The following is a 144,179-nucleotide window of genomic DNA, read 5'->3' on the forward strand; positions in this document are numbered from 1 at the left end:
ATAGATTATATAAAGTTATATAAAGCCAGGATTGTATGATAAAGAAGATATTCCACATCACAGAATCCTGATTTTACATAACTTCTCTCTTTCCTTTTCAGAAATGTAGAAATGCTATACAGTAGAAGTTTAATACCCTTGATATCATGCACAGAGGAATCCCTCCACTCCCTTTGTAGAAACTCTCCTACTCACAGGCTCGTCCCTGGATAAAGATGGATGTATTGCAGTGTTTTAAGTGCAGCGTTCAGCAAATCACATTTTTCCCTTTCATGGCTGCTATGGTCTTATCCATCATGTTGCATTCTGCTGTATTAAAGCAAAGATCTCCGGTTGCCAAACTAAGCCTTTCTAAGGCTTTCAGGGAAAGCTCTGTGCTCAGCTTGGTTTTTACAGTTCACGGCTTCTCAGTTCGAATAAATGCATCTTTTGACTCAGCAGTAGTTTTGTTTCTTTTAGTTAACTTTTCAACATAAAAGGGCTGAACCGCTCCCTTCCCTGAGTCTGTGAAGAAGCTTGGTACTGCTCGTTGGCTCCCAACAACTGAGTGGAGTTTCATCTGAGAGGCGCTGCAAACTCCCTTTGAGGGCCCTTGCTCAGCTCTTTCCCCACCTGCGTCAAGGCTGATAGCATTTTGCTCGCTGATACCACCCGCTTCACACCTACGCACCCCCCTTTCCTACATGCCAGACACAACTAGTTAAGATTTCTTGCCGTTATATCCGTTAATTACTGGTTTGTTAACCATCTGACACCATGCCAACTTCACTCCTCTGTTATGTTAGTATCAATATTTGAATACAATGGCAAAAAGAAAGGCATATAAGAAAGTACAAGTGTAAGAAAGCATTTTATTGAACTGCCTTCCCCTGGAAGATCCATGGAAATCCTCTAGCCCAGGTACCATTGAGAGCTCATCCTGTGGCCCTGTAAAGCTATCACTAACAGCAGATCTAACACTCTGGGAAAGATTCGGTCCTTAAAACAGGAATCTCACAAGAAAATGTGCAGCAAGCTCGCCAACGGCCAGAACTTTCTTCACTGCTTGGAGCCTTCTGGCTCAATTTGCTTCCTTTTTTACTGAATGCATTTAATATAGCTTCTGCTCAGTCAGAAGCAGAGAGTTCATTAATACTTTTGCCCTTTGTGTCCCCATGGAGAATATCAATAAAGACATCAGGGAAAGCTCAGTCAAATATGCTGCAACATAAATGTGCAGTTGCAATGCATACATTATGTGAGGTTTCGCATCTCTTTGTTAAGTAGAGTTGAAAATAAAACTACAGAGCACGCTTTACATATATAACGTACCCACACATACATATATATATGTTTATATATAAAAGTGACATTGCATGTCTGTGCCTATGGACCCCTGCATGTACTATGCAAAATTAAATATCACATTAAGTCTGCACGAGACTTACAAAAGTTCAAAACACTGACAGAAAATAGGAAGTAGCATAGCCAATTTTGATGGCTTCTAACATGAAATGGTAACCTTTGTTTTTCCGTTATGTCAGCACAGGTGTATGGGCAAACCCTGCTATAGCTAATGGAAATATATCCATTAGCAGCACCAATTTATTCTCTTTTCATTTTTTGGTTCTATAAAGCAAAATAAAATAAGAAGCAAAGCAGGCTTTATGCTAAAGGGAAATGCAATTTTGAATTTGAATGCACAGAGTCAGTTTTGGGCACTGATCAGGAAAGAATCATTTGCTCAGTGTTTTGGGGGTCATTAGTCTGTAAGATAGCGCAGTGCAATCCAGCACAGCCTAAGTTTGCCAGAGATGGTTCTCTTAGAGCATGGAGCTAATTAGCCTCTCTGAAACTCCTGCTCGATCCCCTGTGGATTTCTTTCTAAAAAACCTCAAAAAGCCAATATAAAAGTTTCTGTTAATGCTTGACATCTCCATTCCCTCTTTATTTTTCAGAGTAGGACCAGGAAGAGTATCACAGTCTTGAAGATTATTCACAGCTTGTTACACTTTTAAACACATACGTTATTCTGACCTTTACTATTGCTGCCATTAATAAGAAAAAAAAGCAAAGGGTTTCTCCTGCTTAGATTTTCTGTTGCTAACGTCAGCACTGAAGGAAAGAGGATGTGTGAGAACCCCAACATTTGTGCCTTCAGGTCCAGGCTGTAAGCACCACCAAGCACGTGAGCACTAGTGATGAAAACACCGTGGATTTCAGTGGATCTTCGGGGAACTCAACAGCTCCACTTACAAAAGAGCTAATAGATGTACACCAGAGTCCTATTTTCTGCTGTTTCCTTCACTTATCGCTTCTTCCTTTCCCCCGTTCGCCTCCCATCCTGCCCTGCTTGCACCGTCCATCGGTTACTCCTGCTACCTCCAAGGCTTCCTGTGAACAACCATTACGAAGACGCCCTCTGCCAACTGCAGCCCAGACGCGCTGTCTCAGGATGAAGTCCTGTACCCATGCTATAAACTCAGACTCTCGCAATGATTTTCTTAGCAGACTGGCAGCATGTTTTCTCTTCGGCTGAGCAGTGCCACAGGCTGTGAAATCTCTCTGTATTGTCCCCTCTGCTAGTGGTAAGGAGCTGTTGGAGCTGAGTTCCCTTCCACATGTGTAAACTGTGCTCCCCAGGAATACGCTAGCTAACGCCGCTCTGACCAGCCACTGTTGGATTATTTCTAGGCATTAAAAAGATTTTTTTTCAAACAAACACATTTAGGATTTTCTAATAGCAATTTAAACCTAATCTGAGAATGTCTGGAAGTGGAAAATGACTTCTACATGCTGAGGATAGTGTTCCATTACCAGTAATTTATTGTCTTTAAGAGCATCACTGGAACATTTATTGACACAACAAAACACAGACATTTCTGGTTTATTGTAAAATCTCATTGCACTCAGCCATTTGTGACTAAGCACAGCAGTGCAATTTATATTCCCAGGCAGGGCTTCCTATTTTTCCAAGTGTGTTTAGACTTATATGAAGATTGTATAATCCAAGGGACAAAAAAAATGTCCTGTTGAAAACAGATGCAAAAACACAAGCACTCTTGGTGGAAGAAAATGGAAGAAGATTTTTAAAAAGGAATTTAGCTGAAGAAATTTACTTCAGCATTTCCAGTAGTGTATGCAGGTATGTAAGAGATTATGACAGATTTGATGAAGCAACGGATTTTGGTCATTCTAGATCATAAATCATGTTTCGCTGTGTTAAGAATTATAATTCAACAAGCTCATGTAAGATATAAACTTGACTCTCGAACAGATATTCCAGAGAAATATAATTTCTATTAAAAGGCTACACAATAGAGCACTGTTTAGAGAGCAATTATTTTTTTGTAAATACTTATTATTACTGTTAGCATGTTTTAATATCCAGTCCTGAAAAGTCACGTCTTGAAGTCAGGGATTATACGTGTGAGTAACTGTTAGCGCTGTCAAAGCATTAGAGTAGAAATCTTCCTTGAATTTCATCCATTAGCAATGGGTGAGGGAATAAGTCCATGGATGGTTTTTCACTACTTTTGATGCCCTACAACAGCCAAGTTTTTGTTCCAGGTGTCTAAGGAGATCCTGAGTGAGTCACACGTGTAGCTGAGAGGTAGAGCTCATGCACCCCACATCTCACTGGCATTTTACTGCAATATTCAGATCAAACTCAGAACGAAATTTTGCAAGAATTCAGAGCTGTCCAATGTCAATTTTTAAACTTCAGATCTTTCAGAGACAGTTGTGTGTATTTTTTTTGAATGTATTTATTTCTCGGTACCTTTGACCAATCTAACCTTCAACCTGACCTCTATCACCTTGCAGAAGGGAAACCCACTGACCTCGTAGGTTTGTCTGGGAGAGCCACATTGCTCCTACTCACAGAGTTGCACCTCCCTTGTTTTTTCTGATGTTCCTTAGGAATCTTCTGTTGTGTTTGTGGCCAGACAGTTCTAAATAAAAGAAAACAAGCTGGTTATTTGATGACATCCTTCATGGAAGACTTTCAAATATAACACGCATTAACTAAAAAGGCTGTGTGAGGCTACCGGAGGTTAAGTAAAGAGCGTTACACACATTATACTGAGGCAGCAAATTATTCAGTCATGGTTTTGTGACTTGTCCCAAGTTATATGGGTTAGCATAGAGAGAGGCAGCCCCAGAGGGCTGTTCAGACTGCAGCAAGGGCAGCCGCCCTCTGAAAGTGCCCGTCGCCCTTCCCTGAGCTCTCAGGGAGCCCAGAAGGGAAAGAGTTAGGTGGCACAAACCTCTTCTCTTCTTCCGCCGTCTCACCTTTCCCATATGACCAGGATATTTTATTTAAGGCCTTATCCTTCTGCAAAACTATAGCGATTCCCTCCAGACCAGGCAGTTAACATTTCTCATTGACTGCATTTATATGTTACATATTACATACAGGTCTGAAGAGATTTTATTTATGTCAGCAATATAAATAATGCCACACAAAAGCTTTTCATCTTCCAGCTAATCTAGTATCTTTGTTCCTGCATTACAGTTGTTTGTTTTCTTGCAAGCTCTGAATGATTCTTTGTGCTCTTATCCCGTAATTATTTCATTAGGATCCATAAGGCTGTTCCATCAGCACAGCACATTCAGCCCAGGTGTTGCTAAAATTATAATCTATGGGAAGCAATCACAGTATCCAGCAGCCTGCAGGTCACACCTGCTCTGTGCGATCGGCTTGGTTTTCATTATGAATTTTCCACAGGGTTTAATCGAGGATAATATATTTAGATGTAGGTCTGGCAGGCAATTCAAGGATTTTAGAATGGGTTCACTTTCCACAGTGGATAGGATTTGCTGTTAAATGTTAATGAAGTAGGCCAACTTTTTGGAACCATTTCCACTAATGATGGTTGTGTATTTGGGGCATTCTACTATAATATCATAATTCTTAAACACGGCAAACAAAACCTTGTTTTATTTTATTGACACTCAACTCATCCTTTAGAAAGACAAAGTTACAGCTTGGTTTAACCTTTTTACACAAGCAGAAGCCAGTTGCCCTAAAACTGTGTTAAAGAACAAGGAATGACTCCACAAGAAGTCCCAGGCATCCCACCGCTCGGTGTGGCAGCCCTGACGTGGCTGCTGTGCCCTTGTGATGTGGTGTGCCATCAGGTGCCAACAACACCCACCCACGACATGGCAACTGGAGGACCCTTTACAAAGGTGCACGGGTACGGCTGAGCCAGCCAGCAGGTCCTGAAACAGTTCATCTTGGTCACGCTGGAGGATTTTGCAGTGAACAGTCTGTCAGGGAAAAAGCAAGCGTGAAAATCCCGAACAGGAGAACCCCAACAACCACCTGGCCAAGAGTTTTATTAGGCCAGGACCGCTGGTATGGCTTTCAGGGTCTCGCAACACACTGTGCTTTATCATGACGGCCCAGCAGCTGAACGGAAATGCAACCAAAAGGTAGAAGTGCTTTTCCACATGTTTTAACCGTCTTTCTCTCTTTGTTTGCACATCTTTCTTCGTGCTAAATGAAGGTTTACAGATCTAGGGGAGGTATGGAGCCATCTCTTCGCTGCTGGCAGTTTCAAAGGCATGCAGAGAGAGGAGAGCCTGCCCTGGCCGTCAGCTCTTTCCTCCTGTTGGAGGCAAACATTTCACATAACCCCCTTCACTAACTCTTGAGTTATGTCTTGAATGTACATAGATACTTGGGCTGAATTCAAGCAGGCTATTCCCTATAACTGATTCAAGACCTGGCAAAGGTATTTCCCTGCCCAGCAGTCCTGCTTTACACGTTTCCACCTCTGCAGTTCTGCTTCATGAACTTCTTTGGCTTCGTGACTGTCGCTGTCTCTGAGCATTTCCTTTCTTCTACCAACGCCACAGCTGATGGTGAATGCATGTCATACTTCAAACTTGCCTTACCTCACTTTTGGGATCTCTTTTGCTCTGGAGACCTCTGCATTCACGCACTCAGCCTTGGCCAGTTCTGCAAAACTAATCGGTGCTAATGCAGGCAATGTGTTATATGCCAGGAGGAAGAAGAGGTTGAATCCACTTTCTGATGTAGAGCTATGTTGTGGCAAAGGGCTTACAATGTGTGTGAAAGCTGGCTGATCTTTTAACCAGTTGACAAATGTTAAAGGTGAACAACTGCTTAAACCAAATTGACCTTAAAGCTTCCTGTACATGCCAAGTTACTGCACAGGCTGGTGCCTGGGCTAAAAAAGCAGGAAGGTATTTGCCTCTGAAGCCCAGCCACTGAAGCAAAAGCTATTGCTTCCTTTCCCCACAACCTGCTCACCCTCTGCTTTGCCTTCAGACTTCCCAGGGTGCGTGGCTTGTGCACCATTACCTGAGTGAGCGATGCACAGTGGCATCTTACACGCACACACATTTATAAGCAGGCATACACACACCCCCACACCCATTTATGTGCATATGTCTGTGTGTGTATAAATACAAGCACATACCACGTTCTTATTACTAACCATATTTCTTATATGGAGTTCACAGTTTGCGCCTGGAGGGGACTGTGTTTTCTTGCAAAGCCATCTAAAAGGCACCAGTTTCGAAAGACATGTAAGCGGTCAATATAAACACAATTTACATGCAATGACTGAATTCCTCTAAGCTCCAGGGATAGGAAAGATTTTTTTGTCAGATGCCTTTTAGTTTCAGACAGACTTCTGAAGAAAATAATTAGGTTTGTAAAACTGAGGCCAGCATGTCTTCCCATTGATCATGGAGCTAACAGTGGGTTGCCCTCAGGGTTGTGTTCACTGCAAACAGAATACCAGCTTGGAAAGAACAGATAAAACAAGGTGTTATTTAGCCTAGTTATTTTCCAGCTTTTAATGTGCTTGGCTGAGCCTTTTTTCCTGTCAGAGCAATGAAACGTGTCAGAGCTAGACCTCACCATCACTAACCTGTGGTCAGTAATACCAGAGTGGTTAGACAAAGCCTGCCACAGAAAACACTAAAAATAGCTTCCCTGGACGTCTTGCAGCGTGATGGCTCTCCGGACAGATCCTGAGGAGAGTCACGTTAAATCCTCAGCATCAGGCAGCTCTTGCTAGCATTTGCTCTCAGGAAGGAAAAATACTCTGGGTGCAAAAAGCCAGCAGAGAAACAATGATGCTCTGGGGTGTGGGACCAAAGGCGACCGCCCTTCCCTCCTCTCATGTCACAGACAGGCAATAGTAACGTAGCACTGGAAGACAGGAGGAGAAATCAGGGCCAGTGCTGATATCTGACCCCTCCTGCATCAGTTTTGGGGTTTTTTGGGTTACATTTTCAAGCAAGTCTAAAAGGTGAGGATATACATCTGAGCCGTACCAGGAAACCACTGCACTGATCAAGCATTACTGGCGTTTATTCTGCCATTACTTTACCTACTGTACCCATATGTAGCTAAAGATTTTCCTATATATAGCTAAATACTGTTCTCATGCTATAACATCCTAGCTTAAGTAGTACAGGCTATGGGTTTTCTTCAGGGGTTTAGATAGGGAGCAGGGTAAGTGGTGATTTTCTACTCAGCCACTTCTCCAACTCCAGAATAGCCAAATGTTTTTTTCTAATACGAATAGGAAAATAATTTAAAAAGTGAATTTTAGAGGAGGGATTCTGTGCTGCAGAATAAAACGTCCTAGTTCGGAAACACTCTGAAAATTTCAAACCCTCATTGAAAGTCTTGCAATACTCTGTTCCCAACAAAATCAGCTTTTTGGGTTTTTTCAGTGTGAACAGAACGGAGGGGACTGCACCTGACTGCTGCTGCTACTTTGGGTCAAGACTATGTGCGAACAATATTTCAGAATAAGTACCCTAACTTGAAGAACTTTACTTTTTAACAGGTTAAATTATTTACTGAGTAGAGATAGCCTATGCCATTATGTATTGTGGTCCAGGATTTTCTCCATGACACATCTATATGTCTCCTGACATCTATCACTTCCCATAAGCATCACAACAAAGCATCACCTATTTATCTTCATCTCTCCTTCTACTCCTCTTCCACTGCAGCCTTCCTACGTCTCCAAAAAACACCTGCACCTCCTGCCACAGTTTCTTGGTGCATGGGAAATGGCTGCCCTATGTTCCTACATTAAAATTGACGTCGTCGTTTCTGTGCAAAGGGGAGCAAGTGATGTTTTACTTCTTTTTAGCAGAGGTACATGAGCTGTGTAATATCTCTTCTTCCCTCGAACACCCTCTCTCCACCCTGAGTCTTTCTAGCTTTAAAGATGAACCCCTCATAGTCTCAAACCCACTTATCACACACACAGTTGTTCAACTAAAGAAATGTTTATAAAGAAGCATTATAGATTAATTGATAAGTGACGCTCTTAAAAGCAAAATCTCTACTTTTTTCCTCTCTCCTCTGAATATTACCTGCCACAGTGAACAATCATGTATATAAATATACACATTCACACATACACTCACTCTAGGCTATATGGCAGAAGATTAAAATACAATGCGTATCGTCAATGCCTGGAGAAGAGGAGGTGCATTATTCAGTGGAACTAGCTACCACACAGTCTTGCTACAGAGTAATTAGTAGCATGACTGTCGGGCGCAAAGAAAAAAAAGTTTTGAAAGAGCTATAAATGTTGAAAAAGCTGACTAAGTATATTACTTGTTATTAGTAAAACATAAGCTGCCGGGTATGTCTTCCAACTTAAATTGTAAGAATTATTTATAGCAGGAATTTTCCCCAATAGCAATAACTGCAAATTATTAATTCATACAGAAGGCTAAGATAATTATGAATTATTGCAAATTCAACTCCAAGCACTAAAAATAAACGTAAATCTTAAAAAGAGACAGCTTTAAAAGGGATTACTTTTCCCACAAAAGCCAGCAAGGTAGTGCATTTCTCAGCTGCGGTGGTGAGAACCAGAAGTATTTTTTTCCAAACGTCAGCCTTTAAGGAAGCTGTAGGCAAACCAGCAAAATGTCACTTCTCCCCAGCGCTCGTAACGACATTGTGCCACTTCCCACGGCAGCATCCAGGACATCTTGCCACAGAAGAACTTTCAGCTGAGGTCAGAATTTTGACTGCTAAGCAGTAGTATTCTCCAACATCATTTCCAGGCTGTTGATCATTTACAGTATCATTGCATGTGTGTTTATGTCTATTTTATTTGTCTGCCACACAGGATCTATGGCACCACAGAGGTGATTCAGGAGAGTCTACCATTCAGTCTGCCAAAGCCAAAGAGTCAGATGCCACGTTAAAACATTCAGATGCCACGTTAAAACATGTTTTTCATCACCATCTTTATGATGCTCCGTGCCTTTAAGCCTGGGCCCCAATGGCTTAGGGGTGTTTCACTCAGAGGGGAGTATTTATAAGTCCTCCAAATTTTGATTCCTAAATAAATATATGCTTTTGGAACTTATTTCAGGGTTTATAAATATTTCTTATTAAAAATTAATAAAGCGATAATATTATTAAATCTGTGTATAATAAGCACGTGTATACTTCAAAGGATAGTTAAAGCAAATAAAAGGTAGAGCCTTAACAAAAGAGCTGGAGCTGACTAGCATTTTTCAAAGCATGAAATTTTGCTCAGCTGTTCTGTTGAAAGCTCAAATAACAACTGGAAAAAATCCCACGGCTTTTCTTCCCTCCCTTTTGACCAATCTTAACCAAAAATTATATAATAGTAAAAAGTTCAATAGGAAAACAAGATCATCAAGAGCTTCCCAAAAGGAATTGCTGATTTGGCTGTGGTCCTATTCCTTTTCTGCTTGTTCTTTGGTAGACACACAATCATCAATTAAAGATAAATAAATATTAGTGAAGGAACCGTTACTTGCCTGAATACAGTTTACACCTGCAGAGCAGCAAACCCAGCAGGTTCCTGACCAGCTCACCTCCTAGAGGTAACCGCAATTTAATCGGCTAGATTAGTAGAGCAATAGTATCTGTGCACAAGTAGGCATCTTTACATCCCAATAAATTTATTCCAATGCTCTCATGCTTATCCATGCTAATAGTGCAGGTGTGATTTTGCATATATATATTTTAGCATTATTTGTCAAACAACTGGATGAAGGCAAGAGGAACTAGGACAGCAGAAAAGAGGAGTGATGTGAAGTCCAGCAAAGCGAAGTGGCCGGATGCTGTCAGTGTGAGTATCAGCATCGCAGCGATGGACGGATGAAGAGGAGAAATATTCTAGAAAAAAGAACTGGGAGGGGAGGCAGTGGGAATGGGAGGCTCACCTTGTCACCTAGATGATACAGAGAGAGAAGCAAGTTGCTCCTACAACCATGTCCCTCATCAGAAATGGCTGGAAAAGCATCTTGTTTCTCTCCACATCTGCTTTCTGGCAGGTGACAGAAACAGCAGCACCGCTGTCGGTTAACTCTCCTGTGAACTGCTGGGAACACAAAATGCCCAAACCCATGTTTTCCTGGTAGAATATTGCTATTGGCATTTGGCTGACATGCACCCCATATGAATGCTGTTTCTGCTGCTAACCAGAGCCGGTGCTCCCCTTCTCCTGCAGCACTCCACACAAGTTCTCAACTCAACGATGTAATTTGCTGTCTAAGTGCCTTCAGGATCTGATACTTGGAAGATGAAACATTTCTTCTAGTCCAGTCCAGTACTTTACTTTTCTATTATTTCCTCTGAGTACAGAAGCAGAAGCTCTGTTTCGGAAATTCAGCTTCAAACATGAATGTGCCCAACTCCTGAAGTTGTTGGTTAAAAAAGATTGGAAAAGACAAAGCATTTATAAGCCATCATTCAAGAGTCAATAGCTTATTAATAGCCTTGGGTGATATTTGTCATGTAGCAGCATAATAGGTCCCATATAAAAATAATACATGGTGGACATATCAAATAAAATCAAAGCTACCAGCATGCAAACAAAAGAGGGATGTGCTATCAGCATATCGTCTCCCACTTTTCATTATTTTTAGAAAAATCTGTGTATAGCCAATAACACACTGTACTGAAAATTTACTCCCGTTCCCAAGGCCTGTTAAACTTCATCCAGAGATGGATTAGGACGTAAGAGAGCAATTTAGACCATAAACACTTATCTTCTACTGTTACTCACATTGGCAAAATTCCACAGTGTAGATGTCTTTTGTTATTCCTGAAACTGGCTGTTTACAGCATGAAACGAGTGCTGCCACAGAAGCACCAGCACAAGTTTGAGCATTGCTTCCTAAGAAACCTGCCTTAGCAATGAAATCGCATCGCGTTGAAAACGGACCCCACTGAACTGGTTAACATCCCCAGCAGGCCGGGTAGTTAGAGAGAGAAACGATTCGCGTAGTGCTGATGTCATCAGCTTCAGTCTGAAGTTTGGTTCTGGGGCCATTAAACTCGTTAAGGGACTTCCCTCACATCCAGTGGGCTTTGCCAAAAGGGGAGCTCAGCGAAGGCCGTGAAGCAAAGAACAGTTGACAAAGTTCAGAGTTGGGTAACTAAGAGAAAGCGGTGTATCATGTGGTACGAAAGACGCTGTTTTAAGAAAATGCAAATCTTTGTTAAACGTCTTTCTTGGTCAGTTCAATGAAGCTAATCCCTAATAGCTTGAGAAGAAAAGAAATTGATAGCGGTGACGAGCGAATGCCGCAGGCGGGGTACAGTGCTTGGAATTCTGAGCAGAGAAGAAAACCGAGCGGTTTAAAGGCCGGATGGTGCCAATCCCTCGGTTTAGGAGCGGAGCCCGGCAGTGGCCCTGGCTCGCTTCGGCTGGCCCGGGGGGCACCCTGCTCGCGGGTGTAAGCGTAGGAGCGGTGGCTTTCTCCCCCGGTAGCTGCCCGGGCACACCCGGCCGGGCTCGCGGCGGGTCCGGCGCGGCCCAGCGCTGCAGCCCGGCTGCCCTGCCCGCGCCCGCCGGCCTGCCCCGGAGCATCGCTGCGCGGGGAGCGGAGAGGCGGGGAGCCCCCCCTGCGCCGCTTCCAGCTCCTGGGCTCGCGCGGGGACCAGAGGTGCCGCCTCCTCCTCCCCCTCCTCCTCCTCCTCCTCCTCCTCCTCCTCCTCCTCCTCCTCCTCTGTCCTCCCCGCTCCTGCCCTGCCGGCTCGCAGCGGGCGGCTGGCCGGGGACCTGCGCCGGGAGCCGGGCTGTCGGAGGGCGGGTGCGGCGCGGCGGGGAGCGCGGCGCGGGGAGGCGGCGGGGGGGGCGCGGAGCGGGGCGCGGGGCTGCGGGGCTCCGGCGCCCACCGAGCCGGCGGCACGCCGCCGAGCTGCCGCCCGGGCTCCCCGCCCGGTCCCGGCGGCCCCTCATGGCCTTTGTCTCTCCGCAGCGAGAGCCGGCGGCGCGGGGACGGGGAGCATGGCTTGGGGCGAGCTCAGCCTCCTGCGCTGGCTCCGGGAGAGCCGGCAGTCCAGGAAACTGATCCTGCTGATCGTCTTCATCGCCTTGCTGCTGGACAACATGCTGCTGACGGTGGTCGGTAGGTAGAACGGGTTTTGGTCTTGTCTTCCCCCTCCCGATTTATGCCAGAAGTCATCTCCAGTGACAGATGCGCTCCCTGAATGCGTGATTAATGCTCTCAAACCAAACATTTGCAAGCACTGATTTTCTTTTTTTGAACACGAACGATATTCCAGGTATTGCAAGCACACTGCCAGGCACAACAAGGTCTCGCTGTATTTCTGTGTTAGTTGCAGGATAAGGAATGGTACATAAAGGTCGATATAATTTACTTTTTACTGCTGAACGCCACTAGCACTTCACAGAATGACAGATAACAGTATTTTTAGCTCATCAGCGTTTCTTCTCCTGTGGTCATGCAACTGAAACAACAGGCTAGATAACATTGGAGATGCCTGTTTCCTTGCGATAGTTCCTCTTTCCCCCACATTGGTCTTAAAATGGTAGGTTAATAAGAAACCTATCTAACTGGGCTTTAAGAAAAGCACTTCTACGAGTTGCTTTAATAAAATAATGCAAGTTCTCATCAAAGTCAAAGATGCAACTTTTACTGGCTTCGGTGGCGTAGTATCAAGATTTAGGAATCTACTCAAATAAAACGCTTGAACATTTTTCACTGGTGGTTTTGGAAGTCCTCATATTCAAATGTTTATAGGAATTTAAAGAAAAAAGTTCAGAGAAACTAGCGGTTCGTGGATGCGCACCCACACACGGAAGCACACGCCTCTCTCGTAAGCGCATCGGGCTGTGCAGAGCCGGCTCTCTGAGGACGCGGCAGTGTCAGCTTCTGATCAGACTCCTGAGTTTCTTAGGGGACTTCAACCTAAAAACCAATGCCACAACGTAGACCTTACCTAAAAACATATATCTTTTTAGCAAGTCGATTTTGGATTTTTCTTGCGTGAATATACTTTCTTATAAAGTTATTAAGATTTAATTACTTATTCAGTAATGCGTATGCTAGAAGCCCTAGAAATTATTGTAGTTTTGAGACTTACTGAAAGAGTGGGCTTTTTCAGGAGGAGGTGCAAGACGAGGAGGGGTGATTCTGTCGCTACTGTTAAACTGAATGAACCTGACAGCTGTTTTTACAAATTCTGAAAAGCTAGTTTCTGAGATACATATTAATGCAATTACATTGCAGCTAAGATCCTGAAGCATATAAAGAAGGTCCCTTCTGGATGATCTTTTCAATGTAAATTTTTAAAAAATAATGAGATATGCAAACATCAACACATTAGTTCTGATTACTTAATATAGCAGTGTTATGGTTTTTTCCTTCCTATGGCTGTTACTTACCAATATTTTTGTGGTTTATTTTAGAAATGTGTTTTATTACATTTTTTTATATTTTGGTTTAATAATAGTTTCAATGCTTTTCTCATCTTTCATGTTTTCACAATCTGATAAATGGATTTGTGCTATCATGTGCAACAGACTCTTCAGACATGGGTTTCAATGCGTCTTATATTTTGCTTTCTGGATGATGTCTGCATAGAAAATCTTACATTTATGACAACTGGCAAAAAATAAAGACTAATGTAAAAGAACTTTGTGTTTTAAACTGCACCTCTGAGTTACGGGTGTGTTTTTTTCCCATGAGCAAACTTCTGTTTCAGTTCTGTGTTTCCACCATTCAAAATCCTTATTAATGTGCTTTGTAGGAAAGTCTTGTATTTCCTAATCAATGGCAAAGCAAACAAGAAAATGTGGTGATTCCATTTACAAATAACCTGATAGTAAGATGCCAATATATTCTATTTGTTTTTCCAGTGCCAATAATTCCCAGTTACCTTTACAGCATCAAACATGAGAAAAATGCCACAGAAATCCAGACTACTAAGCCTAACGTAGTCTCAACAACGATGGACAATTTTCAGAGCATCTTCTCCTACTACGACAACTCAACGATGGTTACTGGAAACGAATCTGATAAGACACGACCCAGAGAGTTGCATCATACTCAGACGGAACAAATGATAGTGAACGTGACTCCTGCCCCATCCGACTGCCCTAAGGAAGATAAGGACCTGCTGAATGAAAATGTTCAAGTCGGTCTCTTGTTTGCTTCAAAAGCAACAGTGCAGCTAATCACTAACCCCTTCATAGGGCCGCTGACAAACAGGTATGTTATTTCTGCTACGTTACTCAGTTAGGATTTTATATTGAAGTTTTAGTCCGGACTAGTATTTCAAACAAATATTTTTAGTTCTATTGTGGCCCTGGCTTACTGGCCTTCTCACTTTTTCTGGAGGAATATTTTAGTGAAACACGTTTGGTGAACACTTCTAAACACCTACATTCTTTCCAAAATAAGTTGGTAAGCTGCACATGAGCCATCTGATACGTTCAGCATCGTACATCTGAATGAACATTCCTCCAGCTCCTGAGACTTCAGGTTTTAATAGGAACTGTTGCTGAAATGGTGTTGAAATGTCTTCAATACGGTTATGGGGGGCCAAAAGTCACTACAACGTAGTATTTACGAAGCACTGTGAATTGATGATGCATCTGTTACACCTACATTAGGCAAACATGATACTGAGACTGTAGGCAGGGTTCAGATCCCTCCTTTGCACTCATAGAGACTCGCAGCTCTGGGTGCCATTTGGTATTCAACGACTTGGAGCCACTTGAGGTAAGAATAGGTGCGAAATTAGTGTGGACTTCAGTGAAAAACGAACAAGTGTCAAAGTTTGCTGGTGCCATGTTCATCACCAAGTTCAGTGGATCACAGATTTCCATCAGTATATGATCTATCCCAGCCTTCAAATTGTTCTCTCTAAATTCTTGCATATATATCATGTCTTGAATGAAATATGTTTAAATGGTACTTTATAGAAAACCTATTTGAGCCAGGATCAAGGGTATAAGCACTGATATCAATGACTTACAACCCCCCCTCCACAGTCCCAGCACTGATGATATTTACATGCAGATTAAAAAGTATTTCTAACATAATTTAAATTTTTTATGTTAATAATTAATCTGATTTTATTGTTAGCATTTTGCGTAACTGCTCCCCACAGGAGCAGCTGCAGTCCTCCTAAACAGAATATGAGATCAATCTCTGCAGGAAATAAACTCCAAATTGTATTTAGTTGGGTCACTAATTGTCATATTTCTTATTTAAGCTGTTTTTACAAAGAATACTTTTTCCTTTCAGAAAATAATATGCAGCAGAAATTTGTCCTTGTAGAACACTTTTGTTTAAGCAGCCTGCCTATCATATGTGACAATACCCAAAACAAGCAACACACTTTAATGCTAGATATTTCAAGTTTTGAGGCCAAAACTACCTTTCTTAGGGTTTACAGCTTATACATATATATTGTCTGAGTGTTTAACTTCAATCTGATAGCAGGGTATCCAACCGAGGACTAAGCGGTGATTTGACTCACAGTGTTATGAATTCAAAACCTGTGTTGACTCTGTGGAACTGATCTAAACACAAAAGCTTTAAATGAGATAGACAGTTTCATTTCTCTCTCATTTCACCTTATCTCCTACTGCATACCATCTACACAGATATAAGTACGCCATTGCAAAATTACTTTTCCACAAATATTGCTGCAAGTTGAGGAGGAAGACAGATTTTTGTTGCCTGGATTTTCTGTATTGTTTTCTGAAGATATGATAGCTCATCTACAGGCAAAGTAATATAACATCAAACAATATTTTCGTAATAGTTCGTTGGGTATTCTTCTAGATTTTCCTAAATGTCTAAATTATTGCCCTATTGATATTTACTTTTCTCTGTTAGTACCATCATTTCCACAACCTGGCAAACCAGGAGAAAGGCAATAATACGCTCCACGTTGTCGATGGCTTTTTCAACAGTGTGGCTATGTCATACTGTAGATGCAATCTCCGCTCTTTCTTTGGTAGACATCTGCCTAAGTAAGAGGGTGCCTGTCCCTGCCGTCGCCTCTCCGTGTGCCTGCGTGTCTCAGGACGGGAGCCTGGTGCTGCCTGTGCGGAGGCACGGGGTAACACCTCTCCCCTGGAGCCGGCTGCCGGGACATGCGTGATACATCCTTAGGTTTGTTGACGGGGCAGATGTTCTTGCAGCACCTCCCTTTGCTGCTGTTAGGAGCAGGGTTGGCAACACACCAGCGTGCACATTAGTGCTGGGAGCTGAGATTTCCTCCTGGCATCATCCTGCAGGTTTTTTGTAGGGGGCTGAGTGTGTGATTGCAATCACAGGGGCAGGTTTGCAAGCTCAGATGCCCAACAAGTGCTAAAAGAAAAATCAAGGAGCACGTCACCCCAGTGTCCTGTGCGACAGACTCTTCTCTCATACAGCAGAAATGAGTGCCTTAGTGGCAAAGTGGCCCGAAATTAGATTTAAAGATTACTGGTTTTCTTTCATGCATTATTTGTATCTTGGTATCAGGATCTGCCTTTCTTCTGAGAAATGTTTAGTAGGAACTATCAGTTGATGCATTTATCAATTAACTGTAGGGGTCATTGGCAAAAACCGCCCCTAAAGTTGACAGTTCCTAATAACAATGTATATGATCAGTTAAAAAGCAGTGTGAAAATTGTGATTATTATAAATGAAACAGAAAATATCTCAGTTATCATTATAAAGACTCTTTCTTACCACTGATAAGCTGTTTAGTGGTAATTCTTATTGCTGTTATTACTTTTGCAAAATTTCAGCAAAATATCACAGCTTAAGGAGAATTGGATGCTTAGCTGAAGATCAGTGTGCATAGTTTGTTAAGACACCCAGTACATTTCTTTTTCAATTAAGCAGCACACCGTGTTAATGGTTTTTATTTTTCAATCAAATATAGTTGTTCAGGAGTGGTTTAGATTTTTAATCGAGTATGGAGTTACTGGCTTTCAGTAGGCACTGGCTTTGAGTGCTTGAGTTTGTACAGGATGCAACAGGATGTTCTATTCATATGAGTCTGTGCCACTAATTATTTTAGGTTTTCTGGAAGTTTTGTAGGCTGTTTTCCCCTTTTTCTGTAACTACTGGAGGTGTAGATTTTTTAAAATAAATTTCAAAATTGGTTTCATTCAAGAAATAATAAGTTCTGCTAAAAGTATTTCTTACTTAAAGCCCAGCTCTTTCCGTGGAGTACCAGACAAAACACACACCTGGCTTAGTGAACTGGTTTGCAATTCGTGAAGCAACACAATTTATCTTTGGTGTAACAAAGTGCTAGCAAAGGAAACACTAGGTGATGGCTTTGCCGTAGGATGTCAACACCACTCTTGCCACCATGGCACAGTTTCAGGGCAGAGCTGGTAAGATTTTGTGGCTCAGATGCATATTATGTTTTTGCTTGTAGTGAAATTGGTAAGAAACTGTAGCAATAGCATAGCACTTGATACTGGGCACTTTGTGAGGAGGATGCATTGGCAAGGGGAGATTGAAGGCACTGCCTAATCCTTCCCAGTGAAGAAAGTGGGCAAAAGACTGCTGTGCGCTCTGTAACTGATTTGCTCCGTTATTTTTTCAAGCTCTTACTGATAATGAATGTCTCACCTGCCATGTCTCTCTCTCCCTTTATTTATCAGTCTGAAAAAACATGTAGTTCTAACCTTGCACTTATCCATATTGGCCTCAAAAATCATTAAAAAATGAACATATATTTTCATCATCATTTTTACACCAGCCTGGCTACAGCTTTGAACTTCTTTGCATCAGAGCGAGCATGTCTAGGACCGTGATACGTTCCTGACCAAGATACATGCAAAGAATGAGGCAGAGAAATAAATAGCCTTTGTAACTCCTTAGTTTCAGGTCAGTTCTTGTGTAAGCTTTCCTTTCAGTTTTTGGCAGGTGATTGAAATGACCAGTTACGCAGGTTGGACAAAGCCCCTCTGCCCACCCTGTGCTGCGGCATGGAGCACGGAGGTGGAGAGTGCATGGACCACACTCCCTGTCCCTGCTGACCCTGCACGTTCTTCCTTACCTTCATGCACGTTCAGCAGTTCATTGGTTCATACCCTTGAGGGAAATATTCTTTTTGCCGTACGTCCTCCCCAGTCTTCAGTGGAGGTGAAGAAGATAGACAGAATGCCAACCAGGACAGACTTAACACAGGGTGCTCACGGTGGTACTGGTGTAGCTGTATAGTGACAGGGTTGAAATCAGTGGATTTGCAGCACGGTAATGAATGGATAATTAGGCTCTAATCATCTACAGCTGCTAACCTGGTCAGTGTAACCTTTCTTTTACTGCTGCACAGGACCCATCAATTGGTTGTCTTATTGTAGGGTAACCTTATTAATGGGTATAATCCACTTCCAAACAGTCCTGCAATCTGGGGCCAACGTGGGACTGAAACAGAGTAATTTAGGCATTCTCCATCAGCGGAAGCCTTTCCTCTCCCTCCTTCAACCAATCACTCTGGCTTTTTCAGAGGTCAGAAACACTTGTAGGAAGCACTTTTAGCTGCAGGTAGCCTTGGTGAAACACACTGGACTCTGCTTCAGATTCTCTTGGAGCATTTTGAAGGGAGTGCCCAAGAAAATGACACGCTCGAGCGTGGTAACGAGAAAAAAGGAGATGAGACAGGCTGTAATATCCTTTTGTGTTGCACGCATGCAGAGGAACAAAATGTAGAGATAACTGTGACGGAGCATGTCATGTCACGGCCAAGAAGTAGAAACTGCATATTCACAGGTTTCACATGTCAAGAACATGAATGGCCCGGGACCAAGGGACAGAATCACTGAAATGTTGGCTGTTACAGGTAGTGCCTCTCCTTTTTGCAATTATTTATGTTATATAGTGTAATTGTTCAGCAAAAACTCCCAGCCTGTGCTCTCGAATATCTGTTGGACAGATCAGGCAACGCAGCTGCAGATTAGGCATTTCTGGTAGCACGACTGCCGACTAATTACTGCTGCTATTTCAGGAGGAGGCAGGGTTTGCTAAGAGGCAGGTTTTGCTAAGATTATGCAGGAACGGACAATCTGCATATCTAACTAGATGTCAGTTGGATGTTGGTAAGATTGTCCCCTGAGGAAGAGCAACCACGACTTCTAGATGTTCAGCACTCTCACGCAATGCCAGTACACCAGAATCGTGCATCTCCAAATTGTGTGAAGGTCCAGGCAATTTCTAGCTTTTCAGAGGACTACAATGACTTGTTTAATTCAGCACAGATGCATGTCCTGTGCTGACCTGTATACCCTTGCATCACCTTGTATGATGGATCGCTGGCAATGCAGATGTTGGCTGAAATGACTAGCTGTGCCCACATAGAGTCTAGTTCTGAAATGATTAATTTCTCTTTGGAGGAAAAGGTATGTGTTAGACCTCGGTATGTGTGATAAGGCACCGTGGTGTGCTGGGTAGCAAGAGTAGGACTGAGTTCTGCTCCAGTTCTGCCCTCATCACCCTCTGCTACGTATCGCTTCACACCTTGCTGTGACCCTGTTTGTCCAAGATAAAGGAAGAACAGTATCTGTGACTGCAAAAATTAAGAACAATGCTTGAACAGTATTTCATTGAGCATTAAAAGTGACTTCTAAAATACTTGTTTTCTTACAGCCTTCAACCACCAGAAACTTTCCAAGTGTAGGAAGCCTATTGGAAGAATTAAAATCTGCTTTAGCTTGATAGAGTATCATTTAGAACTAGTATGAGAGCCCTTCTCTTTGTTTAGTTCATTAACGTTTATGGAAGATCTCATAGCTCATGTCTCTGATCTAGTGATGGAAACGTGAATGTGGGAGCCAATCTGGATGGCATTTGCCTTCATGCAAATAACTGAATTTTAATTCAGTGTACTTGTAGCAGAAGCAAATTGCTGTCTCATGGCCCCTGTCTCAAGTCTAAGAATTGCTTGATTTCTATACTGAAATTAGACTTCTTCCCCACAGTGTCCATCCTAGATATCCCTGGGATGGCCGTGACAGATACAACCCTACTTTACTTTGCAATGGAAGAAGGCATAAGGACATTCAGCTTTTTCTTACATACCACAGAGAAGGATGATATTGCTCACCAACAGCAGTAGCCATACCTGCAGGGTTTTTTTTTTAGCTTTACTTCTATCAGTGCTTTCTTTGATTGAAAAATTCGAAATCAAAGCAGTTATGGTCAAACTCTCTGTGGCCTGTTCTACCTGAGACCACTGGGAAGGGAAGTGTCCACTGAGGCAGGCAAGAAGTTGGTAACAGGTAATTTTTTATTTCCTCGTACATAGAAACATCAATGGAGATTAGCATCCCATTGTATAATACCTACTGTACACACAGCAAGAGAAGAGACAGGCTTAGAAAAATCATCCACTTTAAATAAAGCAGACAAAAAAAGGTAGTATTATTCTCTTACAGGCCAGGTATCAAGGTGCTGAGAGATTAAAATGATTATCATAAGGCCACAGAGGAAGTCTATGATAGTGCCAGGGATTTAATTTGCTTTGGAGATACCAGTCCAGTTAAGTACCACATGAGTAACTAGTCTCTACTGCATATTTGTAACACCCACTTACAAATTTCAACTAGAATAATCTGCGCATTAAATCTTTGTCATATTTTAATGTAGTGATGATATTTAAGGCAAAATTGTTCTTCATTAGAGATTTCTGTGGCATGTATAAATGTGCATTCTAGATTTCTTTCATTCAAACAAATGTTACAATGAGACATATAATGAACATCCAGCCCTGCACTTCAGAAAGTTTTCCATTATCCAAGGTCCTCAATTGTATAAAAATTAGATCAACAAAAAACCAAAGCTCAGAATAATTATTTTGGTTCACCTATGTTGTGACTGCTATTATTTAAAAATTAAAAGGGCCATTATAGACTCTTCCGTTATTTAATTGACCTATTTCAGCCAATACTGTCAATACAAATGCCCAATACTGTCAAATCATTGGAAGCTGAAGTCAATCAGTACTCCTTTGAGAAGCATCAGCCATTGTTGAAGAATTTGGCCATTAAATAATGACTTTGCAAATACATTTGAGATGCACAATCCTACAAAAAAAGAAGCCGTGAAAAAAGTGTGCTGAATAGAATATACAGACTGTCTTCAGAGCTACCTGGGTAGCGTTTTTGATTCTGGGGTAGATTTTTAATGGCATGAAAAATAGTATATTGTGAATTTTTTGTTGAAATTTCTCTTTTAGCTGCTCAAAAGATGTATTTGCTTTCCAGACAGAAAATTCTTTATTTCCTGGAAACTTGAAACTACTTGTAGCAACGAGGCATTTCTACGGGCTGTTTAGAGTCCTAATGAAGAAGCGGGCTGATGAAGAAAGCTTTGATCAGCTCTGTTTTTACTCCTAAACCCATGGAAAGCAAAAATGTTGTTCTCAGGCTCTTTGGGAATCTTCCAGTGCTCCTGGCTGAGGCAGAACTCCCAACAAAGCTGATGATAAATTTTTCCAGTAAAAAAGCCATTGGTTTGACTGTGTCTCATTATAGTCATTGTCTCATGAGGATGGAAACAGATGAGCATTGAAACACTACTGGGATATTTCAAAGTTCAGCATGCTCAGACAAATCTTCCCTTCTCATATCCTTGGCAACCCAATGGAGGCCCAGAGGGGCTTTATTGGGAACAGTTACGGTGGAACGAGAACGGGGCAATCAGATTCTAATGAGAGAAGGATTTCTTCCAGGGATCTCGGATACAAATTCTGCTGTGCCAGATGAAAAGGCATTTGTAACATGGACAAATTTGATCATGTGGTCCATAATAAATAGTTCAAAGCCTACCAAGGAACTACCGGTTGGGTTTTTATGGTGTGTGCACTCATGTGAGTAAGTCTAACTCAAAATGTCAGTGAAACAATCCCAGAAATGTGCATGTTCATTTTGTTTTCCAGAATAGGCTACCAGATTCCACTGTTTGCTGGCTTCTGCATCATGTTTGTGTCTACAATCAGTAAGTGTCCACATCTTATTTGGTCTGGCTGAAATGCAACTTTTAAATAAATGATCTATAATAATTATCACTAGGAATTCTTCTTGCTGGTGCAGAGGGACTCATTTCCAAGGAAAATTTAAGGGTGGCTGCTCCATGTGGATGGTGGTGCTGATGAGATTTGACAAGTACACTCTTATGAATGTGCTCTAAGGAATTCACCACCTTCCATCCCACCTTGCCTGGTCTCTTCCTTAGCTGAATCTTTCAGGTTCTTCTAATCGAAGCGGTGCTCAGACAGTTTTAAACTGATAGCCATGGGAGGGCTATCAGCCATGAGAGGGCTGTTTTGCAGGGACCTTAACAACTAGCTATCGTAGGGGCTCATCAGAAAAATCGTGAGGCTGCAATGGCTCACGAGTACAATATGAGTCAACAGTGTCATAGCGTCGCTAAATATCGCTGTGGAATGTGCAAACAGGAGCATAGTCTGCAAGTCAGCTGAGATCATTTGTCTGCCCTAAATGACACTGGTAAGGCCTCAGCTGGTGTTTTATGTTCAGTTTTGCCATGGCACTTAAAGTAGTGGCCCAGATGAAAAGAGTACAGAGGAGAACATCAAGGACCATTAGAAACTTGTGAAGAACAATGAAAGAACCAGGTTTGCTTCAGAAGGCAAATGTAAGATGTATCAGAGTCTATGATAAAAAGGAAGGGAACAAACAGTTTTCCATGTCCACTGTACATAAGGTAAGGAATAACAAGCTTAAAACTGTGTCAAAGAAAATTTACGTTAAATATTAGGAAAATATTTCTAACAGCAAGGGCACTGAAGTGCCAGAGAAGACTATCTGGTCTTAGAGTTTCTGACAACTCTGGATTTTAGGAACACGTTAGACAAATTTTGGTTGGGATTGAGATAAGAGTAGTAAGCCTAATTCATGGCAGAGGGGAGTACTGTTGATTTGCTGGCATACTTTCTTCCTTTATTTTTCTTGATTTTTCTCTGTCTGCACGGGTAGGGATTTTTGTAAGACTGGTGAAAAGCCCGAGAGGCACAATGCCACAGGGCAGGTGGGAGAAGTGCGTGTGGATGTTGTGTTTAGTTGGTGTGTAACAGCTTCCCCCAGCTATAACCTGTCTGGCAAAATTCCTTAGGTGGCCAACAGATAGGAGCTGGAAAAGGTTTTTAAAAACTCACTGTAGATTTAATGGCACTGACCATGACACAGGCTCCACAAGCAGAGATGTGCTTGGGTTTCTGGGACACTCCTACTTCCCAGTGCTGTGGATGGGGAATTGAGCTGGACTGATGAGTGCAGCATCCAGGGGCTCTGTCCCAAAAGGCGGAGTGGAGCCTGGGGTAAAATCTCTTGGGAAGAGATAGAGAGGCACCTCCTCTAGTGCAGTGTCTCTGGTGGTCTGCTGTTGGGAGAATCAGGAACCTGCTACAGCCCTTGAATGGGTAGACCTGGCTTCCCTGCACCTTCGGCCAGCTGTGCTGCACAGCATCTATCGCAGAGCTGGCAACACCAGGGTAGAACCTCGCACCACCCATTTACTTACTGGAGGAAACATCGGTGCGTGCATGTGTGTTAAATCCCGTTTTCCCTGAATGCCCGGACTGGGCAGCCTTAAATCATAGAATCATTTAGGTTGGAAAAGACCTTTAAGATCATCAAGTCCAACTGCAAACCTAACCCTGCCAAGTCCACCACCAAACCATGTCCCTAAGTGCCTCATCCACACATGAAGCAGTGTGGGGAGGCAAGGCTGGAAAGAAAGGTCTTATTACTCCTTCTGTGTGCAGCTGAATCAGAGCAGGATGTAATCAAATCCTAAGTAATTAGTTAAAAGTGCTTGTGCGCTTGCCTTCTGTGTTACCAGGAGGCTTAGACACCTGCGAGCAATTCAACACTGACACATCTAAATGCAATAAGAGAAAATAATGCAGTTAGCATTGAAAGTGGCACAAGTCACTGTAAACACTTGACTAAATTGTGTGAAGTTTTTGTGATAGTTTCAAGAAATCTAACTTTTTAACCTAGTTAGAGTTAACCTAATCTTAAAAATTTACCTCTGTTTTTTCTGTAGTGTTTGCCTTCTCTGGAAGCTACACATTACTGTTTATTGCCAGATCCCTTCAAGGAGTGGGTTCCTCTTGTTCTTCAGTGGCAGGTAAGAGAAGAGATGACAGAGTAAAATGCAGATCACAGATTCTGTCATTTTTAGTAATTTTCTGAATTGTATTTTGTCTATGGTTTCAATAATTAATACAAAAATATTCAATTAAATACATTTCATGTTTTTTCTGTCCCTTTCATATAAAGTAGCTCAAAAGCAAATGTCTTTTCAGACTTCTTTGGTATTTGGGTTGCAGTAAGGTAGAGCACTAAATGAACTGCACTCTCCCTGGGATTTCTGCGGCTTCAATGTTTTAAATTCATTTTTAGCCGTTTTAAAGGTCATCAGGAACTTATGTGAGTACTTATTATAGTAAGGATAGCAGGTCTGTCTGCTCCTGAAATTCCTGTTATAAAATGTTATTTTTAAGGACTTACCATGCTGTCTGCCAATTTGGACTCAGTTTACCTGTACCAGATTTCCAATACAAGGTTCTAATTTTCAAATGAGTAGGTGAAATGGAGTATGGGTTTTCAGCCCAAATTATTCAACCATTTCTGAGACTGAGACCGGAGAAAATATGTTTTTTTCACGTTAGAGCATCTTGCAGTCTTGTCTTGGAAAAATTTCCCGTGATGGCAGCAGAAATATAAATTTGGCTTTGGAAGGGTGGTGAATACAGTGTTTTGTCAAGAGTGTGTCTTTTGGCTGCCTTAGGAAAATTCCCCCTTCCAAGTCGAACTGGCCTATAAGCAGGGTTCACATACACTCCATAGAAACTTAACAAGAATTTGGCAGCTGGATTCCTCCTAGGTTCCTTTTGCAGGGATTTTGCTCCAGCCCACATCTGGGGAGCAGCTGGGGAGATGCAACACCCCATACTGAGCATTAGAACTGGGAGCAAGAAGCACCTTATGCTTAAGATGGGTTTGAAGCTGCGCAACAAGCACTAGTTCAGCAGACAGATTTAAGCCTGGATGAGTAGTGGGAAGAGTGGGGATGTGGCTAAGGGAGCAGGCCGGGGCTGGGATGAGGAGCCAGGGATGGGGAAGGCAAAGACAAGGACAGGTAGAGACAAGAAAATACATCTTTTCTCCTTGTACCAGTTACGGTTACAAATCGAGCTTTCCAAAAGGAAGACATGCCAGAATCAAAATTATTGTTCAGCTTTAACTCAGATCCTATGCACCTCAAGATACGGCTCTTAGACAAGTACATGACTTTGTTTCACAGACAACCTACAAAATAGAGCAGAAAAGGCCAAGTGACCACCTAGTCCACCCCCTTCCTGAAGGCAGGATCAGCTTTGTATCTGTCGTTCCTCATGCATACTTGACAGACATGTTTTCAGAAGCCTCCAGAAATGCCCTCAGCATCTAGCTTTGTGCTTAAGTACCTTTGCTGTCAGGAAGTTTTTTCTGATCTCTCATCTAAAGCCTCCTTACTGTCACGTAAACCCATTTCTGCTTCCCATACCTGAGAGAACATGACGAACAGTTTCTTTTCTTTATCCTTGTGGCTCTTCTTCGTATTGCAAGACTGTTATCACATCTCACGTCGGTTTTCTCCTCTCTGGTTTTAAATTGAAAGTCCTGGAGTTGTCCCTCACAGATCTTTTTCTAAGCCTTTGCGCACCCTGATTGCCCTTCTCTGGATAGTCTCCAGTCACCCCCACCTTTCCTCCTGTGCTGCACCAGCCCCAGCACTCAGAAGCTCTGACTCCTCACGAGGGCCAACGGCAACGAGAGTCACTTCACGTATCTCACAGGCAAAGGAAGTATTGCTGCCAATCAGTCATTTACCCGCCCTGCATTTGTGCATGTAATCATTCCTACTGAAGTTTAATCATTCCTACGTAACTTTGTATTATCTTCTTGGCATTGCCTCCTATTTTTTTCCAGACTGTTTCCCCAAGTCTCGCAAATTCATTGTGATTCTGATATCGTTCTCTAACTTGCTCTTCAGCTGTTCATGCAAACAATTTGATGTCATCCACAATTTTCAATAAGCATGTTAATCCACACAGGACCTCTGCTCTTTTGATGCACATGATGGATGGTATTCACTTAATGATCAATCATGCAGTATTTTGTTTTCTTTTTCTGTGTAGCTGTGGACCTTATTTACTGAGTACTTAAACCTTGATTTGAAAACAGAACTATTAATTTCTGTGAGGACTCTTCTGCAGCATTTATGTCTACAGTGTCCGACTGCTTCACAAAATCACAAATGAATTAGGTTTCATGTTTCCTTTTGTGAAATGAAGCTTCATCATCAAATGCAGAAGTGAGGCATGTGAAGATGAAGGTCAAAAGACTCCTTTAATTTTGGATACTGGACTTGAAATACTCATTTTCAAAGTAATCAGGTCTGCATAATACCTCATGGCCAGAGCACAGCTATCACTGACCACAGTCACAGCTGTGAGTGGTCACCAGACCTTTGTGTCAAGTGCCTGGAGTATAAATAACAGATAGTGAATACTTGTCAAAAGCTTTGTTTCTGCTAGTTGAAAAGCATCATCTAAAAGCTCTGTGACAAAGACAGGGACAAAGAATCTAGCAAATCAGGGCATCATTAAATTACCTGAGTAATACTGTACAATAGAACGTGGTCTTGGAAACCATTTACATTGCCAAACCCCCTTTTGCTTCAAAGTGAATTCTATGGGGAGGGAATATACATATTTTTATATATATATATACACAGATACCTGCCGTCATCACTGTATAATGTTTAGTAGGGCTGGCAAATGATGACCATAAACTGTAGTACACAGCTGCCTAATTTTGTGTTGTGCTTTTTTTTTTTATTTTAGGGATGGGTATGCTCGCCAGTGTATATACAGATGATGAAGAGAGAGGCAACGCAATGGGAATTGCACTTGGAGGCCTTGCTATGGGAGTATTAGGTCAGTGAGATGGAAGCTCTGCCAGCAAGGGAAACCACTCCCCAAAGCATGTGCTTGATCTATGAAAGCAGCGGAAGAGTCTCATCAAGTGCAATGTTATTGTGCCATCCCCAGATTAGATTCATGGTGCATGTTGAGAATAGTTTTTCGCACAGAAGCACACTTCTTATGTGGATACCTATGTCAGGCAATAATCTCTGAGATGTTTGGGGTTTGTTTAGAAGGAAGAGTATTTTGGGGAGTGAAGAATATGGTTATTGTCATGATCAATGAGCTTTGTGTTTAGGTTTTTTTTTTTTTTTAATTGCTCTTTTTGGTCACTGGGTGCCAACAGCAGGGTGGCCAAACGCTTGCAGAGGATATTTGTTCAGTCAGAGATGTGGCTTCACAACTGTGTCCTTTCTTTCTCCCTGGCAGTGGGCCCGCCTTTTGGGAGCATCATGTATGAGTTCGTGGGGAAGAGTTCTCCTTTCCTGGTGCTGGCAGCACTAGCTCTGTTAGATGGAGGTCAGTAAATATGAAGAGTCAATATCGCCATGTAGCACATCCCTTTCATATTACTACCATCTAACCCCGTCTCAAAGAAATGTTACAGTATTGATTTCTTTTCGCAGCTGTTCAATTGTTTGTTCTGCAGCCATCCAGAGCACAAGCAGAAGTAAGTATTAAGGTAAAGCACTCTAGGCAATGGATGGCACTTTGCCTTTCCTAATCCCAAGCTTTTGTTTCATAGAGTCAGAAGGGGACACCGTTACTGACACTTTTGAAGGACCCGTATATCATTATTGCAGCAGGTACCGGATCCTTTTTTTTTTTTTTTCTTTTATTTAAACCAACCACTGGTGTTATACCTGGCATCCTGGAATGCCTCAGGCTGAGTTGGTTTAACAAAGAAAAAAATCATCTGTTAGTAATACAGGATGAATATATCAGTAGAAACATAATAGGCAGAACGTTTGAAATGTAGGTGTCTTTCCAGCTGAGATGACAGTAATTACTTGCAGTTGCTCGCTAAGGCAATGAGATGTGGCCATGAAACCTTCTATGAGGCAAGTGAATAGGGCCAAGGCTTTCGGAGGGAGGGATTGCCAGCACATTGCAGGCTGGCGTAGGAAAAACCACTGATCTTTGTTTCTGTTTGAAGAGGGAGTGAGTTTGGTCTCTAGAGTGTGGATTATGTTTCAGAAAAGGTCTGGGTTGAATGGTGAATGGCGTTTCGCATTACACGTATGGTTTGTCTAATGAATCTTTCTGTCTCGAGGGAAGTTTGCCTTTTTGCATTGCTTTTTCTTGAATGTTTATTCTGAAGTCTGTAATTAAGCCTGGCCCTTTTTTAATGTTCATAAAACATCTAAAAAGAGATTGTAATTTTTACTGTTTCATTGCATAATTCTAACCTGCTTGCCCAAGACAGCAATTCTTCCAGGCATTTTTTGGCTTTGCTGTTTCTTGGTGGTTTTAGGGAATGACCATTACACTAACTCTTTGACTAGACACTTGGTCAAGCTGTGACTAAAGTTATGCAAACACTTTTGCTTGAGAAATTCTTGGAGCATAAAAGACCTTTTCACAGACTAAAAGTATTTGAGGGAAAAGAGTAGCAAAGACAGTACCTGTCATAAGAGATCAGATTTATCATTCATCTCATTCAGTACCTTGTCTCTTACAGTGCTTAAAGTAGGTGCTGCAAGGTGAGGTTCATCTAGCATATAAACTAGATTTCTGGAGAATAATGTAATTCCTGCCAAGGTCTAATCTGTGACAGAACTTGGTTTAAACCACAGAATATGATGAGGGGACTGATTTCAAGGAGTACTTTGCTTGACTAAGACTTAGCTGCTCATGCCAAACTAGTCTTAGCCAAGGAAGAGAAAAGGTACTGAAGACCATGGATCCCACTATTTTGACCATGTCCCATGTCTGCTAAGAGCAGGGATGGACTTTGTTACCATTTTCTAACACATTTGCATGGCATTCAATTTCTGCAACTATTCTCTGAAGCTGTTTCAGCCGATGTTTCGGGGCTCTGTAAAGCAGGGCTGCAGAAACAGTCTCAGGGCAGCGAAGTAGTGAAAAGATTTAGGGCTGGATAGCCTGGAATCAGGACAGTGTGTGTCAGAGAGACCTTAACTTTACTGCCCTGGCTCTTTTTGCCTCTTGCTTCCCTGGACGTGCCTGCAGGTACTGCCAGTGCCTCCTGTCTCCCCTTCCCATCTTTGATCCACAGCGGCCGGGCATGATCAGAGGAAGGGAAAGGAAGGATGTACAGAGGGGTAGAAACATAAAGACCCTCTCTGTTCCGATCCCTCCTGCTCTCGCCAACTGCTCTGGGTGACCTGTCCCCCTCCCACCAGGCATCAGTGCCCAGGATCGGAGAAAGTCCCTGTGGTGGGTTACCAGCGCCGTTAGGTACAGCACCCAGGGTCTCTGCCTCCCAGGACAGAGACTGCCCGGTGTCTTCACAGTACGGACGATGCTGATGTTCTTTGACCTCAGCCTCTTCTCCCCCTGCTTTATGTCCCTTGCAGACCAAATTTGTTTTTTTCAGAGCTGAATGCCAAATACCAACTATAAATTCAGCCTTTTATCTGGCCTACCGGTGCACATCAGCCCAAATGCAGATTTCTTGGTGCACCAGGAATATACTGTTTAAATGTTAATTGCTTCAGTTGTTTTTTACAGTGAAAAGGGTCTGAAAGTTTCATTTGTTCTCCTTTACCCCAAGGAGTTCTGTGTTTTCCTTGCTCTGTTTTCTAAGATGGGAACTTCTGATCCTGATATTAACGGGGAAGGGTGGGTAAGCAGTCGGTTGGGATGGCAGAGTTAGCTCCATGCTCTGACACCTTGAGGCCATCAGTCAAGGCATCATGCCACATTTCTCCATATCTAAGCCAGGATAATATGTCTTCTGCTTCACAAAGATGCTGTGAATCTAAATGTCCCACACTGTGTACGATGTTCAGATGCAATGATTAGAGATGAGAAGGTTAAGAGTTACATTGGGTTTGCACTGCTCAGGGACATTGAAGGTTTTGAATGACTTTTAAGCCGGTTAACGACCTCATTAAAAAGTTGACTGCGTCTCTAGTGGGCTGACTTGTTAACCATAAGTAAAAAACAGGGACATTTTAGGCACACTGCAAATGGACTACGAGTTTAAGTGTTTCTTGCACTCTAGATTTACGTACACTGGTTTCATGGTATAAATTCAGATTCAACCTCCTGAGCATGTGTCATACACTTGAGTCATAATTGTTTGTATTTTCAAAGTACAAGCACTTTCTGAACAATTTGGCTTATCTATAGCACAATATTAGCCTTTAACACACAAGGTGTCTTGAGCTCAAGCATGGTGTTCCTCTCTCTCTGAACGTGTGACTTTTTCCCTTGATAACCCGTGTTGCCAGTGAGTTAATAACGTTGACTGCCAGAACAGACAGGAGGCCAGTGCTCTCATTCCCTCACTCCGTATCGCAGTCCCTATGGCCAGTCCCACTGCCTGGTCACCTTCGGTGCCAGCAATAGCTATTGCAGGATGCGCTGTAGCCATTCCTGTTGAAGACCCACTCAGCAGTCCGGGTGGGGAGGTCACAAAGATGTGGGCATCAGAGGGACAGGACCAGATGATGTGGCAAGCTCACATGAAAACCTCTGCAGAAGAAAGGAAATGTGAGCAAATATGGACACTGCCTCCTGCATGGATTGTGTCAGAGGTGATGCTTCAAAGTCAGTGCCATCAGTGCTTACTGACCCAGGCAAAAGAAATCTTACTGATGCTTTTTGTCACTGCTAGTAGGAGCTCAGTGAATGAAGTCAATGTCGTTCTCACAGCCAGACCTCACTGACAGGGACTAGAGAAACGTTAGGTGCTACTGGCTGACAAAGCTGCATTGACAGACAAGTTAGTTTAAATTATCTGATCCAAAAAACAGAGTTCAGACAGATATCATCATGAACACATGGGTTCTTGAGAAGGTGCGGGACAGCTTTTCACTGGCTACCTGCTTTTTCACAGAAAAATACCAGTGATGTCTACGGCACCTGACAAAACCCGAGTGGGTTCTCAGCTGCAGAGGTGGGATCCAGCTGGAAGGTTGAAATTTCACACCTTCTGGCCAACGCAGGATGTTTAATCTAATTTCAACAAGAAACAATATAGGATTTATGCCCTTGAGACATGGCCCTCTAAAGAGAGGTCAGGTCCATGCAAGGCAGAGGAAGAAAATATTTTATCTTCTTTTGGGGAGGCTTTGCTAAGGTAGCACGGTCTTTATTGGACTTTGCCATGAGTTTGCAGAGTACCAGCTCAGGCTCTCGCTTTTCTTTTGGGGTACATCCTAAAGATCTGAAGTACCTTTGTCACCATGTACCTGAATACTTTGTTATGCTCTGGTGATGCTTCCTGACCTAATGAGAAGCAGATGCCACGCACACGTGCATGCACGCCTGTTTCTCATTTCTTTGTGAAGTTTGTTAAGAGCAGAATAAGACCTTTGCTATATCAGCCATCTCTGTTAGAATGGCCCTGCTTCCTCTGGCTGCACTTTGTGTAGCTTGAAATGCTTTTCCAGCACCAAAGCAGCTGCTCGAGCGTGGCTGGTTTTTGGCTCGGAAGAGGGCAGCCCCGAGGTGTTTAACTGGGGCTCCTCACAGACACTACACTAGTAGGAGCTTGCAGCAGAGTGGAAAGGTTAGCTTTAGATCTAACCTTTCGTCTTTAGGGTACAGCAGTGCTGAGCTATTGCTCCTTGCCCCGGGAAGGGAGTGAGCCAGCTAGCCTGCAAGGTCATTTTAGGAATCGTAGATACACAGTCTAATATATTCTGACAGGTTTGATCAAAGAATGACATCAGTGCTCATTTGGTTTTGAACTGTACGATGCGGAACTTGTTCCAGGAGAAATAATGTTTCTCTGGCCTCAGACAAATTCAGTGTTTTTTAAAAAAAGTTAGTTTACCATTTGGATGAGAGCTAGAATGCTTTCCTAAATTTCAGAGATTGTAAATATTGGGAAGAAAAGTGGGAACGCAAGTTTGAGGTTGTCACTTCTAGCAGTGACTTCCAAATTCCCTTGAAAGTCATTTTGTAAGGGATTAGCAGAGGGGACCTGTCCGTTGCCCGGCATTAGGCTTTGACTGCCTCAGGGTCTTCTGAGTAAGTGGGAGAGGCATCTTGAACCCAGAGAAATACCGTGGGGTTTCATAATCCCTGCACTAAAGCTGAAGTGCACTACTGAGGATAGACGAACTTGACACAAACCCACCGGAGTCTGGATCTGCAGGCAGTGGCGTAGGTCAGAGCTGAGCTGGTGGGCAGGACTGAATCAGCACTTCCACTGCTTGTCATCCTTTGCATCTGGGTGACTGAAGGTCCAGAAATTCCAAAGAGATTTGGAAGCATTTGAAATTCATAGGACTGGGTGCTAGCTATGGGATCTCGATGCAAAATTCCCTTTTGTAGGGGACAGACATCTCTGTGGTTGTCTCTTGGTATTTTTAGGATCAAGACCTCCACATCTCATCACAGTCATTCTCAGATGACGGAGGCATAGGGTCAGAGCCTGTGCCTCTTACACAACAGGGCTCCGGTTTTGCCCCAGGAGACTAGATAAAGACCAAAAGATTGTAGTTTTAGCTAATCATTTGTACAACAGTCAGACCTCATGAACTTTCTAAATGTCATCAAGCTCACTGCAAACTTTCACATTATGAAAATAGCTTAACCTTTATTGTAGAATTTCTAGGAGAATAGAAATATATAGAAAGTTAGTCTTCAGTCATTTTACATTCTGTTCTATTTAACATTAATCAACATCTGATGCATGATATATAAGACTGTAAAAAGCACAATGTTTTATGTAAAAGCATCCATTCTTTGCATGGCTTTTTGTTCATAGTAAAAAGAAATAATTATTACTACTTTTTTTTTTTCCTTCCCTTCTTTCTCTAAGGATCAATCTGCTTTGCAAACATGGCCATTGCTATGCTTGAACCAGCTCTACCCATCTGGATGATGGAGACCATGTGTTCAAAAAAATGGCAGCTTGGTAAAGTACAGTATATTATTTGCATCTCTATATTTTGTCTAATGACTGTCTCAGTTCTGAGCCTGTTAATGATGGTCTCCTTATATGCTTCAGGGTAGTAATATTTTTTTTACTATCTTTAGATTGTCAGTGTTAAACCTGCACAATTGCAAACGTTGGTCTATAAGAAAAATAGGTAGTGGATTGATGTTATTGCAATAGAGGCTGCAGTAAGGGGCAGCACTCACATCGCAAGGAGAAATAGATGCAGGCAGCCACGGCACTGTGCTTGTCCTGGCTCCTTTGGGAGCCGCCGCAGAGCATCTGGCAGTGAGTGTTGGCTGGGGCAGCTGCAAGAGGCACAGAGCCAGCCCAGGGGGGCAAAACAATTTGTGTGGGGTTTTTCCCGGAGGGAATCCTTCCTCAGTTCCCGGTTTGAATTGCCAGGAGCAGGCAGCCACAGAAATCTGCAGCAGGTGCAGTATGTTTGGTGCAGAGCATGCCCATGCCAACACATACTCCTTCCAGGGCTGCTCCTGGCAATGGGTGGGAAGAGGGATGGACTTTACTTAAAATGTAGCCACCAAGGGCATGAGGAGCATTTTCCCTTGGATCTGACAGATTTGACACCCTTTCAGTGGTTACTTAGTCATCCCATTCAACAGAAAGCAATGTGAGAGCCCCAACTTGGACCACCTTATAACCTGTAACACAGTCTCAGGAAAGCAGTGTCCACAGGCAAACCGGGAATTTGTCCCAGGTATCAGGTTAGACTAAGAGTAAAATTGGGGCAGTTACTTTCTCTCTGACATGAACAAGGCGGGGGGGAAGGGAAATAAAGGACTAACTTCCAGTGAGTGTCAAACTGTGTGCAGGAGGTTGATGTGAATCGTCTTGGGTGGGGGATGCCTGGCTGTCACGTACCACAGCGCATAGTGCTGATCCTCTCTATCGATCTGGCTGATGTTTACCATTTTAACAGTTTGTAGGAAAGAGTTACCGTTACAAACACAACATATATTTGGTAATGTTAATGAGTGTTCTGCATTGTGTAATTTCATTAAGGCATTTTTTAGTATCAATATATGGCATTTGAAAGAAAAAGAAAAATTCTTCATTAAAATGACGTTCCGCTAGCATCTGACTAATATCCCTACTCTATCTTAATGTAGGTGTCCCTATACTGTAGAGAAAGCACAAACCTTAGCTCTTATTAATGCAAACCCAGATCTAGGGTGGCCATAGCTAGCAGTCCTTAATGTGCTGCTGTACTGTTGAACGTGGTAATGACTGCTAGCCTGTAATATAGTAAAATTAACGCACAAACTTAGATATTGTAAACCTCACGAAGAAAAAGAAAGATCACTTATCTACCTCCTTCACTAGAGTTCCATATTACTGGTGCAACGGACATGAGATTTACGAATCTCTTAGTTGAATAGAGGTTCCTAGAAGGAAAATATCCATTTTAAATTAAGACTAATTTTACCCCTTAATGATATAAGTAATTGATTCCATTATGCTTTGTCTGATTTGACAGCATTAATTAAAGTTTTTAAGCCTCTTACATTATATCTTGAGCTGCAGGGTTTTAAGCAAATTATTATCTTATGCAATTTGGATATCCAGCCGTTTGAAGCATGATCTGAAGAAGGTATAAAGAACCTTGATTTGATCAATTAATGTTACTGTGCATAGAGCTTATTTAGAATATTATGGTTCTGCTTCAGTATACCACAGCTTACACACCAACCGGCAAGTCTTATTTAACAAGCCTTGGCAGTATTTTTTTCACAGTTGTCAAGGTCTGCTGTATGTGACCACTTGGTATAAACAGCTCCAAGCAGTACCAGAGTAGCTGTGGTTACACAGGTGAAAATGTTTCCCCAGCATCACCATTGTAACCCAAGAGGATTTTAATCACAGGATATTGCTGGGCTAAAAATTACCTCTCTTTTTCTTTTTTTTTCCATATGAATATCAGCGAGATAGGAAGCAAGATAGATAGGCAGGAAATGAGAAAATCTACGTTGCCTTGGTGAAAGATGAGGAGCATATACACTTAAAGGAAATAGTTTGATTGTGTACCATAATGTCACGGCTGCTTTCTAAATCTGAATTACCTGATTTAACAATGACCAAATGGAAGGCTTGCTGTGGCATGCACTACTTTGTCAGATTTTCCCAGTTTTGTCAGGTTTTCCAGTTTGTTTGCTTTTTTTCCTTAAGAAGATGCAAAATACAACAGGAACAACAGAAAAATACTGCGTGTTATTTCTTCCAAGACACATGAACCATTCAACACCATTGCACAAGGATCCAGCATTAGGCATAGCCACCCTGTTCCTCTGCCTCTCAGATATTTTTCATACAACGTCTTCTCAAGGGCTGTCCCTGCTCTCGCACACGCCGGCATCGTCCTCCCTGGTGCTCTCCGGGCAGCCGAGGCAAAGGCACAGCGCGCTCTCCGTTACCATTTCTGCCTTTGACATTTCCCCTCCGGCTGGTCCTGCCCTGCGACTTACGTGTAGGGAGAGGATGAATCCTCAAGTACAGACTGTAACTGGCTTTTAAACCGGAGATGTTTCTGGCCACCGTGCAGCCAGCATCTACTCCAGATACAGCTGCTGCTGTGGAAACCTCAGGACTAGAAAAAATTGCTGGTTCCAACAGTATGTTTTTTCCGAGTGGATGTGAGGGAGATGGGAGGGTCCGGGTACCCTCCCACCAGGGTCAGAAGGGATTTACTAGGGTGCCCTCATCTGCAAGTCATTACAGATAATTAGGTTTTTTTAATTTAAACCAATAACTGACTTTTATTTAAATTTTTACTGTAAGTATATTGGCTAAATAATTTAAAAAACATGGTTTTGAAGGTTTTTTTCACTTTTACATTATTGATATATGCTTGACTTCAGTCGCTGCTTGATCAAGGACCATACTGCGGCATTACAAACTCACCCATAACGCGAGGCCTCACGGCGTTCACAGGCGTATAGGGGGACCGTGACTTGCAAAGCCACAGCAGCAGCCCTGCTGTCCCCTCCTCCAGGGAGGGATTCACCCACCCCTGACCGCTCTGGGCTTGCTGCATGTGCTGAGCACATGCTCCATAAGCCATGCAACCGCAAAAGAGTCGCTTTCCTTGACCTATCCCAAAGCTTATTGTAGTTGGATAGAAACTTTTTGCTCTTTGTTGTTCCGTCTCCTCTCCCATACCAGTTCTTGTAGCTGATGCTGAAAAACTCTTTTCAAAGGCATCGCATCGCTCCTGCATTTCGTAGATGATGTCCTTAGATTTCACGAGAAGGCTGCAACAAGCCGGATATTTGATTCTTTGGGCTATGCACAAAGACTCTATTAGGGGCGTTCAAATCGAAATTGCTGTGTCTGGGATTTATTAGTTTCTACTAACACTTCACTAAAATCCTTGCTGATAAAACATCTCATTCATATTTTGCAGGCGTTGCTTTTCTTCCAGCTAGTATCTCTTATCTGATTGGGACTAATCTTTTTGGGATACTTGCACACAAAATGGGAAGGTATGCTTAATTTAAAAATGCTAATAATTTCCAGTCTGTCCATGTACCCTTTCCAGTGTTGCCCAGAGCAGTTTATTGATAGTAGAAATTATTAAAGTTTGTTCTATTGTAGCAAAATGACTTTTTTGAACATACTGCTACTTCGGTTGTGTAACTTGGCACTTCAAACGTGACTTTGAAACATTCAAGATCAGCTCTAACGTCTCAGTATCACTGACCTCTGAGTGATGTTTCTTCTTTGATAGGTGGCTTTGTGCTTTACTCGGGATGCTCATCGTGGGAATAAGTATTTTATGCGTAAGTAGATGATCATGTATCTTTCAAATCATCTAACTGTTCGTGTGTTCATCTTCAAATAATGTGCTTTCCCCATGAGATTTTGCTCAAGTTTCTCCTTTATGATACGCTATTAAACAATGTATAGTTAATAGATTCCAGATCAGAGTTTTGAGTGCTTTCAAATTTCAGCACTTCAATTATTTTAACAAAGAATGGCTCTGAAAGGAGGAGGATGAGCCTTTTTTTGAGCTGTCACTCACCAGGTTATCCTTGCTCATAATAGTAAGTGTGTCAGTGGTTTAATGGCACAGTTGTCTGAAATGGTAGCCCAGAACAAGGATCAAACTTTTAACTCTCACACCTGTACAAAGTGTGCCATAACCACCTGGAGAATTTATCTTAGAAAAAGAAAACCAACCTCACTGGCATGTGCAGTGTGACATAATTAACTGCCTGAAATTTCCTTTATAGGTACCGTTTGCTAAAAACATTTATGGGCTCATAGCACCAAATTTTGGAGTTGGATTTGCCATTGGTAAGAAACATTACAATGACTTCTTACAGTCTGTTGTTTATTTAAAAATTATTTTGTATGAAGTTACATGGAAAATAATTAGTTTTGTTGCCATTCTGATCTGACAGTAGTGAAGCTTGAGCTGTGGCCCAAACTGGTAGGTAGAGCAAGAAGGATTAAAGGACGGTTCTCAGGCAGTTTGAACCAGGCTGCTATTAGACCAACTGGATTCTAAAGTCTGTCCAGAATTGCTCCATTGACATAAAAACAGATTTTTCAAACTGTCCATGGATGTATACATTGTTTTCAGAAATAAAGCCATGCACTGCCCAAAACCCACAGTCTTCCGTGTTGTGGAAAAGAATTTATAGAGGCAATTTCATAGAAAAAAGAAAAAAACAGGCTTAAATTTTTGTTCATCGTATAGGAATTCCCAAGCCCATGTACTCTTCTTCAAGTACTATGATGTGTGAACTTTGCTTATGCTGGACCACGCAGTCAGGCTGGAGTGGGGACCACGGCTTGGTTTTTAGCACTTGGCTGTTCAGCAAATGTTCTGGGGCATCTTCACGCACGAGGGATGTGTAGTTAGGAAAGAAGTTACAGGCACAACTACAAATCCCCAGTTTCTCAGCAGTTTTGTCAGCTGTCTTGTGCTGTTTCTTGCTAGCAATGAAAGTGTGGCTCAAAAGACATGTTAAAACCACCGTAATAATTTTGATCGACTGGAGGCTAATGCAATCTCTTAGGCCTACAGTAAGTGTAAATTCATACAAAATAACTTTCCTCTAAATGAAAGCTACTTGGCTGGTAGTGTGAGACGGGAGCCTTTGCACGGACAGTTGCTGGGAAGTCGCTGATACGCTCTAAGGTCGCATGTCTCTTGTCCTCTGGCAAGTGTCACATGTACCCATCTATACATGTCCATATATGAGCTCAGACACAGTAAAGACCATAAAAAGCATGGATAATACAGTCTATTTTTACACAAATCTTTTGCTTGTTTAAGAATAAGCATCCTTTTAGTTGCTTTTGCATCCCTTTTTAGCACGTAGTTGGCCAAGACATTAAAAGAAAAAAAGGCAGTATTTTCCTGAAATCCGTTTCCCTCCCTCCCTCCCAGGAATGGTGGACTCCTCCATGATGCCAATTATGGGCTACCTCGTAGATCTGCGTCATGTATCGGTCTATGGCAGCGTGTACGCAATAGCTGATGTTGCATTTTGCATGGGCTTCGCCATAGGTAAGTCCGGCCTTTTCCTGCCTATAATGCACCGGACAGTTAAGAGATATATGCTACGCCATAGGTGGGAATGCCAGGGGCACTTGCAGGCTTTATGAGCTGGGGTGGGTGTTTTCCACAAGCAATCAGAAGCAGAGGGAAAGGACGCAGGGAATGTGTTTGGCATCTGTTCCCATCTCTGCTGCGATGGCGTGCTCAGCTTTGTTAGCTGAAAGAGGCTTTGAAGGCGTCAGGCACTGAACACAAATAGGACAGCCCTAGGAAAGAGGCCTTGGAACATTTAAAACTAACACCACAGCTGTTTTTCTAATATTCTGTGAGGGGAATAACTCCTCACTGACCCCCTGCCTCCCTGCGCGCATGATACAGATGGGCCGGGAGCCCCTAGGAGCATCTCTGCTTTCTTCAGTGAATGTGGACTATGGAGCCAGGAAAGGTTTGTGTTATAATTACAAACATGCCTTTACATTCCTCAAATCAATTTGCAAAGCGGGAGTTTTGTCTATCAAATTACTGTTGTTTAAAGTGACTGCTGCAAATGTTGTGTCTGAGCGATCTTCAGAAAAGGGTTTTTATTTATACAAGGTCCTTCTGCTGGTGGTGCCATTGCAAAGGCCATTGGATTTCCATGGCTCATGACAATTATAGGGATTGTGGATATCCTCTTTGCTCCCCTGTGCTTTTTCCTTCGAAGTCCACCTGCCAAAGAGGAGAAAATGGTAAGCATAACGTGGTTTCTTTCTTTTGGTTTTGGGGCTTTTTTCAGTGAAACAAATGATAACTTATTTCTGCATCTTTGCCTCTAACTTCCTCAGAATGGGACCAGCGCAGTTTATTTCACCCACATGCATCGTCTTTGGAATGAACTCCCCCTTCTTTTTTACGTCCAAGATGTATAAAGGAAAGCTTTTTATTAGTTACATGTTACAAAGTCACAAATTCAATGATCATGAAACAGGGTCCAGCAGACATTCATCTGCAACAGCATGCACTGTGGTGGAGTCACCATAAAAAGCATTTTTGTTTTCCTTGAAGTGCCAGAACTGTATTGACCAATTCTGTTTTATTCCTTTGCGTGCCTCAACCTGGGTTTTTTCCATGGTCCTCTACGGTATATTTTTTCTTCCTCCTTCTTCCTCCATACAGACCACCTACCCTTACAAATTAATAGCTTCTCTTACCCTAGCTGTACCACGGGTCTTATCCTGAGTCTTTTTTTTAATATAACTTTGCCAATGACTTAATTTTCTAGAGCAGTCAGAGCTCCCCAGCCGCTGGATGGTGATAAGAAGAATGATGCTTGGCCGAATCAGCATCTTGCCCAGTCCCCTGCAGCCCGCAGTGGGTATCTAGGGATGAGTCTCAGAGCAGGCGAACGTGTTGTGATACATCCCTAAAATTAGGGGCTATGAGACCTAAATCAAAAGTGACACTGTGATTAACAGCCTTTAACAGACTTTTCCCCTGTTGGTGTTCATGTTTGCTCTCTGAGTAAATGTAGAAGTCTACATTACATTTACTCCTCCTGGAGTGAGGCGTTCCCCTGCTTATTCCATGAGTTCTGCCCCAGGACACCCATGACTGTGCCTGCAGGAACGTTTCACCCCTTCCCTCCTCGTGCTCACTGTTTGCTTAGCCTGTCACTCCCCCCCCGCAAAAAAATGTCCTTTTCCTTCATTTCCGCCCCTACACCGATCTCCTCTTCCCCTTCCTCTCCCATTTCCGTAGCTCAATTTGCCCTTTCATGTAACGTCCTTTATCTGCTCCCCTACTCTGCTGTCGCAGGACTTGCTGCTCCTGTAGATTTAGACTAAATCAGGTTCAAAAGCCCTCTTACTGCAGGGGGGGATCCATGGCTATGCTCACAAGATTTTCTCTGCCAGCAAGAAGATGGGAAGCTCCCAAAGGAATTTCAAGGCAGTGCAGTCAGTAGGCAGAATAAGCCCTGTTGTGATTCCAGGGCTTGGAAAACCCTGGAAAACAAGTACCAATCTTTGCTGCAGCATCTGTCACTGTCTGTAGGTCTAGCCCACCCAGCGCTCCATCCTTGTTCACGCTGAATGAGGTTGACCTGGGCCTAAAATGTAGTTGCTAGTTGTTTATTTGAGTTAAAAGAAAATGTATTTCTGCATGGCTGTGGTCTTACTATGCAGGGCCACATCTCTGCAAGGTAAGGACAGAATCTGCTGCGTCTGCTGCTTACTCTTTGCGCTGGCATGAGCAGAACAGAAGGTGGAAAAATGAATCCTGCTGAAACAGTGGCGTATGTGAGGCCAGAGACCCTTTGTTTTGCACGTATTTGGACTCCAGAATCCCAGAGATTCCAGTTAATCCCTTGTCATGACCTTTGTAGACTGCGCTGGTTTTTGTTTGTTTTTACGTTGACTCAGGCTGAGGAACAGAAAGGAAAAAAAGAAAGGCTGCTGCTGTTTGCTAGAGATATGAAGTTTATTGTGTGCTTCCCTGGTCACTGCCAGGGTTTCCCCTGTAATAGGTAATCACTGAAGGGACAGACTCTCTCTCCACAGCTTAAACACCTTCCAGCGTCTGCCCCCTCAGCATACCTTTAAATGCAAGGGGACTCCTATGCCCGAAGTGGCTTGTGTCAGTGAACTGATGTGCCATTTCTTTCAGGTTTGAAGAGTCAAAAGGAGGGTTCCTACCTCATGACCTTTGCATAATTAATTAAAACCCAAACTTAATCACATTCTGTATGAAAGATGCTACACAACTGCTCTGAGTACAGACTCCAATTGCCCTAGGAAAAACTCATCCCAAAGAATGTAATATTCTAGCTGGCCCCTAACTATAATAATCACTTTTAACTTGCCATGGGTGCCAAATCGCAGTATTTGTGCCACCCCTCTCAGCAGAGCCCAGTTAGGCTGTTCTGGAGCTCCACAGAAAGGGGTGGGAAAAGAAAAGCTGGTAAGAGAGACTCAGCTTGAGGCAGGAGGACTCCTCTTGCTCATTCATCCAGCTTTTAGTAGATGGAGATTAAATATAGGAGAGGTAAATGCCTGTAACTGGAGAGCAGGTAGATGTATGTCAGTTTAATACATGGGCTGAAATACTGGTTCCAGGAAGGCAACAGGAATTTGCTGGTGATGTCTTTAGGGCCAAGAACCCACCTCACACAGACCTAGGGACTTGATTTACCCTAACTGAAATCAGCCTGGGTTCTGCTTTCAGGGAGGAGAGCTGAATCCCTGACTGGTGGCTGCAGCCAGATGGCTGTGTGGTGGCATCAACCACAGACCTCAGCTGGATGCTCAGCAGAAATGCTGATATTCACGCTCTGTTTTCTTTCAGGCAATACTCATGGATCACAACTGTCCTGTGAAAACAAAAATGTATACCCAGAACAACATCCAGTCCTACCCCATAGGTGATGAAGAGGAGTATGAAAGTGATGAGTAACATGAAAAGCCATATAACATGTTTTGGTGTACAAATGCAGTGTTTCATGTGAAACGTCTCATCCAGAAATAGGTTTTAGTTGTACTGTACATTTAATAGTGAAATGGTCAAAAAAACCAAAGGTATATTACTCATCGCCCATGGTTATAAAGCAGACTGCTAACCGCCTTATAAGGAGGGAAGAGCTTTTATAGAGGATTTGTATAGCGTTAATCTTTATTTTGCGTATTTTATTGAATATTACACTATATTTTTTATTAAATGTGTAGTATAAATCTGTATAAACATGTGAATTTTAACTATTTGCGTTTTAAAGTCAACTCATTGGCATACAATATTTCATATTTTGTTTGGAGTCATGAGTTACTCTGAAGAGCTCGGGTCTTTCTTATCTAATTGGAAGGAGGGGAAAAAAAAAAAGCAAAGCTCAAAGAAAACCTTTCCAATTTGCATCCTTTTATATTGCACCCTTGTAAGTACCATGAGAGGAGCTGAAGGCCAGAATTCAGTGTGGACATCACTTTTTTGATCAACTTTAGGTCATACATTAGTGAAATAAGAGGCACAACTACTTTGCCAGTTTAAAAAATGAGCTCTCCCTGAACCACTCATGGAATGTTGGGGAAAACAGTATTTTAAACAGATGAGTGTATTGCTATTAGTCAGGACTACTTAATGAAGTTTTAATTAGTTAACCAGTTGTGCAATATGAAGCCCTCAAAACACACAACACCGGGTAAACAAGTAGGTATGAATGTGCACTGTTCCTTTCCCTTAAAGGGAATAAGAACAGCATGAAGATACTTTTTATATTTCTATCTTTTGAATCTTTTATTTTTAACATATCTCAACTTTATTTTAGATGCATTTTAAGTGACTGGGTAAGAAAAGCTGCAGTATCACAGTATTTAGTCTTAGCATGTACTGAAAGTAAGCTGATAACTTAAGCAGATCAAACAAAACACTATTTTACATGCATCTGCATACACATCTAGAAATTCAATATATATTTATTTTTTAAAAATGAGTTAAAATATCAGCTTTGCTAGAAATAATGAAAAAAATGACCAGTTTGTTGCCACTATCTCTTAACATCTGGGGATGCAGTCTAATACAGGTAAAGCACTGTATTAGGCAGTCCCTATCTGCACTGAGAAAAATCAAACTTTGAAATAAAGCGTTTTAAAACAATCCCAGTGTCCTTATCAACCATGGTGTATCTTTTTAATTTGTAAAATTAAAATCTTTATGTGCCTTCTTTCGTGTAATTGCAGATGTTTTATGTACTACAGCATAGATACTATGTTTACATATAGTTTTGTAAAGTGTATATACTATGGTCAGAAAATATGAAAAATCTAGTGGATCAAACTTCCAAGTATTGCTTTGTCAACAATTATGCATTCAGACTGCATTAAAATGAAGTTATCTGAAAGAAGTTAATGATCTATTGTAATAAAGTAAAAATAATTAAAAAAAGAATCCCCCTCATGATTTGCCTTATGCATTGTGTTTTACTGTATACTGGGAGGGGGGGCGGAGCAGGAAGCCGACAAATATTTCAGGTCATGGGAAAGCACTCCTCAGTTCTAGTCTGTTTGTAACTCAGAACAAATATTTTCACTCCAGGTCATAAATACATGCAACTTAAGTAATCACGATAGCTTCCAAAATGGGTCTGTCATGTGGCTACTGGTCTGAGATTTAACTTTTGGGAAATAGGCAAGGCCAAAACGTGCAGTGCCAGGGGACACCCCTGTATGTTCTTTAAATAAGGGTGAAGATCCTGAGAAAACATGGTAAGAGGCCTAAATGGGTCAAGGCCCAGGACTATGTCCTATGGTTCATTGGAAAAATCCACTAACAGATTTTTGTAGTGGTATATTTTCAATTGCATTCTTTTGAATATGTAACAGATGGCAATCCTTCCTTCAAAGCTGCAACGTGTTTGGAGACAGACATTAATACAGCATAAACCAAGATGCTGTCATATGTTGAGTACTTCACTGCCACTGAATAAGTAACAATTGTGCAGATCAATTATTATTTACATTAGGTTCAGATTTCCATAGTGGAGATTGTTTGGATACTTGAAACTTTGCCCCAAGAGAAGTTATTTTACTTATCTTCACTGAACTCTTTTGGTCAACATCAAATTGTTAATCTAATTAAATCTGAAACTAATTTAGAACTCTAACATCGGTATATTATCATCACAGAACATGTTCACTTATTTGCCAGCCGATAAATAAAATTTATCTTAATTCACAAGTAATGCAAGCATAGGAACTTACATTTAAAAAAGAAAGCATAGAATGGCTTACTTCATGGCTTGGTTTTGTACTTTTGAGCACATCAAAACTGAGTTCACATTAACCTGCAACACAAAACAAGTATGAGAAGGAGGCCCAGGGACAGATTAATTGGTCACATTCCTCTTCTGCAGATGGAGCCAGGTTTCTACTGGGGCCTTACGGACCAACTTCTTACCATGGTTTGCTGAGTAGACCCACAGTAGACCCACACAGCCCAGTCTGGCTCCCCCCTGCTCTTGCTCTGCTCCTGGGCCACCAGAAGTTAGAGGAAGACTGAATTAAGAGCCACACAGACACCCATGTTGGGCTCTCTACAGCACCCTTTCCCCCAAAAAGTAGGTATTTAGCAGTTGTTCTACATTTTGGATTTTTGGAGGAATAAGCAATCAAACCCTTTTTGCTGACAGCCAGAAAGTAACTTTAGTGACAGAAAATACACAATAACCCCCATTCTGTCCCGGAATAATTTGGGTTCTTTCATATTTTGCATATTTTGATCTGTGTCAGTTTAAGCGTGATAAAGTCACTTAGTTTATTTGCTCCCACTACTTAGTCCTCCCCTGGAGTTGTAAGCTTCCATACATATTGTATGTCAAATTTGAGGGAAAAAACCAAGGATATGGAATTACAAGGAAAAACTGATTAGATAATCATGAGCTAATTAACAGTAGGGATTTGTTTAGTTATTATTCATTACCATTTTCTGAAGGACAGGGCACGTCAGAAGAATTTTTCTTGGACAATTTTTTCCCCCTAATGTAACTCTGGTGGTAGCCACTATCACCAATACTGCCATTCAATTATTATTTGTGCAGTGCTGGGAGGTCTTAAAAATCCCACAAATATCCTTAGCATTTTATGAGATTCTCCAGCTACACAAAGAATCAAATGGAATCACCATTTTGAAAGAAATCTATGTCTACTATTAAACTGTGTAGAATAAAAATAATTGCATATGCAAAGGGAAAGAATGCATAAAAGCCCAGTTAATCCAACAATCAGTTTTATTTAATGCAAAATGTGTGGGTTTCTCCCAAAGATCTTTCCTTTAAGCAGTGGCTTTAGATAATAAACTACTGCAATACAAATGTTTAAAAAATATTAACACAATGCAAAGAAGTTGATAATTTAGCAAAACTATTTTATTAAAGCTTATTCTCATGATAAAATAATAGCCAACAAAATCATATTAGGCAGATCTTCTGCAAATGTGTGTAGCTGCCACCTATTCAGATATCATTAAGTCAAGATATTCTTGTTTTCTGTGGTAGTCTTTATTTTCAGCTATTTACAGTCAAGCATGAAGCAAAGATTACATCAGGAATGTAGTATTACAATTTTCCCCTTGCGCTTCACCGTTTATCGTAATTAATGCCAGATAGGAATTTAGCTTTTCCTTCTTATCACTAAAATACAACTATTTTGCCCTTTTCCCATTCGGTATATTTAAAAATATTGCACTACATTTAATTTATCTCTTACAATCATCATTAGCAATACTATACGAGGAAAACGATATCCAGCTTTTCTTACCCACTGTATTACACAAGTCAATTTAAAACCATGAATGTGTTTTTTAAATCAGTATTTGCATTGTTTTCACAGCTCCTTCATGTGTACCAGGGTTTAAATGAAGTACTTGGATATATTTGAAAACCTCTATAGTAGTCCATAAGAGCAAACACTGATGGAGATTGAATGCAGATCACCACCAATGGTAAGCCACCGAGAAAATGGAGTGGGGAAGTCTTAATATGCATCTCAAGCAAGTATAGGTTAAATAACTTTTAGTCAATAAGGGAAGCTAATTCTGTGCGATTATTTGCTGAAGCTTAATTTCAGAAGTGTGTCACATGCCTATTTTAGCATGGATAGTGTTTTCCATACATCAACTAAATAAGTATCAACTGCCTAGAACTCACAAAAAAGTGCAAGTAGTTGCATGAGTGGAAGTAACCGTTTTGTTTAGAAGTAGAAGTATGCTTTTCCATCTGTGAAAACCATTGCTTCTTAATTTTGCCCATCACAAAATAAACTGAGAAGCAAATTTAATGGAGAGGTACATTACAGACTGCCTGAAAATTTAAATGAGTTATTTTACCATCTTAGATTCAACTCCACTTCCACAAAGGCTTTTTTTTTTTTCCTACTACCAGTGATAATGATATCAGTACCTAACACAGCACCTAAAATAAAGGTGATATTTTATATGGGATTTCTATACACAGAAGATAAAACAAAGACATGTTTACAGGAAATAAATAAGAACAACAGCCTTAGCCAGGTGATGCTAAGATCCACTGTTTACACATAGCACAAGACCAGATAGTTCTTTTCAAAAGCTGCTGACTGAAATTCTTCCTCATCTCTACTGGAGACTCACTTATTTTGACTCAAATAAAACATGTTATATACACTATAGGACATTTTTCTGACAAAAGTGATTCTTCTGCTGAGACTGTCTCTTCTGTCTGAGAAGCTGAATGCAACTTACCGCTATACGATTACTCAAAAGTGTTGAGAGAGAACACATTTAGCTATTTTGTAAAGTATCTGTACCTTAAGCTTTGTGAAATATAAGATAAAGTCTGTAGCAAAATATTAATTTTTTTTTTAAATTACTTAACCTGTCATTACATGCTTTTTCATAGAATGCAATGAAACCTCCAACTCTTGAGAAGAACAATTTTCCTTTATCGGGTTATCAGATAATACAACAACACTCAAATATATAATTTTTGTTCTGGAAGGCAACCAGCTTCTTATCTCAAAAATATTCCCAATTAAATTATTATGAGATATTGGTATGTACTTTGATATCTAGTATTATTCAATCAGAATAAAATAGCCCGAAGTTCTAAGGAGGATTTTTTTTAGCATAGCATTACTATATTCCATGTTAATTACAAACTATTAAAAGTTCTTGTATTTAACGAAAAATGGGAAACAAATGATACGAAATGTTAACTTTAGTGAATATTAATAACAGACAAAATGAATGACATTTGTTTGCTTTCATGATATGTTTGGCAAGAAATACACAACTACCTAGAAGACATACAGTAACTGTGATCAACATTTTAAAGCCTGGTCCCTCAGTGACTTGTGTGTCAGTCATCAGCTTACTTAAGCATGCAACAAGCTTATAGTTTTTTCATCATACAATGGAAACTAAACATTTTGAAAATCCTGCCAGCTTCCTGTTGAAAACATTATCAAAAAAAAAGGCAGGGGGGGTAATACATTAAGGACACCCTACACATTAATGTGAAATGGTAAGGTTACATAATTAGAAAAAATAAAATAAGTTACTAAAAATAAATTTCCAATATAAACCCCAAAATGTAGTTTTAACCAGCCAGTTTAACAAAATGATGGTGCTGTAGCTGGAGAAGAACCATTATTAGCTGTACTCTTACACAGGCAAATAACTGTGGAGAAGCAGGACATGTACATTATACCAGTGTTTTAATTTTATTTGTGTGTGTTTGTAATTAAGTGCAAAGTATTCTTTTAGTCCATTCCTTCAAAGGCTAAATATGTAAATATCAGTCTACTGATTGAGGTGGATCAACTGGTTCTTCTGATATGATGTTGAATGTTGGAGCCTCCGTCAGACTGACATCTTCATTATCCATTTCTTCTGCTATATTGGGTTCCTCTGAATCTTTAGTCACTCTTTTGGACTGCCGCTCTAATGACATGTTCTCCAAAGACTCTATATCCTCAATGCCTGCTCTGTAGTGGATCATCAGCAGTGTAAGGGCCTGCAGTCTTTCACCTGACTTAGCCAGCGCAGCAGAAATCAAGGCTTTTTTCCTGGCATCGGTTGTCTCTTTTTCTTCTTTAACAAGTGAATTATTATTTTCCAGCTCCTGGTCTATTTCGTTCTGCAGCTTATCCAACATAAACTCTAATTTCTGAAAACGCTCCTCTGTGGGTAAACTTCTGTAGAGATCACGTCCAATTTCTTTAACAGCAATGAAGACACTGTCATCTAGACCACCCTCCTTCCGGACCAACTTTATCCCAGTACCTGCTGCACGTTTTGAAGGACTGCTTGGCCCACTGATTTCAGTATCGCTGCTTTCATTATCAGAAGTGTTTGGTGTGTGCTTTGGTGAAGGTTCTACCACTTCTGTTCCTTGCTCAGAAAGGCGAGCTTTGGGGACTTGACGAAGGTTTAACAAACGGGTGCTTGTATTGATGATATGCCTGGTCAAACCTGTAGTTCTGTTAACAGATTTAGATTCTGAATCAACACGAGAGGATGCAGCTTGGGGAGCTTCTTGTCCTTCCGCTCTACAACCTCCCACAGTTCGATCAAGTCGCTTTTCAGCTCCTACACAAAAGGGCGTCTCAGTTAGGCATTTTTCTTGACATTTTTTATGGCAAACATAAGCACAGAGCATGCACTGTGAAGCTGCTTTAGTCCATACTTTCTTTTTGCAGTAGTCACACCAAATTGGATTCTGAAACTGAGTATCTTGAAAGTTATGCTTGTTCTCCGTAAGAACTACTTGTCCCAAATAAGGATCCTCTTTCTGAAGTGCACGAGCTTCTTCTTCCAAATGACATTCCCTTTCTCTCTCCAGGAGAAAGTTTGAATCATCTATTTCACCTTCTTTTAAATATTTGAAGTGTAAAGTTACATCACCATAACAAAATTTTTCATTGAATCCCTTATGGGTTGTCAAATTCCGCAATGCTGTTCTAGTGACTGCTGCTTTAGGTGTAGGAGCATCCAGTTTAAATGTTCTAATATATTCCATTGAGGATGTAGCTATACAATCTAAAGCAATTTCTTCAAGTTTTATGCTTGCATAACCTAAGCAGATAAAACCACCTGCTTTGAAAGGGTCTCTGCACCACAGTGCAACATTAAGGTACTTATGGTATCCTTCCACTTCAAATAGACAGGAGGATGTTCTCGTCCTTGGCCATCGGCCTTGCCTGATCTTATAAGGAATTTCTGGTGATTCCCATGTTTGATGATCATCTCCACTATCTTTGTAATTACGTGCATTTTCTGAAAGTCCATCTTTTAATGTATCTTGTTTTGGTGCTGTTACTACTTTTGATACTGTTGGGTCTTCTATTTGATCATTATTCTTTATTACCTTCTCTGTACATTTATCTCCATTACTTGTAGGTGGAGGTGGCCTCTCTGGTTTTTCAGAAGATACACCTCCAGTTTCTAACAGATTTTGAGTTTCACTAGTAGGCAAAACAGGCTTACTTTGTGGCCTAGGTGGCACAGGAGGCTTAGTACTGGATCCTTGTGATTGTTTACCCGATTGCTGTGGTGCATCTGAACCCTCAATAGTTTTGGGTGTTGCCACTTTAGCTCCATCTTTCTGTTGCGTTTTTGATGTTGTCTGATAACTTCCTAAATGCAGTTTTCGATTCAGAATCGGAGATATAGTTCCAAGTGGTTTAGCAGCAAGTATTACTACTGAACGTTTGGGACTTGGAGTTGTTGGCAGATCTTCTTTTTGGTCAGGTGATTCACAAGCTAAGTCCTCAAATTCTGAATCAAAATCTCTGTTATCAACATCAGCTGATAAACTAGCTTGGTCATCTTCTGGCTGTGTCAAGAAGGCAGAGTCTTCCAATTGTCCAAATCCATCCTGCAGTGCTGAACCATGCTGATTATACCCAACAGGCCTTTCATAAAAGACCAAAACTCTGTCCCCAGCCTGTCTAATAAGCTTCAACACTTGGACAGTTGATGTGATTTTAACACCTATTAAAAAAGACAAAAATTGTTAAATTCGAAAATATGGTAACAATCCAAATGGCCAAAAATAGTTGACGAATACATTTAGATCTTTAACAGTGAGCAACAGTATTGTTACCACTAACAAAGGAAATCAATTATGACAGAAGAGCTGAGCTTAAGTGTAACAGCTGGATCCTTTTCAATTTATTCATATAAATATACCACTTCAGGAGCTGGAAATGATACTAACATACACAGTCCAGTTTGCTGTTTGTTATTAACACTGTAATCTTACAGACTAATGTTGATTTTATATGCTAACATTTTTAACCTTTGCTGTGAGTCTTATACCATTATAATTAAAGCAGAAGCAGGCTAACAAAGAAAAGAGTTCCAAAATGTTAACAAAATATAGGATTGATGTTTCTTTCTCAGCGTGGATGAACAGTGAACTGAATCATCTTCCTCATCAGAACTCTCAAAGCCATTTGACAGCATCTCCAGCCTATGGCAAGATTCAACAAATTACATGCAAGCTAAAAATATATTAATGAACACATAGTCCAAATGAAGTCACGCAGAGGGTCCTGTAAAAATGACTTTTCCCTTGTTCTAGAGCAATCATCAATTGCCTGTCTGAAGCAACTCGAAGTCCTTTTAAATCACTGAAGCAGTGCAGTGGGGATTTAGGCAGTACCTAATCACAATAACTCATTGTAGTGGTTAAGCTCTGGTCTGCAAAACCTCTCAAGTAAAAACTAAGAAAAACCAAAACCAAACACATACACACACACCGCAAACCAAAAAATATCTCCCAAGCACACACAACAAGTTAATGTGACTGTGCTAGCAGGGAGTTAAGTAGTCCATGTCCTAAGTGTATTGAGTTCTATCTGCACAGTATTTTACCACACTAACTCCTCTATAGTGCCTCAATGACTTAGCAAAAACAAATCTAAAATAACTTTATCTCTCTTGTACAGTTAATGTTTGGAGAACGAATGCACGTACTATCACATGCAGGGATATCTAGGAATACTATATATAGCTCACCATATATATAGCTCATATATAGCAATTCTTGTTAGCAACAACGTTATGGAGATAATCTCTCCAGAACCAAATTCACAATATAACCCTAACAGAATTTCTTTTAGCATTTTTTTCTAGAGTGATTTCAGTTTACATTCTGTTTTATCAATGCTACCTACACTTATTTCTAAAATGTTATTAATATACAGTGGCATTCCCACCGCTTTCTCATCTTCAGAAATCCCTGGACACTATACAAGCCCCAACAACTTTCAACTAAGCTAGTTGTGATTCCTACTCCATAATGTTTTATTTAGTCCCATAATATCCAGTCGAATAGAAAAAAGTGCATTACTTCTTAATGGTCATAAACAGGTTCCTATCTGCTCCTTGCACTAAGTTGGTTAGCCACTGTTCTTGTTAATGGTTTGTTTGTCCTTCTGTTCACTACCATATTCTGTAGGTCCCCTCCAATTCTCAAGTTTAACACAGTAAGATTTCCAGTATCAGTTTCTGATTATCATTATGATCTAATTCTCTGTTAGTGATCCGGTCCATATTAAAGTATTGAAAGTATTGAAGATCTACCTAGAGATGGTCTAATTTTAAATTGCAGAACATAAACTAGTATCAATCCACTTCATAATTTCCAGTGATTTCAACAGAATCCTTATTAAAAGCCCACAACCCCCTCCCTCACAAAAGTCAAGGATAAGTTTTTGCCTCAACGCAGCACTTATCTGCCAGTTACAATTTGGCCAAAGTCTTTAAGCATGAGAACTTCAGAGTAGATTTCTAAACAATACTTAGGCTCCTATATGTCAGAGCTGACAAAAATTGATACTAAAAGTATAAAGATAGTATTGACTACTCAACAGATCTTCTTGGGTTATTTTGACATTTCAGACAATTACTCTGTTCGTGAAAAACATGTCTATACTACTTGTACCATACTTTATTTAGTACCTTTAGGTTAAATGCTGAGTATGCAAGTCTAGGATGTAAAATGTTACGGTTTTCTTTGTAAACTAAGCACATTTTATAACATCACTGGAAGAAACTAAGTAGAGAACCTCACAGCATCACTATTAGAGCAGTTAAAATATATTTACATTCAAATGTTTATTCAACTTTATTTTGGCTTTTACCTAGCAAAGAGTAAATAAATATGCAAGAAAACTAATCAAATGAATGATAACCTTAAGTGGCCATAAATACATAAATGTTAGTTTTTATTATGAGTGCTGGGTATAACTGTAGTTGTTGAGAAAGGCAGTCTAGCTGAACTGTGTGCAGGACATTTCCTCCCAGTTTGCAAGACACCAGTTATTTTAAAAGCTGACATATTACTCACTGCCAATTGCTAGAAGTCTGTCTCCCCTCTGTAGATCAGCAGCTGCAGCAGGTGAGTTTGGAGTCACAGTTTCAATGACAACATGCCCTGCATCTTCTTCCTTGGACTGCACAAGGCGGAGCGTGAGCCCAACACTTTGCAGATTCCCTTTCACTAGTTCTGCCTAGAGAAAGAAGTTAAAAGTTAAGAGTATGCCGATTAAGCTGACTGCAAGGATTCATAGTTATTAATTATCTTGTTTAAACTAAAGTTATACAACTGATATAATAAGAAAAATTACATTAGGACATCTACTGACTTCACTGACCAGATTATCACATAATGGATTCACTATCTGCCAATCCAGTCTACACTTTGAGAGAAAGACAGAACCAAACGTCACCAGTTCTGAAGAGTCAAATACGCCAAAACTAGAAAGCAGTGCAAGGAATTGTCAGCAAAAGAAATACAAATAAATAACTATATAAAAGGTGTGTACATATGTTCCCTAGTTTATATACTAATAATAACAATACTGAGCTAGCCTATGCAAATACCAATTAGCAGGAATGGCAATACATGGCTCATCTTCACCAAATGCTCCAGTCCTAACAAAGCTACAACAAAAAAACACAATCTCATCATCCCTTTGATTGGAAAGAAGTTCTATTAAAAGGAGCACTGTACCATCAACCTAGGTATCACTTTGATTGTATCACATTTACATTCTAAAAACCTGTTCCTATGAGTAGCTCTTCAGTAGTCTATACAAAAAGGATTTGGAGTGAAAAGGTATTATGTACTTACACATTGCTAAAGCGTATTTAGAACAAATCGAAATTAAAAACAGCCCAAGAACTTTCTTCAAAGACTCAGAACCCTTTCCTCATATTTATCTCACAAGACAAAATTTAACTCAAACATCTCAAATATTTTCTTCTAAAAAAATGACTGAGGCACAATCTCTGTCAGAGTTTCACGCCACACTCATACAGGATTCTATTATAATTTGGAATTCCCTACTGAAGAATATATCTAAGTAGCGACCAATTGTTCACACATCTCAATGCCTGAGATCTTTGGCAACTTTTTTCTTAATAAAGACTGTCCTTAACAAATTAAAAAAAAAAATACTTTTTTTCCCCTAAAGGACATTCCTTCTGGACTGTTTCAAATGACTGTGTACTATCATTCCACCAAAGTATATTCTGTCTGTTTGAAAGGGGAACTCATAGTCTGTTTCAGCCCCAAGGAGAAAAGTTTAATTTGCTTTTTTGATTCCCACAAACAGACAGACAGACACTGTTTGTAGAAAACCTCCATAGAAGTTTTCTATTTGTTTTCAATTTACTGAGTTTAGGTAGACAGTCTTCTCCTCCATCCTGCATTTACTTTGTTGTTATTCAATTGTCTATGTTTGAACTGTCTGGAGTTGATCCTCCTCTTCTGAGGATGTGTTCGTTTGCTTAGTTTTGCACAATGGCTTTCCACAGATGAAGGGGATTACTTAACTTCAGCACATGACTCCCCCCTTGGCTGTATGGCTCTCGCTCCTTTCCTATAATGCTAATAGCATCACATTTTGTTTTTTTATTATTTGTTGTTCAGTTCTTTACAGAAATAAAAATGCTACACTAATTAACAATTCGCTTAAGAACAGCACTGAGTTTGAAGAAGCAGGCTTGCATTAACTTTCTAAGTTTGGCCACTTTCTGCATTTCCCAGAGTCACTTAAAGATAATATTTTCTCTGAAACTTTGTTAATGTCTATTGTGAATACCCAGTAATGTATGCAAGACCAAATATAAGCTTAATTGCAGTTCCAAGATTCAAGGTTCTTCTGTAATGCATGTAAGTAAATAGTTGCCTACAGAAACAACTGCGGTAGGGGCTTGGGGGTGGGGGGCTGGGGTGGGGTTTGTTTGTTTTAATTAAGGCCATTCCCATTTACACCAAAGAAACTCTGATACATAATTAAATAAAAAAAAAGATAATAAAGTTTGAAGTGTTAAGAAACAAAGTATTAGAAATGCCCGAGGAAGAAAACAGAAGCTTTTTTCAAAGAAAAGAATAACTTTTCTGCATTAGTCCCTTATTTATATATAATATGGCTTTAAGTTAGCAATTCACAAGTGTTGCTTATGCCATATGGAAACAACATGAACAATTACTACAATTTCAAAACAAAACTAGTTGAATATTTTATCTGTCAAGAACACAAATTATATGAACTTGCTGTGGCAGCATACGAACCCGCAACATAAACTCCTTCCAAAATCACTCCCCTATGTGATATAGCTCTGCATATTATTATCAAACAAGGAGACCATTATTTCTGGGATTTGCCACAGAGTCTAAGTACTCAAATCTCAATTTTCCTATGATGGTTCCTGTGAAAGCCTTGTTCTAAATTATTATGGTTGGATAAGAGTTCCAAATCCTTGTGTTTGACTAGATAACGAAACTATCATAATGAAGATCAGAAAGCAAACTCCCACTTAAGGAATGCTGACAAACATGAATATTACAAAGGACTGAAAAGCAAACTAAAACCACTTTTCCCCCTAATTTCTGTTAGTCCACTGAAGTATAAAGCCCTTTAGTGAAAGAATTTCAGGAAAGAAATGGATCTTTAGACAGAATGGTGAAGAAAGAACCCAAACATACACCACAAAACAGGGTAATTTTCCTCTTAACACCAAGTTACTGTGGTCATTTAATTACACTCCTTTAGGGATACATCTATTTTGATGATACATAGTTTCTTCTGAAATCTTATATAAGCTCTGGCTCTTAACACCCAGAACTGGAGTTAATTAACAAGACAGTTAATTAATAAGACATGTTTTAAAGTCATGGCTCATCCAAGAGGGAAAGTCTGTTCGTGTTGCATCTCTGCAGAGGAAATGTTGCTGTAAGTTTGTTTGCAACATGAGGTAACTCTTGTGCAAGCAGTCTTTGAGCAGATCAGAAAAACATCTAACTCCTGAAGGAAGCTATCCACCGTAACACTTTTACAGGAGTTACCTCATACAAATCTACTTTCCTTTACAGTTGGATATTTCCTCATCCATTCAAAAAGCAGCACACAGAAGCGATAAGGTTTCTAAAGACCCGTTCTTCAGAAAGCAACGAGCCTTATTTGAAAAAGAGAATGTCAGAAGGAAAACAGGAGCTGGTACTGTAACATCCATCGTTTTGAAGAAAGGCAGCAATGACCTCTAACTACAGTTAGTACTTGCAATTGTGGCAAACTGCGTAATGAGCAAGAAATGGGAAAAGGGCATAATTAGACAGCAAAAGGAAAAAAAAAATGTTACCAAAAGCTTTCTTACAGTTTGTCAGTACAGACCCTCATCCTCTTGAGCTTCCTTTGAATCCAAGGACTACTTTGAGCAGATCTCAATAGTGGATGACTTAACAGTGGAAATATTCTCTACTGTAAAAGACTAGAAACCTCGGAGGTGATTCCCAGCATTCACCCTTCCCTCCTCCCCCAGGGCGAGACCACATAAAAGAAACGAGGGACAGCTGGGACCAAAGAAACTTAGGTATCTCTGAACATTTGGCTCCCATGCAGGGACACCGACTGCAGATTACAGCACGTATGACTCACTGATGGCGAGGAGACTTCCAATATTCTAGCAGTATCTGATGGAAAGCTGTTTTTGGAAGGAAAGAGCCTTTGAACATAACAAGCAAAGTTCATCTTAACTTTTTATTAACTTTGGCACAGTCACAAGCTTTCTCACGAAGTAAACTGGTTTTATTTATCAACCCATACCAGATGAATAGTTTCCTTGATGTTTCTTTCTGGCAACTCCCAAGTTTCACCAAGTAATACCACCATATCTCAGGCTAGCTGCAGTGCAGGTAAACACTGTTTCAAGCTCTCAAACACCCCCCACCCCAACACATACACTCACAAAACCAAGCTTCTTCGTACACCCAAGCACAACTACTTTATGCCTTTCTGCCTCTCCCTCAAATTAGAACTTGATGATAAATGGGAAGAGCCAAAGATCTGCTGGAACATGAACCATCAGAAGGACAAAAATCAGCTAAATGACACAGAGGTTAGATGAAAATCACTGATAATGAAAGGACATTTATTGTCAAGGAAGTTTGCTGCAAGCGAGAAAAATTAAACAGCTGTGCTTAGGAGAAAGGGAAGTTTTAACCAATTAGCTATACCATATTAAAGCAAGTTTATTTTAATATGATCTAATTAATGGCTCCGTTTTACTAGTTCCTGCAAACCTTAGTAGTTACTTAAGTAAGGAGCAATCAAAGCAGATAATACTACTTGCTTGTCAGTGACAGGCATACATTCAGAATAATTTGTATTAAGAGTTAGAGCTAAATGGTGGCACAGAACTTAGAAAATGTACCTTTTTTTAAAAAGGTAGGCAACCTCCAGACTATTTATGAAATACTTGGTGAGATTAAGATGCAACAGAACAGGAATGACCATCTTGGGAAAAAAAGAAAAGAAGTAGTTTCCTTAGTGTTTTATTATTCAAGGGAAAAAAACCCAAGAAGAGGATACAAGATGTTCATCCACTTTAAAATTAATAAAAGATTTTGATGCGGGGCTGTGAATGCCTGACTTTTACAGGACAAAGTCTATAAGCATTGATTTCACAGTACAGGCTTTAGTTCATTTATATGCATCAGTGTATGAGCCACTGCAGAGCTCTCCCCTCCACTACTTTCAGTTCAATAGTGGAAGTATGCTCTGGAAATACAATGCAGCAGAAAATGATGCTGTGTCTCATAGCCTCTCCTTACCTCAGCCCTGTCGTTCTGAAAGCCTAGCAGATGTTGGATGTCAGTGAAAAACAATTTTTCCAACCTTTTTTAACATACTGATACTGAACTCCACAGCTACACAGTGATCATTCAGAAGCTTATAGCTTGCTAATACCATTTAAATAGCCAAATATTTACACAAATGTCAATACAGGATGCAGTTTTAATCTTCAAATGCTTCATTAAATCATCAGTCTGAAAGAATTTACAAATGCAAAGGGATGATAAATAAACACCTCTCCTACAGGCAACAGACAAATGTGATGCCATCTCATTTACTATTTGCTTCCAAAACTGGACCTACAAAGTTAGATTATTTTTGAATACAGAGGTAAGAATGTAATCTGTAACACTGTAGTCTCATAACTACAATATACGTTAACGTTAGATATAGCATTTCCATTCAGAATTTTTAAGACAAGACATAATAAATAATGTCCATCAATAAATATGGAGATTACAACATCCAGAAAAGTATGTATGACAACCTCTCACCAGCAGTGCAACATCATTCAGCTAAACTTTAAAAACTATTAGATGCATACAAAAAAAGTCACAACATTAAGCCACAGCATGATAATTAGAGCATAAGACTTTTGCTTTTAAACTGAAGTACTTGTTTTCAGGAACTAAAAAGGAAATTGTTTTTTGAAAGCTTAATTTTACTCTGCAACTAATATTCCATATTTGCTTAACTATTTGTAAGCATTAACATAATAAAGCTTTATTAGAATTTAGTCAGCATGTCATTCTTTTGAATAAATGCTAAGAAAAGCTTGATCACCCAAGCACATAAGAAATCTTATTTCATTGACCTTATTTCATTGACTTTACATCAACTAAAGAATAATACTTTTACAAATATTTCTTGTTCCCTATCAGTGGTATGTAACATGCTGTATGCATCACAAATTGACATCATGTCAGTGCTGTACTGTAGATAAAAACCTTTTTTTTTCTAGCCTATCAGTTACTACAGTGGATCTTAGGTATTCCTGCAAGGTATGGTCTAACGTGTTTTGGGGAAAAAGAAGAGATAATGTCTACAAATATGCCCGTAAAGTATTACATTCTCCTAGACAACCCTGCATGCTGAAAGGAAAGGAAGGAATGTTTCATGTCAAAAAAAATAACATTAAAGTACAGAACTAGGAAGCAGTTCCTTCTACTCTGAAGACTCAGATATTTGTATTATTAAAAAAAGATTTTAGGCATATATCTTCAAAATATGGACTTTAACATTATTGCTTTTTTCAACCCTATTATTGAATGCAGTCATTATATATGACCTGCACAGTGAAGTGGTTGCTAGATTATTTATATAGGCTAGAGGAGACAGTGAAAGGAAACAGGTATCTCCCATGTCACAATACACTCCTTAGTAACACTAGACTCAAAGGAAAAAAGGCTTTTTTTTTCTCATGTTTGAGAGGCTTTCCATCTATGCTTCAGAGAAGGAGTAGATGTTTTTCTTCTCTTTGTGACACAAAGCCCAAAACTATGGGGCCAGAGTAGCACAAGCCTTTTCCAACCTATTCTCCATCCGTCCTGTCCACGTGGCAGGATAACCCCTGAAGCGTTCTGGGGAAACAGTCAAGAAAACAATCGTGCATAGGAAGTGTCCGGTGTAGACCTTGACCAAGGCATCTGTGATGACAGAAACACGTTAATTTCCCAGGCATAGAGAACTCCCAACAACGGAAAGAGGAGAAAGTTTTCTGAGCATTTGAGAGCTAGCCTTGCTCTTGGGATGCTTAAATAGTTCAGTAGTCAATAAAGTATGTACTGATTATAAATTATAAACTGTATTCACTGTTATGTCTTATACTTACGTAGGTGTATTGAGACAGACGTACACTCACAGAAATCCATTAAAAATTCATTTCATAAACTTGTTAAATAGGCTGGGATTCCCAAGAGACTCCCTGGTTAGTATGCATTCAAATATACTGCAAAACCAGATACAAACCCCAAAAGAACAAATCCAGGAACTGGCTACCTAAAATTGGACATGTGTCTCTATCTCCTTAATCTCTGTATTTCCTTTAGCAGGTTCAGACATATGAAAACATGCTGACAGAAAATTTAAAAAAAAAATTAAAAAAATCAAAAGCTACATTAGTATTTATAGAATAACTAGACTATACAGTGTGACAAACAATGAAAGGAAAGGAAATAATCTCTCTAATAACGTTAACTCTACAAAGACAATTGACTCTTTTTAATATTTCTTTTCCACCCCACTAGAAACAGGCATTAATTACAAACCACTATGAAGAAAATCGTTGAAGGTAATCTAATGCAAAAGATTATATACTGGCTACTTAAAACATCAGTATACAATCACAGCTAGAAGCAATACTGTATTCTAAAAAACCAACATATGCTAGGAAACACATTTACAAACTTGGAAATTAGTTCACTGATTTGTGGATTATTTTTTTCAAATCGTTCATAAAATGTGTTTCCTAAGATGGCTTGAATAAAAATCTGACCATTATTGTTTCCATAATTGAAGCTAAATCTTAAAAATCTGAAGTTGTTACTGTTCCAAAATCTGTATCAAGACTTCTACGACAATAATGAACATATTCTTCCCTGCTATGTGATGCTTCCTCTGTATCAAAGAAACATACACCTTTAATACCAGACTTAGTTGAATATTTTCATGTATTTTTCCCCCATTCCCAGGTTTATATTGATTCAGTTAATTTCAACAAACATGTTGATTTGGTGCGTGTCCCCCCCCCATTTTTAATATCTTACCAAAACATAGTAGACAAATATGTTGTATGAACATGAATTTGTTCTAGATATACTAGAACAGGGGGTAGAGTAGGGAGGGTTTTTTGTTTGTTTTTTCAAAGTAACTTAATTTATAAATATATCTAAACATTTTAAAATATATATGTCAATAAAGCTTTCAGTAAGAAATTAAAAGGAAATTATTTGCTGCTTATGAAAAAATTCATTTTTTGAACAGCAATCCTGAAGATCCAAATTACTGTTCTTGCACAATTCATTTCACATTACACAACTGAGGAACTGCCAAAAAGATATTCTTCTGCCCATTTTGCTTGGAAGAAGAAATTTGATAAAACCATTAAAAACAATCTGCAAAACCAAAGTAAGTTTGGAAAAGCTAATAACTGCAGAATGCGCTTTCACAATAAGTAGATATCACCAACAGAAATAAAACTTCATGGTAAACAGGACTGAGTTACTCTGAATATAAAAATATGAGAGTTTTATCAGAAAACAGTCTCTGCAGGGATATTATGGAATTTATTTAGGTGCATAACCACATTTTCTTAGTCTGTCCTATACCACTTAGTTTGATAGTTAAACCATCCCCTGCCTCTACCCAATGTTCACTGTAGTGTTTACAGTGGGTTTCTGGACCAGGCTGATCTTTCAAATTTTAAACAGTTTTAATTAATTGCTTTTTGCTTTACCTGGTGTACTGCTTTCCTCTGCTGCAGCTCTTACTCTGGTCTGAAAACCCATCACTCTAGGGAGGTTTTTCTGTACTCACATAGCTGTCCTTGGCAGCCATTCACTTGCCTGATCTGTCATCCACTAAAAAAAGTCAACCTTTTACATTAATCACCTTTCACACCAAAAACCTCTTAACAACACATTCTGTCTTGAGAATGGTTTTCATGAGTAAAACAAAGGAATCAGCCAACACTCAAAATCATCTCGAGAATGAATATTCACACAATTTTTGTAGTACAAATATTTGCAATATCAGAAAATACGTTCTTCAGTTTGTTTAGTTTTATTCAATATTGTCAGTTTTGCAATTACTGCATTTTTATATATATATATATATATATATGTTTGCGTTCTGTACCACATCAACTGAAAATGCTTGCAGATTGGAGTATACATAACCAACTGAAACACCAATTACTAACTGGCAAATCAGGTACTGATGGCACTATGGATCATCCATCCTGTACATAGCTTTACGGGACTGATTACACCTTTGTGCCATTTTGGGTGTCACTGAACAGATACTGAAATCATTAGCTTGTGGACTCCCTTGAAAGGAATTTTTTATAAAATTACCCACTTCTAACACAATGGATTGACTCAGATGTTCATCCACCATCACTAGTATCTCCACAAGTTTACTGTGAGTGCCACGGACACCTCAAAGGGAGCTCCGACCACTGATTAAAGCAGAGGAATTACATAAACTGTACCTTATGAAATGGCTAAGTTCAAACACTAGAAAATAAGACATTCAGAGAGAAGTTAAGAAACACTGGAGTTCTAATAGCACTGGACCTTTTAAAGACCTTTAAGTTGTGAAAAACTCAGCTCCACAAATGTATTTTTTTTTTTAAATTGTGGTTACTGTTCTACCACTCAGCAGCTGATGCACATGACCTACACACCACTTTCCCATTTCTTCTCCCCTTCGCTAACAGCAATAAAAAACAAAACTATCCGACCAACAACCCACACCCAAAACACCTTTGCCTTCAAAAGACTCGTTACGTTTACTGGCATCTGGAAACAGTCAGTAAGTAACCAATTCTTATGCTCTCCTGTGACTAAAACATAGAAATGTATACGCTGACTTTAAATCTCTTAGTCTGTATGCTGGTGTCAAAGTAGTCGGCACAAGACAAATTGGCCAACTCTGCGTTTGATGTTCAGAGAGCACTAAATCTTAGTACAGGTAAGTTGGTACTGCTGAGTTATTTCAGGTATATCAATATTATAGCACAGTGTGGACCTCCCTTCAGTTGCTCTGAGAGTGTCTCAGATTTTTACTATTCTCCACTGTTTTGAATCTCTTCTTGTCCATTTCAAGTATATTTAAGATACACAGAATTTTCTCCAAGCTATACTAGAAGCAGTTCTTAAGGGACAGACTTTCCCGTTAATGGGTACATTACATTTCAGCCACCCCAATTAATAAAATAAAAAAAATAAAAGAGAAGTGTGGCAGACTTTCTATTTAAACAATCAAATAGCATTAATAATGAAAAAATCTGTACAGCAAATGTGTGACAGAAAGAGAAAGCAGGCTTATAAGCAATGGACTCGCTACCTCTGCTTTCTTAGCAAGGTCTGGAATAATCACCGGCTTTGCTTTTTGTGGAATATTAGGAACAACAGATTTTTAATTGCAATAAAACAGTGGGAAAAAAAAAAGGAAGTGGGATGTTAGACCTTTTGCTGTAATTTTTTCAGCTATGTAATTTGTGGTCTGTGCACAGGGAGACACGACTATCTCAGATGAAGGTTGCAGTTGTGATGTTTGGGTTTTTTTTACTTTTAGGAAGAAGCGCATTTACGAATAATTTTCTCAAAATTTTTTTACTAGTTGTCTTATATAGCAAGCTAGTGGGCCTCATTATTTTCTGTTCTACATGATATCTTATAAAAACCAAAAAATATAAGTTACAAAATATGACGGTAATTTCATTCTGAAGTGTTACATATCGGACCAAGATCGTATTTAAAGTAATAATTCATTAAGGCCACAATATTGCAAATGTTACACACATGTCTAACTTCACCATCATGCGCTATTTGTCTGAAATAAATGTGACAATTCATGGTAGTACAGTTAAACATCTGCATGTCTGCCTGATGAGCACTAAAAACATTTGACATCAGCAAAATCCAGAACAGGGTAGTTACCAAATAAAATAAGGAGCTCCATCTTATTTTCCTCAGTACTTCTGACACATTGCAGGTACCCTTCAACTAAGCTACTACTAAAAAAGCGTACTTTCCAAGCATACGGTGAAACAGGTTATGTGACATGCAAAAAGTAAACTGTTTAGCAATTATCATGAATTGCTGAAGCATTCTTACTAAACAGCAATTACAGGAGTTGAATGGAGGAGTTAAAGATAAACAAGGCAGCAGAAAACCTGCATTTAACTTCAAAGTGTCAGAAGCAGGTAAAATGCAGACCTTCAGTTTTACGTGGAGCTCTTCTTTGGAGAGCAATTTAGTACGAACACCAATGTAGCTCTTCTTTAAGTGCTCTTACTCACTGACATCCTTTTAGTCTTTATTAAACCCAACTGTGATGATTTCCTTTGGCCCTGAAAAAATGGAAGTCATTGATTTTTTTTTTTTTATCTTATATCACCATTTATGTCTTTGATAGAAAAAAGGCTTCCTCCAGTGTTGCTTAAGCATGACTCAGTCATCATATAAATATTTCATTAAAAACCTCAGGTAGTCTAATAGCAAATACTGAAATTATGAAAGTGGCTATTAAAAAGAACTGAGATAGTTCATTAATAATACCATGTGTGACACCAAACCAGTAAAAAGTTTACCTAGTTAATGGTTTTCTTTGTATAAACTTGTTATGAATCGCTGCAATGCAAACTACAGATAAGGGAGATTAATGAGAACAGAAGAGTTTATGGATGTGAATACATGCACAGGAGAGAGAGGTCAACCCAGGGTTTTGTTCATCTCTGAGACAGAAGCAAAAAAAAAAAAAAGAAAAACATGCAAGTGTATACATGAAAAGCAAACCCTCTAAAACAGCTAGTAATTATTTATATTTATCTTGGCAGTACCTAATTAATAGTGACAAAGCAGTTACTATTAATCTTCATGTAATAAATTCAAAATATTAGACTATCAGGTAAAAGTTCTTTATAACGGAAATAATATTCACGGTGAAGAGTTTTCTTCTCCACACATTAAAACTGCTTGACAATTCTGACTATCGCACCCAGCAGCATTAACCACCTGACTACTGACATGGATATTGCCATCAAAACTAAAAATATGAAAAGTTATTATCCACTGCAGTTACAGTAACATGCATCACAGATGCCAGTTTCCATGGAAATAAAATAGAAAAATATTACTTTCTAATGCATACGAATCATAGGTCTTAGATCTCACTAATGGGCTTAAAATCACGTTTTAAAGGGTTTAGAAGTTACATTTCTGAAGGAAAAACGTTGATGGAAAGAATAAGTGCATTATTTAGAGGTCGATTTCGTTCTGGAGCAGAAGCGTTTTCTTTAGAGCAACAGCAATGCCAATCGCGGAGTTACATCTGGAGCACAGCGCATCTTCTGCAACGAGCAGGAGCTTCCTAACTCTGCTGGCCTGGGAACCCGCTGCAAAGCGGCGGGACATGAGACGGGAGCAGAGTCCCTCCGCGGAGGCAGCCCCCGGGGACCGCGGCAGCAGCAGGCGCAGCGCTGCTCTCCCCGGCTGCCCCCAGCCCTGCAGCCGGGCTGGCCCCCCGCCCTCCCCGCAACCCCAACAGCACGAGCAGATTAAGCTTTGTACCAGAGTTGAGGAAATCAAGTAGTGTCGTTTTTATTAAAGATGCGGCATATCTAAACAATTACTTACACCACAGCGTGCAAAAAATTATGTTAAAGAGGCATGCTCTAACAAACAAAACATTTTAATTTCAGGTAATGCAAATTACACCCTTAGCAATAACATAGTCAAAGCAACCGGGACCTCAAACGTACCTAGAACCAACGTAATTATACAACTTGGAATATCATAGGACTTAAGTGAACACAGTTTGTGATTTCTGTTCTGCATAAACATGCCATCTTCTTGACAACTGTTAACATTCCTCATCAATATTAATGGCTAGATGGCTACTAAAGAAAAGCACAAGCCTGAGTAATATCCTGCAGGACCCAATCATTTTCCAGACTCCTGTGTTCCCTCAGAACTAGTTAAACCCCAAGGAACTAAAGCAGATGCAGTAAAATGATTTGTCATCGTAACAGCTCTCCAGAGATTACATAGAAGACCCGTCTGTATTAAAACAAAGTTCCTGTTGCATAAAACCCCCTACCCCCACCCTTTGCCTGGTAAAACCAGATGATCACTTTTCTTCTGAAATTCTACGTTACCAAGGCCAGAAGAGACAAGGATTTATATTTAGCTTATTCTGAATAATTGCTGTAAGAAGGCCAAGGTTTTGTATATAATAATCTTTCTCTACGTAATAATCTTTCTCTACACAGAAAGGCAGCCAAACCACACTGAGTTGTTTTCAATTAAGTTCTGGACAAAACACTGCAGTATAAACACACAACTATATAACCAGTAAAGATTTCCACAACCGTACATCTATTTCTTGTTATTTTGTTGAACATATCACATCAAATCAATTTGTTTATGGTTATAGGGCACAAGTTGCTGCCAGGCAGCGAACAGCAGCTCAATGTCACATCTAATTAGCAGCACCAAGACAACAGCACACCTAGAAGCCAGATTTTCATACTGTCACCAGTCATCACTTATAAAAATTGCCACAACTATTAAACTGGAAAAGATCTTTACACCAATGAAGTCAAATACTGGCAATTCACTTTCGCAAAGAAATCAATACCTAGGTACATTTGCTTTGCACTTGAAAAGTATTCTAGATGCCCCCCCAACACACATAAAGATCACTTTCCAATATATCTGAAGAATGATTTAGAAACTGAACATTAGCTGTAAATTGCAGCCAGACTTCTACAAATGTTTTGCGAAGATCTGAAGGTCTGAATCTTTCATAAAATCATAGAATAGTTTGGCTTGGAAGGGACCTTCATCTTGCAGCTTTCTCTCCATATAATCAGTGTGATCATATAATTGGCTAACAAAAATGGAGGATTTTTTCCCCCTATAGTTGGATATCTGAGTGACAATAAGAAAGAATTGGTCTAACTACTTAGATAAAGAGCTGAATATCCTCCATTTCTAGGCTACGAAAAAGCTTTATTACAATGGATGTCCAAAAAACAGAACAAACAAAAGCCACTTAGCTATGCCACACAGATTTCTGTTAAACGTTTGAGACTGGGATTGTGCATTATCACAAGGCTTAGCCATGATTCTGGCAGAAATCTCTCCCCTAATATACCTCTCCCCATGTACTTCTGGGGGTAGCAGAACATAGGAGTTCTCCAGAAACCCATTTTAGACCCCAAACCACTAACACTGAAGCATGCAAGAGTGCTAAAAGAAAAATACTCTTCCAGAGACAGCTCACTAGGAATCAAAGAAAAAACGAGTTGCAAGAGGAGCAGGACACTACCCATAAGAGAAGGAAAAGTTCATTAATTTTGACTGTTTTTTTTGAAGTATTTTCTGGCTCAGGGAAGTAATACATACCAATTCCTCATTTCCCTATCATAAAGTAAGTGAAAGGATGAATAGGAAATTATGTCAAGCTTAAAAACTTCTTTTACGTCAGCACTCACTATAACTTCATATACTCTGGTTTTATGCTCTATTATTTTTAAATTAGCAACAGATCTTATTGATAGCTAGTAAAATATATAAGCAGTTTTCATAACACAGCATCTTTTTATTTCCCTTTCCCCCTTCTCTGCCACCAGAAACAGGGCTTGCTTAGGATCCCAATTACCTTAACCAAATAATTTACAACTCACCCCTCATTTAAATTAAAAATTAACAACGAATTAGTCAATACCATAGAATGTCTAAGAAATAAATATATTTTAAAAAAATCATACTGAACAGGGGTGTGTGTGAGAAGACTGTCATGCATGTGCATCTGACAGAAGCTGTCCTTAAGAAGATCTTAGTAGTTTACTTTAAGGTGGTAAATATTTATCTTCAGACATATTACAGGGATGGAACCTGCATTAGTTCTGAAACCATGAGTTATTTGTTTCTTTGATTTTTTGACTTAAGTATGAATAATTCAGTTTATTTACTAATTTGAATGAGCTTTATCAAACAAAACAAAAAAATTGAAAATTGCATCCAAGAAGTTGATAAAAACATTCTGTGTGATATAATTTGAAATCAGGCCATGGTGCTGTACTTTCTTGACCATCACTGTAAGGCTGTTGGTGGAGCAGCACAAAAAAGTCACTGTTCATAAATGGCACATTTAACACTAAGTATTCAAAGTCGGAGGTTTCTCTTTTAAATTGAAACTTCTTAAAAATATTTGATTTGAAAACCTACAGGTTTAAGAGATTAGAGCTCTACAGAAAAATCAAATGTGCAATGTGACGAATGATGAACTACCTTACAGTAAAAAAGTAAAAAAGATTAAATATATCTTATACCAATGCTTCAGGATACAAAAATTTCAAATTTAATGATTAACTTGTCCCCAATTTGTCATACAGTCACTTAACTCTCACCATAGTTCATGAAAACAAGGGATGTGTTAACTCAAAAAAAATTGTTTGCTTTTATAACCTCTGCAACACACTAAAAAGTACCTGAGAAATAATATTCAGTCAGACTTTGGGGGGGGGGAAAGGGGTAAAAACACTGCATACGTACAGATGGGGAGGGAAAGGAGGATGGAGAGAGAAAAAAATTAGATCTGGATTGGAGAACTGCAGTCTGCAAGTCCATGGGTACAGTACCATGGCAAAACACTCTTAATTTTCCCATTCCCATGACCTCCGATTATTAAAACTTTATTAATTTACATCAACTACCAAGCAACCTGTAGCTTAAACTCAGATTTTCAACTACCTGTGTACAACATTACACTTCGGTAGAAACTGCCATGCACCTATTACAATATATTCAGAGAAAGGATGAAGAATTGTTTTTTTGCGACAGAAAAAAAGACAATTTGGGGAGCTAAAAAAGCAAAACTATCAGTGCAGTATTTTTTTTTTTTTTACTTAGGAGTCTGTTAGCCTGCAATGCCAGAAGAAAATCATAATGAATAAACATGTGCGTTCATCATGCACAGCTTGCTCTTCTTGATGAGCTCTTGAAGTTCACAAAAATAGCCTTTGACTTACATAACTTAATACCATTTGAACAAGAGCATAGCAAGATAATTAAACCTGAGGTACAAATACCAAAATTAACTGTTATTTAGGTATTTTCAGCAGGAGCATCATTGATTTTTTGCTGCTTTCATACAAGGACACATTTCTGAGTTGAACTGGAAACAGTATTTTGCATACAAAGCAGGCCATGGTTAAGAACAGTGTACAAGGATCATAACTGGTATATGATGATGAAATCAAGTAATACGTTGCTTATAATTATTGAAAGAGCTATGGGTTTATTACATAGACAGTAAATGTGCTTGCTTCCATGGAAAATGTATGGTTTTTTTCGTAAGGGCCCTTCTCCGTGGCGGCTGACAGTGCTGTGAGTCACAGGGATAAACACAGCCCTGATGGGACCCAGTGGCAAGATCCACCCCTGCCCAAAGGTGAGTGGAGAGGGACAGGGGTGGTCCCACAGCAGCACCCTTGGCACTGCCGGGGCAGCAGGACCCTCTGGACAGCCAGGCTGCCCTGCTGCGATGGGTGTCCTCGCTGTGGTGTGGGGCTCGAGAGCCAATTCACCCCTACAGAAAACCAGAGATGTTTACCTGGGCTTGTCTAATGAGGACACAGGGCTAAGGGAGGGACTAGAGCCAAGCTGGACCGCCTCCTTGGTTTAAGACTCTGCCTGGTTAAATTGTCACATTTTTTTCAATGGAAGTTCAAACCCACAGATTTTACAAATCACTGTGCTTTCTTCAAAAAAAAAAAGCGTTATACAGGTATACAGATACTCACAGGGATATAAAAAGGGAGACATATCTAAATTAATATGAAGATGAGACCCTTTGAATGAGTAATGAGACACTTTGAAATGGCTATCAAACTTACGCCTCCAGACTTGACACTCACTCAGTTGACATAACTACCTCAACACAGGCTAAATATGATTTTCTTAAATTGTTAATAACAAAAAATTGCAATACTAACAATAACCAATTAAAAATTAATCCTTACACTAGATAAGACCCCTAGCCAACAGTCACATTATACCAACTATTCAAGATAAACTGCAGCAATACTCAGATAATGGAACTAAAGGTATGTTGGGGAAGGGGTGAAGTGGTAAGAGAGATACTCAAAAAAGCATGTCTGCACGTACAGTGCACTCACTGAAGTTTTGCGTATCAGCCATACTCTGCCTCTTACAGAAGGCATTGCTTTAAAGCGTTTCTGGCCAACTGATAGTTACTAGCTGCTTGCTCATTCAGCGTTCTCAACTGCTATTCTTTCCTTAATAAATGATATGTAGAAATGTATGATACCTATAGATACATAAAAGGATGACTATACACTTCAAGTTCATGATTGATTTGCAAAATCTTCTCTCTTCAGTAACGGTAGGTTAACCATTGCTCTCCTGTTTTGGGTTTATGCTGTTGCCTCAATAGAAATTCCACCTTTAAAGAACTAATAAAATCAACCCATTCTATTGACAACAGAAATTATACACCTGCACTTTGCATTTAACAATACATAACACTTGAGGCTTACCTATTAATCTGTAGGACTGCTAGACACCAGCCACCAGGAAGCACATAGCAAGAAAAAAACCCCAAAAATCTAGCTTTCAAAAGGATGAAGAGGAAGAATTCCTTTCAGAAGTTGGCAAAGTTACTCCCCAATAAAATGCAAAAATAAAAAATAAGAAAGAGTGCCAAGTTTCAATGTCAAAGATTTATTTTCTGATATAGACAGAAGAGCAGTAAGCGGAAGGATTTCGCTTGCACCTCTCCTGTTCTACTACTGCTTTGCTGAGAAGGAGGCTGGCCTGGTTTCGATTCTCTCCCCCATCCCACTGGGGGGGAGTGAGCGAGCGGCTGTGTGGTGCTTGGTTGCTCGCTGGGGTTAAACCACGACAGAGGCCCTGGATACAATCAGTCAAGACCCATACAGCATCCTTCCCTAAACTCTTCTTGCTGCAGCCACAGCAACGTTCCTTGCTTCTCTTCTACTGTATCTTTAAAATATTTATTTCAGCATTTGAAGACTTATACAGTGGGTTGGGGGTTTGGCAATATCAAAAAAAAGATCTCTTTGCTCCACTAAATTATTTTTTGAACATGAAAAGTGTATTCTGTCCAGGACACATTTCCAATGCCTTCATGGGTTTCTTCTTCCAGCTGCCAAAGCAAATCCAGAAATGAAACTAACCTCTGTAAAAGTAAATTGTGTGTTCTTAGCTAGAATCAGATTCTTTACTTCCTGATAAATATAGTTTACTTTCATTCCAATTATTAGATATGAGAGACTATTGCTTTAATGACCTTTCATAAAATTAATTCCTCCTAGCAACTATTGTTAAAGCTCAGGAATTAATTACAATTCTTGGTTATCTCAATCACATGTAACCAAGACTGTGGTTGCTAATGCACTTCTACACATCAGTTGGCAAGAATCTGAATGCCTTTGCTCACAATGGTGGCCAGAAGTTTGTTCCTACCTATTAGGAACATATTTTTAGAATATATGTTATTTCAGATTCTCTTCCAATAGCTAAAGCTTCAAGAACTGTAATGGAAATAGAAACATTTATCAAACCTGGCAAAAAACTTTTGTTGGCTAAACACCCATTGTAGCCAGACTGCAGAAGTTTTAATAAATGAAACAAAATTATTACATATTTACTACTTTCTCTCTCCAGCAGGTCCGTAAGCTCAGGCATAGCCTTGATGCAATTCCGTTAGAGTTTTTATGCTAAAACTGCCTCCTGCCCAGACTGCCTGCAACACAAAGAAATTTTACTCTATCTGAAGCCATCCCTACAGAAATAGTCCTAGACTGGTCTCGAGACTAAATCACTCTTTTTATGAATTATTTTTATTTAACTAGTAGAAGGGAGTTCAGATAGCTTTGCTGCCCTCCCTCCCTGTGTAGCAGTACAGCCTGTCATGTACTCTTTAGTGAGGAAAAAATGAAATTTGAAGAAAGACTTTTTTAACAACTAGCACTGCCTGGCTGCCAGGGCCCCTCTGAACAGGGTCCTGAGCAGTCTCAACCAGCTTAGCCCTGACCTAGGTGGAGTTGGGACCAGATTACCTCCCTTCCATTCTAAATTACTCCGGCTCTAGTCTAATAACCAAACAGATACCTTGTCCAGATATCATTTAAATCTTATTTGGAATTTTACATATATATATATACACACACACACACACATATATGAAGAAATGCTTGACATCGAGCCATTTTTTCTGCTGAAGCCAGCTGTTTAATATTTCTGATAGAAACGCCCAGGAAACATGTGGTTGCACTATAACGTATAGCTAACATTAATCAGGCACTTTAAAGATTCCACACTAGCCAAATATTTACAGCTACTCTACTCCTGTAAGCTTACTACTCCTATGATTTTGTTGGTAGCATTATTCTTGTCATGCAACCTCTGCTCTCTGTTTATGCAGCTGAATTGGTGCAGTTATTCATCATTGCACCTGGTCTCCTGCACCAAGCTAATAGTCATTACTTGCTCGCCCTTACTACTGTGCCTGCTTTCTCCTTTAATAATTAACAGATATTACATTTAAGTGCTGCTTAGAGAACTGGCTTGGTTAAGTAATACAATTCCTAGCATCTAGGGTATTTTCCCTACTGGAAGCTTTCAAAGAAATTCCAGCTAACTGAATTCTTTTCCCTCCCCAACCGCCTTATTTTTCCTTGCTGCCACACCTGCATAACTAGCAAGGCTCTTGCCATGGCTTCCCTAAGCTCCCATGCTGAACACAGAGTGCAGTATTTCACTCCTAATACATCTTATCCCACCGAAGTGGACACCATTCTTCAAATCAAAATTGCATGCCTGCAATTCAGGCACATTCATATCAGCCTTGAAACAACAAAACCAACCATACTGATCGACAGACTCGCCCCTACCTCTCCCTTACTTCCCTGTACTTTAACAGGAAAGCACAACTAACAAAACTCAGGAGCACCCTCAAAATTCTCACCTCATCAGTACTCAGCACTGGACTTCACCGCTCCAAAAGTAAAGGAACAGTTCAAAGACGTAACAAGTGACTACCAATTCAAATGTAGCTGCTTCATTTGAGGTATCACAAGAATTCAAGTTACCTAGACAGAAGAATATATTCACCTGCACATCATCACTACCTGTTTCTTTTACATTTTGAGCTATTTAATCGGATTGGAATTGTACGTATTGGATCTATCCTGTCTTGACCACAGTTCCTCCCTCCTAAGTACTTAATATACAGGCAGCTAGAGCCCTCCAATTTTTTTTCTCCTATGCTAATCTATGAAATGCTTTCTTTCTACAATTTCTGTCCCGTTACATAAAATGGACATCTGCATCAGCCTCACTGTATAATCTAAATCCACCCACAAGCAACCCACCTCCCTGCCACCCCACAGAAGGTAAAGCTTGACCCAGACCTCAACAGCACCTCAGTTACTTCTTTACTATGCCCCCCATGAATAGGAAAAAAAAAGCTTGATGACCTTTTGCAGATAGACATCTGCACCATGCACAAGGCAGTGACAAAATAAATTATAGTATAGTTTTTCAGCTCATTCGAGATACAAGAGAGGTAGGAGCAGCAAGCCAGCCAGCAACAAAGATGGAATTTGCAACACAACATTTGCTCAAAGCACGTGCCTACGGTTGCTTCTTCATTCAGATCAGGTATGTGCTCTTGAGGCAGAACTTCCCATGGTCTCCACCTACTGTGCTTTGATTTGCATTACCAAGTGCTCCTGGAATGCACAAAGTACATTCCCTTCAGAGGAAGCCACACCAGACTACGTGCTCCTACCGCTAACCCATGGTCAGTGCAGGAGGACAGACCAGAAGCAGACCCCAGTACAAACTCTACAATGTGTACGGCATGCAAGTCATGTCCTCAGCCCCCAGGCAGTACCACTTACTAATGCTGGGGCAGCCTAAACGTCCTCCTGTCAACATAGTTTGTGATAGGCACATCAATTTTCCAAACTGTCTTTCATTTATTTATATATACATGTCCATAGAGAGGACAACTTTATCTACAGTCTACACATAGGCCTCAGATCCAAAAATCATGAGTAAATGCATGTTATACCTGAGTATGTACCACATCTATCAACACCTTTGTCATATGGTGGTTTTCATATTCCCTATGAATATGTGACTCCACATTTCACAGAAATATCACATGACTGAACAGCAATATATAATTTAAGCAAGTTACTTGTTATACACTTAACTAGTTCAATGAAATCATGTACACTATGTGTATTTTTGTCTCTACTTATCACAAACGCACATTGATTTGAGACCAGTGGAAATCACTAGTTTGATAGAGGGAAAGATTACAGTGGACATGGACCACTTTTATTTGTGTTAGAGTTATGAACACCATAATCCTATGCTCACTTCACATGTAGTTCACATTGTTACGTAAAGCGATTGTATTTTTAGTTTACAAGCTGCTGTACAGCCTATTCGTACTATATTTCCACAGATGTGCGATTTAACTACCGAGGAACCTAGAAACAGATTCCTGCAATTGCTCTCATCAACATCATCTTTGTATTTCTTGAATCTTTTATATATCATTGGAGCTGTAAGCACTGGTGAACTTCAGATAAGCCAAGCCCAATTTCGCAGGGGTCATTTATTGTATTATATTTTTTTTAATGCATGGTCAACTTGTTATCCATGAGACCTCCATTTAAATTTAGCTGAAGAAGAACAACTGATGTTTTTCATTTTATATATATACACACACACAAATCTATATATACTAAGTACATGTATTTATATATATGCACAACTTATACAAATATCTATAAAGTGTACATATATATTTATATATTTGTTTAGATGTGAAAAACTTTATGGCTGTTTTTATAATACCCCTCCACACTTTTCTGCATATCCAGCCTCAGATTTCTAAGGGCTTTTTTTGGTTTTGTTTTCTTCCTTCAGCTAGGGAAAATATATAGCTTCAATTAACATCAAATGGATCGGAGGGTGCACAGACATGATACTTGTTCCAAACTAAGCACCTAAAAATGGAAACAGATGACATAAGTATAGATCTGAAGATACTGACTTTTGGTTAAAATATTTGTAAAGACATTCATAGTTCAAAGAATCTATTTATCTTACCAAAACTTTAATGAGGCAGCTTTTTAACAGGCTGCATTAAGGGAAATGCTCCATTTTCTAAATGATGATTCACTACCGATTACTTCTGATATGTAGGTGTCCTTTGCAGAGCATCACTCTGCTATATCTAACCTTAATACACTGGAATGACCTTTCAGTCATTTCATTCGTGTGACGGGAATCGGCAATTCCATTTCTGATCCCCAAGGCTCTTCCAGGGCAATTGCTACGCTGCCCACTCATATTACTTTCTCATTTCTATCTGCCGTCATTATAGACCATTTGGAGAACACACACCACACTTGCATTACCAAATGCTTGCTTATACGTTTTTTTTTTAATTACGGAACGTATTTTTAAAATGGTTGGTCACTCTTAAGAAAAAGCAAGAAGAATCACTTATCCTGCACTAGTAATTATCTTAACGCACACTTTTGCTCACAAAGCAAGATTTGGCTCCTGCTGTTCTACAGACATAGAACAGCCACAGTATTGTTAACTAGTGAAAATTATAATGACAACATATAAATACTCTGAACACCATTCTCATTCACTCTGTGTTGCTTCCAGGTGTTGAGCTCCACCCTAGTAGACCTACAACAGACTTACAACGCTGAGACAAACATCTAGTTTCTGCTTCAGCTTGTGATCAAAAGAGGGAGAAAGGAAGAAAAAAAATGAATAGTCATTTTGAGATAACGTTCAGTTAAATAGAGTGTACTCAGAATAAGGAATTCCTCCCACAAAATTAAAGGCTTTCTTTGCAGTCACTCAATAGTTTTGATGCCTGTATTTTGACACTCGAACCATAAAGTTTAAGACCACTAGATATCAACTATTTGTGGTGTATGAAAATTCATTTCCATCCCATTGAAGGGCATCAAATATCTACATTAAAGAACTGGGGGTTCATTAGTTAAATCATTAATACGAATAATTATTATCATATTATATATTATTAACTAAGGATATTTTAAGAAATCTCCATTCCAAATTTCTTCCTGGTATTTAACCTGACTGTGCTTTTGTTTAAGCTAATGTAATTGTTAATTTAGCTGGGGTAAATATAAATATGACAGTCAGAACCAAGCAGCTGAGACTTCTTTACTGATGTGAATGTTTATATACAAGCCATTTTGTGAAAAGCAAAACTAAGGAATCCAATACAATATGCCCTGTAAGCTCTCCTCTTCCCTTCACACACTCTATGAGTCAAGTCTCCAAACTCAATCTGCCAATTTGGGTTAAAAAAACTGCAAACAACAAAAAACCAAACAACTCCCCCAAAAAAAACCCACCATAAAAAAACAACAAATGAATGACATAACCAATCTGGGCAAAATGCTACTAAAAATAAGTTAACTCCTCCTGAACGTTCGTTTGCACACAAACTCTTCCTACTCCTTCTCTAGTAGAGCCCATAGCAGCAATAAACAGTATAGAAAACAAGGGTAGATAAAACTCAGTAACAGCATTTGACATACTGCAGGTGAGCATGGGAAGGTGTCAGACAACCCATAAAGAGTAAACCGAAAATTGAATGCAAGATCTAACGGCAGGCTCTTGATAAACTTCCAGTAAAAAGCTACTCAGTAGCTTTAAATCACTCAAACTTTGAAAACTGTAAACAAAGCAATTAAAGTGGTATTCAGAAGAGGAGTCTTCTCAGCAGTTATTACTGCACTTTAAAGTCTATAAACAGGTAAATTATTTATACTTGGAACCAAGGGCAATACCAGATTACTGAAGGCACTAATGGGTCAGAAGTTTAAACATCAGCTGTTCTGCGATAACTATAAGCACTTGCCTATCCTTTAAGAATGTGCAGAAACTACAATGTCATTTTCTTTTCCTTAATTGCAAGATGAACTTCCAGATGATTAACTACTTGTGGGAGTAACTCATAGACACGTTGCAGTCAACTCAGCAACTTGCAGTCAGAGACAAACACCCCTACCACTTCATCATGTGTCAAACCCCTACATGTCTCACACAGGTTTTAGAACTTAACTGATTCTAGGAGAGCATATGAGCACCAAATGCCAGTAGTACCTCACTATTTCTTAACAAGTATTTTTACTCACAGGCACAGGGACCTTTTCCGAGACTCCTTCTATTCACCCCCCCAGGCTTTCTCTTTGTGTTGTTACAACCTGGAAAACACATTTTTGTGCAGTAATTAAACATTCAAACACAGGCTCCCTTCTTATTTGTTGTTTTGGGACACATAACCATTCACCAACAGAAGGCAACAGTTTTTGACATGCCCAACAGTTTACTTGGCCAGGTCCTGATATGGTAGGGAAACATCACAACATCACTAAAATACATACAAATGGGTAAACTAGTTTCAATCCGATTATTACCTTCTTAATAGGAAGAGATCCCAATTGCTAAATCTGAAAAGAAAAAACCTAGTATGTTAAGAAGAGGTTAACTTTTATAAATGTGCTCTGAGAAAGTATATTTAAAAAGTAAACTAGAAGACCGAAGAGAAAAAACAAACTACAAACCACTGAGAATGACAACAGCTTATTTTTCCAAAGGTGGTTGCAAATATTGTGTTTTAAGTCCATCCCTCCCTTTCCACTCCAGCCATGTGCAGCAGTCACCAACCTGAGCTGCTGGCTCATCTGGCCATACAACTCTGCAACACTACATAACAAAATAGTTTAGAAAGTCATTCCAGAAATATACTGAATTACCCAGAAACCACTTTGTTTACTCTGGTCAATAAAACACTGTTATCTCTCTTACAATAGGCCATACTGTTTATACAAACAAAGTTAGCTTTCCTGCATCAACCATCTATTTATTTAGCAAGCTCAGCTATCACTGTAAATCAATTTCTTTGCAAAAGAGAAACACAGCTGCTGTAAAACCTACTTAAAACTCTTTCCTGCATCCAATATTTGGACATGTAGCAGAACAGATGACAAAAATACAAAAAAAAAGTCATCAGCACCACATCTAGCAACACACTAAAACAGTGTGCCCGTCTTGACTTTTACAAGCATTTTTAAGGAAAGATGTCATTTAGTGTTTACTTAATAGTTTTAAATTTTAACTACAAAAAGTTGTAAGTTAAAAAGTATGACGAGAAAAGCTTACAATTGCTATTCAAACTGGGTACTATCAGGAGGATATGGAAGATAGGCAACTAAAAGGTAACTCAAAGAATCTGTACTACAGGTTGGTTATTACACAAGTAACCTTCAGGGAACAAAACACACAGCTAAAATGAATGTTGTTTATCAGCTCTGTGCAAAGCATTAAAAGAACAGAACTAATACCTAATCAAGCTTGAAGTTTTACATAATTTTTGTCCTGGAACAGTCATACAGAGAGGTCTTACAGAGGTGAATTCACCCAACACGGCCATCTAAAAGGCTTGTGCCTCTTTCATGACTCTTTCTGATCAGTTAGGAGGAGGTCACTACCTTGTTTTCAGAGAGTACAACACCCTGAAAAATACCAACTTGGAAGACCCCAACTGAATAGATAGTGTCACCAACGGCACCTGCAATACAACACTGCTACAAAATCTAATGGAGATTTAGACTGGAATTAAGTGGCTTCAAAACAAACTTTTTTCACTATACAAGACAAGTATCTGGCTGCAGAAGACCTTCTCTTCCTAAGTCTGAGTATCATGGATTACTTCTGTTGGCAGCTCTTAAAGCAAGAATTGGGGATGGGAAAGCACAAGCACACACACAGCATTAAGCCCTGCTCATTACAGATTCTTCTCATGCAAGTTATTTTATCCACTAATCTTTTCATCTGGAATTTTAAATTTGAAACTCAGCAAGTCAGATTCATTGCAAGCAGTCAATCTCTGCAGCACTCCAGGGGAGGCTGGAACGGATCACAACTTCAGGCTTGGCCATAAGGAGAAAGAAGGTGCATGTAAGGGAAGTTACAGACTTGGTTGCACATGATGCATTTAGTACTGTCTGCTGCCAAATGCAAAAGTGTAGCAAGCTCTGCTTTCTACCTGTCCCAGGTGAGGGTATGCATGCCCAAGGATGCAGCACATGATAGCTTCTGAATGACTTACAAGCAGGCAAGAAGTATCAGGTCAGGCTGTGGCTAGAGTAGTGACATCTGTTCTAAACAGCTATCTGAATAGACATCCACTAAAAAAAAAGCTGTTAGTGTGGTTTTTTAATGTTCATATTCAATAGTCGGAGCAGTAAAAACTACAGTGCATTTTCACAGAAGGTCTCATTAAATCACAGAAAAGCTTTCTGAAGCCCCAAGTCAAAAAGCTTAAATGTTTAGGATGAGACTGAAAAAATCCTGATGGCCTTCAAGTTTATTTGAAAGAAGGATTACAGAATATTATGTAAGGCACAAATCTCAGAACTATTCCCCATTGTATTTACAAATATTATCAAATTTTACAAGATCATGAATTTTCATAAAAAGTGACATTTTCAAAAGCTTCTCTTGCTTTAATCCTCCTCCTTTCTTTTGATAGGATTAAATGCTGAAATGGCAGGCTGTTAAATAAGCACACTGAAATGCCAACTGTGAGGTATTTAACTCTCTGTATTTACAAATTAACGTTTCACAGTTGCTTTAAATTTTGACATTATAGTTTAGTATCTTCAGGCAACTCATTTCAGAAGGTGCTAGATTTGATTTACATTATTTCTCATTTAACATTCATATGTTACAGTACTGGAATACCTTTTAAGTTTCCCTTAATCCCTGATAAAGGAAATTTAGTTTTATGAAAGGCTGAGAAATATTGCTTTGTTTTTATAAACAGGTACCAACCAGCCTGCCTACAGCAATTTCGAAGTTACCATTAAATTTACCTATAAAAGGCCATATCCATCAAGACAACCTCACCAAAAGAAGTGGAGATCATTGCCTATATATGTGTATATATACACATGCACAAATTCAGAGTGCAATATTGAAAGACGGTGTCACTGGTCTTCCCCTTCAGTTACTCCAGTGTTGACTGCAATGTTCAGAATGAACTGGAGAAAACGTCAAGCAGAATTCCTAAAAAAGTCGTGGGATGCTCAATTCTTTAATTCTTTCTATTATTAGGTTATTTCAGAGGGTATTTGTGTGCTCCTGAGACAACTGCTGCAAAAGTAAATCCTAGGGACTACTAGATGTGGCATTTTAGATGGAAATTTTTATTTTGCATTCTGTATTGCTAAAGTTAGTATTTACAGATGGGGTTTCCAAATAAATAAAAAAACCACCTCCAACAAAAAAGCCTCAACACTTACTACCTTTAGGAATACGAAACTGTAGCTATTCCTACATTACCATGTCAGACAATGTGTTAGCTGAAATAAGAATTTAAAGGTGTTTCCTCATATTTTTCTTAATTATCTAACTTGATTATTTCAAGATCGATAATGATTCTCTTTTGCTCCTGAATTTCTATACAAAAAGAAAGACTTAAGAGAAAACTTGGAACGGATACATTTTGTTTTGCAGTTGAGCGCCTCTCCATTACTTTACATTCATACAACCAAGAAAAAGCATAAACCATTTATAATTTGTACATGCTTCCTGGGTTTAAGAGTATCAGAAGATATCAATCTATTTGCAATAGTTTCTACAATTTGTAGAAAACTAATTTACCTGTCAGAAAAATCAGTACCTAAAGGCAACATGACTACCAAGATATGCAGAGCAGTTCATCAGAAACAAGATTCTCATTTCAGTACAATTATACTCTTGATTCATTTTTTTCCACAGTGCTGGAACCCGAGGAAAGTGCCAGCGCTCGCCACAGTCAGGACAGCCGAGCATCCATAGCATAGTCAAGGCATTGCATAGTCAATGTAAGGGGTACTTACAGGTGCAAAGCTACCTCAGGTCTCTGTTACTAATACTTGAAGATCATTTCTATGTCCATTTTTCTGCCACTTTTAGGGAAGGCAGACTGTATTTTCCTTTTATTCATAGAGCAGTTTCTGCTGAAAAATTACATTATTCTTTCACAACACTATACATGAAGTGCTGGTACAAGTAAAGTCAGCAGCAAAACTCTTACCAAGTGTAACAAGGCCAGGGGTCCACTCTAAACAGATGTGTTCCAAGGAAAAATAGAAAAATTCTTTTTGTTTGTAGAAATCAATCTGGTATTGCTAACTGGCAGTTCAGTGGACATACCATTCACATTTATGATGCAGCCTCCATTTAATATCTACAAACATATAGCTAATTATTTAGCCATAGAACACCTGTCTAGTAATCCAATGCTGCTAATGCTGTCCAATTACTACATCCTATCCATACATAATTAAGTTTTACATAGCAATGTCGTGATTAATGTTAATTCCAGTAGCATGTACTACTCATTAAGATATTTAAGAATGTTTACATGTGTCACATGAGAATGTGTCAAATCACTTCTCTGAAGTCTTATTCGTGTTTCAGATTGATTTGATAAACAGCTTAGAAGCTTGAGACACCTTTGTATTATAACAGACACTTCAATAATGCTCCAGATATATCCAATAACACAGCATCTTTTTTCAAAACCAATTTTGACACCTACTAATATTCCATAAATAATGGAATCAGATTAAAGTCTCACCAAAATTCATTATGAAATATTAAGCCTGTCTAATCTTTTATCACTACTACTAACATAATAAAAAGAATGAAAATGCCAGGAAGTATAGAAAGTTACGAGAATTTTCCTCAGGAGCATTGTAGAACGTAGTCTGAATCAGAGGATGTATTCTCATGTCTATATGACACTCTTACAAATTAGATGCTTTTAAAGGAGAACAAATCTATCTATTTTTTACTTCAAGTTAGTCTATCATTTCTCCTCTGTAGTTTCTGAAGTTGTTATTCATTAACAACTTCATCTCAAATAATTATTGCATACATGGGCATTAAAAGAAGAATTTAATATTAGAAAGATATTAAGTATTGTGATCAGCTCCCTTGTGGTTAACATAGCACCAGAGCTAAAAACCACGATTAATGATAGAAGTAAACTTTTTGTCTGGAAAATATCACAATGTTTTTTCTTTATAGCTCCCTATTCAACTATTCACAGTTATCATTTCTCAGAAAAATAACAAAGTTCCAATTTTAAGTATGTTAGCAACACTTCTTATTTTACTGAGGGTCTTTGGCAATACTCTTGCCACTCAGCAAGATCCTCTAATATTTTGTAATTTAACTTGCACATTTAACCTGATTTCCTAAGGAAGAGACTTCTATGATTTCACTACATCTGTTGAATATAAGTTGAGAAGCAAAAAGTAGTTCTGCAAGTCGCTCATTTTCAGTTTCCATATTCTACCGTATCAAGATTTCCAAAAGCACGACCTTAGAATTAGGCCACCTATGTAGTGGCCTAAAGTTCAAGGTGGTTGAGCACAGTGAATTCTTCATACTGACAGCTGAGCAAGAGATGCAGCAACTCCGACCAAAGAGTCTCTGCTCTCTGGCAGGCAGTGTTTGAACGATGCTTAATGAAGGACTGCAACATAGATGCCTAGAAAACTCTTCTGTATATTGCAGATTTCCAAAAGCTAAGAAATTTTAAAAACCTGCCCTTTCATTTTAGGTGCTGAAACAGAAGAGGAGTTGAGAATCTCACCCCGAGTACTTTTCTGTAGTTTTAAAAAGGAGCCATTCCACCCTCCATCAGTTTAGTCCTACTGCCACCTGCTGTCACAAACACACTGGTACCACGCTGTCTGCAGAGTGTTTTTTCTTTCCTCTTCTCTTCTTAGAGTGTAAAGAATACATTCCAATATTGCTACTCAAAAATTATCTAAAAATAAGCACAAATTCATTTGTCCAGAGAAGCATAATGGTAAATAAGTGTACTGCCACCTTCATTGCTAGAGCACCTGCCCTGCAGATACATGCATGGTTTCATACACAGCTTATCCCCACAAAGGGGTCATCCACATGGTAAGTAGTAGCAGGACTGGGTCCAGATCCCAAAATCGTTTTTTGAACACCGACAGTATTGCTTGTTTCTTGAAAATTTTTAAATTATTATTAGGAAAGAGTCACGACTATGAACTGGCCAGACTACTACAGCTGAATTGCTCCTACCTTATCCTTATGTGATCATGCAAAGAGGCTTAAATCTTTAGATTAAAACAAACCAGAAAAAGTTAAACAAAATTAAAAACTGCTGCATAAAACCAAACGGTCTGAAAATAAATTACCCAAATCTACCCAGTGCTTCAGTGAAGTCTAGCAACTTCTGGAGTTAAGTGAACTCAGTAATTCCTCTCAGGACCATTGGAACGCTTTACACCATCACCTCTGGTGGTACAATGCTTCAGCAGCTTAAACTAGCTGAAGCTGCTGCCATCCCACTCTTCTTTCTCCTTTCCACTGGCACTGGAGCTATCATGCAGCAAGCTAGCTCAGGGAATTGACACTGATAACTCACCACCACACAACCACCACTGACTGCATTAGGAGCAGGTAAAGAGGGGGCCAAGACAGAGGCAACTCTGGAGGACGTAATCCTGAGCTGCCATCGGTTTCTATGACATCTGGCTGCTGAACCATGCTCCAGGAAAGTTCTTCTCTGAAGCATCTCTGTCTGCGCTGCAGCTGCAGGCTCCCCGCTTGTCGTTTCCCTGCCACACTCAGAAAGCTAATTGCCACCCAGTGTTACGGGTTCCTCAGAGAGCATAGGTGAACCTCTACCCTCTCTTCAAGTTTTTCATTTGACTAAGAATACAGCAGCTAAGGCAACAAAAAGAAGCTGTCTGTTGCTCAGCCATACACCCTTTTTGGCAAAACATCATATACAGTAAGCTGAAAACAAGTTATCACGCATTTGTCGCAAGGAGCTTTAAAAACAATGCAAAGTGGAATTTAACTGCAGAAACTGAATGAGATGCTGAAATTCTGGATTCTTGCTGCTCCAATGGAAAAACAATGCTGGTCTCCAAACACAACTCCAGTCAGTTATAACAAAGGCACATGGCTTAAGCTCGTTGCAGTCAGGCAGCAGAGGGTAAAATGCAGGACATTGACTTTTGTTCCAGTGATGTCTTTGCATGAAACCAATCATTAACATAAAGTCCTTTTAAAGCTTCATTATTTTTTTTCATAAGTACATTGCTTATTGCTCAGCATAAGCCCAATTCAATTTCATCACTACCACAGTATAACTCTAATGTGAAACTGAGAGGCTCTTTCATACATTGCATCTCTTGTTTGAAGAAAAACAAGAAAGGTAACTCTCATCCTCACACACACACAAAAATGAAAGGCAATTTGTAGCCTGTAAACTGCTACACTCATGTTATCAAGTATGATAATTAGTAAAAGATGAACTTACACCACCACCAATACTACTACTTTCTGTATTTGCAGATGCTTGTAAAAGTATTGTTCTTTAGCAGACAGGGTAGGATTCATATGCTCTAAAAAAAGTTAGAGATCTATGGCAATTGCTTACATTTTCACAAAATGCAGGGGAAAAGCAGGAAGTCAGTCACATGAGCTACCCTCTGATCACACATGTCTTCACCACTCACATCAGAAGGAAATACACTACTGGCCAGTGAAAGACAGGTGAATCTTACTCACCTTTTTCTAAACATCGCCCCACCCAAATATAACAGGACTATAAAAATGCGTATTTTACACTGTTTTAAGGCAGATAGACAGTTGACAATATATTCAAACCAGGTACATTTTCAAGCACAGCTGTGATAACTCAACGTGGTGTTATCCATACATGCCAATTTGACACTGAAATACTTTGGATTAAGTAGTAAATACCTAAAACATAACAGAGCAGTTATTTTTTTTCCCTGCTATATCACCCATTTGATTGTCCAAAGATACACTCTTTCTAGACAATGTGTTAAGAATATAAGACATACTGCAATATGCAAAGATTGTACCCTTTTTTACCGTTTTAATAGAACTTCTTGATTTTTCTTCCCAAACATTACTGCTCAGCTCCATTGTGCAATGAACATTTGTTTCTCTTTCATAGGATCCAAACATAAGTAATCTGAAATAGAAAAGCCTATAGTAAGAATGGTAATACTATTACATATATCCCAGATATCATATTAAACTCACTATTCTGCATTTATACACTCTATTACTATCAATGTGTAGACAGAGAGAAGTCCACACAGAAAAGATTCCACAGGCACAGCCTCACACCAAACGAAAGACACTGCCACCCTCTAGTGGAAGAACTCCATAAATATCAAATATAACAAATTTTTAGCTAAGGGGTTTTTTTGTTTGGTTAGTTTTTTGCTATTGCGTTTCGCTTTTCCTTTTCTTTTTTTTAAATAAAGTGTTCAATCGACAGACTAGTATTTTTCCACAAAAGAATAACCTTTTTGGTTTTTAAAAAGCAACAATAGCCACAGGAGTCTTCCACTCCAGTCCTAAACTTCACAATATACTGCAGCTCTTCTTGGTTCAAGACAGTGTTACTCTAGACTAAGTCACAGTTTACTACTGCTTATGTTTCTATTTCACTAAACTGGGATCCTCTCATATCTGTAATTTTTTTGTAACATTCATAACAAACGAGAGTGGTTCTTCATGCATGATACCCTATTCTAGAAGGCTATAAAGCCTTTCAGGTAGGCATCAATACTGTAAAAGAAAAAAACCAATAACTTTTAGGCTATAGAACACCAATAAAGTTGTACACAGCTTATCTCACAGTAGCTGGAAGCAGATAAATATTTTGGAATAAAAACTTTAAACAAATCTTACTCTTTCAAAAGACCTATTAGATTTTAATTCCCCCCCAAACTTTCTATATACATTTGGCAAGTACAGTTTCTAAGCTTTCATCCAAAGCATCTTATTTGTGATTGTGATGTGTTACACAATTCTTCAGATGACAGACAAAAGCTGTCAGAAAAAAAGTCAGTTTTCGCTGGTTACCTTGATGTTGTTAAATAATGTTTCTAGGTTTTAAATATTTATGATCAAAAAGTGCCTAGCCTTCCAGACACAGAGATACATAGTAAACATACTTTGAAAATTAAGTAAAGCTATTGAAAACAACTTTCACCAACCATTAGAATTGGTAAAATTAAGCCAAATCCAAGGGAAAACACCTCTTCGGCTATGACAGCTCTCTACCATTGCAGCAAGGAGAGGTAAATAAGTATTTCTTTTCTATGTCTCTCTATGAAGACTTCGTTTAATTGTTTTTTAGCTGAGTACAGGAATGCATGGGGGAGATGATGGGGGAGATTACATTTGGGTTGGTACCCAGCACACCTGCTTTACAAAGTGTCAGCACCTTGACCTTCAGCACTCATTTGTCTAGACACTATTGATTCGATTACTGTAAGCAGAAATCCAGCCTCAGAACCAACTGATTAGGTTGACTAGACTAAGTTTGTTCAAGGTTACTTGAACTGATGAACTCATGCCACCTTTGCTTATTTTTAAGCCATCCCCAGCAATTCTCTGTGGCTTTTCTGTTCTGCTTTTAGTAGTTGCTTTTGAGTAACACAGGTTTTCCTCAGTGTCTTATTGATATCAGACAGTTCATTAAAGCTTTTTCCCAGCTGATCACTGGTTGCATACGTTTCATCTTCTGGTCACCTAGACACACCCTCAGGGAATTTTTCAGGGGTGCTTATCGTCCCTCTAAAGTATCAGCACAGTAGCTGTTTAGCTGTCTGGTGGCAACTCAGACAGAAGAACAAGGACAGGAGGTAGCTCAAAACAGGAATAAAACATAATTTTCAGCCAAAACCATAACATAAAAGTCACAAGGAAAACAATGAGCCGTAATGAGATTTCACCTTATATTAGACTACCAACACCCAACTTGAAGAAACATATCACAAGACAGCAAATCTACACATTTCAGTTTTAAAGAGCTCTTCATGCTGGAGTTCGGAATCCAATTTCCAATTTCAGAAAGACAAAAGGGAAAATTTTAACTGCTACTACACTGAGGAAATTTTTGTTTGAATAAAGCTCCATTAGCATGCAGACAGAGGTACTCTACTCTATAACACAGCTGCAGATAAAGACTGACCTTAAGATCACATCACAACACACCCAGAACAACTGGATATTAAGGAGTTATCTATATCCTACAGATTGAAAGTTTGTAAATCAGTGTGAAAGGAAGTATGAAAGACATCCTGAAACAAAGTTATAATCCCAGCTATAATTAAATCAATAAAGAAATGTGAATAAATTACCGCCTGAGTAATTACAATATGCATACAGAAAGCAAATTTCTGTTCCTTCCCCAGTCGTAAATTGGATGGTTCCCTGCAGCAAGCAAGCATGAGGTAGAAGAGAGTGATTCAACAGAGTAGCTATGGATATGAAAACAGTTGTTTGTAGCTGTCCTGCTTTCCAGTCTGAGAGCTATGAGGACTCCAGGACACGAAGTGTTTGTCCTCTGATACAGAACAACAGAAGTGCATGGAGGCTGTGGTCACCTCAACTCTCGAGCCGAGCCAAGCCAAGAACTTCAGCAAGTCTTTCCAGAAGACTGGAAAGGAGGATGAATAACAAGGCTATCAAATTGCCTGCTTTTTGTAGGATGACGCTAAAGTACTGATCTGCAAATCTAACAAGAATCTGGTATGGGCAGGCAAAGTACACACTGACCTTTAGTAACATGTTATTTATTACCAGGTGCGTAAAAGCAAGCTGAATTTATTTCCTTTGCAATCCTTTCCTGATTTTTTAATTTCAACTGTGGCCTTTCTATTTGCAAGTATTTCAGGAGCTGAAATAAGTAGAATATTTCCCAAGTATTAAGAATGTCAAAAGCAGATTGAATATTCACATACTTAAAGGTGCCACTGCTGCACACTGAAGTCCATTTGAAGTCAAAAGGAAAAGAACCCGTAAAACTCCAAATTTGACAAGTCAGTATCTGGTACAGTCTGTGGTATTTTACTAAATAACTATCTTGGGAAACTATCCTTGTCCACAAAGGTTATCTGTTGAAACAAATACTAATTTAGAAAGCCCACATGATGGCACAGTTTTGGAAGAGTATTCTCACCTAATATAATCAGAGTTTATAGGCTTTAAGACTTTCTTCATAGTGTATCTTTTAAAAAAATTAATAGAGCAAAATTTAACTATATTGCTTTGGTTTTCCCTTTTCCTTAAAAATTTAAGGTAATGACAGATAACAGCATTTTTGCAATCATTGAGTTCTGTGACGGCATTGCACTTTACGTTTTTTTGTCCATTTTCAACAGGTCAGACAAAAATTTGCAAAACGTATTCCTTATTACTCACACCAAAGTTCCCATCCTTTAATTAATTTAATTTTTAAAATGTGCAAAATTTAATTTTTCTTTCAATAGCATGACAGCAAGAAGTTAGTACAGTCAAGGCTGCAATTAGAAAAGAAACAAGTGATATAAGTGCAAGTATTTGGTTGTGTGAATAATATAATGAAATTAAACTAGAAATTTATAACATACAAAAAGTTTGCTAGATGTTTTATCACTATAGTTTCACCACTGTATTTCAGACTTAAGCAGGAGAAGTAGCAGAACTCTGTTACCAGACTAGATGGAATACAACGTCAGCAGTCAAGAATCCTACTCCAAATTCCAAGCCAAAGAATAGCTACTGTACTGAGAGTGAATATAAAAACCTTCTGGGGCACTGAGCAAAACTGACAAACACACAGAAATTAAAGTGATGTTTCATTTCTAGAACAAGAATGACGGCCAAGAAAAATTTTCAGGTCCCTATGGCAGACATGAGTGGAAGAGCTCTGTATTTCAGCATGCAGTGCTGCACTGCAAAAGAACCCTTGAGAATGGTCCCAGGCAACCTTCACACCAGCTCACATAGAGTGATGGTGAAAAGGGAAATTTTGTCATTGTTACTTCTGTATCTACTGTATATTTCTTCTTTTACTACCAAAATCCTCGATGTAGAAGCTGAAAGACACCTCATCAATATCTTCAGGTACAAAGTAAGAATATTTACTCACTGGGGGACTCTATGGACAGCAGTTGTAGTTGTTTAGTTCAAAAAAGGATTGGACACCTGGGAGATCTGAAGAATTTTACTATGGGACCAAGAGTCAGAAGTCTAGATTGAGAGATGTCTGTTGAGACATAATTTTCAAGTGTGCGTCAAGAAATTCCAAGCTGCATAAAACAGTCAGATTAAGTCAGACCTGAAGCTTAAAAGACCTGACAAGCCAACAACTGCATCCTCTCCCAGACATCTGACAGGCATCTGTGACAGCTGAAAACACTGAGAGGTCAGATGATGATGTCAAACTGAGCAATCTGGCTTCTAAAAGGTAATGGAAAGGAACACAACCCTAGTGATATGTTGGTGATGTTGCACAGTGTTTCAGACTCAGGAAAGACATAATATTTTAAAAAACCTCCTTTCCAAACCAAGAACAACTGCACACAACTTAAGGCAGTTATTTTGGGCCCTCTTATAATAAAAATGAACACACTACTGGACTGAAATTGGATACTGCCTATAAAGGGAGATCATGAGTTCCCTTAGTACAGGTAAAGAGGAAACGCTCCTAGCTGCGAAGGAGTGCACAGAGTCATTTAATATTCTTGGATCATTCACAGAAAATGTATCACAAAGCTAGGGAGACAGGTAAGTAACAATTATATAAAAAAAAATTATCACTGCTGTGGCCCACACAATCCTTAGAAGCAGAAGAATATTTTCTGGAAATCCGTATCACTGATAAACTGCATTAGTACAGCAAAAACTGCATTAGTACAGTTCAAACAGTTGTACAAAGCTACAGAAAATAGTGCAAAAAGGAGCTCATACAGTAATACAAGCAATGAAAAGAACAGGTTAAGAAAAAAAAATCTTGCTGCAAACCAAAGTTTAGTTCATAAAGAGCAGAACAGCACATGACTAGATCAAAGCCTAAGCACTACTAGGATAAGATCTAACATAAACCAAGAACTAAGAGGTCTGACAAAAAAAAAAAAAACCACCAAACAAACCAAGAGCCCACACACCTTTTCTCCAGCTTTAAAGAGAATGATTTTCTCTCCAATGAATGAAGGAAGTAGATTTTATTTCTTTCAATTATTTTGTTCAAGACAAAGACAATAAATAATGCCTTATAAAACTTACTTGGATTAATCTAAGTAAGACTGAGTGAAACAATTATTTCCCTTTGCTTACAACATAATACAATAGGATAATTACAACATTTATACAGTCATGAAAAGAAATTCATAATTTGGTGTGCCAAAAAAACAAAACAAAAAACACCCCCCCAAAAAACAGGAGGCACAGATTAGCTTGTAACTAGGCAAAATTCAAACGAAAGGCAAATGCCTGCACCCACACACAACACAGAAGTGCCTCAGGAACTTACTGCAACTTTCATTTGTTCATTTTTGCTTAAAAACAAACGTATTTTTTGATTAGTGCTCAATCACACCACCAAAGCTGCTACTTCTTGAATCAGAACAAGCCTACAGCTATAATTACTACAAACTTAAAGAAACACATGCACTTGCTTAGTGAAGAGTGAGCAAAAGACCATGAAACATACCTTGTACATTCAATTAATGTGACTTTTAGTCGACCTTCTGTCAATAAAACATCCTGTATACAGAGGTCTCGATCTTCATATTCATCAGGTGGCAATACTTGAAATGGAAAAAATGGCTTGAACCTGAAAAATATAGAGACTTATCTTAATTCAAATGACGTAAACAACACTAACACACAGAAATTTAAAAAAAAAAAAATGTACAGGATTACAATGAATCTTTAACACTCCTAAAGAAAAATACTACCATTCCTACATATTCATTGGTCAAAAGGAACTAGAAGCTACTAAAGCTTTTTGAACGCAGAAGACTGAAGGATATATGAACAAAGATTGCTTCACAGGAATAGATTATTTGAGTTATATTTACTAGTGCCAATAATTTTGAGTAAACGGGAAGCTCATCAAATCACAGAATATGTTTATGATTGCAAACGTGATTTAACACAAGAGTTCTTTTGCAGTAAATATCTTACCAGGTCTTTATCTTAAGTTTTAAGTTCATCTGCACAAAACATCACTGCGTTGAAAGGCAATAAGACCTTAAGTGTAAATTTTTGTGTCGCTGCTGTACTTAGAGGACTGGTGCATCCTAATAAACAGTACACTTTAGTTACGTAGATTAATAGTTCTCTCATTTTGTGAGAAACGTTTGGTTGCTCTTTTCAGCCAGTCTTCTTGAATTAAAATAAAGATATAGGTATTCTATATATTTGCCCTTAAGCTTTATTTCCCTCATGACAGCATGTGATTCACAGGAAAAGCCATTCACGTTCAAGATACTAAGTATTTTACACACGTTATCTCACCACATAATTCTCTATCTTTGATTAGAATATGCCGAGTTATAAATACCGATTTCATTTTTAAGTGATAGCGCTTCCGTGTCAGACACAGCCACGATCTGAGGGAAGGAAGGAGGGGGAGAGGCTGCACAGCTGCAGCCCCATCACATGGCAGACACACACATGCAGTCCTAACAGCAAGGGCCACAACGCTGCGAACAGAAAGATATCATGGAAATCTTCACTAGCATTTATATAAAGTATTTGAAAAAGCACTTGCAGGGTATTCCTTCTTTCTGTTTTCATTTATTGCTCCCATTTCCTAGCACTTCTCCGTGCCTTGGTTTCCATCCTCTGTCACTTACACGGCCTCCCAGTGATTATTTCTGTTGAGCAGACTTAAAAATAGCAGGACACAAGCACCACTGCCTGCAGGACGTATCTGCCATTTCATGAGAAAGAAGTCTTTCATAAGCACTGTTTGCTCAACTGTCGGAGGCATCTGCTTGTCACATTCGGAGATCACAATATGTTCAGGAAACAGTCACATGGATCTGAACTGAAGAGTTTCAGAAATTCAAATAAATAATTAAGCGCCCTTTAACTGTCGGCACACTCTTCGGGAGGGAGCCCGATGCTCTGATTCGAGACACTTCATTTCTGTACGAGCATCAGCCTCATACAGAGCCATGAGAAAGACACTTCTTTTGTTCTCCTTGTGAATAAATACAACTCAACACTCCAGCTATTTTCCTGAAATCCAATTCAACTTCTAACTTTAATTTGGTTCCAAGTTTCTTCCTCATTACAGTTTTGAAATTGGTCAAGTAAAAAAAGTAAATTTTAAATCCTTTATTCCATTATTATTTTTTTTAAGTCTGTGTATGAAAAATATGAAGCTATTAAATCACACTGGCTGTGGTTTAGGCTTACGAGTATACCATAAACAACCAACTCAAAATATGCTTTGTGCATGTACTATCTGGTCTGATATTTTACTCATCATCTTCCTTTATAGTTCTTGAATTATTAAAGAAATAGTAAGCATCACAGGGTAGGGAAAACACCACCAAGACGACCCCACTATTTTCACTCTACAAGACTTACTGCCACCTCAGGGCCTGGCCACCTCCGCGCTCAGACCCACCCCGAGCTGCCACGGCACACATCGCCCCACACATTTCTCACTTTAAGCACAAGCAAGGGTACCCTGTTCCTTTTAGGAATGATTTTTACCCCCTCAAAATAAAGATTTAGCTCAGATTTTGTTAGGCAAAAAGGGAAGAGTTAGGCACTGGAAAAGAATGCCAAGTTTTGAGTGAATAAATACTTGTAGGTTTGGGGTTTTTTCAGCACAAATAAACAACTTTTCAATTAGTACCAGCAACTCCCCATATACCTTCTCCCAGAATCTATTAAAAAAAAGATAGTTTTCCATGGGAACCTCAAACTAATGACCACTTTCAGGAGCCTCAGTGAGCTACTGAAACAAGATTTCTAGGAGGGAGGAACAGACAAAGAAAGAAGATCCAACAGGTTATCATCACTTCTCCGAACTTCTGCAAATGCCAGGCTTGGAAGTGTTAGTATTGATAAGGTCTTTCCCTTACATATACACCATAAAACAGCCTGCAGGCTATTTAACAAAAACACAAACCTGGACAAATCTATTTTCAATACCAAAAATAAGCAAGACCAAAACAAGAAAGCAAAATAAGTACAGCACACACTGCAATCTTTTGCTGCAGCACAGAATGATGAAATAATCCTCAGAAAAAGCCATTTTTCTTGGTAGATTAAGATGTAACATTTACTATAATTTTTATTTCTATTTTCAAAATAGACTTTTTTTTAATTAATACAACAATGAATTAAAGAGGAAAAATTCTAAAACACCAACGCAGTTATAAATAATAATATGCAAAACACTTAACAGCGTATGCTGGACTTTGTGCAGCACTAGCTAAATTTTCTACAAATATGGGATTAAAAAGCAGTCTCAACAACATTTTTAATTTACAGCAAGTGCTTATGTCCACATTCTTACCACTGCAACTAATTTGCAAAATCCTTAGCAAAAAAACCCCAACACATTACCTATTTCCCTTGGCATTAGCAGCGTACAAAGAACTAAATATCCAACATTAAATGCATTTTTAATGTTTAAGTGCTGCTCTGAAGCCTTCCAATTGTATAACATAGCACTTATCTATTTAAGGTAATTTACTGAGAGTTTGTACATTTCCAAAATGAAACATCAGACAAAATCCTATTTCAAGTAGATTTCAATTACACATTAGTTAAGTGAACTGTTGATAGACTATTTTAAGTACAAGATAACCCAAATTTATTTGGAAAGACTTTCCTACTGGGAACTGGTGAACGAATACAGATCCAGACGGCGACGGTCGTTAGCACGGCAAGACTCCGTTCCCTTGTGTTGTAAAACCACACACAGGCAACCTGCAATCCACGCACGTAACCAAGTCAGGCGTCACAGGTTCTCCCATCTTTTTCCCCCGTGATAGGGAAAGCCTATGAGCCACCCTACTTTTTGGAAACACAATCGCCAGTAATGAAGGGCACTCTGAGGAGTGCCATCACTGCGGCTCCTCTGTTCAGTCTAGCAGGAGTGCAGCAGAACAGCAATGGGTTTTTCCCCCCTCTGCGGGGAAGCCAGATTCCCCACAGCTGTACCATCCCTAACTTTCCTGCTTGAGAACAGTGACAGCGCTACGCAAAATGAATTGTGAAGTTTGTTTCATAAAACGTTTACCAGTAGGGACAACAAAACACACTTTTAATATGAAAGCAAAGCTGTATTCAATGTATTAAAGTACCAACAGTAGGCTTGTAGCTAATAGGGCCAGTAACAGTTCAGTGATCAAGACAAGAGATACGAGCCCAAGCCCTGCAGACTACGGTACCTTTGGAGATTCAGTACCTTCCTGTCCTAAGCTTGCCTATGTAAAGGAGAGATAAGTTTCCTATTATCCTGGGTTTGTAATTATAATATAGAACTTGCTTCATTAAACACCTTGTGTAAATAACTTTGCTGTAATTTCTGTAATAGTGTTAAGAGTGTATTTTGCTACCGTCTAATATTTAGCCCATCTTTAAAGAGCAGAAGTCCACTAATAAACACCTTAGAAAAATTAATCATGTTGACTAAGAAAGAAAAAAGATCATGTAGCCTACTAGTAAGCCTCTATTCAAAAAGTCTATAAAGAAACCTTGACAGCAAACTAAATGCCTCAGTTAACCTCCACTGGTCTCTGCCCTCATCACAGCAGCCATCCCAGGATCTGGTCAGTTCTGGTAGGTTGCTCTGGTGAATTCAAGGCTTTCACTTTGCAAACTCTAAACAAGGGAAAAAATGCAGTTTCTATTTGCCCGTCTAGATCTTTAAACACTCATCCAGTATTCTCAGCTCCCTTTCTTAACTGTAACTGGTAACCAAAAAAGTTAGTTACATAAATTGATGGATCTCCATCAGTGGAGAAGCCCATAGCAAGTGGTTTGCAATCGGTCCATTTACTGCTGCAGCCCAAGAAAAAGGTTTTAAGCCATGACAATAGTGTGGGGAAATCTGACAGTACAACAGTTGAGAAAATGCTATGAAAAGGTACTTAGAAGAAATATAGTACCTTTCTAAACACTGCTAAGCGGTTACCAGGCTCTCCAAGGCAGATTTTCATTGCATCTATATTAGACCCCTTTCAAGTAGTGTCTAATGTTGCCATCTCCTTATTCAGCAAGGTCAAGAGGCAAAACTCATACTCACGTCACAAATCCTTGACCTACAAAGCAGGATTACACCAACTCAATCCATATATCCGAAAGCCTCCCTTTCAATTATATACCTGTGATATGATAGTAAACAACTATCAGAAGTAAGGTAGATTTTTGTGGGGGAGAGATTTTACTGTCTTTAAACCGTATTTGTTAAGCCTTTGTAAACTCTTCATCTTCTCCAGAGGAAGAAAATGGGCACATTGTAGCTCTACTAGAAAAAAAAAAAACAAACACCACCTTATGCCCCTGCCCCAAAACCCTGCTTGGATATGGGATGCTATTAAAAAAAAGTTTTAAAAAGTACCTTATATTAGATGCTTATAGTGCCTTTTTGATTTGTTTTTAAATTACCAGTCTCCCTCCCCAAGTTTATCATCTTATTTGTCCAGAAGTCTAAAATTCAAATAGCACACTATTAAGAAAATGTTAGTTAAAAACTGCATTTTAACTTTAATATTATTAAGAGGAATAACCATCAAACTTCATGCGAAATTTTAGCAAACCAAAAAAACCAATAAAAATAATATTTAAAAGAAGCTGTCAAGTAGCAAAAGTGTTTCTCAACAAATAACACAAGACACAATCAGCAAAAAAGTCATTTCACATGAGGAATTAGGTCAGATGATTATAGTGAATTACTCAATTAATACACAGGATTAAAGTTATACTTAAAGTAGCATCATACTGCGCTCTTCCACATACAAAGCACAGCAAAAACGTTTCCAGACACTGCACACAGTCAGTACGTCTCCTTCATACGAAAGATTTCTACACTTCATTCATGCCATATTTCAGAGCCACTTCAGTGGTTCATTTGCTCTCATCTCAACACCACCTCAAGCACAAAGTCTAGATCAAAATTGCATCAAAAAAAAAATCAAGTTCGTTCCCCTCATTTTAGGTGTTTTCAGTTCCTGAACAACGCTAGTCTTCCTCCAGTTGCTAGTTCTGTGGGGGAGGAATTCACCTACCTGGAACAAGATAATTCAGTGGTCTACTTTTAGAAATTCCTGACCTATATTCACATTAATTTGTATTCACTATTCTGTGGTGATTGTTTTGTGGTCCTTAAATCAGCTTTTAACAGAGAAGAGGACAGGAGTCTTTTATACCTTAGTTTAGTTTAATTAATCTATTACCTAAATTAACTGCTCCCACCAGTACTTCCTTAACTACAATAATTTTAGTTGCATAAGGAAATTATTAAGAACTGGGAAAAAAAAAAAATCAATTTATCTGGCCAAAGATAACCAAGTACTTCTGTGTTTCTGTTCATTCCATCTATTAAGACTATCCAGAATCACGGTTAAAAAAATAATTAAGAGCTAAACACAGACAGGAACAAACTTCAAAAGCTCTCAGTACTCCATTTCCTAATTGGAGAAGCAGAAAGACTTACAGCTTCATCTGTAAATTCAAGAGGAGGCAAGGATTTTGTAGTGCTTTAGCTAAGAAATGAGAACACTTTTCTAGAATAAGTTCTGGGAAAAGTTTTAAATTATTCTCTGGTTTTATAAAGGAAGTTTCATATCTAAAACAGTGGTCTAAAAATTACTGGAGATCTGTTTAAGACCACATTAATTACTTGTATTATATGAATCCCAGCACTACTCTACTGCCATAAAATAAGATTAAACATTGTCAGGTTTATGAATTTTTTAATTGAATTACATTAACTGAATATTTAAATCTCAATAAACAAGGAAAAAAAAAAAGACCTTAAATCTCCGAATAGCCCACCTGCTAAAAATGCAAGTATTTTTAGCATAAGGCTACTTTGTATACATGGCAAGTCTTAGAATTTTGTTTACCACTCTAAGTAAAAATTAAATCAAAATCTGAAGTCCGACTGTGTTTAGTAGAGCATCAATTTACCTTTGTAAATGCTATTGCATTTGAAGATTCTTGTCTCTAAACATTTTTTGAAAGAGTAACTGCTGAATTTATTTTCAATTTTCGGAGTACTCAAAAGGTTCAACTAACTAACAAACAGAACTCAGTCATTTTAGATTGCCTTTTTTATCAGATTCACAAGTCATGCGCTTGTAAAGCGTATACATTTCAAAAAGAGTGACTGACACCAGATATTTTAAGTCATTAAAAAAAATCCTGTATTCTTACATTGTAATTTAAGATGAAGTTTACTTCTACAAATATTCTAAAATATTACAACCCACTCCTAAAAAGGCATGATCACATAATAAGATTTTAAAAGTACTTATCTTACATGTAATCTTGTTAGGGTTAGGTATTATAAGCTCTTTGCTTATATCATTCTTCATATTGAAGATATAAAAATGAAACTCATCCTTATTTTGAAAAAAAATAGTAGTACTTTTTTTAATTAAATTTTTTTAATTAAAAAAAAGTACTTTAATAAGAAAAGTACTGCCACTGCAGATTTTGCAAAAGCAATTCTCCAGCTTCCAGTGATTTCACAAGGAACAAAGCTGCAGACGTGCGTCAGTATCCATATTCAGGAGACTTCAGTAATTCAAACTATACTCTTATTCAGTATAGAAATCTACTAATTTCAGCTTTACCTACACCCATGAAAATCTGGCTTACAAACAAGCTGAAAAACACTGCAGTGAGAGTAGGTTTATTTTCTAGGAAATTTTATGTAAAACTGCAAATCAGTTCTAGCACTCCACCCACTGTGTTACAGGATATTCTGCCACAGGCATGTGGGAGGCTCATACACATAATTCTCAAGATATGAACAGTCACTTTTTAAATCAAGACCTCAGAAGAAAGCAGGGGTTTTATTTTTTTTTTCATCAAAGATGTTTCACACATTTCCAGATTCTTCAACTACAGTTGTCTTTGTTACGGTGGTGTCAGTACCTCTGAGGTGTATCTTCAATCAGACATTCAAGACAAACACTCTTAGAACTTTAAGACCCATTCTACAAGAACAAGTAAAACAACAAATGTAAATAGTCAAGTAGCTCCTTCCAAAAAGATAGCAGATTTTTTTTTCCTGCTTGTATGACAGAAGTAATTGTAAAAACAGCAAGGACAGTCTTAAAGACTTGCCATTGCTGTCTATATTGAAATAGCCATGGATAAAAAAGAAATCTTGAATCAGGCTTATCAAAACTACTTTGTTATCAGCACAAACAAGATCATTTTGACCATGCAGAGACGTTTTTCCATTTCAAGAATACTAGTTTCCCAAATTCTAAATTCCATAAATACTGAAATAGCTTAGTTAACTCAATGCAGTCAATGCCTGTTTGATCTTGAGTTTTCACGTGCTTGGTTGGGTTTTTTTAAATTGTATGTGACCTAGCTGAAGCCAACTGTTGTTTCAAATTAGGAGAAAGAGATCAAAATCCTGCTATATTTCAGTCTTAGACAAGGCAAAGACAGAATTTCTCTGTCTAACCAGAAAGCCTGAATCATTGTAGCCCTGCTCCAAATGGGACAGAAGATGCAGAATACACTCTCGTTCACACAGAGCTGGAAGAGAGGCAGGTGTGGTTCAGCAAACAGCTTTTAGGCATTCAAGGAGAACAGCAGCAGGAAAAAACCACCAAAAAGCCCCAAACAAATAAATCCAAGCCACCCCAAAACTCTACCTTTAGCCAGTTGGATTAGAGATTGGTTCCAGTAACTGATGCTAGCAAAATGCTAGCTTTTTTCTCACTTCAGCAATATATTCTTCCACAAGGAGGTCTCAAGCCTCTTTACAAATATCATTTCTCTGCAATCCTGGTCAGAGGAAAACGATGTTGATGTTCTAATACAAGTCTGAGCTCTGTACATGACTCATTCATTGAGCTCAAGAGTTTTAATCCTCTGCTCTAAACACTAGCCTATGTCCATATGAAAACTAATGACATGCTCTTAGACCACTTAAAGTGACTGACTCACTGCTGAAAACAGTCTCTGACAGATGTAAACCGAAAGGGAAAAAATATTTGTTACCTGTTCCCAATTCTAGACATGGTAGCTTTCCAAGGTTTATCCTCACTCCTCCAGTTAGTTCTAAAAAAGCTCTGACTACAGAAGCTTCTCAATCTACATTTATCTAGTCACGTCTGACAAGACAGAAGATGGTCCAGTTCACACCCTTGAAGTCATCCAAAGTGGTGGAGATGGTACTACTAATCCTGAGCTAGACTATTTTCAAAGCTGAGATGACCGACAGTTCACCTTAAAATTGTAAACAGCAGTAATTAAGGATCTGGTTTACAGACAGCTGAGCTATTCAGACTGCAATGGTGGGGAGGGCACCAATGCGGACTGGGGGACACACCATGCACATATTTGCCAACTGTCCCCCAAGCAAAGGTGTCACCATTTGTGAGTCACAGCATCTTATTAATGGGCCAGTACTGTAAATAAACAGGATCGAACAATGCAGAAGCTCAGTCTGGAGAACTGTGGCACCACTGTTGACAATCAAATACAGGAGCAATACTTTGCAAATCCTGCATCACTGATGGCAAGTTACAGTTGGGACTTGTGATTACATTTGAAAGAAGCAGCTGCTCAAATTACCATAATCTTCTCCCACCCTCCCCATAATTAACTTGGGTATTTTCTCTAATTTGTCCTTCTTTTAGAGGAACAGGGAAAAAAAAGGAAAAAATCTGAGTTTTTGTAGTATTGTTTTAAAACAATACCACTGACTAACATTGCTGTTCCCACCCCACTTCCCCTTGTAATCCACTGGGCTCTTTGTTTGGCAACATTAAAATTTGTTTTGTCTATTCTACCATATTGCATTAAGTTTTGTTAGCAAGTATGCAGACTTACTCTTAAAAAAAATACAAACTGCTGACGTTTTCAGAGTTACACTGCATCATTTCCACTGTTTAATTACTTAGGAATTATTCACCAGGCCAGATCATTCACAGCGGTGATTCAAACACCACCATGAAGCCTTCTGCCATGTCACTGCAAGGCTATGATCTTCAGTTTCTACTCTTCCTATTTTAGCTCAGGCAAACAGGAATAATGGTTTAAATCATTTACTACACAAGTGACATTCATGGAAGCCATTGTGTAGTAAGAACTAAAATGGACTTTTACATTTAAAATACTATATAAAAAGTATATTTGACAGGATATTTTTCAAAGGTTTTAGTACCATTTAAAGCATTTTACATATGTGGTATTAGTTACTGTAAGTATTAGTATCTTCATTTCAGTGACACTGGCAAACAACACAAAATCTTGTACTTAATGCCATTACAAAAGCAGATCGTAATATTTGTACATATAATGAGCATTTTTCATAGTTATGAAAATGTTTAATGTTGCCATTAAAACTGATACAGGAAAGTAGTCTTAATGCCAAGCTTCAACATAAGTTAAGAAAGTCAGGAACAAAGTATAAGTGTTATGATTTCCATTAGATAGCCACAGATAATTTTAAAGTATGGGACAGAAATTCAGAAATAATTTTTTAAATTTACATCTCAAATTGTGTCTGTAAGTTTTACAGTTAAAGCAACATAAAATTGCTAAAAAAGTATTCCCAAATAATTATCCTAATTTGATTTTATGCTGGTCACATCTGGCAATTTATTACTGTCTTTGAGTATGTATAACAGTCCGATTAACTCTCTCATCAGCTGATCTCTGTAATACAGTCTTTATTGCAGACAAATTTTTATGACATCTGGTAAGTCTTGAAAAAAAAGTGAAAACTGTACTGCTGTAGCAGAGTCCCTGTATTTTTCTGCTACACAAAACAGCTTTAACGGAGCAGGCTGGGTGCACTGCTCCTCACAGACCATTCTGCTGAACTATAGCATAGCTGCAAGCTGAACAAGGGAATTAAGAAGTTAAAGGTAAATTGTTCCCATGTAGTTTTAAGGCTAAAATGAATTACAATAGCTAGTGGGGGAAAAAAAACCACCAAACACACACAAAGTAGCTCTCCAGAGCCCAACCCAGAGTTGAAAACAACTTCTGCCTTTCTCTCATCTCCCAAGAAATAAGGTTTTTCCTCTCTTTCTCTCATCTCCCAAGAAATAAGGTTTTTCCTCTCTTTCTTTTCTTCTCTGCTACACGTAGCATCTCCTTGGCAGTCTTCATGGCTATATATGGCCACAGACAGGTGTAAAATGCTGCCGGGCTCCAGCTGGGTCCTGCAGCAAACAAAGATGCACTCCCAAGTCCTGAGAGAACTTATTAAGCTGGGCCAGGGCTCCACAGGAGTAAGAGCCCTTCCAGAAGGAGGAGTGCTTAGGGAAGCAGATGCACCCAAATGGCTTTGGGCAGGTGTGATGCAGAAGTCTGAGCTACCAAACCCAACACAGCATATATCCAACCTGCTGGGTAGAGCAATTACAGAGCACCCACATCCATGGCACCACATACACAACCATTTCACTGGTGGCTCAGCACTTTAACTGTACCGTCAAAACTTTCTTTGCAACACAAACGCATCTGTCCACTGAAGTCTTCACTGCAGATTTTTTTCACTTATTTACTAGATATGCTGGCTGGGATGACTGAACATCTTGAAGGTCTGAATTCTAGCCTAGATTCAATCTGCTTGTGAAACAACTGCGATTTGTTAAACAGTGAAAGCAAGTAGTAACAGGAAAAGCTTCCAAAACTTGTGTGGATCTTACTCCTGTCTCTCAACTGAGATGAACACCATTCCAGCAGTTTAACCAGAAACTCAATGACTGCAGCAGAAACTACTCAAAGAAATTATTTATAAATTTTGCGTTCAGCTTAGTATGTCACAATTAACCTGACAAATGTTTGTAAAATGACCCCCAAATCCCCTTCACACAAACTGGCATCCACACTCATTTCCAAAATGAGAATTTATCCACTGTTACAAACAAGCTCTCTTCAATCCTCAAACACAAATCCTCAATCAAAACAAACACTTTCAGTAGAGCATTTTTTCTTAATTATATAAAATATTGATACTCATGTATCATGCAGAATGGAAACTGCTTGAAAAGCTAATTGTTCCAGCTAACATTCATAATATTGGATCATTGCTTTCTTCTGGACGAAGGCACAGTTTGAGATCATCATGCAAAGGTTTTTGTAGTTCAGCAGTTAATGGATTTTAGCAGACTGGGGTGGCACAAATTATTTATTAAATTAACAACCAACATAGGTATGTAACATTCTCTCCTTCATGCTCATTTTAGCCAATAAAGCTTATTAATCCTAGATGAAGTTTTTAAACTTTTTTTTAAACTTAAGTCTTTTACTATTCTCTAAAGAACAATAATATCAAGAATAACCAAACGTTGAAATAGCTTTAAATCAAACAAGTATGAACATGAACTGTAAACACAGGAGCATTATCGGGTGACTTCAGGCAATCTCTGCAGGAATGCAGAATAAGCAGTTTCCCATAGAAACCCAGTAACATGAAAAGGACTAGCTCCAATAGTGAAGTCGGCAGCCTGAGACTGAGCTTCATCATCACTGGAGCACCACACTGTTCTACCACACTGATTACTAAAACCTACTGTCCTTACCCAGGCTGCTTATTTAAGAGCTTTCTGACCAAGCACCATTTGCTAATAAAAAGATAAAATATTTCATGTGCTTAATATATATAAAATAGATTCCAGAAGATACCGATACATTCTGACATGGAATGAGCTACTGAGAGCTGTGGTAGCCACCCATTTTTACAGGTAAATTCTGTGCCTCTGTTCCTTGAAGTAATCTCTTTCAAGGAAAATCCGGTTTTCAGTTTGTGACAGGTGGGGAACATTAGAGTCACACTACCTACCCACCGAAACTAAATATCATAATACAGCCTGTAGAAGGTGATTCAGAATAGCCCAACTCCAGTGCTTGGACACACCAACCTGCTCAAGCAGACAGGCTCAAAGCCAAGCTCGGACATTTATTAAAACACCTCCAGTTCAGTAATGTGAATAACTCCTATATGCCCTATATTTACTTTGAAATAAATTACCTTTCCAAAGATAGAAAGTACTACTGCTTATTTCATATTTTATTAAAAAGTATTGAAAGCTATACAAATTATGACAACTGAATTAAAAGAAAAGAATTTGTTCTCACTGAGCAGCAAGATCAGCTTAAAGGTTCAAGATCAGAGTTCAGACGAACACAAATGCAAAGCCTCAATGCTAGTGCATGCAAAATGCCATGAAGTACCAAATAAATCTTATCAGATTTTTCAGAGCCTTCATTCACCCTCCACATTGAAGTTCACTGCAGGACTAAGATCAAGTAATTTTTAAATACAAAACATTAAAGGTGTTAAATGAGCTAATTTTCATTATTATTGCACAAAGAATCCTTTATATACTGTTTCAAGTAAGAAGTTGAACGAGGTTTTATTTTCCTATTGTGCCAATTAACCCAAATGCTTATTGGATCACTATCTGCAGCAGCAGCAGCAAACAGTAATGACCAAAACTTATTCTTTAATGTCTTCATCCATCTGTCTCTCCCTCTAGCTGATTTTTTTTTTGTCCCCAGCTATACGTCTGTCTCCCAGTTTCTTCACTAATTGATCTCAAGTCAGTGCCACATTAGTTCCTCACCCTTGCAGGTAGGAAAAGAAAATGTTTGTAGTGTTTGTTGACTAGTCACAGGAAAAGGCTCACTCTTGGCCTGAAAAGAATGCCACCTGTATACTGGGAAATGTCCAATATGTAGCTGGTCATTCATTAAATCTGACTTTATAATAACAAGTTTCAAGCTGGTATTGTTTCAGAATTAGATCTTTCCAGTGTGAAAGCCCACGAAATGCTAGAGCTGGGGAAGAGGACTAAAAAGTTTCAAAACCCCTAGAACCAACAGATTTTGAACTTGATATCTACATACGGAGATTGACATACATACTTTGTACCACATACTTTCATTTAATCTGAAGAAACATACATTTGGTGACCCTGCAGATGCAATGTACGTTTGAGATATTTTGGGATCGATCTAAAGACAGTAAAAAGCTCAGCACTACAAAAAGCTTCCTTCTACACATGTAGCACCCTTGAAGAAATGAACATATTTAATGTTCTGGTGTTTGTTTCTGTTTACTGTGTCAGGCTGCCTACAGATCCATTTATCTAACTCCTGTATGAATAAGAAAAACTTGTCCATGCACTACAAAGATAATCTTCCAAGCATGGAACTACTGTCTACAGACAGATTTACCGATTCCAATTATCGCTGCTTTGCCAGTAGCAGAACAAGTCTTTGTGCTGGCATCATTCAGATCATTACCCCTCTGGAACAGCCTGAAAATCCGCAAGTATCACAGCGCTGCTTTACCATCAATTTTTGCAGAAAAGGATTCAAACCCTTTTCTTTTTTAATGTTTTCTCCACCTAGGATGGACATAGCGTTAAAAAAAAGCCTCCTCTTTCAGCAGCAACAGGAATGAGAACTTCAAACAGGAGTGCCTTACAGGTTTAACTAGTAAGAGAGGTTCGTACCACAACTACAGTAGAAATCCACTCAGGGAGAGAATCTCCATATCCTCTCCCTTTGTAGAAGCTGTAGAGAAAGTAAGTATCTCTACTGGCTGCTGCTTTCTGAAGTTAGACATGCTCACAATCCCAATCTCTACCATTATTTCTAGTATTTCTGAGTATAACCTCATCATATGAATAATATATACTTTTTTAAGTCTTATACTTTTTCCAATACCTCTATTACCAGATTATGAAGTCATTTCTATTATAAAACACACTTCAAATCAATAGCTACTTACATTACCTCTCAGCTTAAGTTTTGCCAAAAATAAGAAACTGCTGTGTAACTCAAATTGCATTCGATAATGGCAAATTAAAATAGGCTTGTCTAATGGTTCTTCCCAGTGAAATTCAATATAGTCCCAGCTTCCAAATAAAGCATAAAACTATTTAACATAACTAACTATACTGCAAATTATCAGTTTCAAGGATAAATCACATTGGAAGGGACCTCAGGAGGTCATCTAAATACCTGATACAGATATGTTAGAAGTAATCCTTTGTGAGACTACTTCTAAAGAAAGTTATTCTACTCTGTGGTAGCATGCATTAAAATAAAGCAAAGTATAGTTTCTCAAATAGGCTAGTATCAATACAAAATATTAGCTTTTTTTAATGTAACAAACTGAGAAATCAAGTGTTCTTAAAATATACAGAACTGCCCCACTGCTTAGGCAATACCTAATCAGCTTAGAATCTGAATGGATGAACTTGCAAGAGGTTACATTTAGGAAAACAGCAGCTGTCGGATTTTTTACATCATTAAGAAATACTGGGAAATTAAATTCTGGAGGGAGACTAGACTGTAAGTACATCCTCCTCACCCTTCACATACACACAAAAGGCTTTGTATCTTCATTACTGCAAAGTGTATTTTGATTGTCTAGAAAGAGCCCCAAAACCAACACTTTCCAAAACCCATGCAAAGCAAGATCGGGACCTGTTCAAAACAGGAAAACTACAGCTGACTGTTGAGAACAGGCTAGACAATACAGCATAATTAGTGTACCTATATACCCGACATGATGGGGGGGGGAATATCAAGCTTGCTACCAATAAGCAGCTTGATAGTAAGTTAATGAGAAAGGTACAGCTCATTAAAGAACTAACAAAGATGAACCCGTGACACCTGCAACAGCAAGCAAGAAGATAGACACCTGAAATAGTCTTTACTATGCATCTCTAAATATTAAGCACACTATGGCAGCGCTTGTGACTACAGCTTAGTGTTAACTGCTTTATCCTACTATTAAAGACGCAGCTGGTGAGTCAGTGGCCACCCTGCAGAACACCAGTAGTTGACATCACAACCAACCAACAGAGAAGTCAAGGCTTTCCAGGCTCATTCTCAAGTTCCACCCACTAGTCAACTTGTCTTAGAACTAAAAAAGGTATAATTTAAACAGTCAATTCAAGTCAAAATGAGTCAAAAAGTTAATGAGTATGTAGAGCCAAATAAATGATACCTACAACTCTTCGTTATATTACTGAAGTTAGGGCTAGTTACAACAAAAAATCTTGACTCAGTTATCTAGTTTCTCAAAAGCACACCAGAATTCATGTATATTGGAAAAGAAAAAAAGTTGGTTTAGATCTTCCCCACATCTGAACAAGAAACTTCTCTGACAGACCACAACGTTTTCAGAAAAGCTGTTTGCATGTCTACTGTAAAGCAACAACAAATACGTTAAGATTAAAGCTAGCTATAAAACAGTAGTAAGTCTTGCTACTACCAATTGAATTGCACAAATCCTTTATCAACTATGACTTAAAAAAAGCCTACCATTCACTGAATTTTACCAGCAGCCTTGCTTCCAGACATCTAACCAAGTTATACTATTTGGGATAGCAATTGCCATTCATTGGCAGAGCAGCTTCAAAATAGGGAGTTTTGCTAGATACAAACACATTTCTTAAAGAGCCAAAGAAAAGTGATTACACACTATTAGAATAAAACACAAATTGCTACTTATTTGTTTAGATACAAAGTGCATCCCTCCCTTTTTCAATTAGTAGACAATTGCTTTTACAGAGAAAATTGTACATAAAATGCTAGGCAAACTTTAAAATGCACTTACTAGTCTACATTGCCTCCCCTCATAGACATTTAAGAGTGCATCAGGAATCACAGAATCACTAAGGTTGCAAGATGCCTTCCTCCACTTTCAAGCTACAGTTACACCCATCACACAAAGTCACTTCAAGCAATGGATGATACAAAAAGATGACAATCTTACTAATCACTACTTTGACAATCTTACTAATCACTACTTTGCTGCATAAAATTTTGTACATAACTGGAAAGAACACAAAAGTATGTGTGTAGTAACTTGGCTGTAGCAACACAACACTTATTTTTTTAATGCAGTATTTTACAATTAAATATTTTACAATTAAATAACAGAGGAGGGGGGTATCTGCTTTACACAAACTTACTTACAGAATGTTCAAAATCAACTATTAGCAAAAGTTCTCTTATGCCATGCACTACCAAGCAATAACCTCTAGAAGCTGCCAAATACAAAAGACAAAGAAAATGGCATATTTTAATTTTTAATGCTACTGAGCATCTTGAAACAAGATAAAAGTCCTCCATGGACTTCAATCTGGAAGCCAGCAGGATAATAAAGTGTCCCTTTAACCAGCTGAAAAGAGAACTCCCCGCACTCCAAGTGTTTTTGTTTACAAGGTTGTAATTACTACTATTCAAAGATAAGTTCCTTGAGCAAGAGTAGGGAGACATCAAAAAGGTTTTGAACTACACATGGAAGCAAACATTGACTATGTACTTAAACAAAAGGCATATAGGCCATAGGAAAAAAATGGGGAGAGGATAAGCACATTCCCTGTAGATGAGAAATTGTTAAGCTTTGAGTAAGGTTACCAGGTTATTAAGCAGTTGTGAAACTCTCCTGACTTCTTCCTATACATTCTCTGCTACGGAATATATTAACATACTACAACCCCAAGCCAATATATTCTTAGAAATTCTATTAAAAATACCAAGTTTTGCATCTTAACAGCAGGAGACTTGATTTTCGAAATCAGTTCTCCATACCACCTAAACCAAAATGCCTCAATTCTCAACTATGCCACCACATAAGAGTGTATTGTTACTACTCGGCTGTTACCAAGTTTTGCTGTCTAGGGATCTACCTGCATAAACTCATCTGAGACACACTGGTGGCAAATATATGTTTTCAGCCTGTGTTCTCCAAAACCTTGGCCAACTGTGGACAGCTAAAGGTTCGCAGACAATGAGTCTAAAGGTTCCCATGCAGTCCCACTAGAAAATGTTAAAGGTAAAGTTCTAGACAGTTAGGACACCAATGACCCAATCTTCCTTACTTCAGATAATTTCATTAATGCTCATTAAGCTTAGTCTCCTACCTTTCCCCTTCACAACACAGTGGGTCAGAATGACATGTTTACAACATGGTATAAAATGTAAAGGTCAAAAGCACCATATACAGGGTTGGATAATGCCTAACTGAACATCTGCCACCCTGTGCAAGAAGCCTACTATCTAGTGGGAAAAACTGCTATGACACTGTATTTTCCTCTTAGGCATTCACAAATTCCCAACTCCTTACAACTTATAGAGAATGATTTAAAATAACAGTTAATTCTTCTTAGTTCTGTTGTAATTCATGCCTCCTCTATTGTTCTCGGTGTCAGTTACCTCTGTCCTCACACACTGAGCTCTGCTTTCCTTAATTTCCCCTCCAATCCCTTTGACATGTCAATGGCTCACACATGCTTCATCCATTCTTTCTGGGGTAGAAAGTTTGAGAAATATGCGGGAAATTCATTACCTCTGACTAAATGATGAGTGTACCCTACTGCCCAGGTGCATCCCCCAGAGGAAAAATGAAGATGTCCGTCTTCCTCTGCTGAAGGGGAGGAGCACGTCATCACTGGTTCTACAGGCACCCTAAAAACTTGTCTAGAGAGCATAAAGATCATTTGCTCTACTTGCTCTTTCTAGGTATGCAGAGAGCACTCACTCTGTACCACGACTGTGCTATCCCAGCCTCTCCTTCAGGCTCCTCTCCACAGTGAAAAGCCGCAGTCTCTTTCCAGCACAGTAAGAGAATGGAAGCAAACTTGCTCTTGACAGCTTCACTGCTGCCCAGGGCCTTCTGGAGAGCAATTCAGTACCTCAAAATTTGAAAGGACCACCATGTTACTTGAATAAACTACTTACTGTCCTTTCAGGGCTTTCTAAATCTTGGATATTTTACACATCCATTTTCATGAGAACTCTTATAAATTCGATTGCAGAAGAACCAGCTGAAAAGGCTTTACAAATTACATCACTGCAAAGCTAATTACACTTGAAAATTCAAGTATGCATTTTCAGTTACTCATCTCTGAGGAATTTCAGAGAAAAGGCTTATTGCAGAAGAATGTGGTAAACAAAACAAAAATCCTTACTTAACACATAATACAAACTGCAAAGAATAGACAAAAGAGAAAGGAAACATGGTATCCTAAGGGTGATTAGAGACATGACAGAAAGGAACCATGGTACTTTAACGGTAATAAGACATTCAATATCTTTGATTCCAACCTGATTTCTGATTGAAAGTAAAGATGCCACTTCCACTACAGAAATATCACTGTACATTGCGTTATGTTCAATATATAATACAAGCTGTGCTGCAGTGTGTAGATTTATAAAAGAAAACATCCTGTCTTAGGAAAAAAAACCAAAACAAAACCAAAAAACACACCAATCAAAAACAAGAGGTCCCCCAAAGCTTTACCGCAATAGTGGCAATACTTCTCTTATAAACTTAAATTTCCGCATAGTTATTGAAGAAATTCAGCTAACCAGAAAGGAAAAGGACACCGTCTATCATGGGCTCTCAAAAACATTCCTTAGAGAGAGTGAACTTTACCCTGTCTCACATGAAGTAACCACCACCCTGCCTCTATAGACAAGCATAAGCCACAAGTCTTGCCCAGGTGGCTCACCAGTGGCAGAAGCTCAGGAGAAGGACACCCCAAACCCACGCACCGTTCCACAGAGCCATCCTTCTACCTTTTCCAAAGAGGTATATCACGATCCTGCTGTTGGACACCTGACAAGATCCCAAAATATTTGATACCTACTATTTCCCCCATTTAGTTACATTCAGTTTGGGGCATGTCACAGTCTCACCACGCATTGGCTTCTTCACCTACTGTAAATGGAAAGCTTCTGATATCAGACAAGCAATGTACAAGCAGCCCTACTGTAAAAGTACCAACAGAAATCTTATTTTACCTATTAGGAACAAAACAGCAATTCTAGTGCACACCTCCCAAAGCAACACTGAGGACACAGGACATCTTACCTGATTTTATAATTGGGTAAGGTGTGCTTGCGCTTAATAACTTTCTTGAACTGGTTCACAATGATGGAAGTGAGCTGAGGCATGGGTCTCCCTTCAAACTGAGACTTCACTTCAAACAGTATCACAGGGTCATCCATAAAAGAGAAGGACCAGTGCGTGAAGGGCAGGCGCGTGAAGACCAGCTTCAGCTTCCCCATCACCCGCGAGATCTTGACAAAGAGGTAGGCCGACTTGCCAAAGACCAGGTCGGCATCGATGGCCAAATGGAAGCCACCATTGTACTCCAGGTCTACCTCAAAGCCCAGCTCCTCGGGGCAGCCCTCTTCGTTACAGACCACCGGCCGAATGAGCTTGACAGCTTTGAAGACGGGCAGGACGTTGCCAAGAGAGACGTCCCTGAGGCTGAGACCCTCCAGCACCTTCCCTGTCATCTTGGCCTGGAGCAGCTCCTCGAACTCCACCTTGATCTTCTTGGTGACCCAGTTCCTGACCAGGGCCGTGTCCCTGAGCTCCCTGAAGAGGAAGAGGAAGATAGCATTGAGGAAATGGCACGTCTCCTCGCGGGAGGAGGGGGCCGGAGGGGACTCTGGCTGCTGCTGCGGCTGCTTGGCGCTGGGCTCCGGGCCCGGGGCGGCGGCGGGAGCCGCCGCGGCGGCCGGCGCTGAGGCCGGGGCCGGGCCGGGGGCCGGCTCCGGAGACGCCTGGCTGCCGGCCGGCTCCGAGCCCTGGAGGTAGTCCCTGAGGCTGTGGTCGGCCGCGACGCGAGCGTAGACGAGGCCGTCGGAGGCTCCGGCCGCCCCGGGGGGCTCCGGCTTCTTCCTGTAGAGGAGCAGGAGCTGGAGCAGGAGCGTGAGGAAGCAGCCGGCCAGCGCCGAGAGCAGGATCACATAGACCAGCAGCATCCTCGCCGCGCCCCGCGCCGCGCCCCGAGCGCGCTGCCCTCACCGCGCCGCCGCCATGGCGGGGGCCGCGCCCGCAGGCCGGCGTTTAACGGCCGCGGCCGCCCGAGGCTGCCTCATCCGGGTCCCCCCACCGCCCTCTCCGCGGCGGCGGGCAGGGGGCGGGGCAGAGGCGGGGCCAGCCAACGGCGGCGCAGCCCTCCCCTCCGCGCGGCCCCATTGGCGGAGCCGGGAAGGCTTCGCCGGGTACGTCGCGACGCCGCGTGGTGTGGCGTCACAACGCGATGGGCGCATGCGCGCAGGAGGAGCTTCTGCGCCCGCGCTGTGGGCAGGCGGGCGGCCGGCGTGGAACCGGGGCTCACCACAGCGGCCCGCTCCCGCCGCGCACGGGAGCGCACAGACACACGCACAGAGCGTGCGAGCCTCCGGAGCGCCCTCCAAAGCCCGTCCCTCGGCATGGCCGCGTGGGACGGGGGGGGCTCTGTGGCGGCCGGCCCTGCCCCGCCGCCGCCGCCCTTGAACGAGCAGGGCCGTGGTGTCGGCTCGGTTCATTTCGGTACTTCGCGGGAAGAAGGCTGCCTGGGGAGTTTACCCGAGTGCTGTGAGGTGTCAGTCCGGGGGGGGTCTGGGACGCCGTCGCCCGCAGCGGTAGTTAAGGCGTCACCGCTGAGCGAGGGGACAGAGAGGGAAAACGTGCCGCCGGTGGGAAGGTGACCGGTTTCGTTGGGCACTTCCTTTTAGTCTCTTCAAAAATAGGCAGGTGGATGCTGACTGTGCTGGTAAAATGGCCCTGGAGAGAGAGAAAGAGGCAAAATCTCCTTTCGTGGGAGTTCTGTGGCGTCCTGGCACCTCTCCTCCATTTCCTGCTGAAAAGAGATGCATTTAGCAAATTTTTAAGATACTACATAGATGACATTTTATCAAGCTCAGCTGTTCTTGGTGATAAGATATAAATCTGTTTCCGTCCTCTTCAGCTATTTACTAATGCTTAAAAGCTGTCCTTGAACAAATGAAGTAAAAAAAGCCACCAAACATACGGAGGAAAGGAATATGAAGAAAAGCAAGCTGAGACCTTCGCACATCATCATGATATTTCAGCCTATGAGATCACTGTTGTCTCGTGTGTAGGACTGAACTACCGGGGCAATCAAGGACAGCGGTTTCTTTGTAGGACAGACTGCAGCTTGTTGAAGTCGGAGGGGTAAGGAGTGGAGGGCATCTCTCCTCCCAGAGTGCGCATAACCCTGTCAGGGGAGGCAATAGATGTAGACCGGGCAGGAGGTAGGGCGAGTGGCAGCCAGTCAAACTGAGGACCAGGAAGAATGGACTTTTATAAAATTGCTTTAAAAGCAGTGAAGGATAGGAAGAAGAAACATGGCATGAGGCAGGGCTACAGTGAGTGGGAAGAACATGTGTGGAGACTTCAGAAAAATAGTAATTTTGGACGTTTTGAGAGACTAACCCAGGAGACCCATTGCATTCAAATTTGGTTTACAGAAGGGTCATATAAAATAACCATATATTTACTGGAAAATATAAACATACTTCAAAAAAACCTGTTACTCTAATGCAACAAACTCATGTAAAGGCCAAAGCAAAGCTGTATGTATATACTGCTGGAGAATGTACTATAACAGCTGCACATTGTTTTTCCAGGTTCTTCCTTGTGTCAGGGGTAGTCTTTCAGTCTTGGAATAGAAGTTTTATAATTTCTGAAAGACCGTCACAATTAAGTCAAGAATTACATAAATGATAAAGCTTGTTTTTTACACCTGTTTTCATTTTTAGTTAAATGGCTAAAAGGTTCTTAGATAATGTTACATTTTAATAGAACAAAAGAAAACTCAGGTTCACATTGTTGGTTGGTTTTTTTTGCCAACCTCCAGAACTACTTAAAAATGCAATCAAAAGGAGAAGAAAATGTGAAATTTAAATGCTAGGAAGATAAAAGCCCTCTTCCCCCTCGCCCTTCATAAAGTGTGTGGGGTGGGAGGATTGAAAAGCTCTTAATGATGCAGAGCTGTGGTTTGAAACTGGAGATTCAGAGTATGAATTTTTTATAGGTCTTGTGACTGAAAGTTGAAATGCCTGGGTGTTTAACAGAGCATTTCTATAGAAATACTAGAGAGGTCATTAGTAACAACATTTGAACTGCTCTGTTACGGGCCTTTACCATGGCTAATACAGGCATATGCGGTAAGAATGGAAAGGTTTTGGATTTGCAACTAAATGGCTTTTCAGATAAGGAGTAATATATTCAGAAAGGCAATAGCAGGCTTGGTTTTGGGTCAGGAGGAACAGCAGGAGAAAAAAAAGTCATGTTGCAGATGTCTCAATTGAGTATTTTCTTCTGTTAAGCATAATAAGAAATTTGGCACATTTTGTGCACCTCATGGCAGCTTAAGAGCCTCTGAAACATTCAGCTCAGTAATTGTGGTTTTCTCTCCCAGGAATGTTTTCAACAGGAGCTGAGTTATCTTAAAGGCACGTTATGAGGCAAGAATCGGGCGTGTTTTAGCGTTTTCAATGAGAATGAAAGAGTAAAGGGAAGTAGCAGCAAATGTGTTAACATGAATACAAAAAGGATGTGCAAAAAGTGTTATAAAAACAAGAGAAAAGAAAATTATTTCAATTTGTCAAGTAGAGGAGAAAAAAAGATTCATCTTAATACCATCTAAGTATGGCCTTTAAGGGCATATTTTACTTTGGCTTCAATTTGAAATTACTATGGCATTTTCTGGAAGTCTGGTTGCATAGAAAGGTGCATGCAGTCTCACCAATTTCCACCCCAGTTACACAGAGCTTTGTAAAACTGTGTAGAATATACTCAACTATTTGCACTTTGAACAGCTGGAAATTATTAAATAGGATGCAAGACATGCGGAGAAAAAAACAACTGACCCTATAGGCATATTTGATTTTTTTAAAAAGTACTAGGGTAGAGTTTATTAAAGGGATATTTCACCTACACTTAAACAAGGAAAATATTATTTTCTTTTGCAAATCAATTTAGGACTAGACAGCAACAAACCTGTAAGTGTAGAACTTCAAAACCAATTTTCAACATTTTGCAGGAGATTGCAACAGTGCTAGTGTACAAAGATTGCAAAATATGTAGAGCCCGGTAATTTAAGCCCTCACTACAAGAAAGACATCGAGGTGCTGGAGCGTGTCCAGAGAAGGGCGACGAAGCTGGTGAGGGGTCTGGAACACAAGTCTTATGAGGAGCAGCTGAGGGAGCTGGGGTTGTTTAGCCTGGAGAAGAGGAGGCTGAGGGGAGACCTTACCGCTCTCTACAACTACCTGAAAGGGGGTTGCAGAGAGGTGGGTGCTGGTCTCTTCTCCAAAGTGACTAGTGACAGGACTAGCGGAAATGGCCTCAAGTTGCGCCAGGGGAGGTTCAGGCTGGATATTAGGAAAAAGTTCTTTACTGAGAGAGTAGTGAAACATTGGAACAGGCTGCCCAGGGAGGTGGTAGAGTCACCCTCCCTGGAGGTATTCAAGGAGCGTGTGGATGTGGCATTGTGGGATGTAGCTTAATGGGCATGGAGCTGTGTGGTGTTGGGTGGGTTGGTTTTTGGTGTGTTGTGGTTTGTTGTTGTTGTGTGGTGTGGTTTGTTTGGGGTTTTTTTGGTGGTTTTTTTTTTTTTTTTTTGGTTGGACTTGATGATCTTACAGGTCTTTTCCAACCTTAGTGATTCTGTGATTCTGTGATTAATAGAGAACAAGCAGCATAAATTCACAGAAAGGACATGTGTTTGAGCCAATTCTCCTGTTATACGCAGAGTCGTGACGCCCTGGGAACATTTGCCTTGATTCATCTCATTCATGACTGATCCAAGGATCTTTGGGTTTAGGAGCGTTTTTATGACAGTAGGGCCAGTGGAAGAGTCACACTTTAAAGCTCGTGTCATGGCACTGAGGAAAGAAACACCCATATCACAGGCTTAGAAAAGTGATTACAGGTGGTTTGGTTTTGGTTTTTTTTCAAAACTGCAAAGTAGTCTGAAAAGATTATTTTTCAAGCAGGAAGTGCTGGGTTGTGTTGTAATGAGTGGTTTTAGTAATTTCCTTCATCACTGGCCTGGAGTCGTTGCCTGCTTTTGTAATGTCTGTTAGCAAAATTATTTTATTCTTTCCTGGGCCTCCTATTGTTTTTGTATTACATGTCTTAGAGACCAAAATTAGATTATCATTCTCATGGTGCTGCGTGAAACAGGATTTAGAAAGTGATTAGGTGCATTCATGAGGAAAAAAAAAATCCATTGAAGGCTACTAAATACGAAGATTGCGGGAAGTTACGCTGGTGACAGACTGCTGGGGGGTGTCCTTTTCTTTTGACTGTCCTCAGGCAACTACAATTTCGGACAGGATACACCGCATAGAGAACAGCTGGTCTGGTCCAATTCTGAAGATAAATTTAAAAAAAAAAAAGAAACGCAGTCATCAGGACTGCTTCCACTTCTGTTTCTGAACTCTGCCAAGCACAATGTCAGGTGATCCTACATTTTACTGGAGTAAACCTCATTAAAAACACTGAGGCTTTGAAGCATGTTAGATTTCCTTTGAAATAATCTAAATTCCTTTTTCTTTCTTTAATTCTGCCTTTTGAAGAGGCGGGTTGCAGTATGAGTTTGCTCCCACTGCTGCCAGAAAGGGCTCACCCCACCTCCAGCTGATCCCTGGGAAGACTTCTGTTCAGCTCACCTGGAAGAACTCCTCTGTCGCGACCCCTCTGAGCCCTTTCCTCGCACAGGGGATGTTCCATCTCTTGTGGCTCAGTATTCATTTCCAGATCCCTCAAGTACATTTCACTGTAATGAGCTAAGTTCCTCCACTCAGCAGTGGAGGAAGAAAATACAGTTTGGATGACTCAATCGTATTTAGGCTGTATTAGTGCTATAGAGAATCACCAGCAGATCATGAATTGTTGGATCCATTGAGTTGAATGCATTCATTTATCCTACTAAAAAATCTGACCTTCCAACTTTTAGATATTTTTAAGGATGGCAGTTGAAACTTTTAGGGGGTTTTATTGCTATCCTAGAAATAACTCCCCGTATGAATTCAGAAAAGGAAGCTAGACCCATGTTTTTAGGATTGGAATGCATTTTACATGCTGCTTTTTGGTTGGATCCTACCTGAGACTCCTAAACCTCAATTTTCAAAGCTAATGAGAAACTGCAGTTTACCTTGGAATTGTGAATACTGTGTGCAGCGGCCGGAAAAAAAATCTCTATTGGCTGCCCAAAGATGCGGGTGCCACAAATTGGCATTCACTTCTGAAAAAAGAGGCTTTTGACTTTGTGTCCCTATTTACCAATGTAATATGATCTGTCTCTCCACAGGGATACTCTGGTTGCTTATGAACAACTAAAGCACTTGAGTTGGTTAGTAATAGTGGCTTAGAGCCCAAACAGTTTGGATCAGAACGTGTCAAAACAAAAAGAGAGTGAGGGTTTGCATCCAAGGTTTAGTTTGGCCCAAATACAAATCCAGTATTTTGACTGAAGCTCATCTTTAATTATCATCAAAAGTATGTTATGCTTGTTTAATCAAGAGCTTAATATTTTGGATGTAAAGGTGCTTTGGAGACTTACTTCAAGAGGCTCGTGTTCAAGCTTAAAGTATCCTGTCTTTTAATTAGGGATTCTGTTGCTATCTCACCCAGACCCTGGCTTTTATTATATCATGAAACAAGATCCTCCACTTAGGAACTGTAACACTGAGATAACTTTTCCAAGATTCAAAAAAAAAAAAACAACCCACCATATTTTGAATGTAAATACAACAAATTCAGTATTTTTATATTACCAGTATCCAAAGCAAACTGAAGATTTCCTTTATTCCCTGCCTGCTGTTACATTTTAAGTCCAGGAACTGTTCTTTAATTCGCAGACGCAAGTGAGGTTTGTCACAGGTATTTTGCTTCTTACTGCATTTGCTTTGCTGGCTTCTGGTATTCCTGTAAATGCTAGCTTGCTTAAGCTTTAGAAAGTGGTATGTTTGGGATAGTTGTTATCACATTTGTGATTTAGTGTTCACTCAAGTACCTTTTCCTTGCATACTCTGAAGCAGATTCACCATCCCTCATAAGACTTGGGCAGCCTCCCCAAGACCCTCTTGCATGCTCCCGAATCATCTTTCTCAGAATGGAGGTTGTTTTAGCTACTTCCCCTAATACATTTCAAGTGTAATTACACTGTGATCAATATGTATTAGATGTTCGACAACCTCACATTATTTTTTTAATACTTGGCTCACTTCCTGGATTAGTCCGAAGCAGCCTCTGGCTGATGGAGAGGCTTCAAGCAACTGCATTAAAAAGCAATTTTGAGTTTGTGTAAGGGTTCGATGGCTAAAGACTTAATACACACTTCAGGGATGAACGTAATTTTTGAGATGAGGGTCCCTGTGAGCCTTTGTGCCTCACTTGCCCTCCATTAAAAGTGTAATTCCCTCCATCAGTCCGCAGGTAGTTGGTTGCTTTCCTGGCTTGCGCAGCGCCTGGGCTGGGGTTTCTGCCGCCGGTCCCGGCAGCAACCGCTCACAGAGCATCTGCTCTGTCTCGTTAGCGTCCAGATAAGCTCGGCCAAATCGGGCCACGGCAAGAAGCTTCCTCCCTTCTGCTGGAGGTTACCACCCCTGCGGTAAGGTCAGAGCCGAACACATGCTGCAGCCATTTCACTGCAGAGCCGACACTCTTTATTAGCCTTTATGGCCATGAAGGGGGGGTGGTGAAAGGGCTGCATGGGGGGAGTGGGAAGGAACCACCTGGCACTTCAACGATCCGAGCCTGAGATCCGTGTCCTGGTCTCGGGAGAGTGCTTACTTGTGCAAATACTTGGTAATCCAATTTCACCAGCTACAGTCCTGGGATCAGTGACATGCTTTGGCAGGTCTTGGGTTTCTGTAGCTGCTCACAGCTCCCGTGTATCCTGACCCTGGCTCAGCTGGAAAGAAAAACCAAACAAGGGGACAGTAGGGGATTTGAGGGAAGCAGCCCCAATTTTCCAAGCTGGAGGGAGCCACTAAAAAGGAAAAAAAGGATTTTACTGGTCAGCTCATCTGCTTACTCTATGGAGAAGGCGTGGTCTGTGTAAGTGCAGTGGGCCGGCGTGCCTGTGTACTGCCGTGCTGGGACTCCTCGGGATTCTCAGGGCTTATAGGCATCTGCATGGGGCTGTAGATAAAAGCTGTCTGTCTAAGCATACGTAAACATGTTTGCAGAGCCGAACCTTTCACAGATGCCTGAAGAGATCCTTCCATTTTCTCTCCTGTTTGGTCAGGCCCCCCGGCTCCCAATCTAACAGTTTAAAGTAAAATGAAAATAACTTGTTCCAGGCAGTGGAAGCTAGACCAGGCATTTTGACATAAATAAATCTGGGGGGAAAAAAATAATCTATTTTAGAGATGAGTCTGACAAGCACTAAGTAAAGAAACAGTTTCCTCACTTCCCACCACAAAGCTGGAAGATGGCCATTTCAGCCCCATTCCTTGTGTGAACTCAAGGCTGTTTGAGCATGGAAAAGTAGATCAGCTTTTTGTGGCTTGATCTTTTGTACTGGCAGGAAGCTTGGGAAAGGTAAACAGAAACACCTATTTACATATTCTCATTTCTATACCTTTCTACAAACAGGTTTTCACAACAGTCCCATGCCTGTATTGATGTGTCTATATTCAGAGAGTGAAAAGATGCATGAGGACTCCCGTGGCTAATGTTTACACATGTAGGTTTATTCCCCTCACAACATATTTTTGCACAAACTCCAGCAGCTTGCCTTCAGGACATGGCCCAAAGACTATATTTAATGTCAAATAATAATCATTGCACACATATCTGGGCTACATATTCTAATACATATACGTATCAATCTGGGCTACATATTTGTAATAACATAAGTTACTCTGTTCAGCTATGTAAGACAAATAGCTATATTACTGAGATCTCTGTAAATACCATTAGTAACACGTTTCAGCTGAGAAAGCATAATGTTACAATTCCTGTCTTTCTCCCATTAGAGTTTATTTAGTAGTCTGGTTTCATACTATGCTGTCTGCGCTGCTTCTGTTCGGAGTCTGTTCAGAGCAAGGCAAACACCAGCCAACTTTAAATTCACCCAGAAACACAACCTCATGTTTCACACTCAAAAAGTGACATTTGAAAGGACAGAAGCAACTGGTAGTTCCACAAACATTTTGCAAGTTGGAAAACCGTATTATCTCTGTAGTAACAGAAAGATCTGGCCTTAGCCTTCAACACTGAGGTTGTGCCATAACTTTTTCACACTTTCTACGTTGTTTATGCATAGGGCACTGCAGGGGAATGGGCTAAATGAACTGCCGAGACAAGGAAAGTATCAAAAATAATTAGGAAAATATTAGGGGGGGGTGTTGTTCTTATGTTTGGATTACCAGTAAAAGTAGATAAAAACCTTTGGCAGAAGCGTGATTTGAATCGGTGTTCTTCACGTTCACTTCCAAACTCCTGACAGGGAAAAGAATTCAAATCCTTCTTAACTGAAGAATAATTTCCCCACTTTCAGGCAGACTGTATTCTTATAGCTTCATTAAGCCAGAATGCAAAACTCATGGATATTCATACGGTTTTCGTTCTATTCAATTTCTATTCTTTTTTCTTGGGCACCCAGTGATGCTGAGGATGCTGGATAGACTGAGAAGGTGAAATTCTAGTCTGCAGGCTAAAAGAAGTGAAGAACTTGTCTGTTGTCCTCAGTATCGCAGCAACTTAGAAATTCCTCCCACTACCCACTACAACTTTTCAGTTATTCCAATAATTTTAGAAGCGTGTTTCTAAAACCACAGCTGCCTGAAATGCAGCCTATACACTTCTATTTGAATTTACTTATTGAGCTCTCCGTCTGACAAATGGAAAAACTGAAGTAAATATTTTCAATATGAAATTTAAAACTTCTCTGAAATAAGCCGTAAAGAAGCTTGGCTTCCTGAATAATTTCTGCTAAAATTTGTCATCCATACAAGGTTATTTAATCCGAGTCAATATTAAAAAAAAAAAAGTCAGGAAGATGAAAACTGTCATATAAAAACTGAAACTGAAGTTCTGTGAGGGCTGCATTTCCAAATACTGTTATTTTTATTGGAATGGGTAAAGCTTAGAATATGGTAATGAAAATTTGGAGGGGTTTTTGCCAAGATTTTGACTTAACCGCTTTTGATCAGCAACATTTTCTCAAAAGCATTTAAAAAAAGCAGCCCATGTAACTACATGAGCACCAGCAATACATTTTCTGCCTTCAGTACTGTGACCTAATCAACTAGGCTTAAAGACAAATAAAATCTTTAATGCAGTCAATACAGTTTTGTTTGAATGCCATGTGTTGAAACTACTCAGATTTATCCGAGGGAGCTCCAGATGCATGCACTGCCAGCCACATGAATCATAGCCCTTATTTTTATAATAGGATTGCTGCGTTTATCACCCCAATTACAATGATCCTAAGCACTTCTGCTTTAGAAAAGGCAGAATGTATTAAACAAGGGATATCTGCAATGGAGTACTAAAACTGCCCATTTACAAATTTTTAAGAGTTGAAAAACCGAGTAAACCCCCTCTCAACTGTTTAGTTCAACAACCTGTATGCTCCTACCTACCATCTCGTACAAGTGGGAGTATTGTCAGCTTCTACTAGTCTGAGAGAGAAATGTTACCTACGTGGAATATAATCAATGCACATCACGTACAATGGCTATAATAAAGGTCTCCGTAGCAACATTGAGAACAGTTATTTTTAAATGTTCTACCTTAGTCTCACATTCATGTTTTTTTAAATACAACTATTAACTGTTTCCACTGCAGATGCTGCTGTGAGCTAGTCATCCAACAAAACGCCTTTGTCAAGGCTTGAAAAGATGATCCCTGCCTTGTTTTTCCGCAGATCACTGCAGGCTTGCTTTCCTTTGCAGTCAGTAAATATCCACTAAATATTGCATAATTATTTATCAACACGCAAATGGTCTGGAAAATGAACCTGTAAGACCTTCCTCTCCTCTTGGGAGGAGGAGGAAAGGGTACGGAAGTAGAAAGGCTCTAAGGAGGAGAATCTGAGCAGGTGTTGGCCGAAGATCCCCCAAACTGATAGCACAGAAGCGATGGAAAAAGGGTAGAAAACAGGAGGCTGGGGAGGCACACCATGCTCAGGAGCAGGGCTGGGGGAGGCAGGGTGAGCAGGTAAGGCGGTGAGGAGGAGGAGGAGGAAGAAGCTGGAGGGCACCTCCCCAAGCCCCGGTGAACACTGCCGCAGGCACTGCAGCGGAGGAGCCGCTGCAGGAGCAGAGCTTGGTTAAGAGAGGAAGAACAACAGAAAACAGTTGGCTTTATCTCAAGGATCAGAAATGGCTGCTTCTGGAGGAGGAGCAGGAAGGACGATAATATTTTTCTGAGAAATGAAGCAGCATGTGGGTTTTTCTTGCACCCTCCGACCTGTTTCCCCAGAGCTTCATCCCCTGCTCATTCCAGCGTAAAGACCGAGTTAAGGCTGGTGCGGGTCCCCAGACCTCCTCATACCCAGCCTTTTTCTTTGTTATCTCAGGATAATCCTGTCGCTCCCCCCGGTTTCTCACCCCTACAGAGGGCAAAGCAGTTCGCAGGGGGAATGCAGATTTCAGGCAGGTAAAACCGGTAGAGAGCAGGCTCAGCTCAGCCTTGTGCTTCGCGTGGTAATGGGGCTTCATTTCTGGAAGGAACAGAAAGCTCTTTTTCATGGTTAATTCCTTAAGAGACAACTAGCAAGGGCCAATAATAGGAATAATTTATACAGGAATGATATAGGAGTAATAGAGGCATATACTGCAAAACTCTTGGATTTCATTAATAATATATAAATACGCATACTGAGTAAAAAAACCAATCCGCCTAAGTTTGTTAATAGACTTCTGAGATGCTAATCTTTGTTTCATTAGCTTAAATGCTTAAAACGTAGTCTGACAATACTGTTTGTACCATACAGAAATTATCTACTTTGGAGGGAGCATGAGCCAGGGAGCATGAGAGTGTACTCATCTGTTACCCACTCTATTAATATACACACGCCTCTGCTCGATCTCTGGAGCAGCTTAGGCACAAAGGATGTTAAAGTCAGGGGAAGAGAATCGCAGGTAAACATGTATAAATTACAGGGTAAGAAGGATGGCAGGAAAAAAATGAGTGGGGTTTTGACAAGAGGCCTTGTCAAGAACAGGGTGTCCATGGATAGGTAAAAGGAGTGAGCTCTGTCCCATGCTAAATCTCTTCAAGGGAGACCAGAGGTCTTTAACAGAGGTAAGCAAAGAGATGCATTTGTGCAACAGAATTGCCTGGGGTCAGGGGAGCTGGTATATTTGGGGGTTCCTCTCTTTCCCTCCTATTAGGAAGGGAGCACAGATTTCTTCAGCTAATTACAGCACTGTTCTGGATGGCGATTGTCTAGGAAGTTCTCCTTCTTCAGGAATATGTCCCCCTTTCACTTATACCCTACGCTGTTTTCCTGGGAAAGCCTGGGAGAGAGCCTGTTGACGGCAATTTGGCCGAGCTGCCCATATCTCTGGGAAAAGGGCAGCCATCAGCAGCTATGTGAATGCTTAATGTAATCAGTGGGGCTACTAGCCAAGGGGGTGGGGGAGGAGGAAAGTAGCTGAAGATTTAGGACCAACTGCAAGGTCTGTTCAGGATCCGTGCCAAAGAGCAGCTGGACAGGCTGCTAGCTGAAGTCTGTTACACCACTGTGGTTCATAACCAAGGTAATTGTCTGTGTTTGATTTTACACAGGAGATTTGTGGGCATTAATACTTCCTCCGCACCAGTTGCTCAGCATATCTGATGCTGTAACATGAGCTTGCCTGCTTTCTTGTTGGTTAAAAGGGCACCATCAAGGACATTTTCAAAGTATATGCCAAGTTATTTGTGAAACCCTCTCAGAACAGTAAAAATATTGCTTTTCCACAAGGCCAAGTTCTTCTTTGTTTCTTGCAGTTACTCTCATCAGCGTGACTCTTCCCACAGTAACTTTCTTTTTAGCATCTTTTATTGGAAAGATGCATTTACCGGGGGAGACTGTTCACTTGACACGAGATAGGTGCCATTAAGAGCAAGCATAGGTTCAAATTTAGGTGAAGGAGGAGGTCACAGATGCAGTGAAGATTTAAAAACAAGTTATTGCTGCTCTACCACACACCATCGACTTTTCCCTTCTACTTCCTCCACTTTTAACTTTTAGTAGCGTTAGCAGTAATATCACGGTCTGTGGTTGGTTTGCATTTTGCGTTTCATTTTGTTGTTGTTTTGGGTTTTTGACACAAGTGTTATCTACAGAAATAGATTTCAGTCGGAATTCAACAGCACAGCCCTGTCTTCCCTCCCTAATTACTGTTCTGGCTCAACATTTTACTCCTGTGTTACTCTGTGTCTGGGCTCAACTCGCCCAGCTTCCAGGGTGGTTTTGCTTTGAATCTGCCCCATCCCAACATTCACGGAGGGTATTGTAATGATTTGGATACCAAACACGGAGCAAAGGACAGCCCTGTTAGACAGCAATGCTAGGATTCCTGCCCTAACTCTCGCCACAGACCAGCTGAGTTGCTTCCTATCTTCAGAAGGTATGTTGTCACCTGAATCCTATGAGAAAGTGGCACTTAGCTCTTCAAGCCTTGAAGTCACACCTGTAAGATCAGGATAAACATACTTACTAAAATTACGAGCTGTTTAGATAACTTGGTCATGTAGGCACATCTGGGGCAGCTGGAATAAATATCCTTAACCCTCATCCACACTAGTGAGCTGAATGTAACTCTCGTTGGAGGCCACGGCTGCAGGAAACTGCGTTATGCTCTATTGAAGGACCACAGGGTGAGTGAGGGTGCTGCGGTTGCTCACACCACATTTTCTTTCCCTGTGGCTTGGTGACTCATCTTTCACACTTCCTTATTATCCCATTTACCGACAGCACAAAGTACCCTTTTCTAATAGAGAAGCATTTAGAAGCACTGGGTTTTGGTAAACAATATAAAGATGATTCTTGGTAGCCATTAAGAGTTCAGGTTCACAGCTTTTCTGAGGAATGTTTGTCTTCATGCCAGCACATCTCCTTTCCATAGCCCACTGCTTACACATGGGACCCAACTGTTAATATTCAGCAATACCACTGATGTACTTCGTGCTTCTGTAGTCCAGAATTCGTGATGGATGGTGAGAATCTGCAATATCTGGTCCTTAGCGTCTGAAGATTTCATGCTCAATAAATCTCATGCATTTCTTTTTTCTTATTTTTGTCTGAGAAGAAAGCTTCCACTGACTTTTCTGAGATTGCCTTGGTTCATCCTGCTTTAGCTGGCATCTCTTTGCTGATTAGCTCATCGAAGGAAATTAAGTCCTGAGCTGGTCTGGCAGACAGTGCTATGTTCTTGTGCACTATGATGGAGTAGCAGGTGGAGAACTTGAAAAACATAGCTTGTTATTTGTAAATGCAATAAAGATGCCAAGGAGTAACTTGCAAGATTTGCTGGACACATAGATCCAAACAGGCTATTGCTAAAGAGATACTGTAGACTAACATGGCTGAGTGGATGAAAAAGCACGTAGAGGATGGTCGTAATCAAAGAAAATACATTTTCATGTAGGTAAGAATGGAGGGAATCCTCTGTCTTCTCATATTACAGATACTGGGGTTTGTGATTTTTTTTTTTTTTTTTTTTTTGTGGTTGTTTGGGGGGGTTAGGGTGGTAGGGTTTTTTTTGTTTTGTTTTAAACAAATATATTATTTTAAATATATTGTATTTTAAATATATTGTTTTAAACAAATATATTATTCCAGGACATTACTTAAGTGCCTCAGGAGTTAACCACATAGAGGCTCCACTGCATCCCTCAGGTTTCCTGTGGCATTAAAAGCCTCACTGACTAACCAGCACAATAAAAATACACGATCCTTTGTACAGCTTCTTCTGGAGGTTCAGGAGTAATCTTGGCTTGAGGAGACAAAATACAGTCTAAAGCTTCATCCCAATTCTTCTAGGACATGGGGCTCTGAAACTTAGTTCTTTTGGAATAGCAAACGATGCAGAGCCAGCCTATACTTTCTCCAAAACAGATCAGCATCTGCACATCAGCCTGTTGAACAGAACAGCAAAGAATATCAGATCATTAGATCTTGCCAAGGTTTGTCCAGTCAGGCTTCCTGTAATGTGATACTAAATCTAGCAACAGAGAAGTACTGGAAAACCTGAGTGCAATTCCTTCACAGGCAATAATATGCCATGATATCTTGTCTAAATGGTTGGTTTCAGTACTACTTATTGATGTTAACAGGAAAGCTTGGTAGTTATGTAGGCAAACTCAAGCACCCATTACAATGAAGAGGACTTTCAGCTTCTTCCTTTTTTGCCCCCAGATTGAGCCCCCACAGAGCTGGAATCAGCACAAGGGGACTTGACCTCATGCATAAAAGTATGCGGCATCAGATGCCTTTTTTTCATCTGTGGCTAATGATGCAACTGCTACCATCACCAGGGAGCACAATCCTCATTTCTTAACAAGTTTTGAAGAGCGTGAGTACATTTCCCACCACTCAGTTCTGAGTTCCCTCACCTGTAGATAAGTAAAGCTACAATGAACTGTTTTCTAGAGAAGTCCTAAGAGGACAGCTGAGAGAAAATAAAAGATAACCAGCAAACGTTACACTCGTATGCATTCAGAAGAGCCCGGGAGAGGTCCACTTAAATCCAGCTTTGAATCCAATCACCCCCCCTCCCCTTGGGGGATCCACTTGTTGTGGTGACCCCAGCACCAAGCAAGTAACCTGTTTCCTCGTTGTCTCAATAGCTGAGACTTTTCTGGACAGATGCACAATTTTTTTTAGCATAAGTTAATAGAGATTTTTGTACCTGATCAGTCCCTCTGTATTTCGCCTATGTCTTCACTGGAAGCTGGGTTGGTGCCTTTACGTGGGCTGCAGCGCAGACTGAGGGTCAGTGCAGTATTTGCTCCTCAAGGTATATCCTTATACATTGTTTGGATTTCCAGTGTGTAAAGTGACAGAGCTTTCCAGCACAGGGATGAAGAAATCCTGTAGAGAAAAAAAGGCAACAGGTCAGGTATAGTTTCACCTTCTACAAACACTATTTTCTTTTTTGGTGGTAGGGTTGGGAGAATGAGGCAAAGGGTGAGCTCCAGCCTTCCTGAGGTGATTGTATTGCTAACAGTCGCTCCTACTTTGGCCTGGTACTTGCCTTCCAAGTGCCTACATGAGACCAGATACCAACAGAGTTTTATTGTTTCATCCATTCTCAACACAAGCTGGCCTTGTCAATGGATTTGGGCAATGCTGTAACATTAATTTACTTTTTTGGGGGGGCGGGGGGGAAGTTGTTAGGAAAGAAATAAAACCCTATTCTCCTCCAACAAAATTTAATTTCCAGGAAGCTCAAAGGATTCCACCTTTATTTCTTACTACAGGAATTTAAAAAAAATTTTTACATGGAGACACAGCCAACAGTTCCTGGCTATACAAAAAAACCAGTTCCCTCTTCCACACATAGTAAGGAGTAAATCTATCTGCCCTGTATCTCCAGTTGAAATAATAATCATCATCATCATCATCATCATCATCATCATCATCATCCAACCACCCCTTTTAAGGTTTCATTTCTTAGTGAACTGCCAAACATCCAAATCTCAAACCTCTGAGAAAGCAAGTATGAATTCAGCCAAGTTTAATCCTATTACTTTCTATTAACCTCTGTTAGACTTACACTTCCTCATAAAGACTCTGCTAGAGACCGGTATTCTCACTTACTCCCTTCTTCCTTCCTTTCTACCAACCTGCTCTGTCACCCAGCCCGGCACCGATGACATAAAGCTTTCAGTTTTTAACTCCTCCCTTGCAGCCTGATATTTTTCTCAGATGTTATCCTGACATCTGGCAGTGGTAATCTGTTCACTCTCTCCTGGCTCATAGGATGTTTCACATCCCATGACAGCGGGGTACCCAGGTAGTAACTCACAGGTAGTAGCTTGGAGCAGCTATGGAGACAGGCACTGCTTACTTTCCTCTTCTGTGTCCTTAGCAGGAATCAGCCTTCAAGATAACGATGAACTTCTTGGTCTGTTCAGCACTTTAGGAGAGAGGTGGTAATTTTACTGCTGCAGTATCAGTAAGTTCTTTGGATATCTTTTGGGAAGTCATCCCAAAATTCTCTGTAAGGTGCAGAATCCAGATTTTCTGAAGATACCCACCTCTGTTAGAAATTAACATGAATGATCTACCATACTAGTTGAGTATAAATAGTTGCATGTGTTTGGTGCTTTACCGTTAAATAATATGACCTTGCTGCCATCTGTGTCCTATTTGTAGTCTTAGCATCTTTTAATCCCAAAAGAAGACTAAGCATTACCAATTAAGTAAACAAGCATTACAAGAAATGGAAGAAAGAGAGAAATGACAGCCATCCTGACAACTGCAAAACAAAAAGTGACATGCTAGAAATGTCAGTCCTTAAGCAACTTTGCTAAACAGACAAGTAGGATGTTTTATCAGCTGCTATCTCAGATAGAGCATCAGCAGGATCTGAAAGGCTGGCTTATGTGACTCTGATTTTCGTTTCAAGACATACGTTTTTAGACTCTACATGTTGTCATTCCTCAAAGCATCCATATTCTAAATGCTAACAATGAGTAATGAGCAGGGGGTTTACTCCAACGCTTCCCACAGCTGTGAATTAAAGGTTTGGATATCTGTGCAAAATTTGTTGCTCAAGCACCTAAATATAATACCCTGGCTCAAGCGCAAATCAAGTACGCCAGCGCCACAAACCAGGCAAGAGCATTACCAAAGCCCAGGGCTCAAAAATGAGCGAGATCCTGCAGTGTAATGAGTTACTTACTGAGTATCCGTGGAGCCAGATGCTCTCGGCCTGTCACATATTTGAGGAAAAATGTGTTCACTTAAACGTCAGCAAAAAAAGATTTAAGATAATGCATTTTTGCCGTGTGTTTGTGAGGGTCTAGAAGTATGCATGTGGTTGAACCCCCAGCTTCGACGAACACACAGTAACTCTCCAGCCAACAGTAACTTGATTATCTCTCCCAACCCTGAACTGAACCGCAGCAGTCGCTTCAGATTAGAATTGAGCGAGAGGCACGAGGCTGTTAGAGAGGGTGTAAATTTAACTTCTTAAATTGCAAGTGAGATCAAGTGAAAAACAGTATTTTACTGAGGATTTACTTCATGGAGTCACAACGTCAGCACTTTACTAAAGAAAAGCCTATTGTCTCTGAGGGAGAGCCGAGCATTTCCGACTGCACATTTAGTCAGTAAAAAATATTCTGTGCCTGGCTCACGCTGGGCTGTTCCGACCGCATGATGGGCTGGTCGGTATTTTTGTAACACACCGAGAAAGAGAAGCAAGGTCTTCTCCGAGTTCCCCGAATTGTACAAACCAGCTGATTCACTCATCGGTGGCCTGGTGCGTATTCCCCATCAGCAGCTAAGTCATTCTGCAACCCTGGATCAGCAACCAGTGAAGCAGGGTGGCTGCAATCCAAGACAGTCCTCCTGCGTCTGCTTCCTCAAGGTCAGGGAGCTGTTTGGACGCTTGAAGTATGCACTTGGCTGTATTTAGCACAGTGTGGGTTGGAACACCATGATAACATGGTAAGAAAAGAAAAAAATCATGATGTAGAAAAAATCACTCATGGTGTAGGATTCCCAAGTTGGACTTGGACTACCTAGATCTAGTGGCCATGTCTAAATCTCTGGAAATAATGCTATGCAATTTTTAATTGGTGTCTGTGCTGGGAAACTCTGTATTTCATACACATTCCCCTTAAAAAAAAAAGCATTATTAGCAGTTCCCTCACCCCATTATATACAAACCACGACATCTGTATGACTCTGTGCAGTGCAGATAGCCCCTTTGCTCAGACATTGACAGAAGAAGCCTAAGAAGCTGAGCAGACAGAAACCATCTGAGACTCGCAAAGCCCTTTGAAAAAACTGATAAAACAAGCTGCCAACCTGCATAGGCAACCCAAGTTCTTCCTTAAGACCTTTACCTTTAACTCACTTCAAAATACCTTCTTGAGTGAATTAAGCTTCTTCCAAAGGCCAGCCCTGATGGGAGGAATGTACTTCATTATGTGGGTCAGAGCAGAGCGATAGCTCCAAGGACAAGAAGTTCTTGCACTAGCCCTCGAAAAGCTGATCTGGGTGGATATGGTGTTTTTCTTCACTCCCTGGACAGTGGTACTTATAAAATCTGTATACATTTTTTTGCACACAGAACATTTTTAGGATACATGTAACTAATGGTAAATCCAGACCACTCTATTACAACCCAAAATTATTATAGCTGTCTCAGTTTGTGGCCACTGGATGTCACTACTGATCCATTTCAGAGGACCAGCAGATTTTTCGGAGAGCAAAACAAAAACCCCTCCTAATTTGGAGAAAATGAAATATTGTTTTACTTGTTATTATTGTTTATGAGAACTTGTCAGCTCATTTTCCTAAGTCAGCATAGCACGCCTGTCACCTTGTCTGTAACTGTGAAGGAGCACATGCACAGGCTGTTTTCTTGCACTGCCAGACAACTTCCTCTTCTATGGAAACAGTGCAGATCTGCTTATTTTCTCAGGGATAAAAGGCTGATCCCACGTATTATATATTTTAAAAAGCAGTAAAGACAAAGCACCCGCCAGGTCACTGAAGATGAGTTCTCTGTAGATCCATCCCACTGTGTTGCACACTTGCATAGACAGCAGGTGAGAGGTGGGTCTGCTTCTGAAGCCTGGCAATGAAGGAGGTAGCGGAGATGAGAGGACAAAAAAATTTTTTTCTGTGATATCTTTGCTCTGCTGGCATCCCCACAGATGAGATGGGAGGCAGTCTGATAGGAACAGGTGAAATGGGGCACTGGGGAGGGAAAAGAGAAGATGACATCAAGATTTGGATGAGAGGCTGGGGTTTTATGGCAAGGAAAGGGAAGTTAAGGAGATTCTGGAGCAATCACATAGAAAACATCATGAAACCAGGAATCAGCCTTGTTTCCCTGAGACCTCAGGGCAGATCATATACATTTACACACTCAATGCGGTGCTCTGGAGGGTCTGACACCACTCATCAGCCCGACCCATCGGGTGCTCTGCTGAACGCTCTGCCAGCCCACCCTGCACCGCCTGAGTCCCCCGCAGCCGTGAGGTTGCTCAGCACTTCCCGGGAGAAGGTCCTGTTCCCCATTCGGTATAGCTTCACTAAACTTTCATCATTCAAGCTGAAAATGTCTATGGTAGATTTCTGCCTCAAGCTGTAAAACAAGGGGATAAAACTGTTAATCTATTTTTAGGAAAGAAAATTGAAAGAGAAATCATATATACTCAGCAGAGACTTCTAGAGGTTATTAATTGGACTCTTCCAAGATTTATCCCCTTTAGGCAGGCAGCGGTCCCCAAGCCATTTAAAGACTGGGTGACAGCTTGGGAGGAGAAAGGAGAACAGGACCAGACAGCTAGAGGGATGGAGAGTTGATTTTACGCATAAGGTGAAATTAAGTTGTTACAGGCAACCCAAAATTGCTGCCTTTGAGCTCCTCCATGCCACCTTGAAGTGCTTTGAATGTAATTTTTGGAGTGGGTATCTTCCCCTTGTAAACCAGTTTGTGGTGAGGTGATGTTCAGGTATTTTCAAAAGCAAAGGACTTCTGAGATCCGGGGTTCCTGAGCTCCATTACAGGCTCTCGAGAAGGAGAGCATGGCCTTACAGCCTCCTCACCCAACCCAGGAGCTTGGTCTGGTGTGAATTACATCAGCTTGATGAATTCCTTGCAGTGACATAGCCAGATAAAGATAGCATTGACTAACACCCAGTTATCTAACGGAGCTGTGGATCTAACGGGACTGAGCTGGGGCTCTCCCAGTCACCAGGCTCTGCAGCAGCCTACCAGCCCACTGAGCTCATCGGAAACCTGAGAAACTCGTCTGATTTCTGCTGGGAGGTTCATTTTGATTTAATCAGTCTGGCATTTTGCCAATGGAAAAATTTCCTTTCTGAAATTTCCAAACAGTTTCAGTGAGAGCTAAAGGATAACCCAAGCAGGTCTTCTGCACAGCCTCTCTTTGCCTCCTATTTCCTTACATGTGGAGCCATATTAACGCCATGGGGAAATGGCATTACGTGCAGAGCTGTATTAATGTCATGGGAGATGAAAGAAGTACCTACAGGTAACAGCAGAGAGGATATACAGAGCAGGTAGTTCAGTTAATCAGCTGACTTGGCTCAGAAGAAAAAAAGCAGCAAGACCATGCACATGGGATCCGTCTTTTTTCTCTGCTAGTGGAAAAGCTGCTTTCTTTTTTTAAGACAGGGTAACCAGTGAAGCACAGCTCACTTTGCCAGTGCGACTGGGAGTTAGGCTGAAGGGAAGAAGAAAAGCCAAAAAAAAACCAACCCCAACTAAAAAAACCCAACCAGAAAAAACAAAATGCCATTTTGGCCAAAATTGCTCCATCCTTCCAGACCCTGGATTTCTTTACGTACCCTGGGAGAGCCAAGCAGGCAGCAAAGCCCAGCCGTTGCACTTCAGTCCCAATACATTGTAGTGCCTGTAGGGTTAGAAGCTTTTTAATACAGAAATAAACAAGGTGAGTGGATATTTGGAAGCAAAGCCAGCAACCCTTACACCGTCCTAACACATCTTTCAGCTCCACAAGTCATCCCATTGGTTTCAGCAGGATTACTCGCAGCGTAGGAAGCCGCTTGGCCTGAGGCAGGGAACGTGATCCCTTGTTTTCAGCTGAAGATGTAAACTTTCGGGCGTTTCGATTTCGCAGAGGCTCAGTTTGGCTCTCGCTCAAGCTAGGGGAAAAGGTGACCACTCTGTAAAGCAGCGTATTGCAGGAAAGCCATTTATCAGTCCAAACCAGGAGACTGAATATCAAATTTAAATCATCTTTTCATCAGCTTCATTTCACAATCACACTATATATTAGGCTAGTAAAGCTGAATTTTCCTAACAAGAAAGCAAAGAGGGAAGGAGCTGGCCAGAGCTGGCCAGGACACATTGGCAGGATCCTTCCTTCCCCACTCCATCGCCTGGCAGATGATTCCCCGAACGCCTTAGCACCGACTGAATGCTCTCTCCCTCCTTTCCTGGAAGTGTTGCTTTGTCCAGTGGAAACTCGAATACATATGATAGTATGTAAGGAGTTCTCACCGGCTCTTTTATGAGCGTTATGAAAGATGCCAGATGGTTATCTGAGACCTTCCCACCAAACCCACAGCTTCAGGGGGATGCATGGAGGCTGGCAAGATAGGGAAATCCTGTGGCCAAAAGCTTTTGGAGAGAGCAGTTTCTCCTCCCACTTGCAGAGACCACACTTAAATATTTGTGGTATCATAAATATGCTCTTTAGTGTGTGCACTAATAGATGTCTGGAACACATCTGGGTTTGGTGGCTCCGGACCCTCATGCATGAAGGCAAGGTAAGAAGTGTCCAGTGTGTGTGTGTGTGTGTGTGTGTGCTGGGGGTGTTGGGTGGGTGTCTGCTGGGGCTCAGTGCCGTTCCGTTTGACCCCAACCTGCCATCTCTACAGCTGTGGGAGTTCTCTCACTAACCTTGATGACTATAGCTTAAATATTTCATATAGGGAGGAGAAGTTACTACCATAGGGGGAAAACTTGGCAAAACAGACCTCTGGAGCCTTATAGGTTATATAGCCACTTACGGATGCATGAAATGGATGTAATATATTCTCAAATTTTATTATATAAACATAGCTAATAATGCCCTGCTTTGCCTCAATAAAGTGATTTTATGCTAAAGGGTGTCACTTCTATAACATAGTGCTAAAGCCTTGATCTGAAGTCTTAATTCCCTTCTTCAGGCATATTAAAACTCCTCCTTGGTGAGGCGACCTTCTCTCTTCCGCCATGTCCTTGCCCTGCCATGCTGCTCATGGTTTCAGAGAAGTCTGTTCACTCTCAAAAGCTGAGGTCCTTCCTAAGAAAAGGAAAGTTAAAGACATGCTATAGGCTTTACTTGTAGAGGTTCGGCGTACCAAGACAGCAGTCCCTCAGGGGGAGAGGGATTGAGGTTGATTTTAATGATTTCCTTCGTGTTGAAAGGAAGGTTTAAATAGATTGCTGTGCCCTGAATGTGAGAGCAGAAGTGATTTCTGTTTAAGTAGGTGTTAGGAGGTAGGAAAGAGCGTTGTAATAACAACCTGTCTCATAAGCCGAGGAAGTGAGATGTTGAATCTGTACCCAAACAAAGAGTGAACCTGAGTCACAAGAACACTTTGTATTTATAGGACAGCTTTCATCGGAGAATTTTGGAGTGTTTTACCAACCCAGAGAGCCAGGGGTAAACACGCGAACTTACACCGACTCCAGCTTTCCTCAGTGATGTCACGGAGCCAAACAGCTAAGGAGCACAGAGCAAGGGACTGTTTCGGTATGAGTAAGAGGACCGAATTTGGCCCCACATGCTTAACTTCCACATCTCTTTTCCCTCGTAAAGTAAGCTTTCGTTCCACTTTATAGGTGGGTAACTGATGCACAGAGATCCCAGGGAGTTTGTCCAAAGTCACAGATTGAGGAAGTTAGTGAAAAAGGACCCAAGAGTTTTGACTTTGTGCTCTAACCCCAAGGAAAACTTAATTTGGCACTAGCAGCTGCTTGATCTTTAGGGCTTCTGCATGAACAGGGAGTAGTTTGCTTAATGAAATAATATCCCAGGCACATATGAAGAGCAATTACTTGCTCTCATATAAACTCTCATGTATTCATCTAGGAAAAATGTTCATGACTCAGTCATCTGGGATGGTTCAAGCTACTCACCCTCCAGCATGAGGCGTAGGCATTACAGTGGTGAAGTTAAAAAGGAAGACACATGACCTCAATTACTCACAAGGAGTCAAATTATGATCTCAGATACAGTGGTATAAATCCAGAGTCATTCCCCCCTGAAGTAATTGGCATCATACTGTATTTCTTTAACATACGGGAAATCAGAAGGCAGTCTATAATCTCAGTATGTCTGTAGAGCTTTATTCAGAGAGAGGCTACACTCTCCAGCAATGGATGTTAGTGATGGAGAAAAATAAGGTTGGAGAACGTACAAGGTAGAAAAATGTGCCAAGCTTCCCTGTAGCAAGAGCAACAAATTATTACCTAGTTTTAACAGTGTACTTAATAATTATTTCACTTTTTTATCAGGTTTTCTCCATTTTTTAAAAACAATATAAATTAACTGATATACAGAAGGACTTCATAAGGGCCTGTCCAGTGGAACTCTTATCTTTAATTCCTCATTTTTGCTCTGGGTATCATAAATGATGAGGAAGGAAGGATTTGACTGTTAAGAAAAGTGAAGAAAATTATGAACTTGCAAATTTACAGATGGAGTGTGACTACAAACACAGATCTAGAATTAGGGACATTGCAAGTTCAGAGAAAAGAATGATTAATGTAACAACCACAATGAACTGTCCCATCTGAAATTGTATGAAACTGTTTCCATCAGTGCAGAACAAAGGACCTACGGCTTGAAGAGCAGGGACACTGGAGGAGCAGCACAGCAGGAGAGCACATAGCAAAACATTATAAATAGACCTTCCGTTTATAGTTTCTGAGCTTTTGATAACTGTGATATTCTCAGCCTTATGGTCCCAGTAATTTGGAACTGATAGATGAGGACTTTGGCCCTTTGGGACTATGGAAAACCTGGCAGAAATGAACAGGGAAAGAATTCAGTTTGACTAGAGGAAACTCATTATAGGCACCTAACAAGTTCCCAGCACATCAGGTGACCCAGAGTTTTTACAAATATGTATGTTTTTAACATTTTCTAAGCCTACAGAAACAGTCTAAACACGTGTTAAATTATACTATAGGCAAATTGTACGAGCAGCATACAGAGGGATGCCCAGGAGAGCTTCCTTAAAAACTCTGGGTGTGCAGGAGACTGCCGGGGTGCCACCACAGAGCATCCTGCCTGCTCCTGCTGCCAGCACTGGAAGCAACACAACATACGGCTCCGGTGCGTGTGGCAGTACTTTATGGGCATATATCGCAATTTCTGGCTTGCCTTCCAGCTGTTACCCAATTCAGATTCCTTCCTGAAAAATCTTGGCACATACATCTTGTTGATATAATTTCTAAGTATGCAGAAGACGTGCATGTGCCCCAGTAAAGCTACAGATCTTGTAGACTTAGGAAAGTGATACCTATATTACATGCATGAATGCAAAGTAGGTATATTTACATATGCATAAAATGTAGATGTTTTTGAAATATGTGACAGCATATGCGTACTGCTGTGCAAAGCGGAGTCCAGGGGTGTCATTAGGAGACACTTGAGTGAAGGTGATTAAGAAACTGTTTGCACTGGCACTGCTGAAATACTGGAGCCTTCTGCCTCTTTGCAGAGAAGGGCATTGTAACAACTTGAAATGTTTTTGTGACAGATCCAAGAATAGCAAGCCTTTCCCAGCACCAAGGAGAGTTGAAAGGGCAGTTTGCAGTCACTTGCTGCCTATAATGGCTCTCCGTACCTGCATCCATCAAGACTTCTGCTGTGGAACTTCCACATATCTGGTAACCCTGACAGAGAAGGAGAATAGGTGAAGTGGCACCCAAATAGCACCCAAATAGCCCAGTGTAGCTGAGTGTGGCCAGCTGCTCCGTGATGTTTCAGAATCACAGCTGTGTCCTGGTCTGGTTTGGGCACTGTGTATATGCAAAAGTGTAGACCAAAAAACTAAGTACTTTAGTTAAGTGTCCTGTGTTACTAAAAAGTCATGAATCTTTTTGAAGCCTAGTCTACATGCAATTTTGTACAATTTCAGTTCAGGGTGAACTTTTTTACTGAAATAGTACACCAGCCCATCCCTGCACATCTGCAGTGTGTGCAGTGTTACCAGCCGAGAAGGTGCTGTACACCAAAACAGTGTACACCAGCCTCCCACGATAAGCTCATCTTCCCTCTGATCTGCTTTCAATGAGATGGGAAGGAATTTCAAAAAATCACATCAAGTATTCCTACTTAAAAATTCCTGGATGTGAGGGTGCAAGATGGTTACGATGCAGGTCACGACTGAGGAATGGTGCTAATCTCTCATCCTGTTCCTGAGAAGCTGCCCCAGGAGACCCACGTCTCGCACCACTTGGTGGCCATGGGCATCCCTGAAGGGGCACAGGTGGCATGGGGGTGGTCACAGGGTGGGCATGGGTCTGAGCATATGGGACGAGGTAGGAAGAGTGGGTGCATGTTGATAAGCTGCTGCTTGGTTAGATGAACACCTGCAGGCACAGCCTCTCGGCTGCCCCTCAAAGTGCTCTTCTTCTTCTGGCCTGGGACCCCAATGGGAAGTGATCATTGGTCCTTTGGCTAACCAGCAGCATCCAGGTCTCTGAGCCAGGGAGAGGCGGCAGGACACATGGCACATGCATGAGATGAAGGTGACTGTGATGTGGGAACATCTAAAGGACCCTGAGAAATTAAAATGTACTCTGTGAACACCGAGAGCTTGCTGAGAGCTGTGGCTTTTGCAGTCAGGCAATATAGGACAGTCTTTGCAAACAGGGGAGGTTCTGGTCTTTGAGAAGCTTGAAGGAAAGGGATTCTAGCTAATGTTACATGAAAAGGCAGTATCATCTCTGGAGCACCTCCCTTGCTTTTGCTTAGGGAGCTTGAGTCTCCTCATCATAGACACCATCCCATATAGGCTCTGATGGGAGCACAGGGCTGCTTTCCAGCAGCACCATCCCAGGCCCTGGCCAGGACTGAGCGTGCAAGGCTATATTCTGGGAAAGTTAAATCCCTAAAACTGCATAAAGATTGCTGTGCAGCCCTATTTTCAAAAGCCTTGGTATTGATCTAACTCCTCTCCATCTGAAAGCTATCTTAAACGCTTTGGTGAGAGTTGTAGGGCTGCAGCAGAGCACTTTGAACTGCGTTTTCCTCATATTCGGTGAATAGAGAAATGCTTAATCGGGTATTTATTTAATGTGCCAGAGCCAACAGGTGTAGGTAATTTGGAACTGCTGAGGACAAATCACCACATGTAATGTTAAGACAGTTACTCCAGGGAGGAGAGAGGGAGGGGGAAAATGCCGTATATTAGCATAACTATCTCCTCACACATCCTCTCTCGTCTTTGCATAATATCCCAGTCCTGTGGGCCCCTGCCAGCAAAATAAAACAATGATCCTAGCCCTGTGGGCCTGTTATTATTGATTTATAAAATACTTACAGCTAGTTGTGTTAAATGTGTCCTTCCATTGCGAGAAAGAATTACTGGGCATACAGTGGTGTAAGACCACGGTGTCGTCATTATGCTATATGAGTTACACATAAAGGCATCCTCAAAACGCCTTTTTTTAGGCATTTCAACCACTTTATGGAAACCCATCTGGAAATAAATGTAGCTGGCCTAATGTATGTAATGAATTTAATGTGCCGTTCTTCCACATTAAGGAAAAATCTAATGGGATGATTGAGTGGGGCCAAACTTGTCCAGGAAATTCCTTTATAATACATGATTGAATTATTGTTTTTCTATTAGGGCAGCCAAAACATTCACTGTCCTCGACAATACAGGATGTGTGCCGTAACTTTTTTGCCACTAAGCTAGGCATACTGTATCTGGACATATGCCCAGCTATGTGAGTATTTCCATTTGAATGATTTATTTATTTTCCAAAGAAAGACTACATAAGTTATACAGAACTCGGCAAATTTCTTTCGGATCAGACGACAGAACTAGGTGCCTGGCTGCCAAATGAATGAAATCTAAGGAATCCAGAAGCATTTACAGCAAAGCTGAGATTTTCCTAATGGATACCTAAAAGTTATGCTCATGAAACTCCTAAAGCTTTTCTCAATAGAAGTTGGGCACCTAACTCCCTTTGCAAATCCTCATCTCAAGTCTGCATTCCAGCCCGTAAGTATCCTGATTCGCAAAAATGTTGGCCTTCCAGCTGCAACCACATAAGCTAGGAGAAGCTGCTGAACATAGCACATGTGAAAATTGGATTGTTTATTTATAAGCCTAAATATGATCCTAGGAGCCTAACATTAAATGCCTTTTAAAACCTACGACCAGATTCGATGCTCTTAAGGGTCTTGTCCAACCTAAATGATTCTGTGATTCTACAATTTGAATTTTTTTTTCTGGAAAGACATTGTGTATTTGAGACATCTACCTGCACTCCCAGGGGTTACAGCCATAAAATGTATCTAATTATTACCACACATTATGAGAATACGCTAGTGACTTTGAGATATCCTGGAAACCCATACCTAAGTAAGTATATGGCTATATACAAGAGGAGACAGGGAGGAGAACTCTGGATTTTTCAAACTGTAGGTTGGGAAAAGGTCGTGTATATTAGTGTAGCCTCCTAACATTGTCTACAAGATCTCATGGCTCATTTCCCGTAGCAGTAGAGCTTCTTCCCTTCTGTCTTCTTAATAGGGGAATGCAACTATTTTTCTCCTGTGAATAAAATATTTGCCCCCCAAAAGTAGTCCCAGGTCAAATTAGTCATATAGTTGCAGCTGGAAACTATTTTTGGCCTAGGTTTGCAACACTGCAGAGGATATCCAGATACTTGACCAAATATTTAAGGCACTCAGGCAGGGTGTGGGAGATGCAGGTTCGGATCTCTCTGGGGAAGTGGATTTGAATTCACCCCCTGGGAAGTAACTATCATCAGCATCTTGCTGTATAGGGAATGATGGGGTGAGAGAGAATGATTCAAGCAGCCTGAGGTTTGACCAGCTACTTGTCTCACTTGAGCTGTGTGTCCTTCCACAGCTCCCAAGCTGCAGGGGAGCTGGGACGGGGTACTGAGCCAAGCAGGAGGCTCGGTTTGACCTCACAGGCTAAACCAGACCACTTTTATATCCAACCATCATCTGTTTCAGCCATGCAGAGGTGAGGTTGGGCTCACCTTCCCTCCACCCATCTCTCAGAGAAACCAGTGTTTGATTTCCTATTAATCCTCCTTAAACTGAAACTCGGAGGTTTATCTGCCACTGAGCCAGGATCCTTACTCATCCTGGCAGAGGTCAGGTTCTGACCTCTGGGACATCAAATAAAAGCAAAGAGGTGGGGTAATATTTATTGGCTTTATTAGCAACACAAAGTGAGAGACGCCCAAGTGGGTAAAATTGGAGTGACTCAGTACCCGCTCTGTGCACAGAAAAGGCTTGATTTCTCCTTGTGATAACATTTCATTACATGTGCCCCACAGCCTTGCTCCTCAAGTTTATCTCGAGTCAAAGAGCTCACCAGGTTAACCCATATTTTTTGTGCAGGATTCTGAAGCCAGCTGAGTGTTTATCATCCTTGAGGAATCCAGCCCATAGAGGTTTGATTAATTTTTTTCATACACACATAAACAGATTCAAGATGTTCTTGTTCAGCCAGGGGATAAAGGTTTCTCCTGCTATCTCAGTTCTCCATCAGAAAAACGGTCAGTCCCAATGTGCCAAGATTCTCCCAAAGGCGTAATTGCCATCATCTGTGTTTACTAACGCAGGCTCACAGGCATCCTGAAAAACAAGGACAATGTCCTTTTCTAGTGTGAACTCAGAAGTCCGGATAGCCCCAGGCTTGAGCTGCTCCTTAAGCATACCTGCAGCCTGGACACCTCTCAGATAAGACCAGAAGATCCCATCCACGTTGCAGAAGTAACGCTGGTCAGCTTCAATCAGCGGCCCAGCCTCTCAAGCAGAAATGTTAAACCCGTGATTCCAGTTTGGACAAGTACAGAGCATGACCTAAACCTCCTTGGTTCACTCAGAGTCTTCACTTTCCCTCCTAAGTTGCCAAATCACGTTGTCAGACACTGCGTAACTGCTGATGTGGTTTTGCACTGTTGGTGCCACATGTGGGTGGATGCTGAAAAGAGTCATTATCGTTAGTGAATCCTCATTTGTTATAAAAAAAGCACTACAGCATCATTGAAACCTCATCAGAGGATCGAGCCGTATACATCCACACAGAGCTCCCGGAGGCGCCCTGGACCCGCTTCTCCTTTCCTCCGAGGCAGAGGGCAGGCTGTTTGTCCAGCACGAATCCAGCCAAACTAACAGTCTCTAAGTGATTTCACTGATCTTAAATGAAGAAAAGATTACTGGGTCTAGGATTCAAAGAAGTGAAAAATTTCCACCCTTCCGCCCTTCCCTGCCAAACCCCAAATATTTAAATTGAATGCAACTGCAACTGGACAAAAAAAACCCCAAGAACTGAATATTTTGATTATCTGGGATCTCAGCCTTGTTACGGAAAAATCAGGTTACAGAAGGTGGGAGAGAAAGTACATCTTAGAAAACTGTTGATCCCAATGCTACAGCCTTGCCCTTATGTCAGTGTCCTAACAGCACATGAGCTCATCATCTGAGGATTAAAGGCTTTTCTGCCCAGTTCTTTTTTAATTCTTTGTGGGAGCAGGAGGTGCCTGCCTATACAGTCTACTGTAGCCTGCCTATGCAGTCTAGTACAGCCTGCCTATACTAGCTCATTTACAGTCTAATCATCAGCACAGCTGTATTTCAAGCTGACAGCATGTGCATCCAGGTTCAGGTTGTCTACTCTTTTCTTTCCTTTTTTTCCTTCTAATTTGCATGCATGCACATTCACACTTCAGATAGACCCAATTATATCAGGTTTTGAACTTTCCCCCGTCATGTGCTATCACAGAGAATTGTGCAAACTAGAATTCTTACTTCTGAAAGCCCAGAGCTTGTCAAAGCACTCCTCTGTACAACTTTCTACTGATACGCTAGTGATGCTTTACTGTAAGGATTCTTTCCATTTCTTGGCTGAATAAAAGCTTTAGAAAGGGATTATTGCTAAAATACTTAAGCATCCAGTTTACTAAGGAAGCAAATACAATTAATTTTAAAGAGCAAGAGATGGGCTTTGAGTATTATTAAAAGATTAGTGATTTTAGAGAGATTTAGTTATCTAAACAAGAATGTGTTTCTATACTCCGAGCATCCTGGCAGCTCTTAGGTAATCAGCATTTTTTTATATGTTTGTCTGCACAATGAGTGTCCCAAACAGAGCTGCAATGCCTGCAAGGCATTATATTTAACATATACAACTGCAGCTCTTCATTTTTTGTTCCATTTGCTCATTCATTTCTGGAAAGCTGATGGAGGACATGGGGAATGCCAACATGGAAAAGAACAAAAATACAGTAGAATTGCTCTTCAGCACAGTTGTTTCCAAGATCTCCTGTGTACAGTGGTGTGTCACATATCTATAGATAACACTTTCAAAACACGTTAATTCAGTTAACACAGCCACAGTGTGTATGCTGGCTGAACACATGTTATAGCAGTTAAAAGCAACCAGGAAATATATACCTACTTTTCTTCCCTGGGGACCAGACTTACATCAAATACGATTGGAAGGTTCTGAGAGTAAGTCCACCAAAGATATGTCAGAAAAGGACCTATCCCACAGCTAATTAAAGTGGGAAAGGGGTATCTGGGAGATGCCACTTGGCTACCAAAGACAGACTGGTGATGTGTAAAACATCACAAGTGCCTGTTTACATCCTATGTCTACGCTTCATGTAGTCTGATACTTTGGAAACAAATGGTCTGGAAATAGAGGCAGCCAGGAAGCCATCCAGAATTGTCCTGGGAGGCAGGGTCTGCGTAATCCGGCTGCTTTCAATTTTCACGCATGCTAAGGTAATACCGAAAATGCCCTGCTGTGCAAACAGGTGCTGGTGCTGCTGGCAGGGAATGGAAGCAGTGCAGGTAACTCCGGAGGTGAAGAGCTTCTCTGCTCACCGGCACCAGAAGAGGTGGTGGTGGGTCCTTAGCAAAGGAAGATCCAGGGCGAAGGTAAATTTCCCCACACGTGAAGAACCGCAAAATCTTTCATGCAAGGGACAGATTTAGAACTGATTCCATGTTACCATATTTTTAACATGTTTTTGCATTAACAAAATAAAATGCCAGAATTTGGGATTCTCTGTAGCATGTACCCTGGAGAAACTGACTGCTCCTGGCTTGGATGGGCACACTCTTTGCTGGGTAAAAAAATGTCTGGACAGCTGGGCCCGGAGAGTTGTGGTGAATGGAGCGAAATCCAGTTGGCGGCCGGTCACAAGTGGTGTTGCCCAGGGCTCGGTACTGGGGCCAGTTTTGTTTAATATCTTTATCGATGGTCTGGATGAGGGGATCGAGTGCTCCCTCAGCAAGTTTGCAGGCGACACCAAGTTGGGCGGGAGTGCTGATCTGCTGGAGGGTAGGAAAGCTCTGCAGAGGGATCTGGACAGGCTGGATCGATGGGCCGAGGCCAATTGGATGAGGTTCAACAAGGCCAAGTGCCGGGTCCTGCACTTGGGTCACAACAACCCCATGCAACGCTCCAGGTTTGGGGACGAGTGGCTGGAAAGCTGCCCGGCAGAAAAGGACCTGGGGGTGTTGGTCGACAGCCGGCTGAATATGAGCCAGCAGTGTGCCCAGGTGGCCAAGAAGGCCAACGGCATCCTGGCCTGTGTCAGAAATGGTGTGGCCATCAGGAGTAGGGAGGGGATCGTGCCCCTGTACTCGGCACTGGTGAGGCCGTACCTCGAATGCTGTGTTCAGTTTTGGGCCCCTCACTACAAGAAGGACATTGAGGTGCTGGAGCATGTCCAGAGAAGGGCGACGAAGCTGGTGAGGGGTCTGGAGCACAAGTCTTAGGAGAAGTGGCTGAGGGAACTGGGGTTGTTCAGTCTGGAGAAGAGGAGGCTGAGGGGAGACCTCATCGCTCTCTACAACTACCTGAGAGGGGGTTGCAGAGAGGTGGGTGTTGGTCTCTTCTCCCAAGTGACTAGTGATAGAATGAGAGGAAATGGGCAGAAGTTGCACCAGGGGAGGATTAGACTGGATATGAGGAAAAACTTCTTCACTGAAAGGGTTGTCAGGCATTGGAACAGGCTGCCCAGGGAGGTGGTTGAGTCACCATCCCTGGAGGTGTTTAAAAGACATGTGGATGAGGCACTTAGGGACATGGTTTAGTGGTGGACTTGGCAGGGTTAGGTTTACGGTTGGACTTGATCTTAAAGGTCTTTTCCAACCTAAATGATTCTATGATTCTATGTGAACAGCTTTCCAGAGCAGTCTGGGGAAGAAGCTTATTCACCGATTGCTACAGCTATACAATGTTAATAAATGTCATTATTAATATATTTGCTTCATTAAGCAAAATAATATGAATTCCTTCCTCATAAATTTTTACAGTAACTCCTCCCTGCACAGTGCTCTAGCTGATGAGGATTGTAGGTCTAATTATTGGAACATGTGCTTTAATGTGTTTTAATGTCATGTTTTCCTTCAATTGTATTATATGGTAAGCCTGCTCTAGAAATAACACTATTGAAGTTTCCTTTCGAAACAAAGATCAATCAAAGAGACAAGCAATTATTTCATTATCCTTAAGAAGCTCATAACATAATGAAAGGAATGTTAAAAATAAACTAAATGGGTGTACTTGATTGAAAGAATGGATCAGTCCTAGCAACTTTTCTCAGAGAATAAAAAATTATCCAGGATTAAGTTTTCACAGCTTTGAGTATAGTACAGATTCCCTGTTTCTAATAATTAAATAGGGAAGCCTTTCTCCAATAATAAACTAAGAATGAAATTAGCAACAGTTGTATCTCAATAGAAGCAAACGCACAGGATTAAAAGCCAAAACTGCAGTTCTGCAGAGCAGGCGGGGTTAGATGTTGTTTGGGTTGACTGAGTCCTCTCCATCCTGGCTTGGAGGATACTCCACGTGTGAGATCTTGTCCTGCAGTGCTGGGGATGCCATCCCTGCCAGCAGGTCCTGGGCACCCTCAGCCCTGCCGCTCAACGGCAGGTCGAGACAGCACGGCCTGAGGCTGTCTTCAGTTCCTACCAGCAGGTCTCTGGCCTTTGGACACCTTCAGCATGGCTTGGGAGGGAGTCAGAGGTGCAAATCAAGGGGAGGCTGCAGTGGAGGAAGCCCTGCTGAGATGACTGCCCTGCGGTTGTGCAGCCGAGGAAGGAGGAAGCGGCTCTGCCACCAGCATGGCAATACATGTCTCCAGATAACACCAACGATGGATGTGGTCCTCCCTGTCCTGCAGGACACGGCATCTGTTTCTTTTGAAGAGGGAGTGAGGGAGGTTCCCTTCCTGAGGAACCCCTTTGAAGGGAATTTTGCAGAGTTTGATTTATGGGCCTCACTTTGATTTTTTTTGCAACTTATTGTAATATTGGAGCCTTTCAGAAGCTCAGATACTGAGGGAAGAAGCAGTGTGGAAGGACGTCAGAGAAGAACTTTTGTAACAGAAAAGCTTTCCCAAGAAACTGTAAGAAGAAAAATCTAGGCAAGTAGGAAATGGATCACGAGAGGAACTTGTGTCTCCTGTCAGTCCTCTATCCAAATCTGACTTCTCTGGCCAGTAATCTAAAATTGACAGCATCTAGTAACCATGAGGCAGCCTCTTTGCAGAAGGCAGAGGTAGCTTTGCTGAGCTCCTAAGGAATACGTCCCATATAGCGGTGGTGCCAGACAGACCCTGCAGCACAGAAGCCAATGTTTGAAGGAGCCAGAAAGAGCAAACTTCTCATTTAATGGGCAGAGCAAAATACTTTGCCTCCTGACTGCCTTGTTCAGTGGAGAGGGAAAACACGGTGGGCGAAGAGGGATCCCAAATCCCCCCCTGCGCCATCGGGCAGACCAGGCGAGCTTTGTTGCTACCCCTATGATCCACGCTGAGAAGCCATCCAGGACCAGGGGAGCCATCGGCTGTGGTTTGCCGTTGGGTCGCTCTGAACAAGCTGTGCTGGAAGCAGCTCTTTGGATGGCAGCTCTCCCTCCGAGGCCATTTTTACCAGCATAAATCTCCCAGACGGATGGGAGTTTTTTCGCCTCGCAGCAGAACTGGGCTGGCAGTGCCTTCTGGCCATTGGCTGGACCTGGGCTTGGAGTGGGAAATA

At 40.4% G+C, this 144,179-nt stretch overlaps 2 protein-coding genes across 3 annotated transcripts; one reads left to right on the forward strand and one right to left on the reverse strand.

Moving 5' to 3' along the window:
• The first annotated feature begins 12,269 nt into the window (after positions 1-12,269).
• SLC18A2 (solute carrier family 18 member A2) lies at positions 12,270-42,276 on the forward strand. The gene is made up of 15 exons (XM_009814302.2): positions 12,270-12,390; positions 14,145-14,496; positions 22,181-22,239; positions 24,313-24,396; positions 27,161-27,253; positions 27,671-27,760; positions 27,868-27,911; positions 27,987-28,047; positions 33,204-33,299; positions 36,742-36,820; positions 37,066-37,117; positions 37,571-37,634; positions 38,737-38,856; positions 39,442-39,575; positions 42,169-42,276. Exons 1-15 carry the CDS (start codon positions 12,270-12,272, stop codon positions 42,274-42,276), a joined length of 1,557 nt encoding a protein of 518 aa, XP_009812604.1.
• Positions 42,277-45,638: 3,362 nt separating this feature from the next.
• Positions 45,639-110,191, reverse strand: PDZD8 (PDZ domain containing 8). 2 transcript variants are annotated; one of them, XM_059821049.1, is made up of 6 exons: positions 109,946-110,191; positions 109,290-109,873; positions 89,919-90,041; positions 84,296-84,398; positions 52,700-52,862; positions 45,639-50,337 (listed from the first exon to the last, which is right to left on the reverse strand). In XM_059821049.1, the coding sequence occupies exons 1-6, from the start codon at positions 110,189-110,191 to the stop codon at positions 48,140-48,142; spliced, it is 3,417 nt and encodes a 1,138-aa protein (XP_059677032.1). In that variant the 3' UTR covers positions 45,639-48,139. The 2 variants fall into 2 exon arrangements, with proteins under 2 accessions (XP_059677032.1, XP_059677031.1); XM_059821048.1 differs by having other exon boundaries at positions 109,290-110,191.
• Positions 110,192-144,179: the final 33,988 nt, after the last annotated feature.

The sequence above is a fragment of the Gavia stellata genome, chromosome 9, assembly GCF_030936135.1.
Source record: "Gavia stellata isolate bGavSte3 chromosome 9, bGavSte3.hap2, whole genome shotgun sequence".
Lineage (NCBI taxonomy): Eukaryota > Metazoa > Chordata > Aves > Gaviiformes > Gaviidae > Gavia > Gavia stellata.

Coding starts and splice junctions, on each gene's coding strand:
- SLC18A2 (XM_009814302.2), top strand. CDS start 12,270: ATGGCTTGGGGCGAGCTCAGCCTCCTGCGCTGGCTCCGGGAGAGCCGG. Junction 27,761..27,867: donor ACTAGCTCTGTTAGATGGAG/GTCAGTAAATAT, acceptor TTCTTTTCGCAG/CTGTTCAATTGTTTGTTCTG. Junction 38,857..39,441: donor TTGCATGGGCTTCGCCATAG/GTAAGTCCGGCC, acceptor TATTTATACAAG/GTCCTTCTGCTGGTGGTGCC.
- PDZD8 (XM_059821048.1), bottom strand. CDS start 110,191: ATGCTGCTGGTCTATGTGATCCTGCTCTCGGCGCTGGCCGGCTGCTTC. Junction 90,042..109,289: donor TTACCCAATTATAAAATCAG/GTAAGATGTCCT, acceptor TATATTTTTCAG/GTTCAAGCCATTTTTTCCAT. Junction 50,338..52,699: donor CAGACTTCTAGCAATTGGCA/GTGAGTAATATG, acceptor CTTTTTTAATAG/GTGTTAAAATCACATCAACT.